The 121,982-nt window shown below is 39.4% G+C and overlaps 1 protein-coding gene across 2 annotated transcripts; it reads left to right on the top strand.

Annotated features, from left to right (window-relative positions):
• Nucleotides 1–6,655: 6,655 nt before the first annotated feature.
• col11a1a (collagen, type XI, alpha 1a) lies at nt 6,656–101,255 on the top strand. Of its 2 annotated transcripts, none has more exons than XM_084747532.1 (67): nt 6,656–7,058; nt 12,801–12,962; nt 13,295–13,508; nt 16,159–16,321; nt 26,276–26,401; nt 28,659–28,751; nt 30,662–30,760; nt 32,399–32,683; nt 34,110–34,175; nt 34,467–34,508; nt 34,634–34,696; nt 36,139–36,213; nt 36,357–36,440; nt 37,713–37,769; nt 39,010–39,063; nt 39,172–39,225; nt 40,316–40,369; nt 40,761–40,814; nt 42,098–42,151; nt 42,616–42,660; nt 42,871–42,924; nt 43,014–43,058; nt 43,861–43,914; nt 44,929–44,973; nt 45,615–45,668; nt 47,157–47,201; nt 48,062–48,115; nt 48,269–48,313; nt 49,684–49,737; nt 49,864–49,971; nt 50,107–50,160; nt 53,279–53,332; nt 54,408–54,452; nt 54,637–54,690; nt 54,943–54,987; nt 57,305–57,358; nt 57,972–58,025; nt 62,875–62,928; nt 63,575–63,682; nt 66,663–66,752; nt 67,887–67,940; nt 70,895–71,002; nt 72,340–72,447; nt 72,984–73,037; nt 73,156–73,209; nt 73,485–73,592; nt 77,532–77,585; nt 77,665–77,718; nt 78,499–78,552; nt 79,081–79,134; nt 81,395–81,502; nt 81,908–81,961; nt 82,100–82,153; nt 83,711–83,764; nt 86,969–87,022; nt 89,193–89,300; nt 89,601–89,654; nt 90,685–90,738; nt 91,527–91,634; nt 93,552–93,605; nt 93,701–93,736; nt 93,832–93,885; nt 94,606–94,846; nt 95,512–95,624; nt 96,081–96,149; nt 98,560–98,793; nt 99,766–101,255. In XM_084747532.1, the coding sequence occupies exons 1-67, from the start codon at nt 6,944–6,946 to the stop codon at nt 99,910–99,912; spliced, it is 5,427 nt and encodes a 1,808-aa protein (XP_084603658.1). In that variant the 5' UTR covers nt 6,656–6,943; the 3' UTR covers nt 99,913–101,255. The 2 variants fall into 2 exon arrangements, with proteins under 2 accessions (XP_084603658.1, XP_084603657.1); XM_084747531.1 differs by having other exon boundaries at nt 12,798–12,962.
• The last annotated feature ends 20,727 nt before the right edge of the window (nt 101,256–121,982 follow it).

The following is a 121,982-nucleotide window of genomic DNA, read 5'->3' as shown; positions in this document are numbered from 1 at the left end:
TTTGCTAAACTTTTTGTCCAACTTCACTAAATCTGAGAAACAAGAACTTTCACCTTGCCGCCTGTACTAAGCAGAAACAGAGGGTGTACAGTTTATTTGCTGCAGAATATGTCTGCTGTCTTTTTTTAATGGCTGCAGCCTCACATACCAAGGTCATGCAACTCTCCTAACTCTACATTTTCGTCCTGAGGGCTCGGTAGAGATCCGCCCCAACCAGGTGGTGCGAACACACAGCTTTACCTTCAGCTTTTTATGATTGGCTGAAAGCATAGCTGCGCAGTAGGTGATAAATTGTTCTATTAAGGGAGGGAAATTGGGGTGGCACTCAAAGTGTCCATGAAGCTATCACATAGAGTTATTGTGCTGTGCTCCACAGCAATTTTGCAACTTTCAAAAGCCCCATCAACTTCACATAAACTAAATTTTTATGTTATGGCTGAAAATTGCCATGTAAGAAATCTTTACTGAGGCTGACTGAGGTTTATGAGCACAAAGTGCAGAGTCGTTCTTTAAAAGAGGTTGAAAGGCCAAAAAAGTATTAAAACAAATGGTGCAACCAAAAATGTAGATTTGTGTCCTGTTTTTAGAGCTTCAGCTGATTATAATTTTCATTATTAATTCATCTACAGATAATTTTCACAATTAATTGATTAAATTATTTCGTCTTACATCCCACAGCCCAAAATGCTTCTTGTTTAATTTGTCCAACCAGCAGACCAAAACCTAAAGATGCTTCATTTACTATAATTAATGACCAAGAAAAGCAGCAGATACTTGCATTTAAGAAGCTGGAACCAGAAAATGTTTGAGATGTTTACTCAAAAAATGACTGAAATGATCAACTGATTATCAAACAAATTTTCTTGCAATTGACTAATTAATTAATTGACTAATCTTTACCTGTTTTTAGGACAAACTTACTCAAGATCTCAGTGCCAACTGATTATTCCACAGTGTGGCATGATGTGCCTCCTACAGCATAAATGAGTAGGTACCAGTAGGTATTAAAACATTTCACAGGAACTTCACAGCAGTCCTGAAATTATACTTTTATCATCTGAAGCCATCACTGTAGATACAGTGTGCTCAGACAGAAGGACATTCCTGATTTTCTGAGACATATAAAGGGCTTGTTGCATGTCTGGCTGTAAGATTGCTGCTTCCTTTCTCTTGTGTGCTTTCGAATCAGGCTGCTTCCCATTACGAACACCTGTAGCCCAGGCCAGGCTGACTTCAGTTCACAGAGATTCTCTCCACATGGTTGAGAGAGACCTGTGGGCTTCAATCGATGTGAGCAACAGAAACATGCTCAGAGAAGCTTTTCTGTATGCAGTCCACATTCACCTCCACGCAAGTTAGATTTTAGTGCTCTGTATCAGGTCTGCAGCCAGACGCACAGGTCTGTTCATGTCATATTTCTATATGTTTATCTAAATAAAGTAAGCAGCACGCCCTCAACTAACGCCATGTCCATATAATTGTATATCTTTGGTCTGCATGTGACTTCTCAAAATGGAGGCAGCATTTAGGTTTAATTCTGGTGTCCTACATGGTAGACCACATTGAAAATACATGGTTGGTGTATGACAACCAAGCGGCATAAACATAGAAACATGGCAGAGAAACCTTCGAACAAATGAAGCCCTGGCTTTCCACAGATTACCTCAAATTACTCAAAACTGGGTTAAGCTTCTAATAAAAGCATTTCAGTCCCATAATGGCCTAACTTACCAATTGATACAGGATTATAAAGTGTATTTATTCTTATGAAATGCTGTGGTTGCCAAAAATAATGTTGGCGAAGTGAGGGAACTTTTTCTTGCTTGTGTTAGACAACGGACTAGAGTGAGTGTGGAGAAAGAGCTCTTTATACTCTCCTCAGCGCAGTGTGTAAACAGTGACAGACAGTGGCGGGTGGTTGGCTTGAGTGTGCCTGTGAAAAGTGCTTGTGTTTCATTACCATGTCAGGTAAAACTCATAGCAAGTAAAACAAGTGCTCTCATTTTTTAACATTTATACAGTACCCATTAAATGTGTCTAATGGCATACATTTAAAAGAAATATCAGATTTAAATCTCATGCTCATTTTGCAGGACAAAGGTCCTGTATTTTCAGTAGTGATCTCCCATGTTAATGTACTGAGGCTTTGCCACATGGCAACTTCAATTGCTGTAGGATCCCAATGTGTGATGTGTAGCTTTGCTCCTACTTTGGTGACTTACCAAACAGCAACAGTGGCTTGATTAATTTTTCTTAATGAATGTTTTTACAGGTTTTGAGTATTTATTGTGAGGCATTGTCTTAATGACATTTTACCACCTGTAAACATATTATACTTTACAGAGATTACAATTATATTACAACAAGATTCCAGTTGTTAAATTAATATTATCTAACCTGACCCAATCTCATTAGCCAACCTCTTATTAGGTCCATCTTTCAACCTAAATAATACAGCTGTATGCATTTGAACAGGGGCATACTGTGTGGCTGGGGGCACTTGTTTTTTCTTTACCTGTCCCGGCATATAGACAGCATGGAACAGAGCCTCTGGTAATTGTCAGGACATTAAGACATTAAACCCCTCCTAATCTGTTTTAGGTTTTGCATTCCTCAGTAAAAGCTGCTTTCCCTCAGTTTTCATTCATAAAGAAACCTGCGTGCGCTCTGACGTCAGTGGGTTTTTTGTGATTTCTTTTTTGTTTTGTTAACCAAACCTTAGCCATAGTGACTTGAGATCAGAAAATTTTGTTTTTGAAATGGCAATCTCGTCCTGTCAGCTGTTGCATCAAATCAGATATTATATACATGTGTGTTTTGGACGGCATGGACCAACAACATATTTTTGTCATTTAATTTGGAAGTCTTGATGGTAACGTGTTTACATCTACTCTCATTTTCTCATGTTGATGTACAACAAGAGCTAGGTGTGCTTATGATGAGTTCTCTGATTGCATTTCAGTTGATGTGGTCCGTCTCTTTTGTTTTGCAGGCAGCCGAAACCCAATCGAATGTGAGAGGTCAAGATTTTGATTACAAACAGAAACTAGAATACTTTAAGTACTGAAGGACTGAAACGTGGTATCTTGAATAAAGTTTACTGGAAGTAAAAGGACTGTGTGTGGGAGTTCTCTTTTCTCTTGAATTTTTGAGGCTGAAAAAAGTGCAGCAAGAAGAATAAATGCCACTGTCCCCTAAAAATGGCAGCAGTACAATATCAAAATTCTGGTTCAGTTCAAAACTTGCTACATAGCAACTTACTGTAGGATTTAAATAACACAAGTTACTGTACAGAATCACCAGTTGTAACAGCTACAATGGTAAGTGAGTAGACTGAATAGCCAGAGAGGTTATTCATCAGTTGTCTGGTAGCAGTTAGTTGGCTTGGTTATCTGTTGGTTTTTGGGCCATCTCATTAGTGGAGACAGTAAGAGTTTTGGACAAAGGCTGATTGTCATTATAGTCACAGCTGATAACAATTACAGGCACATGCTGGCAGTAATCATGGGAGAATATTTGAGACAGACTATATATTTTAGACACAGATTTGACATTTTTTATAATTATGATTCTTTAATGAGTACAAATTATTACTGTAAACTGTTTAAATTTGGCTGATTGTCACAAAGCCAAGATGTTCTGAAACTGTTTCAAACAGCAATCTCTTGTCTCTACCATTTATCTGTATAAGCTTATTATTTTGCATGTCACTAGTGAGTCAGCAACTGTTGCTACAGACTCAAGTAATGAAGCCATTACTACTGCTGCTGCTAAAAGTACTGAAATTACTTTATTTACTCAGCTAACTCAGCAGAATTGAACAGATTACATACCTGAAAGCATCCTAACACCATAGTTTTATTAGCAAATGAACTGTGGCTGTGTGTGTTATGTGCAGGCAGCATTTCTTGAATGAAGGGGGAATGTGACTCGCTCACTGCCCAGATTTTCTCCATCCAACAGGAAATCAAGCCAGCGAACTATCAAATCATACGCATGCCTCACTATCCCTGAGGCCGCCATCTGCTGCTGTCACCCTACCGTCTTTCTTGCATCACCAATTGCTGACTGTCTCACCATTACCAATATCACCTTTCGAATTCACACCTGACTGTCTAAATTATTTTATGATGTGGGAAATAGTACTAAACAGTGAAGTTCTAAAGTAACTAGAAAAGAAATGCCAAATACACATTTCTTATAATGCCAAAATAAACAAAATGAAGATATGTTTTGGCTAATTTTACTTGGGACTACTTGGACCACTTTGGGAATGACTGCCCCTGCTCTGTGAACCACGAGAGGATGAGATGTAGCATGAAACCTACTCTGCCCAGACACCAATTCGCCCCAGAGAAATGGCTCTGCTCTCTGCCACCGGGCATCCAGGAGGAGCATCTGATACTATTTGGCTGGAAACAGGCTGAGTCTGGCTGGCTAGGAAGGACGAGCTGGCTGAAAGACAGAGCCTGGTCAGGATCCATGCCTTCACTGGAGAGAGCCAAGTGATACAAGGAGGTGACTGTCTCCTGGACTGACCCCTGCCTCTAAAAGACCATTAGATGAGTAACCCTGGAATAACTTCGTCCCCCTGCAATCACTCTGCAGGATTGTCCCAAAGTGCGTTTCAGTCAACTTGCCCTATTGTGTGCTGTTTCAGGATATTCACACGGTCATTTGCAGAAAACAGGGGAAACCACTGGAAATAAGTGGAGTTATCTCACACTGTTGGCAGAGGATTGTCAGTGCAGGTAGCTTTTAAAGGACTGTAGACCAGTCTTAACATACAGTATGTAAGTTTGGCCACTAGAGGGCTCTGTTAAATTAAAACAATAGCAAAAGTTATTGTTTGATGACATCATGAAGAAGCGTGGGATCATGGGAGTTGTTTTTTCATTGTTAAACAACCACCATGACAGATAAAAATCTGTCTGACGTGCCTCAGGCAGAAATCATGTTCATGGACAAGATAATGGTTAAGTTTTTATTCACGTTATGTTTAGTCATGTTTGCAGACTTCATTCCTTACTCTTTCACATATCAGACGTATCCCATGTTTTCATGGAAATTTTAGCAGCTGGCATCTAGCACGTTGTAACGTGAATAAACATAATATGTTACTATGTGAACATGAATCCCTTACTACTTCACACTGTTATCAAACTATGTCTTTTCTCAGCGTCTTTTCTGATTGTTTTGATGTGAGGCCAGACCCCTTGTGGCAGAACTTACATACTGTGCATTTGAAAATGAAAGATGAATACACACGTGTCAAAAGGAATAATAAGCAAATTAAATAAAATGTCTGGAATTTGTAATGCTTTGTAACTGCATGCAGGGAGGATATTCGGTGGTATTGGATGACTTGCTGATGGACATTATTCATGCCTGATATCTCTCTGATGTCATGGTGCACTGATGTCATCACGTGTCTGTGGCATCAGTGCACCATGACACTGAACCAGAGGTATAAAACTTATTTTGCCAAAAGATATTCCCTCAGTTGGTGCTGATGGTGAAAAGCATTTATTCAAGTGTTTCATTTAATTTGTCACCATATGAGACCCTGCAAGATCAGAATTCTCTCTGGTGCTTGGAATGGTGACAGATGTACAATTAAAGGGACATTTCACCCCAAAATCAAAAACCCATTCTATTACGTGCTTGTTATCTATCTAGATTGTTTTTGTGTGAGTTGGGAAATTTTTGAGATATCAGATATATAGATGTTTGTATGTATTTTGTCTCTACTTTTGTCCCTACTTTCTTTGTAGGCTAGAAAAAGTAGGTCCTATATGAAATATTTCACTACAAAGTCTGTGGATTATCTTGAGTATCCAGGTCATGATTTCTGGAAGGAGATGTTGCTTTTGAGTTTTCAAATGCATTTTTTATGCTTTGAGTTCCCTTATATTTGAAAGAAGAGAGGCATCCCTACAGCCGGTATCTTCAAAACTCTGCAACTCACACCAAAACTATCTATATGGATAAACAGGTCTAAAGGTCAGAGGAAGTGATTGATGATGATGATTGACTTTGAAGTGAACTGTCCCTTTATTACCTATTCTCAACCACCTGGAATATAGCTGATCCAGTTCCTGCACAGTGATACACTGCTGAACTGCACTGATTTCCTCACATGACTCTTATGACAAGCTAGTTAAGCACAAAAGTATATTTTTCATTTTATATGAATGTTTGTGAATTTATAATTGTGTGTTGTTGTGATATATGTATCATCAGCTACTATGATTTTGAATTTAAGGTTAAAAATCATTTGAATTGATTAATGTTACAATTAAAATATTTTATTATGAAGGAGGACTGGTGGGAGAGCATGTTATGCTAAAACAATTCTTCTAAATACTGTATTCATGATACAAATAACAGCAGTCATGAGCTCGGGTAAGATTAGTGGACTGAGGGCATTGTGAGTATTATAGTAAGACCCTGCATGCACTGTTCTGCCAGTTCATCATTCCCATGCAGGTCGTCATCAACTTTGTCCCTGTTTTATTTTCTCTCCTCTTTCCTCAGACGCACTCGGAAGAGACCTGGGGGGCGCATTACAAAGCTAATGGGTGGACCCGAAGGAGAATTTCCAGCCCCGTGATTTGCTAATCGGGGGCTGGTTCCCTTGTCAGTTCCCTGTAATCGTGGCTCCGGTTTGTGGAGCATGCCCAGCCCTCCTGTCCGCGGACGCACCAAGTGTACCGACTGCACTCTGTGCGCTTTGGTTAAAGCCCGACTACCTTCACTGTGAAGGCTGGGCACTGGGAAGGAGGATCGGGGGCCTCGGTGTGGCTGAAAGAAGAGGCTGAAACCCCTCACTTATGGCTTTTTTGTAGGACAGTTTCCATCATCACTTGGGATTGTGGAAGGGACGTCATTAAAAATCACCTGAAGTCGCCCAAAAGTTTGATTCACTTGTGGGCGCCCAACCATGGAGATGCAAAGGTGGTCCACAAGGTGGAAAACGAAAAGGTGGCTTATGGATTCCACTGTAACCGCATTCATCACTTTAACCCTGGTTCTACAGGCTACTAATGTCAGAGCAGGTAAGATTATCAGGACCAAACGTCTGTAATGAACTTTATCTGGCCGTAAAGGGGACGGAGCGGCGACCAGCTGGGAAAACTCAGTAGCAGATGATGGAGATTTGGGGATTAACAAATTTACCTGGACGCAGCGGTATCATGTTTACTCCGTAATCAAATTTACGCGCGTCTTCCCGTTCCACAACCAAAATAGTTACATTAAAGCGAGATTGCGTTTATTACACCGACAGGTTTTAGCGCTTTGTGGAAGCCACCAAACAAAAAGTTTAGGTACAGTAAACCTGCTCACTGCTGTGGTGAAGTGGACGGTTAAACCCTCTCATAGAGACCACTTAGACAGCACATACTCTGAGGGGATAATTGCTTTAAGTCTGCATGTTTTGTTGGCCAAACGCACAATATTCATTAACACAGTTTACCGCGGGCTACTTTTACGCATGAATGGGAAGCGTCCGCCCCGAAGATGAAACACCTCGCCTAATTAAATTCATCCTAAGCCGCTGGTATGTGCTTACGGAGATCAGGAAAAACAGAGCAGCCTTCCCTGCTTTTTAAGTTTGACTTAGACTGAAAGAAAGCTCTTTGTTTGGACTGTGGTCCCCCCGGTGGAAGTGGACACGGTTAGCAGGGTGGATTTCCTCAGACAGATGACACTGGGCATTTGTCAGACCCCGGACTGTGATAACAAGTCACCTGAATGTTGAACTGTACAGAAACCATCGATGTCACTCATTGATATGTAATCTTAGGGTATATTTCTCCTCAGGCTGATGAAATATTGAGTTGTGTGATAATGTGGATTACTGTAATTATGTCAGTGCACTCTTAAAGATGCGAAATCTTCATCCATCCATCCATTCCTTCAGTCTTTTTTTTGCAGATATAAGGATGCTCTGTCTGTACAGTATTAGAGTGATGATAAATGCATTTTTTTTTACAAAGGCCTCAGTGGTTCTCAGACCTGTCAGTGCAGAGTGCAAAGCCCCTCTTGGTCTGCAGGGGGCTAAGTGGTCAGGCAGGTTCACCCTATCTCCACACTGCCCTGGTCCACACTGAAGCCCAAAAGCTGGCTTGTGCAACCCCTCCCTGGTGCCCAGCGCTTCCCCTCAACTTTGCACTTAGATGTTTGGTCGGCTGCTGGACAAGGCAGCGTTGTGTGAGTGGTGGGAATGCTTCCCCTCTAAGTGCTGAGCAGTTATTTGATGATGGTCCTTGTTGCACTTCCCTATGATTTCAGAGCCTTCAAAGAGCAGGCCTGCATACGGGCCTAGCCTGCAGCCATAATGGCCGCAAGTCATAGGGTTCAGGATTACACAGGCCTCACAGCTTGGCCCAATAGACATCTTTGTGAGGATTTATTGTCACATACAGATACAGGTAGCGATTTAGGATGCATCTCACACTTCCATAATGGTGATTAGGACTAGGTGATTAGGATGTTTTTTAAAATAGGATGCATATAATTTTTAGTTTCTGATAAGAAGGTTTCATGAACACAATTGTGGTCGGATGCCTCAATCATTTAACCAAATAATTAGGGAAGTTTAAGCAAGAAATCACACAAAATTTAGTTAAAGAATTCATGTCAGTTTTTTATTAATTTAAAGACTTTATTCCTTTATAGCCATTTGTTTTCTACTAGGACAACAACTTGATTGTTCAGAAGATACTGGAGTGGAATCGCACTTCAGATCGAAAAATCGCACATTTCTAATCTCATCAACTCCTGCCTCCTCTTCTACAAGTATTCTGCTGCAGGCTCTGTGTTCCAGGGTCTCAGTCAGCTGAAGCTGTTTCTGCAGGGTGCCCTCTCCATTTAGCAGTGTACAGACACGTTTTCTCAGCCCCCGGGGCGCAGGCTCAGATGTGCATTCCAGCAGACAAAGCTAGCATTTTCAGAGTCCTCTCCCAAATGTGCTCAACCGGGAACATCAGCTAATCAGCTCCTTGCTGGACCTTTGTCCTGTGTAGCTGTCACACATTTATGGTCATTGCTGGATTCTTTGTAGACAAGCTTTTCTTCTTCCAAACAAAGCCACATGTGTGAAATTGTGTTATAACTAATTCAAATTCTCAAATTCTCACAGTGGCTTTCAAGACCACGATTTTTCTATTACATGACCTGTGCAGAGGGTTTAAATATTTTGTGATAATGTGCTCCGATATCGACATGGAGGCCTACGGTAAAAGGGTTAATGAGAGGAGAAGCAAAGGGGGAAGAGAAGAGGGAGAAAAAAATGCTTTGAAAAAGTGGGTAGGTCTCAGTGAAGTTTCCTTGGTATGACACCAGCATAAAGCTGTCTTGTTTTAGCCGGCAGCGTGGTGGAAGTTAAAGGAAGGAGCGAGGGAGTGGGAGAGAGGGGGGCATATATAGAGAGACATTCTAGCTGAAGATATTATTAGAGTCTCAGGGAGCTGCAGGTGAAAAGGTCCTCCTCCGTTTACCAGCCAATTTCACCTTTCTGTAAAGATGTAAGGGCTCAGAATGACACAGCAGGAGGGGGATTTATGATATTAGTAGGCTCCCGTCTTACATATTATGCAATAAAGGATGAGCTGAGACAGTCCTTTTTTTTTGGCCTGTGTCTGAAGAATGCTGTCATGTTATCACTTGGAACACATTGTTTACATCGATGTACACCTGTGAACATGATGAAGAAGATATCAAATTAAGCGATCTGTGTCTTATGTTAATGTGTCGTACTGCTCCTCCCTTCCCTGCATGCTTTTGCGATTTGCATAATGATGCTGGGATGATACAATAACTGAGTAATAGAGGTCGTCTTGCCTGACCTTAGGGATGGCTGTGATGTTCTCTCCGATCCACACTTAAGAAAGTCCGTCCCTCCACGCCACCTGAGTTCTGCTGGTAGCTATATGGCCTGTTTGCTCAGCCCCGAGGGCAAACTCACACCAGCTCATCAGATGCACTCTTTAAAAGCCTGTGCACACTCATTTTTTCGCCTTAATGGATTGGCCAGTATTGACGTTTTCTCAGCACCTCCGTGTGAGGGTCGTAGCCTGGCCAAATTGCCACATCTGGAACATATGAGTCCTGGAGTTTGAACTGAAAGCAGCTCTGCAGGAACTCACAATGAGGTCCTCAGTTCACTCTCCAAAGTAAGTAGCTGGTTCATCCTTACAAGCTACAAAAAAGTCCAAGTTGTCCTTAGAGATGGCATTCCTACGGAGTAACAGTTTGCTGATTTTGCTCTCAACTCACTTTTTTTCTGACATTTTATATAAGTTTGCTTATTTTTGTCTCCTCTATGTCCTCTTGAAATGGAAGTGAGTTGGGTTGTGGTGGGTTGATGCTCATTTATTCTGACTGAGCTCAACCAGTTCACACCAATATCCCTTAGAGGGTTGTAAGTTGTAGAGAATTTTGAAGTGAATTTTTTGTGAAATGGCTTGTTGGCTTTTTTCATTCAGAGTGTATTTTTGTACTGCATACAGTTCAGAGTTTTGCACTACAGATTGAAGCAGACCAGCTCTCTTAGCCTTCATCGTCATGTGCATCTGGTCAATTGCAGGTGGTGTATAAGGTGCTAGAAGAGAAGAAGAGCAGATGTAGGCCACACTCTGGAATATATCTTCAGTGTGACAGCAAAATTAAAATATTCATTCAACATGTTCTGTTTCTTGGCTTTAATGAAAAACGCAATGAGAGGATTTTTTGTCTACCAGGTCAAAAAAGTAGTGTAATCAGCACCGACTATCTGTTGATCTGTTGCGAACCATCTGTATGAGCAGTGCTTGCGGCACCTTAATATTTAGTAGAAACAGATTCATGTTGAAACAGGGACCTGTCCCCAAAACCACACCACACTTTTCTGAACAGAATGAAACAGGCTCTTAATTTGCTTTTCTCTGCCACAGCTGGAATGCTGACCAGAGAGTGTCGAGAGCAACATCACACATTTTTTAAGATCCTGTTGTATCAAAAAGTTAAAGAAACTTTGAGAGTGATTTGACCTCTACATGCCAACCAAAACAGTGGCTTTAGAGCCGCCAGAAAAGGCTTGCTGATGCTTTGAGACACCTTGGCATGCTTATTTACCCAACGAAAACAGATTAGTATTATAACATTTAACAGTCAGCCATTGTGTTGCCTGTTTTAGTCAGATATTGCTATACCCTGTGGAGTGAAGTTGTGGTGGCAAATGAGAGTTTATACAGAGATGAGACAGAGACAGGAACAATTTATTTGACAAATAGAAAGCTTGAGTAAAGATGCGCGACCCCCTTTTATAAGTTTTATCTGTGTATGAGTGTTTATGTGCATGAGCAGCAGTTTTGTGTTAATATATGGATTTTAAGCTTTGGTTTGGGGTTTTATTCATCAGCCCATTTATCAGATGTCCATTGAATGCTTAAAGCAAAATGTGGTCTATAATGATAGTATCACATTCACATTGTTAAGGATTCTGTTTTTAGAAAGTGAGACATATAGATACCGTTTCTATTTCCATTTTGCATGAAATTTTGAACTTAATTGGACCTTGCATAGTAAAATATCTCCCAGGTACAAATGGCCCATGTAACAGAGGGTCTGTGTACTGCAGCAATTGAGTCCATCCCCTGTCATGTTCACCAAGCTAATGTTTAATACTGAGAGGGTGTTTTGATGAAGAGGCATAATCATAATGCTCTCCCATGGGTCTTTATGGTCACCCTCAGGCCACACAGGGTTCTTTATGTAAGGTACATTGGATTGAAGAGAATGGAAAACCCAGAGAGCCTCTGGTGACCCTTATCAAGGTAAACCTGTCCAGGTGTTATAGTACTAGATCCCTGTTGGCACACTGGTTATTATGTTCTTTGGTTGGCCTTGACAGGGACATTTCCACAGGAAGCAAGCATTTCCTAACTGAAATATTTTGGTAAATCAGTTTTTTTTATTGTAGCAAATATTATTTAAGGTTAGTTAAGGCCTAAGTTTATCATAGATAAAGTTTATTGTGTCGTTGAAACTGTGACAAATGTGACATAGTGCCATTTTGATGACACAAAGAAACAACTGTTGGTTTGATTATGAGATGGTTATGATGCAGGATATTTCTCAACCAAAGTTGGGTAAATAATCCCTGTCTTTTTTTCTGAATCATACACAGCATCACTGCCCTGTGTATATTTACCAGAAATGGACTAAAGTGTACATGTCTATTTGCACCCGGTTACGAATAGACACGTGGCACCTATTCAGCTTCACACCAGACCTCTTTATTTTAGCTATAAAGAAGTGACTAATTCACTTTTGGTAAGAGGTTGCAGTGGATGAATGGGTTAAGCATGTGGCTTTAATGTGGGAAGTGGGGTTCCTGTCCTGCCCTGGGAGAAAGTGGTGTTGGTTACAGTTTTTTAATCATTATTTTTAGTTTTTCGTTGCTGTTTGGTTCTGTTTAGGCAACACAACTCCTTGGTTAGGTTTAAGGAAAGATCATGGTTTATCTCTGTTGTATGGGTGTAAATGTGGCTATTAAAACCCCAGGTACAAATAGCACGGCTGACTACAGACACCTGGATTATTGCCTCTGCCATGCTAGGCTATATACAACAGGGTGTAAATTACTACATTGGTTATTCCAACCTGGGTGCAAATAGCATATACCTTAATGTTATCCATCATCCATGTACTTGTCCTTGTGTAGATACGAACCAGACCTTAAGCCAAATGTTGCCTAAAAATCCAATACTATTACTACTACTAATTGATGTTTTATCTTCCCCCTTGATCAGCAGAGCCAGTGGATGTGCTAAAAGTATTAGAATTTCAAAATTACCCCGAAGGAGTGACAAAAACATCAGGATTTTGCACAAACCGAAGAGCATCAAAGCCGGACTCAGCTTTCAGAGTTGCCAAGCAGGTCCAGATCAGTGCCCCCACCACACAGTTGTTCCCTGGTAAGATACACTTTTGAACCTTTAACCTTCAAACATCATGTGTAAAATGTTGTTTTTAGTTTGTTTTAAATGTGCTTTTTGACAGTGTCTTTTGATTGGTGTTTTTCTCTCTCACCAAGAGAGACATAAAAATCCAGTTTTTACAAACTAAAAAAAAAACAAAAGGATAATTAGTTTAGATGAGAAAACTGAAGCTGAGGACTTGTTACATTAAAGTGAATAGGTAGTAACCAAAATACTGGAAATAAATTGTACAAACAAATCAGTCCTCTGTCACAATAGCTCTAACTCATTCCCCTTTCCTTTCCACCCCTCCTCTTTTGGCCGTGCAGGTGGTGTTTTTCCTGAGGACTTCTCCATCCTGACCACAGTGCGCCCCAAGTCCGGCCTCCAGTCCTTCTTGCTGTCCATTTACAACGAGCAGGGAGTCCAGCAGCTGGGCGTGGAAGTGGGTCGCTCACCTGTCTTCCTGTATGAGGATCAGACTGGCAAGCCGGCCCCAGAAGACTACCCTCTGTTCCGTACTCTCAACCTTGCTGACGGAAAGTGCGTCAACTCTCAAACATCCACTCACATCATATAACACACTCGAACACAATCATGCTCCCTCAGACTCACAGCTGAAGCTGACTGAGAAGAATTGAGTGTTGTGGCACACGGGGTGACGGAGGGTCTCGGTCTATGCTAGACGGCACAAAAAGAACTCAGATGTTCCAGAAACTACCTTATCAGTTTTCCACTACTTTGATCATTAATTTTGTGTGTGAATGTATGAATATGCATTTGTTTTAGAGGTGGAATGATTTGAATTAGCAAATCAACTAAAACACTCAAAAAATTTTTTTTCTGATTTCTACTGAGTGGTTCCTCTCGATAAAAGCAAGAAAACAACCCAGATCTTCCCAGTGTTGCACCGCAGGTGCTCATGACCGGATTATCCGTCTCATCAGGGGTCTGTGGGCACAGAGACAGGTCAGAGACAGGGAGACACTGGATTATTGGGGCACAGCAGGGACTGCTATGGGCAACCTGACCTCATCCATGAACTCACTGCCTCTGTTATTTTAGAGAGGGGGGAAAGGAAGGAGGAGAAAGGGGGCAGTCCTAAACTTCCTCTTTGCCCCCTTGGATTACCTCACCCAACCAGAAACAGTGCTCCTAACCTCTTCGCATAAACCTGATTATCTGCTCCCAGATTCAGAAATCCCAGAATTCTCACTCAGAGCTTTGGCTTAGCTGACATGAGCCCGTGTGCTGGGTCAAGAGGGGAACAAGTAAACAGATAGGCTGCTGGGAAAATTCATCATTTGTAATAGTATTTTATAGCATCGTCCAGCGTTATTAAAGTTTTCTTCACTTGCTGAGCAAGCTTTGTGAGGAGAGTTTGTTTTCTGAGCTTTTAAGGGAAGTCATAACCCGGTCACAATATTTTTGTGACCCAAATTGGCTTAGAATGAGATCTAGTGTGTACAGTTATCATGATAGAAGCAAGCTTGGTAAATCCTTCAAGAGTCTCATGTCAGCAATAACTCTGCTTTATGTGCGGGTTACAACAAAGCCAGCTTTGTCCTGGTCTTGTAGGGCTGTTTTGTCCAGTTTGTAGTTTTTGTGACCCACTGTCGAAGGAGCAGAGTTCTCTGTAGAGGATTTTTAACTCTTTTTGGCCTGGGTGCATTCCAGCTCCAGGCCTTGTCTAAATCTTTCGTGGGTACAGCTCAGGCTGTGTACAGTCTGCAATCCCTGTGGATGCATTCATTGTTACTAAGAAGCATACGCCAAGCTTGAAAAGAGAAGCACAATGATGATATTGATGAGGTGAAAAAGAGCATTATCCTTTTCTTTAAAGGGGCGGAGAGGATTTCTAGGGAACTGTTTTACTGTACACTGTCAGTTTTGTCTTATTTAAGCTCTTTAAACATGCTTTTCAAAAGATTGTGTTTACATTTGCTTTTCAAATACGGTGCTACAATTTGTCTTCTGATCCTAATGCACTTTAGAAGTTGGTGGCATTGTTTAAACCTATTGAAGTCAACATTTGCTATTCTACCATATAAGGTGACGAGTAATCCTTCCTGCTGTACTGCTAAAACCCACAGTGTTGCACGTTTATTTTCCTAATCTCCATCGCATGCCCTGGAATTTGTCTGTATGATGCAGCTGGGTTCAAAAAGGAATCTGTCATTTTTATATTATATAAATATATATTAAAATGATATCAGATATGTATCTGTACGTGCGATAAACGCTTCTAATATTGCCATCTCGAGCTACAGTGGTGCCAGGTCTCATCTTCCACCTCAGAACAATGTTTTGACTGTGTGTCTCCTGCTCTGGCAAGGCAGGCCTTCCCGGATCTTGACACACACTTTCCACAATGTTCACCATGTCTGTCATGCCGAGTAACCCAGAAGGAGGATTAAGTTTGGAGTTTAATGAGTGTAATCCCGTGTTAAACAGGGCCAGAGTGTGGGGGCAAGAATGTGGTCCACTGCTGCCTGGTATGCAATAGCCCTTAAGTGCAGTGGCAAATGGTCCAGAGGCGAGGGAGGTGTCAGACTCACGTGTGACCCCAGTTAACCCTTTGAATCTATGAGCGTCGTCCATTGAAATATATCACTCATAACTCTGAAGTTCATGAGCATTTGCTTCTGTAATGAGTCACATTGTATTACGGAGCATTCTCCGTTTTTTTTTTCCTTGAGGTGTGTTGTGATTTAAAAAAAAAAGAAGGTAGATTGTAATCTTAGTGTTGTAGAAGTGCTGATGAGGGTTTTTTAAATATAATGAAACACCTGCAATTTCAGGTTGACTCAACACTTGACCCACAAAATATTCATTGTCCTAATTTTGTTGTTTATAATACATCATGCTCTGATTTCAGTACTTATGGTACTCTCACCATGTGCAGCTACAACACTTACACAATAACTTACATGATAATTCCAGTAACTTTACACCTGAAGTAGGGCTGCAACTAATGCCCCTTTTTTAAACATATTTTGGGGTCTAAATGGCTAATAAGTACTTTGACAGGCGCATTTGCCCCCAAGGATTTCATGGCTGCTGGCTGTGGCAATCTACTGGACCAATTCCAAAAATATTTGCACCTAGTATTGTGCCTTGTCATTTTGACTCTATCTATTTTTGCTTGGCCTTGGCTTCATTTCTCACCTCTTCTTGTTGTGTTGTTGACCAGGTGGCACCGCGTGGCGATCAGCGTGGAGAAGAAGACGGTCACCATCATTGTCGACTGTAAGAAGAAGATCACCAAAAACCTCCCCAGGAGTGACCATGCTTCCATCAACACCAACGGCATCACTGTGTTCGGCACCAGGATCCTGGATGAGGAGGTTTTCCAAGTAAGTGTTCTCAGTATGGTGAACTGTATGAACCATTTTTCACACTGCTGGATAATGGACATACAGTCCTGAAGCTGCATACCGTCGCTGTTGGTAGGTTGTGTATTGGCATACTGATCAGAAACCATCTATGACTAAAAAGTTGCCCCAAAAAGTAGTAGTATTTCCTGTGTATCCAGATTCCAGACGTTTCCTGAAGGGGTTTTTAGCTTTTAAGTTTCAAGGAATCAGACCTGGACCCCTTTGATGTGGCCAAAAAAAGGAATGTGGAGATGATAGAAACCAGTGCGGATCTGGAGATCTTCAGTTTCTTTGAGTTTATGAGGAAGTGCACACAGATATCACGCAGAGATATCTGAAGCCTTTTATCCAGGCTGCAGGTGCTGCAGTGTGCAGAAGAGTCTGAGCCAGATTTTTCAGCTTTTTTGTTTTGGACCTACTGCTTGACCATGACTAACTTGATTCACTGTGCTTCTTTGCTTTTACTATATTGTTAAATTGTTAAGTATTGTTCATAAACATGGTGGTTGAAACTAACCCACATTTTGTTACTAACTGCATTTTGTGATATTTTGTGAGATTTGGACATCTGCCATGTAAAAGCAATTGGATTTGGACTTTGTAAATCATTATTGCTAGTTTGTTTGAGTTTTTTTTTCTGCAAAATGCACATGGGACTTCGGTAAACTTCTCAGACTTCTCAGGTCCTTTGTTAAAGCTTCTGTTTACCTTGTAATTAGAGACACTTTGTACCACAGGAGCTCCGCATATAATAGCTTTACCAAAAAATAACTGGCCTTGTTGAAATGTTGTCTTGGATTAACTTTTAATCTGATTGTTTGCATTGACCCACCAGTTAATGGATAAATTGATGGCAAGTGCAGTAGTGGTTATGTTGCATTTATCTAATTTGTTGAACTGAATGACATATGTTAGTTGTAAACAAAAAGTTCCTGTGACATGTGAATGCAAGTTACTCGGCTCTAGAGAAGAAAGATTGATGCTTTTACTATAGGTGAGTGTTAAGGTTTGAGATGCCAAGGATGTGCTCAGTTACATACAGAAATCAAATTTACAGCTTGTCTATTGACTGTGACTCAAGAAGAGATAGTTATCCTGATAGAAGAGACCTTGTTTGATAAACATAGTCTGAGGTGGACACTGAAGTGTATCATAATTTCTGTTGTGACATAGCAATGTCACTTATTGCATGTTTGACACTGAAAGCAATGCTTTTTGGATACACTGCTAAGCATGCACTTGTTACTGAAGCCTGTATACCTCCACAAAAAATAAAAATATAATGTTTTCTAGCCAGTCTGTCTTCGTACAAAATATGTCATTAAGCAAATAGCACTGGGCAGTCGTTGAGCTTTAGCCGTTGATGTTATGCATAGTTCATGTACTGCTGGGAAGGTCCAACATCTGTGGATTTAAATGATTGAATTCAATGTTGGTGGAAGGTTTTCACTTCTACAGTTGCTGTTTCCCCCTCCCCGTGTGCAGAAAGTGATGCATTTTGACAGGACAAGATTGTTTTATAATAAGTAGAATAATAATAATCTACAGAAAAACAAAATAATATCATTATTGGTCAGACCCTTTGCAGTGGTGGACATAATTTTGTTCAGGCTGTTTCTCAGTACCAAATAATTCAGGCAAAATGAATAAAAATATTAGAAATCAGCTTCAAACTTTCTTGGATTTTGTGAATGTTACCACGTCCTTAGTCAGTGAATTGAACATTATGCTTTGAGGCGCAGTTCATCCAGAGGTGGAAGCTGGCAATGGGTCAGGCGGATGTCAGTAACGACGGACAATGGCTGAATTGTCACGATACTTGTGGTTCTCTCTGGTGGGAAGTAAAGGTCACTGTAAGGCTGTGTGGGGGCTGTGTTTACTTGTGAGAGGGGGCTGGTTTGTTTATGAGCACCAGGAATGACCAGTCATTATTCTGATGCCATCTTTGAATGATTGATGCTGCTGCTCTTGTTTGAAAGCCATATTTTTTGGCATTCCTTGCCATCACCACGGGGACAGAGGGTCCTGCATACTTGAGGCCATTTAATGTGTGTGTGCACAATTATTTTCTCTGTGTTGCTCATTATATCGTAATTTAGATTTTGTGTTAAATGCTGTGTCTGACCTAGTGCTGCAGTGAGGTTATTTGTGTTATGGCATGCAGTTGTTCACTGATGAAGAGTTAAAAAAAAAGACATCATATGACCAATGAAAGAAACATCATAATATTTAAGAGAAAATTTCCCAGGTTCTTTTGTGCTGTTTTTTGATTTTGTGTTTTTTGAAAAGATGCTACCATCAGTTTGATAATGCATAGTATGTTAAAATATTAGTCAGGTTAATAAAGAGTATTTTAGCCACTTTAGACTTACAGGAAATGGCATCACTTAATGTTTGTTGTAGGAAAAATATCAAATTAGTTTGCAGTATGTTTGTTGCTGAAATCTGAATACAGACTGGCTGAGATTACTGTATCATATTACCCAACTCAGATGATCAACATTTTTTTAGGTGCACGGTTTTATAAGCAGATTTGCTTTCAGTTTTGATTAGATTTATGAGACGGCACTGAAGCCAGCATTTCGTATGAAACAGTGTGCCCAGTCAGCGGTCGGCCAGTGGACAGGCTGAAAATAGGAGGCATAAGTCAGTTAACAGGGTCTTCTCTGTGTGGTTTTTGGAACAGGTCTCCTGTCTGTTCTGTGTCCCTGCTCTCCTCAGAGATCCACAGGGCCCGATGCATGCTGGGATATACAGGGGAAGGAAATACCTTGGCCTTCTGCATTCAAGCCAGTGGTTAAAATGTGAAAATAAATTAATTGGTAAAAGCAGTTTTCCTGAAATGTATACCCAGGAAGGGTTGCACCACAGCAGATTCTCTGTCACACACCATCTTGTTATTTTTAGCAGTCACTATATTTGATTTGCTAAAATATACCTTATCTATAAGAAAATTGTAGAAATGTTAGAAATACATGAACTGTTTTAGCAGTGACTATTTACTTTCTTTCAAGTTCAGTTTTTACCTCTCTTTTAAACCACTGTGGTAGGTGACTTTTTGATTTCCAGGGGTAGATTTAATAATAAATTCAGTAATAATAAAACATTTGCTCCCTTATTCAAACTCTGAGATTTGTTTTCACAAGCTGACCCGCATTTTTCATAAACGTCTATTCATACCATACCTGCCCCAGGTTGGAGGCGACCACCGTCGCAAAGGGATCTGGTTTGGATGAATGGGAGTCTTTCATTGCCCCGTCAGGCCTTCCTCATTTCCTCATCTCCTCCCCACCCTCCTCCCTGCATATTCTCCCCTGCTCAAACCTTCCTCCTCCCTCTCCACGCAGCCCACATTGAGGCCTCCCTACCGTGCCAAAGCCATGAGACAGTCTATTCATTCCCGGCTGACATTACCTGTCCTAATCGAGCACCCTCATATACATACCTGCCTATTCCCTCTGTTTCTGGTTAGCAAACACTCATCAGTGCTCAGTGTCTCTCCTCTTAAGGACTACATGGGGCTGAGGTGTTCACCTTGTTGTCACACCGCCGGTATTGCCAAAAATAAATCTGATCTTAACTTTAATAAAATAGCTTGAAAAATGTCAACATTTGATAACACAGGGGTAAATTGATACAACATAGACAACATAAAATTTTAGATTTTTATCAAAAGATAGATATAACAAGGTCAAAACATGATAGAGGACATTCAACTGGAGAAAATGAGACAAGTGATAGCACTGCGACTAAGTGAAAGAAGGCAAGGCTGTGTTCACTGCAGGGGTGTGTGTGTCAATTTACTGTTGGAGAGAAGAGGAAACAAGAAATTTCAAATATTCAGAAAATATATGTAGTGATATATCAATATTTTTGACAACTCTCGTCTAAAAATAACATACTGGTTTGTGGTGGATATTTGGAGTCACTTTTGGCCAAAAACAGCCTCGAGCGGCAACCAATATATTCTGTATTTTCCTCTGAGACTTTTCTTTTTTATTAATATGTCAAATTAAAATGTTTAAAAAAATAGTTATGCATTTCCATATTTTTTGTCAAAGCCACAGGGAGTCACTGGAAAGGGGGAAAAGAGCCACATGTGGCTCCAGAGCCGCAGGCTGCTGGTCCCTGGCTTAGGGAGTCAGGTAGTCTGACCAGCTAATAACCACCTGACTGTGTAACATTTTGATATCAAGTCTTTCCTGTGACAAAATTATCCCTCCCTCTTGAGCACAGGACATGACCTGCAGATCCTTGTGAGTTGGTTGAAATGCATTTAACCTATTCTTTCATTCTTTTTCTTTTTCTTATTGTCTCAATTTCCTCTTTCTTCCTTTCTTTCTTTCTTCAGAGAAACTGTACTGTACAGACTTTGGGGGAGTGACTAATTGTTGTATTGGCCTGTCTAATTACAGTTAGCCGTGGCTGTGCTAAAGGTATGTTGCCCTAGGCAAAGGAATGTCAAAGAACCAACGGTGATGACTCCTTGTGTTTTGATTTGGCCAGTGATGCCCTGCACTCACCCTGTAATTACAACATGCAGTTGGATTTTAGTAGAGAAAAGACAAAAGCGCTATCTATCTCAGCAAAAGTAAACACTGCTGTACACTGATACTCAAACATGGAGGTCAACTTCATGTAGTTCCTCTGTGGGGGTCAAATACTTCTGTAACCTTTGACCCCTTCCATGTATATTTATATTCCATGGTGCCTTCTGGGTTGGATGAGGTCAAGATAGATAGTGCTTAGGCTATAAAGAAAGTCCTCAGTTTGCATTGCAGTCTGATACAATGACATCAAATACACTACATAGTGTCTTTTTTTTTTTTTAATTATTGTTTGATTCAATACTTTCCTATACTATCACTGTGAATCAGCCTCATACACTTGTAAGAAATGTCATGCAAGTAAGGAAAGATTTGGCGCTTTTCATGTGGATGCCCAGTCAGAGTTCATGGTAAATGTAGTCAACTAAAGCAAAACATTCCTCAGTGTGTGCAGCATTAACCAAGAAAGCTGAGTTCTTCTGCTCGTAAAGCTGTGCAACGGTGCCTGCATGCACCCATGCCATCACCACCTTAGCCTGTAGCTATTATGTTTTTGGTTAAAACAGCATTAGTTAAAGCTGAAATAGCCCACAGTTCTTTCTTACCTCCAATGATGTCATTATGACATCGCTGGATAGGACCAACAACAGATTTTGCAGCAGGAGAATTGAACTCCCTTATAGCAAGCACTGAGGAATTTATTTCTTCAGGTGATTTTAGTACCATCAACACTGACTGGGCATCCATGTGAAGAGTGCCAAATTTTTCCTATAAATGTTTTTCAAATGTTAATGATACTTCATAATCTCCACTTGAGGTGAACACTACCATAAGACAAGAGCGGATATATCAGGTAGAGTGGTTTCCACAGGGATTCACAAGTGTCAGCTGTTGATCTTGACCCTGCTTCTCTCCGTCCGCCTCTCTCTCTTTTCCTCATTGGCCTCTGACACGGCAGTCATTAACGCACAGCCTCATGGGCCTGTTTCTGTGCTGCACTGCGCTCTGCTGTAGCCAGGAGGGGCATATTTTGGAGCTCTGGCTTTGCTCCAAGTTGCCAGGGGCTTTTATCTCAGCAGTCCACAATGGAAGACAGGCCCAGAGCCTCGGCATAACTCTCCCCAGGTGTTTCCCAGCACAAAACATCTTTTACCATCCCAGCTGCTCGCTCTAAATCCCTGCCTGTCTGTCTTTGGATCCCTGTCGGTGTTCCCTTCCTGAGGTGACATCAGTTTCTCACTTGCCTTGTCTTGGATTTGTGAGGTGGATCTTGTTCGGTACTGTAGGTGACTCAGTTGCAATCTTTATTTTCTACTGGAAAGGCAGGTTAATGCAGCGCTAAAGGAACAAACTTGTCTGCAGGAGTGCCATTTATACGAGATAAGGATTATTACTGTATTGTTCTGAAAGGTACAAGTTGTGGCAAGTGTAAAGATGATTGTCTGATAAATATAGGTGTTCTTCAGTGTCAGCCCTCTAAGATGAAAAGCGTTTGTCTTTCAAGCCTTAGACTTACACTCTGTGCATCACAAACACCTACAGTGCATGATTACTTTGTTTTTTTTTCTGGTTTCCAATGTGCATTTATTATTCAATGTGTCTGTCGTGTTGCTCCTGTCCCCCCATGAAACAGTCAAACGTCTCCTAGTTGTGCTGATCTGGTCCGGGGGTTGAACACCATGTCTCCACAGCCTATTTGTGTGCAGACGGGTGGCTCTCAGACATGGTCTAATTAGAGCTGACTCTAGGCAGGGTTCAAGCATTCAGTGTTGGTCTTAGGGTGACACATGAGGTAATACATGTCAACTTGACTCAGGCCAAGGCTTGATCTCTCTTTCTCTGTCAAACCCTCCCAAACACGCATGCACACAGACGCACACGCCTCAGCAAAGGCCTTTCCAGACCTGGCACCTCACTTTACTTACCCATGCCTACTTGACAGGTCAATTTTGTCTTTTCGTGGTCAGTAAAGTGAATGTTTTCTATGGATAACACAGGAGTTAAGTGATATTATATCTCTCAGGAGTGGTGCATAGTATTTCTTATCCTGAGGATTAGAATCACCTGTCTGCTTGTATTTTCATTGCCTAAAATGCTACTTTGTTTTACTCACAGAAACTTAAGACACCACTTGGAGAAGGGTATTAATGAGAAAATCAAAACCACTCTCATATCTGTCTTAACTGTGTGTGTGTTAAATATTTGCTGTCTGTGTGTAATGAGTTTTTGAGGTGTTGATGGGTAACAGAGTCAAGCTAGTTCTTATCTCCAATTTCCAGTCTTTATGCTAAGCTAAACTAATCAGGTCCTTGCTTTAGCTTCATATTTATCATATGGAAATAAGGGTGGTGTTGATCATCTGATCTAGCCCTCAGAAAGAAAGCAAATAAGCACTTTGCTGTAGCTACTTTGTAGACTTTTTTGCCAAAGAGTGTAAATATTGTGCATGTTAGCAGAAAATGAATCTTGATGTGTCAGACAGTAGAAATGAGACAAATGCCCTGGCTACACTGCATAATCAAATATTGTAGCCATTAAAATTAGGGCAATATGTTGGCTGACATTTTTATACAGAATATAAAATACAGTATATGCCGTAGAAAATATACATAAACATGTTTTTGCAGTGATCCCAACACTTGTGACAAAGATACGTAATGGAGGCAGGATATTTTACAGTTAAACAAGAAACACCATTGACCAAAATGATATCAGGGCACTGGAACAGTAAACTTTCACTGGCATTTTTAAGACTTATGAATAACAATAAAAAAAACCCCACAAATAGAGCCTCTGACAACTTGCATGTTGATACCAATATAGATCAGTACAGCTGTGATAGGCCATTATTGAGCCCATAATAGCGGGTGACTGGTATATTAGTCAGGCCAGTACCTAAAGTATCATAACTTGATATGAGCAGAAGTAATGTCTGGCTCCTTAAACCAGAAGGCTGGAAACAGGCATAACAGTAAGACAAGACCAAGTATTTGGCATCTGATTAATAGACCAAAACCTTTGAATGTGGCTGGCTGTGTAGATGCGCTGTCTTACTCGTAACTGATTGACAATATACTCAGCCAGTGAGAGAAATCAAGTTGAAGTAGCTTTCCACCCACCCAGCGGCACCCAGGGAGGAATCTGTGGACTGTCAAACTGAAGCTGTGCAACAAGATGTTGATGGATGGTTACACAGAGAAAGTTTCAAGGAGCACTGCTTGTTTTCCCATGGGACAAGCCTTAGCACATGGATGTTTATACTAAGGTACACGTTAAGGATCCATAGATCTAGTTTTAACAGCGGGAGGACACAGACATTCTCTTGACAAGTTGCAGCCTGCTTCGTTTCTCTCATGTTTCACTGCCAGTTGTCTATTCTGCTCCTCAACGTATAGTGTCCCTGCTGACACAAGTGCATCGGGATTTTACCTCTGGGCTCAAGCATCGCTGCGTTTTTGCCTGCCAAACACCAGAACCGAAGACATGCCCCTTCATCCACCCCCCTCCCAAGAACCCCCCTCAGCTGTCTTTGCAATGTGTATAGGGGCTCAAAAACCAGCCTCCAGGAACCTCGGTTTAAGCAATTACAGACTCCAAAGAAAGCTCCAGATGCTTTCGCCAATGTGTTCGCCGTCTTGCAGCGAGCTGTGTGCTGTGGCTGTAAGACTGATAACAAGGCGAGACAGTGCTGGAATGGTGTCAAGCATTGTGGTGTCCTGTCCTGACCACAGAGAGAACATTCTGGTTTGAGTGACTTTCCCATACCATGTCTGAGATAGTCAAGATTTTACTCTTTCCTGTGTGCTATTTTAATGATTTTCATACAAACCCATTGTGTATTGTTGTGTTTTTTTTTCTTCCAACAGACATCTTAATTTTAGCACAGTCCCCTTTGACACTCATTGCACCAGGCTCAGTCAGTAACCATGTGATCTTATGGACTAAGTTTTCAAATTAAACGCTGATGACAGAATGGGTTTGATTTAGAGCTTGACTGATTTTGTGGCCAATAAAGAAGTTTTTTTTGTATAGCATTTTTTTCAAGGATTCCCCACATTTGTTTGTTAAAGAGTTAGGACAAAGTTATGTACTGTGGCAGGATATTTTACAGTTGAACTAAATATTTTAGATAAATATGTAACATTTCTGCATTACACTGTCTAAAAACTCTAGGCACGTTGTGTATTTTGTTGAGTTGTGTACTTACATTATCCCAAATGTTTCCAACAATTGCCAAACCCAGAGAAATTCATAATTATTCAAGGTAACATGCGTTTCCTGCTAACCATTGATAGCTAGTTGCTAACTGGTACAATTTCTGAGAAAACATGTGATACATTGTGAGGGATTCCTCACAGGCAGTGAGGAAGGGAGTCATAAAGAAGACTAAATGTAGTGTGAATAAAATTTAATGAACATGATTTCTGCCTGAGTCAAGTCACAGATTTTCATGAGCTATGGTGGTTGTTTAACAGTCAAGATACACACTCCCATGATCCCGTGCTACTTCACAACATCATTAAACTGTCTTTTGTTATTGTTTTAATGTGAGAGAGACACCAAGTGGTAGAACGTGCATATTGTGTGTTTAAAGATAAAAAAAAGTACTGCAACAATAGATATAACAGTAAATGCCGAAGAGTAAACCTATTAAATAATTACTATGAAATTTAAAAAAACAGAAACAAATTAAAAATGTGACAAAACTAAGAATTAAATGCACATCTAATGCAGTTCAGGTCATTCATGTGCTATAATTTCTTGTATATCTGCCAAAACTCATAGTGACATTCTGACTGTGATAGGAAATAAAAGTCAGTATGGGCCAGTGTGTTTTATAATAACACAATTACATCATATCCTGTACTGACTATTGCAGTTGTTCCTACCAGTAAGAATGAAGCCTTTTACTGTAGCCTCGCCAGGTGTTGCTTGTGTCTTGATGATACATGTTTATTTGATTTCCTGAAGTAAACCCTGGCGCTGATAATAATAATTTTCCCAGTGTCTGAACTTAGTTTCCTCCCTGCACTGTGTGAGTGTGGGCTCTGTGTCAAGCTGTTTAATCATACGAGGGGGGGAGATTTACTCTGCCAGACTCTGTAAGTGCATGGGACCTACGGCAAGAGATCACATCTGCAATTTAAGATTTACATTTATGCCACTACACCCAGTATGTGTGAGCAAGATGAGGCACGACCTTCTTGACAGTATGTCTGTGCTGCCTTGTCTTGTCTGTTGCTAGTGAGTTGGGTTTCATTCCTTAGTAAATAAATCTAGTTCAAAGACTGGTCTCTAATATCAACTGTATATTTTTATTTTCTTTAATTTCTTCCTGTACAAAGATAGTGAACTGACCCCAGTTTCTTTTTTCTTTTTTCTGCAGGGTGACATCCAGCAACTCCTGATTGTGGCCGATCCCAAAGCAGCATATGACTACTGTGAACATTACAGCCCAGACTGTGAAACCCCCCACAGGGATTCCCTGCAGGCCCAGGAGCCAGAGGAAGAGGTCAGTCAACCAGGGTGGGTGGGGGTAGAACTAGTCGAGGGTCCTGATTAATTTTTCTAAGTGTAGGAATTGAACTGCTCATAAAAATGGTAGACATGAGTGTCGTGTGAAGAAGCCACAGTTGTCAGGTTTTATTAGGACGTGAAAAATCTCTGTTCTGTGATATTTCGTCTCAATTTGGAGGCAAACATTCTGCAGCCTTGTTGACCTTATGTTTAGTGAGGCTTAGGGTTTTAACTGATTAGTATTAAAAGAGATATGGCTGTAGAATTTTGATAAATGGTTCATTAGATCTTGGGAAGTCACTTCCAGGGACAAATGAAGAGCTTTGATAGTTGCCTATGTGTCTATGTCCACTTTGGCAAAGCTTTTGCCTTCTTCTGTTTAGGCATCTCACAGATCCACTTCAGCAGGTTTAACACTTAAGGAAAGGTACATGATCCTAGTGTAACTGTACATATTTTTATAGCTCTTTAGAGACTTACATAGAAATACAAATGCAGAGTTATTTAAATATAATATATAAGAGGAGAATTAGCATACCATAGATTAAGCACTGTAAGTGTAGACTTAAATGAGTAAATCAGCAGGGTTCTGATCATTTAGGCTGCCCACAGTACAACAAATCAATAATTAAAACAATGCATCTGGCCACACCCCAATCAGTGATGTCTTTGTAGGTGTCAAAAGCTGTCAAAAGTAAAATACCTGCTGTGATGTCCCTGATTAGAGGTGTGATAAGATGTTTAATCCATGGTAAACAGTGCAGCAGCTGTTGACTGAGCTGTCATATTTAATGTGTATGTGCTATTTTACGTATCAGTATAATAACAGGTTAATTCACCGATCGTAGTGTAAATGCTGAGGAGTTGACTGAATACTGATCGACATGCGGTGTGAAGTATCCATTTTAAAGTTAGAAAGAAAGCAGCTGATTGGACAACCAGTTCTGTCTCTTTGATCTTCTTCTCTGTCCCTGTTTAAAGTAAGGATGCAATTTACACTATATCTGCCTATTAACCCTAACTGCTTACTTCTGATTCTTAAACAAGACTAAGCAGCAGCCAAGGACACCGTGGAATACATGCATCTCTTTGTTATTCCATAGTTATTTTAACTACTCACACACTTAAATCTGCATCAGAGTTAAGTGCAACAAGTTAACACTCCTCTTATATTCATGTATTAACCATTAAGATGATAATGAGGGGCACAGTGAAGAATTAGGGACACTGACTAGCTATAAAATTGCAACATGGAGCCTGAATCTAAGTCAGTGCCAGCTAAATCCCAGAGATCCGTCTACGTTTGATTAATCTGATAATTGGAAATACACAGGCTTCCAAATACCGTAACCTTAATCCGATAAATCCATTAAGCATGGTATCGTTTCAGACTTCACTTCCAAGTTGCAGCATGAGGTGATAAACTTTTATGACTAGAAGTTGGGGTTTTCCCCTGCACTTTGTCTATATTGTATATTTTCAGTTTTGCCCCTTCGAAGGAAGGAACTGCTAGAGAGCTACATAACTGAAAAGGGCGCACTTTCTTTAAATCAGCCTCCTTTAATTTAGCTGAAGTTAAGACGCCTGAGGGATATAATTTACATGCTTGCAGTGAGAAAGTTCCATTACAGTATCCCTGAAATGCAGCTGGTATGTTTTTCTTTGAGGTTTCTTTGTTGTTTCCTTCATTTTACGAGCTTTTAAACAACCCACCTGCTTACATAGTTTGTAGACTGAGACCCACATGGCTAGTTTCAGTATTTATTTACTCATTTGTTCACCATAGTAAGACCATTATCTAACACTGGGGTTTTCTTAGGTTAAGGTAAAGATGATTTTTTTAGTTATTAGTAAACTTGTAATATGTTCATACATTATAAATGAAAAATTAACGCACATTATATCATTACACTGTGTCTTGTAACATTTCATATGATGCTATATGGATAATATTAACAATGCTATATAATGCTTTATAATATTATTCAACCTTTAACCATTTTTCAGTTGCTCTGCTGAACGTAACAATGCTCTAATACATGGAGTTTTTTATCCTATCATTACTACAAGTCTAGTTTAATATATGTCATAAATAATTAAATGCAATTATTTGGCTTAAACTGTTTGAACAGGTAGCATGCTCACGATGATATGTGTTGTATCATCTTCTTGCTGAAAGAGCACTCTGCATTCTTGATGCTAATGCTAATGCTAAGACCTCTCTTCGTCCCACTCTCCTCTCTTCTCTCTAGTACACTACTGACGATTTAGATTACTCTCAGTTCTATGATTACTCTGATGGAGCGACAGACATCATTCCAACCGATGAGTATTCTGAACCACAGGTAAATGAAAAAAGGAAAAGAAAAGAAAAGACAATATGTGTTTCCTGTAATGTCTCTTTTTTGTCAGTCATCCATCCCATCCCGCAGTTTGTCTTGTGTGTTGTCTGTGTGTCTCAATGCTATGTTTACTTGCACACCAATATGCCAAAATTATCAGGCAAAAGTGTTGATTTTGCCCCACTTAATTGAAAGAACGAGCAATAATCTAGGTGTCCTGACCTGGATATGCCTGCTCTGGTTATGACCTTACAGAAGGGCTGCAGAGGTAGAATTTTGAGTGCATGTAAACATACTCACTGTGTCAGTCCTCCTTGTGTCTGTTTTTATTAGTCTGCTGCCTCCTCTGACTCAGAAAATGCCATCTGCTTTGACTGTTTTTTTTTTTTTTTTGCATTCCAGCATGTCTTTAAAACTATTATATACATAATGTGCCATAAGCATCATTTTATTTTGCATTTTAGAAACTGCAGCGAAAGCAATCTAATCACTATGGCTATTTTACTGCAATAGCTCTAAAGAGTTGCTGAAAGGCAAAGTTTTGTTTTTGCATCTGTCCCAGATACTATAGAGAGACAAAGTCCCTCCCCCTCTGGTGGACCACCATGGTACCTTACTTCAGAAACACATGAACAATAGTCCACGACAAGAGACAAATATTTTTTTTGATTCCGATTGAACTAAATAACATATATAATGTTTGTTAATTCAAAAGATAATTTTACAAGTCAATAAAGTTGCCATTTCCGGTAAAACTGTTGAAGTATAAGACTGTGAGGATATGTAACTAGAAAGACTTCTCACCAAAAAGTCTTATAAGTGACATCATGACTTTTTCCCTCCAAAAGCTAACGTTAGCCACTGAAGCTAAAATGCTTGTGTGTTGTCATACTGAGAAGTAGTCTCAAATTCATTCACCTCCTGGCTGATCAAAGGACCAGGAGTCACCAGAAAAAACACTTAACACAGTTTCACATAAAATTAAACTACACTATGACAAACTGACTTTCTTCACTTGTGAAATTATCTGTTAAATTGACAAACATCATATGTGTGGTTCATAGCACAATTCCAACAGCATCAAAGAATTATTTGTCTCTTGTCATGGACTATTGTTAATATTTTTTCTGAAGTAAGGTCCCATGGGACGCACTGCAAGGGGAGGGACTTGTCCCAAAATTCTCCTGTGTGTCACATGAAAGGCCCAGTCCTCGATTTTTGTACAGCACCCTTTCTGCTCAACTGTCACATAATCTAAAGGTAGCGCTAACATGTTCAGCATTCTGATAGCAGCCCTTGAAGTTGGTGTGCGTGGTCAACATTTTAAAGAACACCGTGCAGATCAACTGCTGTGAATGGGGCTGCTACTGGAAAGCAGAGCACATGGAGTCTGTCAGTTGGGTTGAAAAAGACTCTGTACAACAGTCGCGGATTGTGCCTTTAAATCATTTCCACTTTTGAATGTTCCATGTTTGTCTTGGTGTTCTTTGTCGCCGCCCCCTCTTCCAGAGAAAGAAACGTAGTGTCTCCATGAAAAAGAAGAGGACCAGAAAGTCCCTCAGTAAAACTAAGGCCAAGCCCTTAAACTTCTTGGCTTCCAAAAAATCACCTGCTAAAAAGTTTGCCGCTAAGAAGAAGCGACAGATGCCTGGCTACCAGGCCACAGCGCCAGCGCGACCCAGAGGCAATTTTAGGGTAAACGATCATGTAAAGAAAAGACCAAATCCCATCAAGATCTTCCTGCCTTGAAGGGGAAAATCTGTGATGGTAGACTTAGAGCTCCCTAACCTCTTTTGTGTAGAAGTAGCAGAGTCTGTAGCCAGCTTGAAAGGACCCCTACCAAATAACCTCTGTTTTGAGCCTTTGTGTTAACCCTCGCTTTATATTTCTTTCCTTTTTTCAACATGACTCAGCCAAACATTGTAGAGGGAGATTACAATACAGACATTGACTACGGAACTTTAGATGGTACTCAAACTCAGTCACCCTTTGCCACGAGTGGACCCGAGGAGGTAATTTTTTTATCTTCATTCTCATCTACTTTTAAAAACCCTTGTTAGCTGTTTTGGGAAATGTGAGCCAGGAAGATTTTACCCAAGGAAGTACCTGGTATGAAATGACAAAGACACAACCATTCAAGTGAATCGATGTGTCTTTTGACTTTTGTGTGGCAGAACTGATGGACAGGGAAAGTTTTTGGAAGTAATTGTGACTATGGGCTGTCCTTAGTATATTCCATGCTTTCTTTACAGTATATTAATATTATGATTTCAAAAGGGTATTTGCTCTAGTAACATGTGGCCCTCCTTCTAACAGAAACCAGACTTTTAGTGAAGTAACATGTGCTCCTTTACTGGAGCCAAAATGATATTCTCTGATATTAAAGACAGTGCTGTTTTCCTCAGTCACACTGGCCTGTCTGCTTTTATTACCCACACAAGGACTGGAGAGTTGACAAAACTTGCTGCCTCTTCCAGAATTTAAACAAAAGTTAATGACCGCAGAGCCACTCATGTATAATAAATGATACTGTAGATTATCAGTTTAACAATATATGCCCTGTCCATCACATCATAAGCTTAGTTTTGATCACTAGTTCTGCTAATTACTTCTAAAAGAACTATGATCTAAACTAAATGATCCTTACAGCCAGCCATGAACGTGCATTATCTGCTGCAGTGTTTGACAAAGTGGATGTGATTCTGCACGCAAAATTTAAGTGTATAATTTGGCCAGATGGAGTATTGCCAATAAAAACTGTGTAATTGCATCCATTCTGTTCCTCCCCAAAGCTAAATCCACAGTGATCACAGTTTGGAATGAAAGAAAAAAAAAAAATACGCTAAGTGATTGTGGTTGTAGTAACTGTGCGAAATACAGAGTGTGCCAGGGCAAACTCACAGGTGGCCCAAATCATGTTCTTTATTTTGACCAACAAATGTAAATTTTTAGATGAATTTATCTTGATGCACTCTGTATATTTGCACAGCTACTGTAATCTGATGATTGATTAGGTGTTGATATAATTTGCTGCTTGTATCATTTCAGACATCTATTTTAGCCTCTCTTTACTGTCTGTATCAGTATATCATGTATGATGAGAAAGAAAAGAAGGCTAGGATAGCAAGTCTGTCTTGACATGTATGATTAACAAACTTTTGATCATCAGTTAATGATTTTATTCATTCATGATGGTAACACTTTATTTATTCCTTTGTTTTATTTACTGAATTAAGGTGTGCTACAGGGATCACTGCAAATACTGCTGTATTTCATGAATGTGATTTAACAGAGCATACTGTAATTTTAACATATCCATCTTGGAGCTTAACTTTTCTTGGATTGTTGATGCAGATACTCAATCAGTACAGTACAGTAAAATAATTTAGTAACAGTGCATGTGTTAAATTTTAGTCCTTTGTGAAACTGATGTTTTCTTCATTCCTCCATAACTCAATATTGTTATACAACTGGGATAAATAAGGTGTTACCGCTGCTATTTTAAATTTTGTTTTCTGCCTATCATGCAGAATTTATGCTTTAATAACATCTAAAAGTAGACGTTTTGCCTCAATTGCTTAACTAACATCCTTATTTCTTTGGTTACTCACCATCAATTCCCCCCTCTTCGCTTGGGTAACACCTGAAAGGCTGTGGAGGAGGATGTTGTCGGTGCATATGCCACCGAGGCCACTCCCTTTGCTGCGGAGCCCACCATTGTCCCAGAAACAGTGGACAAGTCGCACACTGATGCGGAGGCATTTGACTTTAAGGAATATGACCTAAAGGAGTATGACTTGGGCGAGGTTGACAACAGGTTGTATGATTACGGGGCGTATGATGAGTATGGCACGGCCCCTTCCAAACCCACGGCAACCTACGATGATGAGGTGGGGCCCGGGGTTGCCGCTGAAACCGACGTTTCTGAGAGCACCGTAAGTACCACACCCTGACCTGGTGACTGAGGGGTGTGAGCATGAACGGCACGCGTCAAGGACTCTGTGTTTGTTATGGACTCACTCTGTCTTCCAGTGCACGCCTTCCCTAGTTGGTTGCTTGGCAATGTGTCATTGACATGTTGAGTGTGGAGTCTTGCTGCTGTCTCAATGGTGTGTGACTGGTGATTTAATGATTGACAGCTATAAGTGAGACAATGCTTGCATCTGTGTTTTATTAAAAAGGGTGTAACTGATTACTTCTTAATTTAGTAGGTCTCATTCTGCTCTACTTTGCACAAGCATATTAATTTACTTTTTTCTTTGTTACGTTTTCATCTCCACACACATCCTTTAATCAGTGTATGTCAACCTGCACCGCACCCATACATACCCAGCAAGCTGTACCACCCCTTCCCCACCCACTCATCTCTCATCAGTCTGATCTGATCCCTCCCTTTCCTTCTCTGTCGTTTTAACTAGCAGCCTGTCTGCACATACACACATACATACAACTGTAATCAAGATGTTATGGATTCTTTTTACTTCCCTTCATGCCAAAACTTTAGAACAACAGTCACGGCTTGTCATGGTTTGTCATTTGGTTAATGTAAATATTTAACATATATTCTTCTCTTCCCTTTGTCTTTATGTTTAGCCACTTTGGCCACAGTGCTGTTTAAATCTACTCTCTCTGAAAACATCATCAAACACAATTTTGTTGTTTGTGTGCCTTTGGGTATTGTTACCACGCAAGGGCAAGGACTTTATTGGTCTTTTACGCCTTTTTAGTACCGCTCTATGCACGCACCACCCCAGGCCCACTCACAGACCTCCCATCTCACCCCACCTTCTCCACCTTCATTCCCAAAAACAAACAATGCAGCTGAGCTAATTCACCACTGCTAATGAAACCACAGCTGTTTATTCAGATCTAGCACTGGTGCGCAAAGATTAGAAAAGAAGACACCTCACTTCACTTAGGGGAATGTCTCTTATTGTCTCTTTCTGTATGTGTGTCTTTTTGTGTTATTTTGTGAAGTTTGCATGACAGCGATAACTTGTCGGTGTTATGAGATATTTTATATTGTCACCGTTAGCCACACTGCACAATGGCAATGCAATTTCAAGCACATAGAGGTCCACTCTTGCTCATTACGACTAACATTTCTTGCCTGTATTGTTTCATAATATCATCTCACTTTGTGTTATTCTTGATTCACTCTCTGACATAGATACAGAAGTTGCAAATGAGTATATGATATTGATTGATTCATTACGTTGTTTTTTTGAGGACTAACACATTTCTCTTCACTGGATGAACTGCCACCTCAGTCATCATTGCTCATCCTTGCTCTTCATCTACCTGTGGACTATAGCTGCTGTGTGAAGAATGTCACCTCTGTGCGTGCTTTTGTAACTACAGGTCGCTGGTGCTGAAGGAGTCTTCGGTCAGAAGGGAGAAAAGGGCGAGCCAGCTGTCATTGAACCTGTAAGGCCCCAAAATATCATTGTTGATGTACTGGCATGATCCTTTCATTTTAAGATTATTGTGCTTAGTGTGAGCTGTCATAATTTAATCTCCAGTTATTTATTAAATCAACCAAAACTAAGTGAAATTAAGTCAACTCCTGAATTACAGCTTCACAGTTTAAAGCACTGCCACCCAAAAAATACCCAAAACTTTCCCCCGGATTTGTTGATTCACCCTGAGCGTGTTTGTTGCACTGCTGTTGCACAGGACAGCGTCCATGGTGTGTAACAATGTGTTTGTTTTTTAAAGGGCATGCTGATTGAAGGACCACCAGGACCCCCCGGCCCAGCTGTGAGTCTATTGTTCAAAAAGAAATAAATCAGTGTTTTGCATCCAAGCATAATTATACAACATTGTTGTCAGATTTTAATTGGTTTGCCTGTTGGTGGTCTGCTAACTTAGCTTTGTATTTGTAGGGTCTTCCAGGTCCCTCAGGCCTACAAGGACCCCCAGGCCCTGCTGGCGATCCTGGTGACAGGGTAAGATGTCCTTTATGTGCCAAAAAAGACAGTTATTTTTGTATGTGTATATACTGTAAATATAATGTGTGTTCATACGATGGTGCAGGGATGTATATCAAGGTAATTAAAGGCAACCCATTGGTCAGCTTACATGTTAAGTAATAAAATGTAAATGCCCAAAATCAAACCAAAGTCCAAATGGAAGATCATTGACTCGGCTCCACTATGCAAAGCCTCTTATGTCGATTGATATTTGTTTACTTTACACAAAACTCCATTACCTTATTTTCTTACTATTGACATCATGATAGAAGCTTAATCTCAAGTGTGCAGATGCGAAATTGTCATGGGATTTGTAAGCACTGTACAAGATAATCATGTTTTATAGTGTGATAGTGCTGTGGACAGGAACTGCTAAGGTTTGGGGACAAAAACACCTCATCAGGGTTGGGGAAAGATCATGACTTGGATTAAAATGATCACTCACATGAGAACTAGATACAACCAAGTGTTGGCATGCAAAAGCACAGCTAAAGATTTAATAAGCAACAACGGATTATTTGAGTGTAAGTGTATTTTTCATTTTGTACTTTTTCAAAAATTGAAAGATTGGTGTTTGGGCACTGTATGTCCCATATTTTGCTGCTGTACAGAATCGTTTTAGGACGTGTTTCACCATTCTGATTGGCAGGTTATAATAGAATAATACCTAAAAGGTAGGAGATGTGAGTTTGTTCGTCACGTCAATTATTGTGGTCAAATTTGAAGATTAGAAGAGGAGGAATCATATTTGCCCTGAGTTTCCCTCGGGGAAAAGGTTAGGGTTAGGATTATACATATTTAACACTGTTCTTTAGACTCTCTCTCTGTTCTACACACATTAAACACACTCACACACACACACAAACATGCACAGCAAAATTCATGGAAAAGGATGTTGATTTTGGACTGTGGACAGTAGCGTGGTTTACAGATGGACAAGCTGAGTCTATGTGCGCTGGGGAAGGAGGAGCACATGTGCATCAAACCAACAAACAGCACACCTCCACACACCATCTGTGCGCGCGTGTGAAAGTGTGTGGTTGCGTTTGTTTTTCCTTCCATATTACTGCCACTATTAACAGCGTATGTGAAGGCACAATATCAGAGTCAAAGCCAAAAGAACTCAGGATCAGTTAAATCTTTCCAAACAATCACAGCAGATGTTTGTACATTTTGCCTAGATGTGTACATCAAGTTCAATGTAAGAATAACTTTCAGTGATCTACACCATCATAAGTTCTTAAAATTCAAGCCAGATGTAAATGTTATTGCCTGAAAACCACAAGAATCATCATCCAGAATAATCATCCATCATCCTGTTGTCTTTTGTAAATTTTCTTTTTTTGTTTCCCATGTTACAGGTTATCTTACAAAGTTGATCATGTTATTAATGTGGTGATGTCTCTTCTGTATTGCAGGGTCCACCTGGTCGTCCTGGTCTGCCTGGTGCTGATGGTTTGGCAGGGCCTCCTGGAACCATGCTGATGCTGCCAGTAAGTGCTTAGAATAACACAACACAGAAAGTATATACCAGCTTTTATCATATAACTCTATAACTTGGCTCGTTTCTAGGGTACTGATTAGTGATGACAAATGAATAGCTTTTTTCATTCGTGTGTCCGTGTCTGTTTAATAGTTCCGTTTTGGTGGAGATGGTGAGAAGGGTCCGGTGGTATCCGCCCAAGAAGCCCAAGCCCAGGCCATCCTGTCCCAGGCCAGAGTGAGTAGATGTTAAAACGGCCAACGGGAAGCCAAAAGGCTGTGGACGAACCCCCACCCCCACCCTGCTCCCCACACACACACACACAGCTGTAGGAGGAGAGGAAGGGAAGGATGAAGGAGACAGTATTTTGGTGGGGAAGGGAGGAGGGGGGAAACAGTGCATTTCGTCGGCCTTGCAAGGCTAAAAGGAGACATGCCGAGCTGGCTGAAGAGCAACAACATAAAAAGGCCACTTTGAACAGATGGACAGACAGGAGAGCCTGTTAAAAATACTTTAGGGGCTCTTGACCTGCGTGTGGGCTAAACCAACAGGTGTAGAAAATGTCTTTGTGTATATGTGTGAGTGGGCAGTTGGAAGAAATGAGAAAATCTGGAATTTTTATTTGGGGTCCTGTTTGATTCTTACACAATATCCCCCATTAACTGTCAGTCAGAGATCACGTTAACAAAGAGACGAAGTGTAGAAATAACTCTGACTTTGCTCTACATTAAGACAACACAGTCACAAAGCAATTAGGTAATGATCCGGAATATGTACGGTATAGAAATTAACCAAAAGCTAAGCTAAGCTAGCTAATTATTGTCTTGTTTGCTTTGTTGTAACTGATTTGTTATACAGTATGCAAACAAAATGAACAAGATTTAAAAAAATTATAACTAGGAATGCCATGCAAACTCTGTAGTACATACAGATTTATTACATGTCTTTGTTGAATACTTGATTCTGGTTAGTCAATTATGACATTACGCAATTATTTCTGAATGGCAGATCATAGACTGTGGAGGACTTAGTGGAAGCAATAAGCATTTTTAAATCACTAAAATTATTTCAAAATCAGTGTTTTGTGTCAAATACATTTTATTGATTTGATTGCATACTTAAACAATAAGCACATAACACACACAAACAGAAAGCCATAGATTCAATTCAACATTGAATATAGACATGCATGGATGGATGAACTTTCTATAAAATACATGACATAGGTTGGTGTAGCATATATAGCAACACAAACAATGTATTATGTATAAAATTTAGGCATGGCACAGGACAGTGTGTGGAAAATAAATATACAGAAACACATAATGTATGTTCTATATGCAGCAGGCCATGATTATCTTTCTCAAAAAGTGGTACACAGTGTATTTTTTGAATGGATTTTTTACTGGGTGGAATTTGACCTTGTTCTTTTGTGTGTGTGTGTGTGTGTGTGTGTGTGTGTGTGTGTGTGTGTGTGTGTGTGTGTGTATGTGTGTGTCTGCCCTGCAGCTGGCTATGAGGGGACCCCCAGGGCCAATGGGTTTGACAGGAAGATCCGGGCCAGTGGTGAGTCTGCTTTTTTTTGTTTGTTTTTTGTGGTTGTTTGTAGGAATTTGGCTCTTTACTCTTTTGGCAACTGACCTTTTCCATATGCTGCTTGTACAAAGTTGCCATGTGCACACATATCCATTCAGATCAACACTTAAAGTTGCATTCACTGAAAGTTTGATGATATAAACTTTTAACCAATGTTTCAGAGAGTTCAATGCTTATAATATATAATTCTTCTTCTTTTTGTTTTTTTAACCGTTATCAAGGAAAATATCCTCTATATGTTGTTTGTTTTTTAATTTTTGGGACAAATATATTGGACAGAACAGAAACCAGATTACTTGTTGTTGTTGCATCAGTGCTTGGTGGCTCAGTGACCACACTGCCTGTCTGTTAGGTGCTGTTGCTGCCAAGAAAATTTCTTTCTGTTGCCCTTTCTCTTGGGCTTGTTGATACACGATCCACTATTTATCTGCAGGAAAAGAGCCTACAAAAGACACAAAGAATTACCATTTGTTAAGTCACCTCTTCTCAGGCTAAACGCCAAGCATAATGATCCGAAATGATATGACAATAAGTAGATACCGAGAACAGAGGATGTGTGGCTTTTATCTGCTGAGAATATACCTCTCTAAAATGTTTCCCTTCTTGATTGATTACATGTTTAAACCCCAGATTTTCAGTCATTTGAGCTATTTATGATTCCAAAATGTCTGTCTGTAATCACCAGCTTTGAATCCTTATTCGTCTGCAGACAGATTACAGTATATGTCCCAGGTCTTTGCCTAGACCAACAATTTAGCATTGCATTTATAGACTTAAGTATATGCCAAAAGACACCAAGTTGTGTTAATGTGCCTGCATGTCTTTTAATTTTAGGCCTCAGATGTTTGGTGCTATCAGGATAAATTCACACACAAACTGATATACTCAAAAAACAAACCACTCAAAGGAACAGACTGTTTGAGCCAGCGACATGTAATCCATCACTAAAGAAAAATAGTCATGGGAGAGTGATGGAGTTGAAAAGATCTTATTGTCTTCAACTGTCTTCACTTGAGTTCTCAGGTGGTTCATGCGTTTGTAGTAACAGGAAAGTGTGGATTGATTTTTCTGCAGATGAACGCACGAAAAGGAAGGTCTATATAAAGCTAAACTACGCCATCTGCTGTTTACTTTGCTCTACTTCTTAATGTCCCAAAGCAAACTGCATGTGTCACAATGTGAGTAAGAACTTTGTCCTCTCTCTCTTCAGGGTCCACCTGGTATTAGTGGACTGAAAGGTGAAAGTGGAGACCACGGTCCTCAGGTGAGTCATACGTGATGATCTTAATAATGTGTTAAAATATCCCTGTGAGTGAAGTCCACGTCCCCAGCATCCCTTGTCCTGCTAAGTGGTCCCCATGTGTCTGCGCAGGGTCCCCGTGGCATCCAAGGGCCTCCAGGACAACCTGGCAAAGCTGGCAAGAGGGTGAGTGAACTCAGTGACCTGGTGCACTCTCAATGTGCTGTGTGTGTGTGTGTGTGTGTGTGTGTGTGTGTGCTCACATGCCTCTGTATTTGTTGTTGTGTGGTTGTTTGTACTTGTGGTCACTTCTCAAACGTTGAGAGGCTTATTTCCAGTTCAACAAACAATTGCTTGATATGCGCTTAAAGGCCTGCGCTGCCTCCAATCCTCGGATCAATGGTCGGGCAGTTAATCTGTCTGAAAATGCCAAAATGGGAAAAGTGGCGCTGGATGTGGGGCACAATTAGTGTCACAGTGTAGTCACTCTGCTGGGCCAAACGCCTTGACCTAATTGGTTACTAATAAACATAAACCAGTCATAGATAAATTAGTAATACAAGCTTGATTCATGGGTCAATTGTGAGCCGATATGTGAACTACTCATCTGTATCGGACTAATTAAAAAACAAAATAAAACTGGAGGTAATAGTATAAAAAAATGACAAACATCACTGTAACATAAAAATAAGAAATATATTTATATATTGTATGTATATGTATAGATGATCCCCGGTTCTCCTTAGTTCCCCCTCTTGATTGATAGATTTTTATTGATATTATTATATTGATATTATCATATTTTTTGTAAATTGCTGTTTAATATTTTGTTAACCAGTAATTTGTGTTAGTCAGCATAGTTTCTGCTTTACCTCTAAGTCTTTGATGCCAACACTGTGTTTTACTTGAGGCGCCATACTCAATTGTTTACTGCAAAATATTTAAGATATTTCATTTTTCTTATGACTGACAAGCCTTTGCACAAGTCAACAAACCACCTGGACCTCCGGGAGAGTAGCTCTTGCTCTGGTAACAGCTAATGGGGATCCAAATAAACAAACAAACAAATAAACATGCAGGGCACAGCAGTTGCATTTAAGTGTTACTATTTGACAGCAATGCCATGGACAAAAGATAGGACACCTAATAATTATAAGCCTGATGGAATTTTTATAGATAAAGTTAGACTCTGCCCGAAAATAATCTTGGAAACTGAGTACAACAATATGTAAGTTTTTATCTATATGTGTAATTTTCTTCTGCTGCTGTCTCTCAGGGCCGTGCTGGAGCTGATGGAGCCCGTGGAATGCCCGGAGAGCCAGGCTCCAAGGTGCCGTACGCCATCACATCACACAACCTTTCATATTCAAGTCAAGTCAGCTCAGTTTTATATATATATATATAAATATATTTTATATAGCACCAAAAACAGAAGTTATCTCAGGGCACCTTTCACATAGATCAGGTCTCTTTATAATATTATTTATTACAATACATGGACAGTTTAGTCTTTATATTATTACTAACTATGAGAAGTGGTTGTAGTTCTAGGTTAGTACTTGTAATTTTAATTACCACAATACATTTGTTGTTTGTCTCATTTGTGACTGACTACAAATGAGAAATAGTGTATTGTTGTCATAAAGCATTGTGGCCATTGTGCAGCCCATGATGACTTTGATGTGTGGTCTGGTGACATGCTCTGCTGTGTGTCTGTACAGGGTGACAGAGGCTTTGATGGACTCCCCGGACTGCCTGGTGAGAAGGGACACAGGGTGAGTTGTCACAAGTTCAGTTTGTCAAAACCATGTGTCAAAATGTGTCATTTTTGATGTCAAAAACAGCTTTTTAGTCTTTTACTGTTGCAGATCCCACTGAAGTCGAATCCCTCTGAGAACTGTCTATTGAGAGAAATAATAAACCACATTTGTAAAGGTTCTTCATGAACAACAGAGTATTGTTTAGTATGAGAAAGGACTCCTGTAGATGTTCTTAAGCTTACAAGCAAAATTTAATTTCTGCTTGTGACAAGTCTGGCATGAAAACAAAATCCCTTCATTACTGAGGATTTGTCTTCTTACATTACTATGAATTACTGAAGGGCTGGACATCATTTAGATGGCAAAGGTTTTAGATGTAATGTAATATATTTCGCTGCAGTCACTGGTCAACTTTGGAATTTCAATATCTATATAAGATCATGTTGAGTAATGTTGATTTCAGTGTGATGAGTGAATAACTGCAGTGTAATGAGGGGACTAATTGAATAACTAGTTGTAATTTGTGTCATTCCATTAATGTACCTGCGTTAATAAGACATGGAAACATTTACTGACAGTTTTGCACTGAAGCCAGGTAGTGGAGTTTAATGTATTCCAAGATTGTTGAATGAACCACAGTTTGTAAAGCAGTGCAGGATGGGAAATTGCTCCATTGTGAAGGGGAAGGAAAATGTCTCTCACGCCAATGTAATGAACATGAACAGTGATACATAAGAATGAAGAAACAAAAAGGTTTTAAAATGAAAGCATAAGCAAAGGCACAGCAGGTTTTTTTTAAAAAAAAATGTTTTTAAAAAACCTGAAAGAAAGAGTATTACATATCTAACAAGCCTGTAGCTGAATTGTTAGAAATGTTTGGAACAGTTTTGGAAATTCTGTTGGACATTACACCAATATGGTACCACACTGGTACAGAACTATGCAGGACACTAGACCCCATATGTACAACAAGGGTTAGAATATTATTATACATAATGTAGAAATGCATCTCACTCAAATTGAACCATCAAAATCCTCAAACATTTAATTTGTTCAAATAAATTCTGAATGAAATATTACTCAAATAGCACACTTATACTTTTATTTCTTATATGTTTTTATTGATTTATTCCTAATTATTTTGTATTTTATTTGACCTAAGTGGCTATTACTGGTATACCATCTATTTATTACTATTATACTATCTTTTTAATATGTTTGTTAAATGCTGAAAAAATAAAGAAAGAAATAATTGAGACTTTTTTTCTCCTCTTATTTTCTTTCCCTCTCTACCTCAGGGGGAGCCAGGGCCAATGGGACCCCCAGGTGCCCCTGGAGAGGATGGACAGAGAGTAAGTGCTTCCTCTTCTTAACTAACACCCTAATAACTGTTAAGGAAATCAGCTGAGGTGAATCACGTTCAGTTACACCGGCTGTGGTCTGCCAGCTGAGCCCTCAGGCAGTGGCAGCTGGGCGGAGACTGTGAACTGGGGAGGAGGAGGGTTTGTGTTTAACCTTTCCTCCCCCTGAATCTAACTACCCTACTACCCCCCCCCCCACCCCTCACCACCACCCCTCCTCCACCCCCAGGCGGCTGCTACATTCAGCAATGTTTGGTTAGGTTGAGATTAAGCCCCAGCTAAGACAGGCTTTTCTAGAGATGACGATTATACAAGTGGGTGTTGACAGCTGATGCTTCAATAAAAGACGCCAATATTTACCTCTGATTTTATTTATTGAAACCATTAGAGCATGAAACACTGAAACTGTCCAGTGAAGATCAAAGCAATACATTTTTGTCTTTTTCTTTCCTTAGGGCGAGGATGGAGAGATCGGGCCCAGAGGATTAGCTGGAGAGAGTGTAAGGCTTGTCTGCTGTTGGTTTAATTTGATCAGGTTATCCCAAACATATATGATTCCAACATGTTGCAACAAGATCCTCTTTAGCTCGCCTTTCAAGCGGTCTCTGATGTTTGTCTGACAAAAATATCCAGCAGAGCACTGCTGATTCCATGGTGAAAATTATTTAACAGTGCTTGGAATAAAAATGGTTGCTTCTCATTTTTCATAGGGTCCTAGAGGTTTGCTGGGACCTCGTGGTCCTCCAGGACCCCCTGGATCTCCTGTACGTACCATCACCTTTACCTTCCATCTGATATGACTTCCTGCGATTGATACGAGGTGTACATGACTTTTCTGACTTGTCCTTTGCAGGGTGTTGCTGGCGTTGACGGGCCTCCAGGTCCCAAAGGAAACATGGTATGAACACAACTGTCTCACAGTAAACGGACCTAAATCTTGCTCTGTTCATTTCTATAAGTTTACTCTGTCTACGTGAGGCTGTTAAAACTTCTTTAGGATGCACAGCTGGGAGGTCAAAGGTCATACCTCTGCCTCAGAGGACCTGAGAAAGATAGTAGCATCTTAAAAGGCAACAGCACTGGTTCAAATGGTAAATTATGGTGCTGCCTTTTTTGGATGTTACAAGATAAGTAGTGTATAATGACAAACCAAGTGTGAAACTTAGAACAGCTACTAAATAAAATGCTGAATTAGGGTCAAAAGTGTACCCTCAAGCCAATAAATACATTTAACATGAACATTTAGCAAGAGTTCATTTATTAGAGCTTCTATTTTTCACTGCAGCCATCAGAAATTGGAAAGTAGTAACTACATGAAATGCTGTGTGAGTGTGACATTTTCTTTACATTTAAATACAGCGGGTTCACAGCCCTGGTTAATTAGGAGACAGTCTGAGAGGCAGTCATATTTGAGTAGATGCACAGATACACCAAAGCACCTCTTCAAAAAAACAACTATAACGTCTTAATCAAATAAGCCGATCCTCAAATAGAATAACAGTTCACTATGCACTGCATGGACCAGCTGAAGTAAAGCATGTTTTTATAGTTATTCATGCTGCTGATAGGCAGGAGGTTAGGTGGAATCCACCTGATTGTTGACAATGACACTGATGTGTGTGTAATTCAAGTAGCAGACAGAGGATTACTCTTGGACTAGCGTTTAGCATCTAGTCTTGACAGCCTCTTTTGTTTTTCAGGGACCACAAGGAGAACCAGGCCCACCCGGGCAGCAGGGAATCCCTGGAACACAGGTGAATGAATCAATCATACACCCATGACACCTGGGACAAGAGCAAAGACAAAGTACAGTGTAGATGCATGCACCGCGGCCACAGACACACTTGTTTTTAGTCTTCAAAGCTGTCTGCATCTTCCAGCACCAACTCCACACGCAGAGAAGAGCAGATTTACTTTGGATTCACCGCTGACAGCTTGTGAGCTCAGAGATGCATTGGATGAATTAAATGCACAGTTGAACAGCTTCATCCTGACAGCACGGCGTGATGTTGTTTATCTTTCCAGGTGCAAAAGACAATGTTGTACTCAGTTAAATTTGAGGCGCATAATCAGAGGCTGAACAGTCAAAAGAGATGATCATCTTCATTTTGATTTTCTGAATTTGCTCTTCCTTTCTTCTACTCACTCTTCTTCTATTCCTTCTACCACTCCCCGGAGACATTAAAAGTACATAAACACGATCACACACACACACGCACACACGCATGCATTCCCCACAAAAAATTTACTCAAATATTTTTCAGGGGTTTATCTTGGGAAGGAGAATGTTTCAGGGTTGATCCATTTGAAAGCATCTTATTCTTGTTGGTGGAATTCCTGCAAAGCTGCCACACCTGTTGGGGCTAGTTTCAGTGCCTCAAATTACCCTGCGACACACACACACACACACACACACACACACACACATACGCACACACACACACTCACACATTCACTGGCACACATCAGGAAGCCACCTAGAAACGCATATATGGGAACACGTGCACAAATATTTAAGTGTATGCAGAACACAAGCTTGCTAGATGCTAATATGCCTTCTGACCCCACTCATTACACACACACACACACACACACACACACACACACAAAGACATAAGCTTAACATTCCTTTGCTAGCCCAACTATTTACAGCTCTAACAAACTCTTCAGTTTATCCAGCTTGTGTGTCTGTGTGTGTGTGTTTGAGCATGCTTGTTGTTGCTATAGCAACAGACTATCATTTTTACCTATGTGTCTCTGTCTCACAGGGTCTTCCTGGTCCTCAAGGCCCTATTGGACCACCTGGTGAAAAAGTATGTTACCCATATTATTCTTTGTCTGTGAAAATTTATATTAAAACTTGAAGCACAACAGGGATCACATACAATATAAGATTTCAGCTAAAGATAATTAGTAACCATCAAAATTATACTACAGCTAATCAACTACTACTATAAAATGTTTAATTTAGGAAAAATGTTTGTTGATTCAATTTTCTCATTTGGTACTCAAAGGTCCCAAAACATCTAAACACTGGAGCTATAATTGTAAAGGTTTAAATTAAATTTAGATGTTTAGAAGTCTTTTCACCATGTAACATTTTTTGCTACTTGTCAAGTGATACAAAACAGGGTTATTAAGTCATGTCAGTTTTATTCATGACTCTCAAAATCATTACTGTTCATTTGAATCCTCTCTATTCTGCCCAAACATAGTAGGCACAAATTCGTTACACAAATTTAATTAAAAATGTTTAGTTAGGGATAGATTGCTCCCTTAACTACTACTTCTGGTAACAAAATAAAGGCCCTATAAAGTTTTATGTTCAGCTTTTTGGAACCTGCAGACGCTCTGAATGAACTCTGAGCTGTAGGTTGGCTTGTAGAGAACTCTGAAACTTGTTTGTGAACTCTGAACTCTGACCTTGTTTGTCTTTTCCTTTTTCCTCATACAGGGACCTCAGGGCAGGTCGGGGTTGCCTGGATTACCTGGAGCTGATGGGCCTCCAGTGCGTGCTCTCAACACCTTTATGCATACATACAGTATACATCAGCGTTACAAAAACGCACACAGCAAGACATGACATCATTTGGCCATCCTGAAACTGTACAGAATATAGTGTGAACCAGTTTTGAGTTTATAAATCAAGTTTGGATCAAGGACCTGTTCAACCTACACTTCCCCACACAGAGCTGACCTGTGTATGATTTTTTTATTGCCAGATCTGATATCCTTACAGCACAGCCCTGCGGTTTCAGTCCATTTTCAGCACGCAAGTTGCACACCCCAACTTATAGATATATATATAGATATCTGTAATGTGTTATCACTGGCATTCAGAAATGGAACAGCCATTTTTACAAACAAAAATTACCTTAATTGTAATTATTTATAATTTTTATTCTGTCCACTTGATATAACAACCAGGAACATGTTAATAAAGCTTTTTAGCCATTTTAGTAAATACATGTGTATTCTTAAAAAGGTTAGGCAAACTATATTCTGCAGCGGATTTACCCTTTTGCTCTGTGAAACAAACCGAGCTGTCATGTCAAATACTGCAGAGCTGTTCCTCTGAAATCTCTCAAGGCACTTTTCATCAACAGAAATATAATAATGTGCCTTTGAGTTTTGTTATTCTAGACCCGCGGTCCCTCGTGTCGTCCCTCCTCTGCCCTAGCTAGCAGAGGTGTGTAAGTTCAAGAAGGAGGCAGCTCTTAATTGCCCTCAGGCCCCAGAGCCTGGTGATTTACAGCCCTCTGCTGCAGCCTCACACCTCAAATTGGAAGTGCCAGGTGTTCGCAACTAAAGCTTTCCATATATGTGTGTGAGCGTGTTTATCGAGCTGTTTGTGAAGGCATGTCTACCTGCCCCATTACTCTGACACTACCAGTGCCCACCACAGTAGTGGCTGTTAATTTGCCTCAGCCTGTCCTTCTTTCATCAACATCACTTATTGTTAGCTTCCCTCCTGTTTTGTCCCAGTGTTCACACCAATATGCACAGTTTCATCAGCTGTGTGAGACCACACGTTCACTGATTAACACACTTCAATGAATTGGTGCAGCAGAAAAAAAAACCCACAGGGCAAAGACTGGGGAAAAACTGTGTCGGAAAAAAATGCTGATGCTGACTGTGTTTTACATGGATTCAACGCTGCTCAGCTTTGGTTTGAAAAGGCATATACAGGTTACCCAGTGTGACTTTTGAACAGTGGAGCTCATTACTTATTTAGCTCCTTGTCTGGTAAACAAGCTTTTCTTCTAGCCATTATGTCACCCCTTTGCTCTCATTATTAGATTTCTACATTTGTTGCTTTGCCATGCCATCTGTAGCAGCTACTTCCCCTTTCCCCTGTATAACGGTGGTACCACCAGTTCTCTTATACTGATGCTTCAACATCATAAATTGTCACACCGACAAGCTAAATACCGCACATTACATTATTACATTATAACAACAACTTTTTACCACTCGTTTGCTTTTTATTTTGTAGGGTCATCCTGGTAAGGAGGGTCCACCTGGAGAGAAAGGAGCCCAGGTAAGTGTAAGAAGGAACTGTAGTGAAAAGATCCAAATGCCTCAATGTAGTGGAAGCACTAAAGATAGTGTTTTAACATTTAACATTAACATAAAACATGCACATTTATAGTAACAGTAACTCATTTTTGATGTACTCCAAAGATAAGACTTAGATAAGCAAAAAAAGGACCCATTTGTCTGCCTTGATCAATCAGTTTACTTTTATTTATGCTACTCACATTCATTAACAAATTCAATCTTACTATTCAGAAGCATCGTCATGTTTCTTTTAGTTCTATTTACTCAACTTGGTAAATATAACTAACTACCTTAAACAACATGTATGATAATAGAATAATTGGTTGTCAAATGAAAAATAGCATGTTTAGTGACAAAATAAATGATCTTTCCATGTATAAGCAAAGTTTAAATTCTAGAGGAAAAATGTGCAGTTTGTGTCTGCTGATTGTAATTTAAACAAACCTTTCATAATAGCAGAAATTATAGTTATCTAGGACTTTTGTATTACGATCAAGAAGTGTATGAATGATAACATTTAATAGTACAATTAGTTTTATAAGCATATTCTTTACATGCATAGAAAAAATATGTTCCATTGTTCAGTTTCTTATGCAAATGCGATTGAGAGTCGTTGTAATGGAGAGCACAGCTTATTCTAGACAAACAGTTTACATTTATCCATGTAGGAATGTCAGAACAATAAAATTCTACAGTTATCTCATATATAATCTTCTAAGTTACATTAACTAGAAGAAATTGCATGCATCCATCTCCAAACACCTCCATCTTCCTTTTCCTCTTCCATCCAAACTGTAAAACATTTACTCAGGTGACCACGAATTATTTTCTTCTCTGCAGGGTCCAGCTGGTCCACAGGGTCCTATTGGTTATCCTGGCCCTCGTGGTGTAAAGGTACGCTTTCAGTTCATGTGGATGTTTGATTGACCAGCTCTATATGTGCCTCACCAGTTTAAAAAAAATCCTCCCATTCATTTCATCGTGCATAATTGTACTGTCTTGTTTTATGTTAGTAATGCCTATTAATCTCTCTTTCCTGTCCAACAGGGTGCCGATGGCGTCCGTGGTCTCAAGGGGTCGAAGGGAGAGAAGGTATAAACTTCTTAAAATGCTGGATTGTTTCCACATCGTTCCTCAATTTACCACCCAGGTTATAGACACTGATTAGACAAAGATTTGTGCAGTTTGGTCAACAACAATTGATTTATTTCTTTCAGACTGTTTGTCTGAACTTCCCTTATATTTTATGAACACGGCGAAATAAAGTTTGGGACCGGTCGAATATATTCATGTCACAGATATTTGGTCTGTAGCTGCGACTGTCCACCTGCCCTCCCAACTTCGTTTTTAAGTTTTTTGAACTGGAGCCTGAAAGCAGCACGCAAGAGGTCAGTCGATAGTCGTCTTCAGTGGAGACTTTCTTGGAGTGACCCTCAATCAGTTGCTGAATGTAAAGCTGCCATGCTCAGGGCTTTTGGTTTCAAAGAACACTGCAGTCCATCTCGAGCACGTTTGAAGTCTTCAGCTGTGTGTGTCCCCACGTGGAATTTAAACTAAGTTGCTTTTTAATATGCATGAAATTTATTTAAGATCGATGCAGTTATGCTGCTGTATAAAATCCATTATCTGACTGAGGGGTGTTGTTCTCACCACAATGACAGGTATTCAGTTTTTTTTTTATTGAATTATTTATAGCAAGAGATTCAAAAGCCAAACCTTGAGGAGAAAGGGTTTGTTATGAATAAAGGATGCGCTTTACCTTAGGTGTGTTTGTGTGTGTCTGTGGGTGTGTGGATGTGTCTGTGTGTGTGTGGGGTCTTCATGATGTGTGTTTCTGGCAACAGACATGCTCAGTGCTGCATTATGCATCAGATAGGGTTGAAAACATGGACAGGTGACAGACTAGAAAGAGAAAGTGTCAAAGAAAAGAGACGGAGGTTTGGCTGAAGTGTCCTTCAGCATTTCATTTCATTGTGTTTATCTGAGGCTTACAATTTGGCTTCACTTATAAATTCCACAAAATTGTTTTAATTTCACAAAATCTTCATTCAATGTATTTATGAAACAAAGTTTGATTTCTTATATCTGAGTATTAGATGTGTATTAATGTATTTATTTTATTGTTTTAATGTTTATTACCTCAATATCTTCCTAATTCCTGAAAACAAGCCAAACAGAGAGCTCATGTAAATACAGCACTGGTTCTTGACCAACAGCTCGAGTTCTCTGCAGATGCTGTTCCACTATCTGGCCAGCAGATAGCAGCATCAGTCCTGTGCTCCACAGAGAGACATGAGCAGCAGATGTTCAATAAATACAAAATGTCAGGAGACTTAATAAGTTCCCCGGTGAAATGGAGAAAATAGTCCATTTCAAAGAGTCTTATTGGGAAATAAACAAATGCAATGAAATAATCAAACAATTACTGGCAAATGCAACAACTTATTTTTGTCTTATTTCAGGGTGAGGATGGTTTCCCAGGTTTCAAGGGAGACATGGGAATCAAAGGAGACCGGGTGAGGAGCATCGCTGAAATAACATCATCTGTCATACAAATGACGTCCTACATGTCCAGTTCAATGTTTATTCTGTACTTGGAGGCAATCGCTGTACGATATTGTCTGTGTTTTTGTTTGTTATAGGGTGAGCTTGGCATGCTTGGGTCCCGTGGAGAGGATGGTCCCGAGGGTCCCAAAGGGCGAGCTGGCCCCAACGGAGAGCCAGGCCCCATTGGTCCCGCTGGAGAAAAGGTAATAGTGCTTAAGTACTGAGGACGTTTGAAAGTCGATACAGGAATCATATGTTGCTTTTTTTTTTTAACCTTGCTCTCTTTGTGCTAAAGTTGTGTTGCTGGACTGATGACTTGTGCTGTTAATGTCTGGCAGGGTAAACTGGGTGTTCCAGGATTGCCAGGTTATCCAGGAAGACAAGGACCCAAGGTAAGTTTTTTTTTGTAATTTCTGACCAAATCTTCACCAGTCTGCTCTGTTATCAGAACTGTACTGCATTGCACTGTCAAGGAATACACTGGCGTAACACAACAGACACCATGTCTGTGCTGGACAGCATGACAATGTCATGTAAATGGATTTACCATATACAGAATTATTAGAAACTGTTCATATTGAAAACAGCTGGTAAGATAAACCACGAGAGCAGAGCAGCGTGACAGTCAAAGCAGATAAGTGTCACCCGAATCACTGTGGAGGAGGAGGGCTTTAGTGAGGATCATTTGTGCAATACATGTTTTACACCCTGCACTGATAAAGAAATATATTCAAAGTGACAGCAACTTCAGAAATGTCTTTCTGTCTAATAAGGCAGTTTGCAAGTAGTAATTAATGGCTAATTAATATCCACATCTAGTAATGTTAAATCGATCACCTGTAGGTCACCAGGTCACCTTGTATCTTCCTCCAGTGTGGCATTTGTTTGCTGAAACTGTCACTATATCCTGACAGTAGTACACAAGACAGTAGTACACAAGACAGATAAAATGTGAAAGAATCAGGTTCCTGTGGCTCATCCTCGTGCTCCTAATGACATTTGCAATTTGCAATCCACCACGCCGCAACAAAAACATCTAGTCAGACAATCTGTATTTGACAGCCTGGGAATGAGTCTCATTCTCATTCTCACTGTCAAATACAATATTTACCTGTTTCATGGACTACTGTCAGGATATAGTGACCATTTCACACAAATACAAAATATGACAATATAACTTCTCCTTTTATAGAAGTTAACACCCGTAACTTTAATAAATCAAAGACTTAAATGGGTTGGATGGTGCCGCAAAGGATTTTGATCACAATTAAAATAAAAAATATTTAGAGGTTGGTAGAGAAGAAGTAGAGAAGTCATGGTCTCATTTGGAAATCATTCCAAATCCATTTTATGTCTCATATTTTACAGTCATTCAGGCTAAAAGATACACATCGAAACTTTTTCTTTTTGGTTTCTTTGACAGCTATGAAACTGTTAAGCCTAATTTACATTGCATATTTTTGTACTTAACATATCTACTTCTGTTATTATTCTATTATGCACTGTTTCTTTGCATTTACCCCTTGAACACTTTATATTTTATTTTATACTTCTCTTATTTGATGCTCTATTGTTAAAGTTATGTAACTGTAATTTTGGAGCAATCTGGCACAAGAATTTCCGTCGGGATTGATAAAGTTCTGTCTTATCTTACCAGAACATAGAACCAACTATATAATTCAGATTCTTGTAAAAGCTGAGGACATGTACTTGCATTTATTATTATAGCTACAGCATCAGATAAGCTTATTTTAAAACCTCATTTACCGTGCACTTGCTTATTTCTCATCATCATCATCATACCTGCTCTAGCATATCTCTGATGATCCTGTAGAAGCGGTTTCTGTGAACATCTGTCCAAGATTTTGAGTTAATGTTGAGAAGTGTTGCCAGCTAGGATTCTGATGAAGCAGTGGCACAGGCATGTCTAAGCACTACCCATGGGACTCCCAGCCAAGGAATACTGTTTTATTATTACAGGAGTTTGCGATTCATCATAATAGTGCAAAGAGAAGTGCTCACACCCTTTGTGTATTTTTAATCTGATTGCATGACTCTAATGTCAGGGGTTATTAGAGGTTGAGCAAAAGCAAAACATCTGATTCTGAATTGCAGACTTTTGAGTTTTTAAATGAGGCTGTCTAAAAATGACTCAGTCTCAAAACAATGAGCTGAAGAAATGAACTAAAGGAACTAAATTAATAAGTAAATCAAAGTTAGACCGTGCAACAGAATGGCTTATTAGAAATAAGGTGACATAAGCGAGCAGTTGTGATATGTCATTGATTATTTTTGTATCGAATGTCCCCAATGCATCATGTGGTGAGGTGCTGCAGAATGGGTAAGCTGCTTTTTAATCCCCTGCTCACAGAGTTTGACCAAAGAAAAAACATCACCTTGTCTTGTGTTTGCAGGGGTCTTGTGCTAAGCCTGTTGTTCTTCACTTTGTGTATTTGTATGTGTGCGTGTATGTGGGCATGACTTAGGCTATTTTTGGGGACAGATTAATTGGGGACCGCTGGTATGACTGGGGCCAAAAGCTATGTCCGCACTTGGAAAAAAAAAAAACACTGATTTGTGGGTCAGTGGTTAAGATTAGGGTGAGGGTTACTCAAGTAGTGGTATTCTTCATCAGAAATAACCCCCTAAGATATACCATCCATACCAATTTGTTTGAGTAATTTTTCAAGAAATAAAAATATTAAAATTCTGTGATTCCAGCTTTTTAAATGTGAATATTTTCTAGTTTCTGTAGATCTCTATGAATATCTTTGAGGATGCCATCTTTGGGAAACACTGCTTAATATTTTTCACCATTTCATGGACACTTTATGAACCAAACAACTAATCAATTACGCTAACCAAGAAAATAATTGCTGGATTAATCAACAATGAAAATAATTGTTAGTTGCAGCCCTAAAATTCAGTGAGTCAAAACATTTCAAATGAATGAAGTCCTGTATGTCCCCAAAAATGACATAAGTAAACATGTGTGTGTGTGTTTGTGTTCCCGCTCGTTTAAGTTTAGACAATTTTCCTCAGAAACTTCTTGAGTTCTGCCAGCTTGATAAACATTGTCGAGATACCAAAGTGGGGAAAGTTTGTGAATTTGATAAATTCTCTTGAGGAGGCAGGAAATGTTATTTTTATGTAAAACTTTCACTTCACAGGAATATAGAGACTGTGTTTTACATTTTAAACATGTTCATTGTGTTAAACTGCTGTGTTCAATCCAGCTCTGTTTAGAAAAACAACATCAACAAATCAGAAAGGAATAATGTGTTTACGGTCTTGGAAGTGATCAGATTTATATTTCAAACCTCTTGCTAAATTTATTGAATTTTACATAAAGGCCATGGTGTTAACTGTGAAACTACACTGTGTAACTGAGGATAATACGGTGCAGATAAATACAGGATGAGCCTTCATTATCATGCATGCCCTGACCCCCCCAGTCTCTCCCTTGTTTCTCTCATTCCCCGTCATCATATCTCCCTCTCCTATTGACAGGGCTCAAGCGGTTTCCCTGGGTTCCCTGGAGCCAATGGCGAGAAAGGAGCCAGGGTAAGAAACTCTCTCACACACACACGCAATCATTGGATACACACACTGTGCCTGTTTGTGTATGAAAATCACCACACCATCATATCCTAGCACAAAAGAAAATTGATTCCTATTATAAAGGCCTCTGTATGGTGAGTTGGCACAAAAAATAACGGCAGCAAAATCAATGTTGGGGAGAGAACAAAAGATGTGGAAACAATTGAGCCTTTATTGAGCCCCTCTCCCCATTTCTGGGCTTGAAAAAAAAAAAAACTTTGATGCAGAGAAAGAGTTTAAGGTACAGGTTTCACTTTCAGCAGTTATCTATGAAAAAGCCCAAATATTCCTTGCTTGTCTTTATTCAACTTAATAAAACTGTTGATTGATGGAGATAATGATAGAAAAAAATATTACTTTCAGATTACCTTAAATTTACAAAGTGGTAGAAAGAAATGTTCTATTTCTTTTGTTGAGTACATCAGAATCATTGAATAGACACTTTGAAGTACATTATCTCACTTTTGCCAAGGCCTCCTGCCAAAATTAAACGCTCAATACTTTTTTCATAAAATCAAATTTTGTTCAGTGTTGACTTAAAGCCAGAAAGCCATTTCCAGCTAGTGTAGAGATATTGTCACTGCATTTGTTGGCAAGCGGCTTCTGCTGCTTTAGTCAGCCAACCAACAGAAAAAATATTACTTTGCATATTCTTTGTTGTCATTCAAAAAGTGTGTATTGTACTTATAAACACTCAACTCCAGTACTTTTTGATGTCACTGAGGTATGACCTGTGTTCTTTTTCCAACAAAAATATTAGTTATCGTTGTCCCAGGCTCACATATTTACACTTGTCAGGGTTGTATTTGCAGACTCAGGCTAGAAAGATGTGTCTCAGTCCAATGCAATATACTGAAAGATCAGGAAAATATTATTTAGGAAGGAATCAAGGGATGACAGACTAATTTAGAGCAGGAAACCAATTGTTCTGTGTGATTTTTACCTACCTAGTGCTGTCAGAAGTGGAATAATGTTGAATAATGACATAAAAGAAGTGTTTGTAAATGCCTAAAAAGTTTTTCCTTTGATTATCTAACAGGGTGTTGCAGGCAAACCTGGTCCAAGAGGGCAAAGAGGTCCAACGGTATGTATATTTCATGCCACGATGTTCCATGATTAATAAAACCAATTAAATAGAGTCAAATCATCTGTATCCACCTCAATTACCACATTTAGGATGTGACATCATTTCAGTAGATTGTTATAAGTTGTGCATAGAATTACTAGACTCTGAGTTTAACTCTTTTTTTCTCTCTCTCTCTCTGTAGGGTCCTCGCGGGGGTCGAGGAGCCAGAGGTCCCACAGGGAAACCAGGTCCCAAGGTACACCAACCATAGAAACACAATATAACACAGCTCTCACACTGATTTTCTGCTTTTTACTGGGTAATACACTATCAAGTGCTCCAACATTGACTTTAAAATAAAATGAAACTTGACCAGTAAAATCACGATAGATGACTGAGCAGTGCCACTTTCTGCTGCTCCCGTTGTGTCCCGTGCCAAATATGTGTAGCGCAAAGACATTCCTACGGTAAATATTAACTGATGATTTGTTGGTGTTGTGTGTTGCAGGGCACAGCAGGCAACGATGGTCCTCCAGGCCCGCCTGGCGAGAGAGTAAGTCCATATCACTGCCGCATAACACTGGCATGACTGTAATAAATGTGAATACAAAGAAGGGTTATATGTTTGTGTCACTTGTGTTATTGTGTTTGGTTCTGAGGGTTGTAATAGACTACATTTCTCCTTGGAAGTGTTTCAAACTGATGCTCAAACAAAAACGAAGAGAAAATCGTCCAAATCTTAGATTCACAGGATTTTTTATTGAGCAACGAGTTACTCCTTGGTGGCAACCCAGTGGTAACATTAACAATCTCTACAGTTGCTTCACAATAAAAGCCTTCCAGCGGTGCCATCTTATTTAATACCTTTAATTTCATTTTGTAAGGTTTCGAGTCGTGGTTTAGTTCTGTGAAACATTGACTGCAATCTAGTGAAGAAACAAGAATGGCTTTAACTGTTACGCAGCTGCAGGTTGCATTAACATATGTCTAACACTACAGGAAAAGAAATGAACTTTATTACAGCTCTGACAAAGCACAATGAAGAAACAGAGCCTCCCCTCTGTTAGATAGAGGCAAAAACATGAGTGTAACTAAGCCAGGAACAATAACTTACTCATCATGCCTCATTAAAATCGTCACATTCAGTGCTTCTGAAGTCAAAGGCCCCTGTGAGTCATGGGTATCATTTAATAAAATTTAAGCATCCACTAACCCACTACTTTTACTAGTTGGTGGGTCGGTGCTCCTAAATCTAGACTATAAATTAAATTGTTGGCAACATCAAATTCGACTAACTTAGAGGCCTGTCCAAGAATCAAGATCAAGTTTTAGAATGGTGTATTGAGGTTTAAGTTTAAATTAACTGAAGGAAAAGAGCCTGCCCTCAGTCCTTCAGGACATCCTTTAGAGTGAACTTTCTCTGAAAACTCTATAGCATGCTGAAGCAGATGTTGATAGGCAGCTCTTGACTTTTGAAATTCATGATTCTCTGTGGGTGGAGTGCAATTCAGAGAGATTCAAAGTTGTGAAATTCCAGCTGGACAGACTGTCAGTTAATGAACTCTGTCTGTATTCCTCAACAGCTTCTGAAGTGTTTCCTTGAATAATAATAATAATAATAAAAAAAACATAATACTTGATCAACCCCAAACAGGACAAAGTGAGGGAAATTAAACTCAAAGAATATGATTTAAAGATAAACTTAAATTGTCACATCAATTGCATATGATTAAACATTAAAATAACATCCACTTGTCTGTCTTAAACTCTTACTTAATTTAGTACAGTTAGAGAAACAATATGTTCAGATGCAATATGACTATTGTCAGTCAGCTAATGACTTAAGCTAAAGGCTTCCGTCGAGTACAAACAGTAACTTAAAAAATAGGTGTGTCGCAATAGACCGGTATCATTGATAACCATGATATTTATGATATATGATAATATCGCCAGGGGGGATCGTCTTGAGGATCTTTTGTTTACCAATTAGTGTAACTGCATTTTTTATACACTTTTGTTACAGTTATGGTGACAGACTTTTTCCACCTCTTTACACTCATTTATTGAGTGCCATTCATCTACCAAACAATAGCAGCAATGCACAATAAACAAAGTAAAAGCTGATTTTGAATGATAGAATTTTCTTTTCAAAACTTCTGTAGATACCACAATAATATTGTTATCATAAATTCTTTTTCCAAGAAAATCATGTCGTAAAAATCTGATTTTGTGACCTCCCTACTTTAAAAACTCCCCTGTCTGATTCATATAAAAACATTACTATGCTTTTCCTTGCAATGTCACAGTTTAGTATTTAACAGGAATTTATCTTATTTTATGAAGCGGTTTATTCACTCAGAATCTTTTTAAATATGTCACCCCAGAAATGCCTCCTTTCAAGAAATATCACCACTCAAACTTTAGATCATATTCTAAGATTAAGCTTGGTCAAATTATTAGTAATAAAAAGGCAAAAAGCTTCATAAATCCACACTACTTTTCTCTGCAGCTGGATAATGGAGGGAGTGTGATCAAGAGCATTTTCCCAAACCACTATGCTCACTATAATGACCTGGTGAACAAGGACTGACAGCCATGATTATAGATCATTTTCTGTATTGAATAGCTCTAATTTGCTTTCTCAAGCTGCTCTGGAGATTGAAGTACGTCTACATGATTTCCTTCCAACTTTTAAACTTGGTACTGTTATGATTGTGGACAACTGATTGAATTTTATTATTGTGTGTATATTGTGCACATACATATATTGTAACTCAACGTCCTCAAAAAATAGCATACATCTCTGTACTGTTATGTTTTGGTTTTCTTTTTGCATATTGCAGTACTGACTCTTTGTTTGCCTACTGCAGGGGCCTCAAGGACCTCAGGGGCCAGTGGGCTTCCCTGGACCAAAGGGCCCACCTGTAAGTATTTCACCTTCCTGGACACTATGCACTTGACAACTCAATATACTTTAAAACTTACAATTCCTCAGTCACCTCAAGAACTACTCCAGTGTCTACACTCTTACTTCCTCTCTTCTTCCTACTGTCTCAATGGCAAATTAGCCTAGTTTGCAAACATTATAAGTCCCAATTGATTCAATTTGAGGAGTTCATGGGGTGCAGTAATACATAGCAATATCCCTAATTCTGTGCAGGGATCATTAGTCTAACTGTTATTGAAGCAGAACCCATTTTCTCACCCCTCAGTCCAGGCAGGAGACAAGTGGTAATTTCCACCTATCGATTCAGGTTAGATTCATAGCTGGCTCTTAGCCCTCAGCCACTGATGTTAGGAATAGAACCTGTTATTGTTTCATTAGTGTTCTTGTAGTCTAACTACAACTTTGCCAGTCTAAAAATGATGTTTATATTATGAATATTGTGCCTAAAAAGCATTTGCACAGTGCTGCAGTACAATCTCATTGCTTGAAAAAATAAAGTTTTATTCTAGCAATAGGGCCAATTTTGTGATGCCATTATTCACTTGAGATGTGGCTGTGATGGTGATGAATGTGCTATTTGTGCCTGACAGGGACCACCTGGAAAGGATGGGCTGCCTGGACACCCCGGCCAGCGTGGAGAGACGGTGAGTCCTAAAGATGCAATATCCTGTTGGAGCTTTCGGAAACCTTTGTTGGTTCCATTTTGAATTCAGACTCTAACTTCCTGCCGAGTGTAGAAACAGAAGAACTCACGTCGAACTGGAAACTCAATATAACTTAATTTTTCACACTTGGACAGATTTGGCACATTTCCACTGCAAGAGTGTGACACCTCATAACTTTTTTCAGAAATGTTTAATCTCCTCTCGCGGCTCAGTCTAATCTTGTTTTAATCCCACAAGAATTAGTTTTGTTGTGTTAATGGCTGAAGTCTGTGTATACTCACTGCCATTTAGGTTAAAGTTGCCAACGAGACCTTTTTAGCTCTCATTCTTCAAATTCCCTTTCGATTGCAGGACAGATCTGATCCTCCCAATCAGTGAGCTGCACTTCAATTGAATCTCTCCCCTCTTCCTCCTCCGCATCTTATCTCTATTGCTCTTGTATGCAGGGGGTTACAATCAGTGATACAACATCTCAGTGATGCCAAAGGGGCAGACATGCCTCTTAAAGCAACTCTAAAGACAAATCCCTCGTGAACATTGTCTGAGTCTATCTGCCTGCCTCCACACATGCACACATATACACAGACGATGCATTCTGTCTGAGTGAGTCCAGATGGCTCAGACTCCCATCTCATAGAGATGGACGCCAGGGAGCCAGGGAACCATTTCTGATGCATTTCTATCTTGTTACTTTGGCGAGTTTGCAAATATCCAGCAGGAGGGATGCCAAACTTATATAGTTTTTACACCAAAATTGATGCATATATGGAGTTTTTTTAAATGTTAAACCCATTATAATGTAGGTGATCAGCCCTGTCCCCATTGCCTTTCCGTGTTTTTTTTCTGATGTGCGCTAGAAAGCTGAGACTCGTGTCTTTGCAGTAGAGTAGAGTAGAGAGAAGGGTGTTTTTGAGTCTCTGCGTCTCTAGCTCTCAGTATTTTTGTAGCTTCCAACTAAATCTCTGTGGTTTGGACTAGCTTCTCTCCTGCATCACTGTTTGCGCTTTCAGGTATCTGCCTTACTTTACATTTCCTGATTTTGCTTCAAAATAAAATATTTCAGAAAATAAAATAACAGCAACTTTTATTGTGAGGAATGTGTAGGATATAAAATGTTTATCAACCATTCAGATGCTTGGCTAAAGATGAGCGCTTCGTCAGTAAATACACACCTTCAAGCAGATGCAAAGTGACGTGCCGAGTCAAAATTAGTCAAGTCAAACAGCACACATGTATGAAAAAGGTGTCATGTTTTCATCACTGCTGATCAGAGCTGGATCCAGTAAATAACAATAAATGACTATTGCAGAGTCATTTGACCCAGGAGTTGATGCTGATTGTGCCCTTTTCCACTGAATATGGTGGGAAAGTGGTTTTTCATCCAGTATAAAAGGGGCTTTTGATTGTCCAGTTGCAACAAGGTATCCGTGTGTCACATTGCCTGCTCTGTAATGATTGAGCAATAACAACTGAGGTATAACTAAACCAGCAGACATAAAATTTGTTGCAGCAGCATGGAATGGTGTTTTTTCAAAATGCAGTTATGAGCTTAATGAGAAATGTCTGTACTAAATCTGTACTGAAGATTCACTGATGCATAGATGCCATATCCCATGGGACATAAGATTTATTTGACGATAAAAAAAAAAACAAAACAAAGCGAAGTTTGACTTGATCACATCTAGTTACAATTCCCTGCTCTCAGCTTTCGATTCCTCCACACTTGGTATGCATCAGTGCACCTTGGTTTGACGAGGCTCAGAGGGCAATAAATTCTACTAAAAGCTTGACAGATCATCGCCTCTATCATTAAAGCTTCCCTTTCCGCCTGCCTCTTTCCTATAGATAACGTAATACACCACACACGAGTGCTTCCCTGCCTTTGCCGCTATTCAAGCGACAACGATAGAGTCTTCATTAAGGTGTTTATGGCTGTAGATTTATGCGCTGATGAACAAGCTCCACAAGCATCCAATATGATAATAGATCACAGCAATAAAGATGCTCATAGGCGCTCGGCCCCGGCAACACAAGTTGCATTTGAGGAAGTGCAAATAAAGAAAGATTTGAGTCTGTGTCTCTTAGTCAGGGCCGATGCTGTAACAGCATGGCCTGAGGGCTTCCATTGAATAATACATCACCATAAATCACAACACATAGTGATCAATAGGCCTGGAGTCATAAGTCAGCCAGGATCAGCTGAGCTCAGGAAGAGCTCAGGTTTGAAAACTTTGTTTGGTTGCGGGATAATAAGCTACAAATGACTTATAAATGCAGTGCCTTGGTTAACATTTGGTTATGTTTGAATGATCAAATGGAAATCAGTCAGGATGGAAAGTCAGTGTGCACTCAAAACTGCCCTTGGAGTCTGATGTTTGCTTTATGCTAATCACTACCTGGCATTCTGTCTTAAAACATTACACCAGTTAAGCAACTCAGATAAAGGTGGCAGATATTAGATTATGAGGATTTATATTTATATATTTAAATTCACACTCCTGTTGTATCTATTCACTTAATAGCTGACTTCTAAACATCACATTGGGTTAATATTTAAAGATTACTCGATAGAGAACTCAAGCCAGTGCAGATTGGATTGTTCCACTCCCGGAAGACAGTAGTTCATCTAATTTGTGCTGCAGTGTTGGAGTCAATGCTTGAAATGTTGAACTTCCATCTTTATCTGGTTTGTCTTCTTGTCCTGCCGGGGAGACTTCGATGAAATGATCAACCACACGCTTTGAATATAAACATACGCAACAGGTTTGCTGCGTATTATTGGTCTGTATTGCCCCAGAGAGCTAACATATTAGTTATATTATTATATTCAAATTGCTCTTTAGCCCTGGACACAAAATTAAATAGTCTGCCGTTGTCTGTTTTTTGTGCAGGCAACAGCAAAATTAAGCAATGTCAAATTTAAATAGCTTCATCGAGAAAGGCTGATTTTTTTCTTACATTTAAATGAAAAAAATATTTGTAATTTTAGGTTCTTCGCGCAATTGTTGGTAACTGTGGAGCAAGAAAAATCCAGAACACACTGGCAGAATGATAATAACATTGGCTGTGGCTAATGTGACAGCTCACAGATGTCTAATTACACATTCAGCAGGCTTAAAGAGACATTATCATTCCATCGTAGTCTTGCTTCATCTATATATTCACTGGTCTTTTAGCTTTGGTTCAGCTCATCAACTCTTTGAGAACATTAAAAGGGTCTTTTGCTGTTAGATGCTCTTCTCTCTTAACCAGCCACTTGTTTGCTCTTGTTTGGCTCCTTATTTGTTGGTGCTAGGCAGGTAACATACACTAGGCTGCCAGACTTTGTCTGATGAAAAAAACTGATGTGATCTGAACTGTTTGAAACTCAACCACACATTCCTTATTTGGAAGCCAGAAAATTAACCAGTGGCTCTAAATTTGAATTTAAAATCTGCTCAGCGATGCAGAATTTGTGTGAGATTTGTCATTGATTTGACCCTTCCACAAACTAATATTAATATCAAACATGCTTGCTCAATGAAAACTTGATTTCATATCAAGTAGTATCAGATATTTTAATATAACGTTTAATAATGATGACAAATTAGTTAAAAGTCAAATTTCTGAGAAAGAAAAATATCCTCAGTTATTACTTGAGAGTTTAACTAATTTGCTTCATTGGGTTGTGGTTGGATCAGCTTTGATTAACCGTGAGTCGGCATCATAAGCAAACAACTCCATAACTGCATTCACAGATGAATATAAAATATCAAATGTCCTGACATTACCAAAAGCAAGGTCAAAAACAGGAATAAACACAGAAATCTCTCGTGTTGAAATAACCTAAACTGTTCAAACTTTAGCAGAAATTTGTGTTAATGAAAACTTGGTTTCATATCAAACTTTAGCAGAAATTTGTGTTAATGAAAACTTGGTTTCATATCAAGTACTATCAGATATTTCAGTCTAAGATTAAATAATTACAAATTAGGCAACAGTGATCACTCTTAATAAGAAATTGATTAAAGGTGCTACAAGTGAATCTGGAGAAAGATAGTTGAATGTTGAGTCAGGTTGAGCCACCGACTCTCAGTCGCATGTAGTGCCTTTTACACTCTAGATGTCCCAGAGACTAATTAATTTAGTTTTAGTGATGCATATTTGCAATGCTAATTTGTTAACATCTGAATAGCCATGTGTCTCTGCTACCAGGTATACTCCTTAAATTGTTATCTGCATCTGCATCCCTCTGTTGCCTGGGTGCTTGTTAAATCTTAATCACAGCAGCCAATGTCTGAGGTAATTTGATACTTAATTTCTGCACTGCATTAATTTATATAGCATTTCTAAGCATGATATTAGTCATAAAAAATAATATGAAAGGGTCACAATGGTCTCTTAAATACTTTTAAGAAAGGTCTTGTCTGTGTTATGGTACAGCCAGATACCGTAGACACATCCCCTTTCTCTCTCTATTCGCTGTTTGTACCTACTTTTGTCTGTCAGTAAAGGCGAACAGCCTTATCAAAAATCTTATCACATAATCTCAACATCTACTTAATGTAGAGAACAATGCATACAATATGACAATATGTACATTTGCGTACAGTTATTTACTAGCCAGCTCTGTAATGTAATAGATTCTATTCTTGATTGTGCATATAACCTGAAAACCCCTTGTTCTTACATCAAGGAAAAGCCAAGCGAAAACCTAAATCCCTGCTTATCAGCTGAAACAAATTCAAGTGGAATCACAATGGTTTCATTTCTTGGGTTTTAATAGATAAGCTGTGTGCTTTGCTTGTTATTTTAAACCATATAAACAAGGCTCTGTAATCCTTTTCAGGGTTTCCAAGGAAAAACTGGTCCACCCGGCCCAGGAGGTGTTGTTGGGCCCCAGGTGAGAGAAATCTACTGTTAGAGAATAAATATATTATTAAAGAATATTTTTTTGATTGTAACTACTTGAGGGCATCGTAATTCCCCCAATAAATGCTATTGTTTTTTTGTTTTTTTTGTGACAGCTGTTCAGAGCAATGCTAAGATTACAAATATATGTACATGTAAACTCAATAGTCAGTGGTATTGTGGACCACCGTCATCAGTGATTAGTGTCTTATATGACAAATAAATACTGTCGTTCACTAAATGATGATGGTGCAGGTGGATATTTCTGAGCCTTTGAACAAAATGTGATAAATCTGCTTTAAATGTGTTTTCATAGTGGGAATAGAAACATAGATTTTGAACACCCACTGACTTACAGGCTCTGAAGTGTTGGTGTAAGTTATCAATGAAATAGGCCAGGGATCTCAAACTCTAATTGATTTGGGGCCACTGATCTGTGTATGTGACAGAAACCTGAACTGTGTTTTTATTTCAATTGTATGAAGTGATAGTTTAAAGTTTAGTTATAGTTTATATGAAACAACTAGAAAAATGATTTTGTGCCACATGATTTTTATATCGGTATTGGCCATATTGTATTATTTCTATGTTGAATGGCAAATAACATAATAATATCCAACTGTATGATGACATCTTAGGGACCAACTGGAGAGACCGGTCCCGTAGGCGAGAGAGGCCACCCTGGACCCCCAGGCCCACCTGGAGAGCAGGGTCTTCCAGGTGCTGCCGGCAAGGAGGGAGCAAAGGTATGTGTTCGTTATACTGTACTGAAGGAGATCGAAAATTCCTAACAATTATTCTTGTCAAATAAATGCTTATATTTTTTTCTGTAGTAGCACAACATGCAAGAAATGGGCGCATTGCTCCCCGTCTCTTCTCGTGGTGCGAAACAGATACACATAGTAATCAGTTCAAAGGCGTGAGCTCTGCTTTGGACTGCATTAGATTTGTGTTAGTTACACTGAAGAGAGGAAGCCAGGGAGTTGATAAAGAGATCAACAGTATAGAGGTGGGCTGCAAATTGAACTTACGCAGTTGTAATTATCGTACATGATTTGATTTTGCAGATTGAGCTGGAGCATTCAGAAGCAGTTATATTACTGGAGGGCATGCAAAGCTCAATAGACTACTGAATTGCTTAACTAAAACCGAGAAAAAGCAGAAATAAATCTATAGCAATAAATTCACCCAGAAATACACCGCAGCAAAACACAAAATCTCACTATTACTCTCTGTGCTGCAGAAGACACTGGCAAGTGACTGCTGAAGATACAGTAGGTAGATTTTAGGGAGCGGAGAGCTACATTCCCTCCCTGGCCCTTTCCTTGCCGGCAATTGAGTGCCCATTAGGAGCAGACAGTAGCCATTTTGTAGAAGTATGGGCTGCTCCGCACCAACCCCCTGACTCCCAGGACCACTCAGCATCCCCTGCCCCCCGCTCTCTCCCTCAAACCCCCCATGTCTTCTGCTTTCATTTTCTCCCTGTCTTCCCCGAGCAGACAGTTTAATCAAGTCCGTCGGCTAACTCCAAACCTCCGCTACTCACAGCCCCACTTTCTACCCACTCCTCTCAGGCCTGTGCATCAGTATGCCAGGGACACTTTGTGGAGGTCTTGGCAGCAGAGCCCAAATCCTCTTACACCTCTCAAGCCCACTCTTCTGTGCCTCCTTTTTTTGCAGATAAAGTCAGCCTGCCAATACAAAAGAAAAGAGAATCAAGCCAGAAGTAACTTTTTCTGAAGTCAGATGTCCTTGTTTTAGAGATGTGGTGTACAAAATCAACCAGGAACTGAATGAAGTTACCATGCAACTATCGTCACTATTCTTTTCTTATAGATACAACACAAAGGAACTTCTAGAAATTAGTTCATTGCTTGAGGTGATGGAAAGGGAAGGGGCGCACTGTGCCAACAGTTGCAGAAACTAAACGATTTTTTGTTTGAACATTTTTATTGTTCTCCCTTGTACAGTCAAAAAAGATCTTTGTCCACATGTTTTTGGTGTCAATTGGGAGTTTTTGAGACTTTGTAGCCATTTCAACAAAAATTCTATCTCCAAATTACTCTGAGTTTATAGGACTGAAATCTTTGTATCTGATGCCTTGGCTTGATTGCGCGAAAGCAACAGTGCGTTGGTTTTGATTAGTGTTGAGGCTCATGTATTGACTGTGTGGTGACAGTGCTAATGAACCCACAGAAAACATACATGGTTCAAAATAATTGCAGCTAATGGCCCATTAAGATGGATGTCGGATGCAAAACAAGTACACTTCTATTCCTGGTGGGATGCATAAAGCCATTAGTATACTAGATTTGCTTGTCATGTGCTTTTCAATCTGTATTCACATTTTATTTTAGGAATTTAGAGTTCCCCCTTGTTTAGATGCAAGCTGTATTATTTTAATGCATAAATGCAGAAACAAAACTGCATGTACACATTTCACCAGGAGGCTCAGAGGGGGAGGATGTTAAGTAGGATGGCCATCGCTAGAGTTCTGATTTACAGGATTCTGCCTCAGTGCAGTTTTTAAATACAAGATTTAGCTGTAATGTGCTTTGCATTCTCAAACCACTGTTGACACCACACCAACTCCAATTCAACACTTCACAAGCAATAAAGTTAAATTAAGTTAAAGCAAGTTGTGTGTGAAGATAACTCAATTTTTGTATAAAAAAAATAAATAAGAAAATAATCTAAAATAGTAAAGTTCCAAGCTCTCAGATTGTTGATGTGAAGACTGAATCTGTGACACTATGAGGTGTCACTGCTGCTGGAGCAATGACTGACAACTAAAGGCCCTTTCAGACTGACAGAGTATAAGGAGAGAGGCTAAACTGAAACTTGCACTTATTTTGTATTTTTTTTTTTCAAGTAATTCTGTGTGATATGTGCGTAACAGTAATTGCTTCTTGAATTTCTGTAATTGGAGACCAGCAATTCATCTGTGACAGCAGTCTCATGTGAAGGGGTTCTGTAAAGCACATTATACACCAGTTTCCTGTGTAATGAAGGCATGTAGCTGACTGACATGTGGATACATCAACTGTGCAGTAAGCAGCCTGAGGGACTAGGGTAGCACTTTAATTTTAATATAGAAATTTTACGTCGGTAGTCTGGCATTACCTACAATTTTTGCTCAGTGTTTATCAAAGCTCAGTTGGCATTTTGCTTGGATCGACATCATTTCAGGTAGAGAGCAGGGTAGATGAAAGTGCTCTCCTTCACCCAGACAGGTTTCTTACACCTGATTGGACGAATGCACCACTTGTTGGGCTGTTATTAATCTTTGCCTCTAATTTTCAAACCGGAATACTCAACAGCTGTTTGAGAAACACTATACCAAAATCTTAATAAATCTGAGGCCATGCAGCATCACGCTTCATTTTCTACGTTCTAACGCAGACATGAAATAGCTGCTTATGGGATTTCTCATCATCCGTACACTTCCTATAGTGTGGTAAGTTCTTGAAGAGTGCTTTCCTGACTTGAACCTTGTGAGAAATAGTCTGGCTTTATAAGGTTGGTTTTTGATCCTCTAGCAGAAAAGAAATGTTTCCTGTTGCTCATCAATAAACGTTTTTTCATGCACTTTAAATCAGTCATGGAACAAAGCATGGTCATAAATAAATTATTTGGAAAATGTTCATTAGAATATTACACTGTTGCACTGATAAAAAAAAAAATATTATGAACTACACTAATTCTAACAAATATTTGTGTATATAGGGAGACCCTGGACCACAGGGATCCCCCGGCAAAGACGGTCCCCCTGGTCTTCGAGGCTTCCCTGGAGAAAGAGGTCTACCTGGCGCCACGGTAAGAGCTCCTCTCCACCTGCACCTATTCATCATAGCTTCCCTTTACATGTGTTTGCTAGTAGAAAGTGACAGAACATTGTTACATAACAAATGGACCAGCATCTATCTAGAGCTATTCACTTCATTAGAGACACCAGCCCTGGAATTCACTCCTAGCCATCAATCCGGTGCAGAGGAAATCCAAAGCGACATCTTACAAATGAACAGGCATGCCTTTGCATCGCTCCGCCGACACTGACACCACTGTTTTAACTGCCGCAATGCATCATGGGCATCTATTATAGAAGGAGGGAATTGTTGGTTAGGGATCCATTTGTGAGATCCTCTCCTGGTTTAACTCAAGGACTTGGAAGTGTTTTTCATATTTCTGTGCCAGCATTTTTGGGGGGCAGAAAAGTTATTTGTTTGTCTTTATATGCATTATTTACTCAATAAATTATTAAGTGGGAAATGTTGGCAATTAGACTGCGGTGGCTGGGAATGGATATACTGTGGGGAGAAACAAGTGTTTTGCTGCCTGCATCCTCAAGGTCAGTCAGACTCTGCAGGCCAGCAGCACCGCTGATTGTTTTCTGCCATTGTAATTTACTCCAGCACACAGCCAGAGCCAGCAGAGACTCATTACCCACACTGCCATGTGCTCTTTGTAGCCCACTAGGGAGCTACACACACACTCACATTCTAGGCAGTGACAAACATACACGAAATCACACCTGCATACAACATATTAGACACATCCCTGCAAAAATGAAACTCACAAGCTTGCATATGCAGAATAACGCCAGTGTGCCATAAATTACCGAGATTATTTTTGTCTCACCTACTGTTTTTTTTTTTTTTCTTGCCTTGGATTCATGCTGGTGGTCTAACAGGATGAAACTGTCAATAGCAATGATATTTCTTGGAGCAGTGCTCCAAGGTTAAACACACTCAAAGCACATTTCTACAGGTGCGTGGCAGAAGTGACAAATCAGTAAACGAAGGCAGACAGTCCCGGCTGGATTGACACCTGATGATGGAGGTGTTGAAATACAGGGCTGCTGAGGAAATGCATAGGATGATTTAAAGTTACACAGAGTTTAACAGCTATGTCAAGAAAGTCATCATGTGTTTTTCTCTTATTTTCCTCTAGGGTCCGGCAGGTCTGAAGGGAGGAGAGGGGCCCCAGGGTCCACCTGGTCCTGTTGTAAGTACAATGTTACCTGAAATCATAGTAGCATTGGGTAAAAAATGGCTTTTTTCCACTCTGTGTTAGACTTTTTGAGCCATTTTCTATGTGATTTTTATTACTGATTAGCACGGCGGCTTGTACAGTGTATTTCATGTTTTAGTGAGGCCCACATATGCCGAGCACCAGAGTGCAGTTTAGATCATTTGAACAGGAAAAGCTTTAAAAAATGGCTTCAATTTACCTTGGCTAACTGCTCAGCAATGTTTATACTTGCTTTGCTTTTTAACATCCCCACCAGGGAGGCAGAAAGTTTCTCAAACTTATGAGAAATAGTTAACATTTATTTATTTGTTTTAAGTTTTATTGCCCCAGGTAAGGTTTCTGTGAGCAGCATCCTGTTTTTCAGCTTTATAGTGCCACACATTGAAGAATTTATACACGCTCACACATTCTAGTGATGTCCAGTTTACTCCCACTGCAGCAGCAAGGTGAAGTGCCTTGCTCAAGGACATCACAATTGTAGGAGAGTAGAAGTAAGAAGTAAGAGTACATGTCATGTCGTACGTCTAAACTCATTAAGACATCATAGTCACGTCATCAGTGTTTTATATATTAATTTTCCAATGAAAGCGTCTCCAAATTTCATCTCGTCCCACTGCACACGGCGATTTGTCACAGGAGCGATCATGCGCTAGAGTAGCTGGGTCTCAAGACTGTTTGCTCCATTTCCTCCTGGCACACAGAGGCAGACACAAACAAACACACAAACACCCAAACCACACAGCCAGGAGAGCATCCATATGGTGAGTCACAGTGTTTAGTCATCCCAGGCGTTGCTCCCACACATCCCTCATCTGTCCCGAAGGTTGCATCCCGGCACTTAACGCCCGCTGTGTTCCTCTAACATTCTTCTCAGGTTGTCACGGAGACTCTAGAGCATCTTTGTAAGACTCAGTGGTAAGGTTAAACATGAGGCCATGGCCTGCTGCTGTCACAATAGACTTTTTTTCCTTCTTCCTAATCATGAGTTTGACATTTTTCATTTTTCATCTTGAACCCTCGTATGTATTAAAGCAATAAAATCACAAAGTGCCAGCTGGTAAAGAATGAAACATTTCTAAGGAAAATATTTTAAATCATTTAATAGGTCCTAAGTATTGTCTCTAGACATCTGTTGAAGGTGCAAATGTTATATATTATTGACTGCAGTATAAAGTCAGGTTTACACATTATTTGAGTATGTTTACTTCTTTTTATCTTGAATGTAATGATCTGCTTAGGAGATTTTACAGTCTAGAATTCAGCACTTATATAAACATTAACATACTGATTGAACGTGATCAGAATCATGTAGTGGCTCCACCATAGAAATTACAGCCCTGGGAAATGAATATATTCCTAACTTCCTACTCAAGACCACAAATCTTGCACAGTAGAGTAACCTGCACACAGGCTTTAGTTAACGTTTTGCACGTTAACATAAAATATATTGCAGACTATATGTCCAAACTCTGTCTTAGTGTCTTTGTAGCCAGTGGTGTTTAGTGTTGTGTGCACAGTGTTACGATGAAGAGGACCAGACCAGGACATCTTTGGAGGCAATTTATTCGGTTTATTCTGAAAAAAGGGGTAAATAACAAAATCCTCTGGTGAATCGTGATGATATTACTTGAGCCCATACACAAATGTCACGACATGGAAAGTTTAAGCCAGCAAGTAAACTTATAAAAGTGATTTAAAAGGGAGGCTAAGACACAGAGAGACGGAATGGAAATTTCCACAACCACAGTGTTTCTTACCTTTCAGATCCCCTACAGAATCTCAAACACTTTGTTTACCAAAAACAACTGCTTTCATTGTTTTTGCAGAGATATCGATTGATTATAAAAAAGATCAGATGAGGCTGATGTAGCTTTAAGTGTCACTTAGAGAACATAGGGTACTGCCACAGTTGAGTTTTTGGCTCTATACTGACAATTTCACAAGTTCAATATTAAATCAAAAATGATTGATATGAGATATCAATTTCGTTAATCAAAAGGCAGAGATTCTCCCAGTATTTTTTTTCTCCCCACCTATTTGCAGCGTCCAGTGCGTGTCCAAAGAAAACATTTCAGAGACAAGCCTGTGTAATTTACCAGCCATTATATCACACTTTATACCATATTATCTCTCTATCTTTTTAAAGAAGAATTTGAAAATATAAATTACAGTTGTCAAGGCTTAAAACCAACCATCTGTTGATCTATACAAATCAAAACTTCAATTGTAAGACTGTCATTGTCAAAGAAAAGATTTAAATTGAATATTGAACTGAATTCTGACCTTAAAATTGAAAGTTAAATCGAGTGTTGGATCTGGGGAATTATGACACCTCTAGTAATGACAGTAGTCTGCTTAGGCCATGTATTACTGGAAATCTGAAGTTAATGTGCATGCAGGTACGAAGTCAGTTAATTCAGTGCAGCGGAGATAAAAAAAAAATGCTGAGTGTCATTCACCGTCATGTTTTATGGATTTCAGTGAACACTGTTCCTGTATCAGAGCTCTGATAAACGGCAGCACCCTTTTTCATTCAGAAATGCATTTTCAGCAGCAAGAATGAGATGCTCAGAGCTTAGAGAGGCTCCATGACGTCAGCTCTCTGACAGCAGACAATGTCAGCTGCTTTCAGGAAGAAGAACTGCTTTATTAGAACTTAAAAGCCACCTGCTACTCTGTGTTGCTCCATTTTTTCAATTAAAACTGGTTCGTGTATGTTTATTGATCTATTAGCAGTGCAACTCAGTTGGGTCTTGCTTTGTGGATGTCTTAATGGCAGTGGTGATTGTTCAGCATACTCAGGTTATATTTATGAAGAAGCTGAAAAAAATTACTGAGTATGTGTCCTTCTCTCCAGAATGAACAAAACATGGCTTTTATCTTTATTTTTTTCACTCATTATGTCTTTGCCTTTCTCACACTCGCAGGGTTCTCCTGGTGAAAGAGGTCCTGCTGGTGCAGCTGGTCCAATCGGTCTGTCTGGTAGACCTGGTCCTCAGGGTCCCCCAGGTCCTGCTGGAGAGAAGGGAGCACCCGTAAGTACTTTTGTCTTTTCTCATGATTCCCATTGATGCTGGAAATCCTTGAAAATTCTTTAATTTTAATGTGGTGTTTTCAAGGTTTGAAAAGTGTTTGGATTTTTAGATAGACGTGCTTTATGTTTTAATTACGTTACTTTTATTATAAATAGCTCTCGGACTCAGTAGTTCTCTTTTTAGATTATTGCTTTTGCCTGTCGCACAAAATCAAGTCAAGCATCACTTGCCACTTTGAGCCTGCGTGCACTTAGTGTCATCTGTCTTTTTTGATATATGCCCTCTGATTAAACAGTGATGACAAATAATAAGATGCAAAATACACATCATAGTTGAAACAAGGAGCAAATCCTTGAGCAACCTCATGTAAAGTCAATAGACCAATGCATAGCTAGCCAACTAGCAGCTATGTTTGGCTATGCTTAACAGATTGAACATGTCAACTACACCTCACCTTCATTTACTCTCTTTTTGTCCTGTCATCATCTCTTATCTATGAAATATCTGCACAATCACTCACTGACCGAGCTGTGGGTATTTTGGTGTCACCTCTGTGTGCATCATGGCCAGCAGACAGTGTAATATTTTAGGTGTAGCCTGCTAGACTATTTTAGTTTTTTAGGCTACAACTCACATTCTGGTGTTGGACATCACTGGGTAATACCAGAAGTAAAGCAGTAAAGATTTTATTGAAATTGAAGTAGGTTATATAGGATGCCAAGTCTACTTACAGACAGGTGAGACATTTTGAAAAATTAAGCTTTTTTTGTCTTTTCTTTTAATTTGTCACCCTTCTGTAGAATACTACCATAAAATATAGATTTGGTTGTTTATGTAAGGGATAATGTACAGTGAGCAGGTCATCATGCAGGATGTTTCAAGACCCCTCTGTTTTGTGTTGGGGTCCTGCGTCACCCTGTCTGGGTTTATTTTGCAATAATAACCTGCTCATTGTACATTATCCCACTTATTACATTGTTACTTACAGAAAAATAAAAAAAATAACATGTTGTGTTGCAACTGTCTGCAATAATAACAGACATAATTACAGACCTTAGAATGCTGTAATTGACCAATCGAGTATTTAACAAAGCCATGTAATAAAGCTCAAGAACATAGGATTTTGGAATTTGTTTATAAATTACAGAAAAGCTGGAAAAGCTTCAATTTGAAATAGCTTGAAAAGTGCTTGAACCTGTTTCCTACAGTGGTTAACATGAAATCTTTCTGTTACTGACACTGTTTTTCATTGTTTTTCTTCCTTTGACCTTCAGTTCTACCTTCCTCAGTTTTTACTTTACAAAATATAATTAAAACAAATGTCTTTGTTCTTTTAGGGCGAGAAAGGGCCTCAAGGTCCTGCTGGTCGTGATGGTGTCCAGGGTCCTGTTGGTCTGCCCGGACCTGCTGGACCTCAAGGTCCACCCGGAGAGGACGGTGACAAGGTCAGACAACCACACTCACCACCGCCCGTCGCCTCCCACCCTGTTGGCCCAGTTACAGCTCCTTCCCCATTCCCAAACTGGGATACGTTTTGAGACCGAACCAGATTGCCAATCAATCTTCATCCCCACGTTCCCAATTCGGCCATCTGCATGGAAAATATGTCTCTCTCTTCTCCTCACTGATGCCTATCCATCTTCATAACCAAATGTGCCAGTAAACGCAATTAGAGGAGAAGTAAAAGTGAAATACTGTTGCTCGTTTCATCTCCTGCAATCATTATGCCCCTTAAGGTTACTATCAGGCGTTCTGTTGAGCTGCCAAACATATGTCACTGCAGAGGTTTGATACGCAGTGAACTACACAGTAACAAACTTATATCTCCATATTTGTGCCTCCACACAGAGCTGTGTCAAGATCATAGCTGCAGATAACGGTTGTTTGTGTTGAGCTGACAGTTTACAATGATTTTTCATGAGCCGTTAACATTTAGAGAAGATGGTGTGTCACTGATTGCGTCTGTGTTTCTCTGTCCCAGGGAGAGGTCGGAGAGCCTGGTCAAAAAGGAAGCAAAGCCGACAAGGGAGAACAGGTGTGTAAATGCACATACATGATACATATTTTCTTAATGGATACATCAATGTCATGATAATACTACGCTGTGCTTTAATGGGATGTTTTGTTAACAACTTTTTCTTGTTTGTGTTCAGGGTCCTCCTGGTCCAGCCGGTCTCCAAGGCCCCATAGGTGCCCCGGGTCCTGCTGTGAGTACAACTGTCCTGAAGAGCATGCATGAAGCTTATCTAATGGTCCAAATGTGAATGTGTGATGTGATGTAGTATCTCAAACCAAACAGAGAGAGAGAGTTAGTTTTGTTTTATTTCTACTGGTGGATGCCTTATTAATGTTGTAACTTTATTGTTCATTGTTGACTAAATGCATTTTAATATGAATATGGAGCCCAGTAGTAGTGGCAGTTGCAGATCCCAATAAACAAACAAAACAAACAAGTGAAAATGTGTATTTTTTTTTTACTCAGGGAGCTGATGGAGAGCCTGGTCCCAGAGGTCAGCAGGGTATGTTTGGCCAGAAGGGAGATGAAGGTTCCAGAGGTTTCCCTGGACCCCCTGGTCCCATCGGTCTGCAGGTTAGTACCCTGGACGAATAGAAACGCGCAAAAAGCCAGTATGGCCTCCACAACCTTGTCTGTTCACATTACACACCAACGGTCCCACCCATGTGACTCAGACTTGCCTCCAATGTACAGCCGCTGTACCTTGACAGTTTCACATGGCAGATGACAGCATTTCTTCCTCTGAAGTCTTGTAGCTGTCATGCCGGATTAGGAGAAACTCATCATTGTGGTATAAAACAGTAAGTCCTGTATGAGCCAGGATCCTGGTTTAATAAAGTAAATGTTTTCATGGTGAGGTATGTATGGCTGGAGAGATTAGTTCCTCAGATGAGAAATCTTTTGAAACAGAACAGAGTAAATTCGTAAATCCAGGTTATTACATCATATTTGTTTCATATCCTTTAAACTGTGATTCAAAATCTGTCTGGTCCTGTCAGTTTTATGTCATGTATTTGGCTTGTGCTTTGCATGAGGCATGATGTGTTTTGGACTCTTAAAGGGAAAAAAAATTGTAATATATTTACTGTACTAAATCATAAAATGACCATGATGAAGTGAGTGCTAAATGTTTGCGGAATAATTAAGTGTCTGTTTATGAGTTGTGAGAAACCATTAATAATCTTTCAGAATGCGTCAATGTTTTTAATGGTTAAATTGAGCTATTTGTTAATGGAGTCTGGCAGGCAGTATTTTCTGAGCCGCTGGCTTTTGTTTTCAGGGTAACAGGCTTAGTTTTACATTGACAGCCAATTGACAGTTATAAACAGCTCATCAGTCTGCAGTGTTGGACTCGTCAGGACTTGTCATTGTCAAAATATGTTGTGCTTGTCTTGTGTTCAGTGTCTGTGCAGCTTGCAGGCAAACTGTCAGAGTGTGTGGAGGACAGTGCACGGGGACACAACCCGCTTCAACCATTGATCATTTGTTAAATAGGGATTCAACCTTTTTTTCTTCATAATATACCTTTTATGGCTCCAGCTCACAAGTTGGACTGCAGTACTTGTTTTTGAACTCTAGGGTCTTACACATTTTTCCTTTAAGTAACATTATTTAGGTTTTAGGAGGTTTTAGGGATGTTCAATAAACTGCTTTACTAGTACCTTACTCTAATTAAGAAGAGGTGGGAAGAAGAAAAATGTAATTTGTTTCACTACAAACTGAAAATAAAAAACATAGGAATTCATCTTTTTATTGTTTATTTTAGACCTACTGAGAAGGTATAACCACTCCCAGTATATTATTATTAACTATATATTATCTTACTTATTGCATCACTATGGACTAGAAGTCTGCAATAAAGTGAACTCAGTTATATTGTTTAATTAATTTATTCACTCCTTCTCCCTGTGGTAGCAGAGGTAGTGTCAAGCGATGACATACATAAGAATCAATTACCTCTTTCAACTACATTGGGCTATGACACTGTGTGACATTCATCCCATACCAGACTACAGTCCAAACAAAGGCAGGAACACAAACTCGCCTGCTTACATAGTTGCCTATGCAGGATACTCTGCTTTAATTGGATCTGTGGTGTGTATTGTGTGTTGACTGAGCGTTTGACCTGCAGTAATTACACCGCTCACCTTCACTCGCTGGCAACATCTTTCCTCCATCACCCTCACCTGGGTTTAGTAAGGCCAGTAAAGACTCTTCTCTCAGACCAATAAGGCTTATCAGTGTGGTTAATGCTTTAGAAAAGGCGTTATGATCACCATATGTTATTCACAGGTGTTTGTGGGTGTGTATAAAGTAGACTCTGCCCACAGGAAGTGCACAGAGACATCGCTATCAATATCTGCACTTTTTTCTAATTTTATATTCATTGGTTTTGCAGTTGTTGTACCTTCAAGATCAAGTTGATATAATATTGACACTGATCATGAAATAAATTTCCACATCGTCACACTACTTTTGATCTCTCTCTTTCTCTCTCTTATATTTCTTTTATTTTTAATTAACTTTAAATTAAAAGTTTTATGAGCTGAACTCCACAAACACCAATTAACTAAGGGACACTGAGCAAAAAGAACCTGACAAAAATATTTTATAAATTGAAAGATTCAGTTTTGCATGGAAATATAAACTCTTCACAGTGTAGATATAAAAATATCCATTCAGTTCAGTTGAAGTAGTACTCCTAACATTACTGAGTTACATTTTGGAAATGAATTTTGCTTGCATAGTCCGCCTATAGATAATTTATATTAGTATTTGTAACATAGCATTATTTGTGCTTTACCGAATAATGTATTTGGATTTAAGCGTATCCCTACCGGCCATCCAGTTTCAGCCAGACTGAAAATATTAGGGTAATTTAAAAGGCCGATCACCTTGATGCAAAATATACACACATAAACCAATCTGCGCTACAACTAGGCTTAATGATGTTTTGTATCACCGTGATAATAATCTAAGGAGGTAGGACCTTCACCTCAGTAGTAGCCCATTTGTTAGTAATTATCTGTTTTATTAGTTGTCAGCCTCTTAAGCTAAACATGTTAGGAGTTTGTTAGGAGTTTACTGCAGAGATTTGGGGCATTGTCTTGATGAAATTACACAGACTACTGCTCATCGTTGCAAGGTACTATCCCATCTCTGCAGGATTGTATTCAATGGACTTTTAATTGGGAGTAATTCACTTCCCATTGCGATTCCATTAATTGCGTGGACTGACCTGCTCCGATAGTCAGTTCCTCATCAAGCACATTTACCATGCTGCATAATTAGTAGTGCCGCTAACGATCTTAGACTAGAGGAGACCTTTACACAGATGAGATTTCTCAGCACGGCAGGAATCAGCATGCAGATACACACACTTTTTAGCACCCACGGAAAATACTTGCAAACAGGGGCATGAACACACAGGCTTAGATGTAGGGCAGCGCACACACACACAAACTGACAACAGTCAGCAAAGAGGCTTTTTTCCTTGGCCCCGGTTGTGAGTATTTGAGGTTGGTGTAAGCACATGTAGCAGAAGTAATTCTTTGATCTCCTCCCTTGGAAATCTCACATTGATGACAAACTGCCTCTGAATCAAGAATAGACACGCACACACGCAAAAGGCAAAGCAGGGTACAGCAATTTAATCACAGCAATTACCCGTAGAAATGTCAGGGATCAAATGCACATATGAGGTCTTGACCACGCTGCTCATTTAACATGCATGAGTGAGCTGGATCTGTGTGTGCACCTTTGAGTGAAGATGAACAAGTTACTGACTACAAAAGGGAAAGCAAACAGATAAGGAGAATTGTTTTACATGTCTGTGGTGTCAAGGAAAGATTTATAAAATCAGATCATCTCACCAAGTATTTATAAGAAGGTTTTAAGCCCCTGTTGTGCTCACACTCAGGTGAGTTTACTATTTCAGAGTACAGCTGAATTGAGTGTTTTAATACATTGCATATGCGCATGTTTTAATTCTTTTTCACCATCATGTCTCGCACCTCATTTTAAGAGCTGCTGAAAGATTTGCATAAAGAATTGAAATGACTCCTGCCATCGCTGACTTGCACTGCTTTTGATTCTGTTAGTGCTCTCTTCAGTTTGTCTGCGCAGGATTGACTGTTTTTTCAAGGACTCTGCCTCCTCTCGTAGTAGTCTTGTTCTTGACCTTGCTCAGCATATATTCATTGAATATTTCATTGCACAGATAATAGGACTAGACTGCAGTTAAAACGAGGATTCAAGTGATTCATTTATGCATGTTCTGGCCTCAGATATATTTAATATTTCAGTGCATCACTACAGAGTATTCCAGCAGTCAAATCAAATGTCAAATTAAATTTCAAGCAGGAACAGCTGTTGTGAACGCAGTTAACAGCACAAACAAAATTAAATCATTAAGAGCCCCATTGCTTATTCATGCAACAGCACCTTGCGCTTGTAACACGATTATTTTCTTTTACAATAATATATTTGTTTATTAATTTTTGTCATCTTTAGGGGCTTCCTGGTCCTCCTGGCGAGAAAGGAGAAAATGGTGATGTTGGCCCCATGGTAAGAGACACATCTGCTTCTTGTAGGCACTTATCATAAGTTTGATACACTTTAATAACACTGTATTTCTTTTCTGCAGGGTCCTCCTGGTCCACCTGGTCCCAGAGGTCCTCAGGGTCCAAGTGGAGCTGATGTACGTATGGCTAATTGATAACGATGTGCATTCACATTATACAAATTATACAACCTGCATATTTCAGGGCACCTGCAGTACATTGATCAACAAGTTAAAGGACCAGTGTGTAGGGTTTAGTTGCATCTAGCAGTGAAATAGCAGATCGCAACCTATATGCTTGGTTGGCAAGTTGTTTAATATTTAGTTCTATTTCTGCTCAATAGAACCTCCTGAATGTTACGCACTTAACCTTAAAATGTGAGACTTTAAAAAAAACATTTTAATGTAATTGTTTAATTGAGTTTAAGGCCAGTTGTGCAGTAAAACTGTTTCAAACTAGATGAAATGTGAAAATATAGATGTAGTGTTTGTGTAGACTGTGTAAATATATAACGTCAGTTCAAAATTACAAGAAGGGCAAAATGACAATAACTGGTTCAGTAAAGAACATTAGTCTGAGGATGTTTATTAGAAAAAACCTAAAAGTCTATAATGGGATAACAGGGGCATTTTAATTCAACTCTGGTGAATGGAGTGAATTTTAGACAATTTTAGATCCCCATTACAATATTCAGTAAAAAAGATCTTCCCAAACAGAACTTAACACTTTTAGGGCCTTTCATTAGTATAATGAACATGATAATGACCTGCAGCCACCCTGACATATTAAAAAGGATCTGTTTGATGTTGCACTGTGACATAAAGTTAACTGCATCTTTAGCCTGCCTGGATATCATCAGGCGTCCTCTCCCAAGGTGATGGATAACGACTCATTTCTGTCTTTATTTCTTACTACAGGGTCCACAAGGCCCTCCAGGTGGAGTCGGCCCCATGGGATCCGTGGGTGAGAAGGTAAGACTCAGAACATGTCCCAGAGTGTTCTGTCTGCTTAGCGAGATGTTGGGCACTGGGACTGAAACACTGCAGGCCCCCTCTAGACCGTCCAGCTGCCCTGCTTTGTTACCACCTGCAGACTATTCATTTCATATACCCAGGCTTTTTGTCTGAGTTAGTGCTTTGACACTATTAATGTCTATTTTACAACGCTTCCAACAAGATTCGTCCATTTTACTGCCATTTGGCAGACGGCTGCTCTATAAATACTTAATGCTGTACCACGGCTGTTAAAATGACTCTGGAATATGAAACATGAAGGGCTACCAACACTTTAAGAGGGCACTTGGAATACAGTAACTTTTTAACACCCTTGTCTCAACTACAATTATAGACTTAGTTAAGTTAAATGTCTGTCTTTTGTTTGTACTGAAAACATTATTAAGTGTTAGTATGTTGGACTGTTAGACTGTGGGAGTTTGGAAGCTCTCCATGTGTGTGGGTGAAGGTTTATCTGTCTAGACACTGACATTTATCTAACCACAGGGTGAACAAGGTGAGGCCGGAAACCCAGGACCACCTGGGGAGCCTGGAACTGGGGTAAGTGAGCTCTGTTTGTGTTTTATTTTGTCAGACTAAATATGGATTGCAGAGATGTCTTATGTTTGTAGGTCTTTGTGTGTGTTTGTACGTACACATCTTTCTTATCAACACATTTTTTACATGTTATTTCTCATTCTTAGTATGAATATTTGAAAGACTCTACTTGAAAACAAACTTTACTGTAGATAACTTTCATATACACACCACTCACTAATGTTGGTCAGATTAAGTCTTGTTACAGCACGGCAGGTAATATCAGCTACATCAGCAGCATAATATTTGTAGGTTACCCCCAGGGAATCAGCTGCTTAATGGACAGCTTTAGGCAAATATATAACAAAGTCCAAAGTTTTTTTTTCTTCAGAGTGACACTGTGTATTCATCACACTGAAAGTAATTGCCCCTCACATTTAGACCGGTAGCTCAGCATGGCTCTTCTGCTTTGCACCCCATGTCCACATGGTCTGCCAAATTGAGTCTCTTCCCAGACTCTTAAAACATAATTACCAGGAGGATATGCCTGGTGCTTCTGCCCTAAAGAACAATGATTGCAGCCCCCATGAAGCAAGTCGACATCAAAACAACAGACACCCGCTTTGCTGACTACAGTTTTTAGCTGTGATTTGCCCTGTTTTTATAGCTAAAATGGGGTAATTGTGAAGGATATTGCAAGTTTTGTAAGTCTTCTTCAATACTACCTATTTAGATTGTCCCAATTATATTGTAGTGCTTGTTATGTTGAATGTCACATTTAACTGAAAAAAAAAGATTGTATTTTTGATGTATCTATAAACTCATTTGTGTTATAGCCAGACTGAGATTTAAGACAATTTAATTAGCTTTTTCTTAACTTTTACCAAACATACATCATTGATTGCTCTATTAGCTCTGCTATCTCATTTATCATTATTGAGGTAGAGCAGCAGATTGAAAAGATGGCCTTTCTCCAGTGGGAGTGGCAGAGGGGTGTGATTACAAGCGTTCATAATGTCCCCTGCTAGTTCCCCATCATGCTGGTGTCATTGACATTTCCAAGGTCAGTGTGCAGCTTAAGTCCCCATCATACGCACAGCCTGCGGCCGTCATTTAGTTTTTTAGTCTTTTTACATTAAAGTGTTACAGTGTTTGATGTCATTGGAACAATAATGACCCATCAATACTACATAGTATGTAGATATCATCATATATTATTACTACTAACAAAAAGATGGTAGGAACATTTTTTTATTGTACTTTATTTTGTCAGGCACCATGCACAGTTTTCAACATAACTGTTTTTCATTTTTAATATATCTAAAAACTAATTTCCATTATCATCATCATCGTCCATTTGAAAAAGGGCACGCAATAATGATATATATAACACAAACAGACTTGAAACATGCACAGCATTTAACCATACACAAAATAAATGTACATTAAATGATAGAAACACCATTGATGTTGATGTTACCAAACTGTAAAAAGAGCTTAAGTGTCTGTAGTACAAACATCAAATAAAATGCATGAACTGTGATTAAAATGTTTTCAGCCAAATGATTTATTTCTTATGATGAGATGAAACTGCGGCTCTTTTTTGGTAAAAAGCTCCACTGGTTGAACAGAAAAAGCTGACTGCCCAAAAGCGGTTCAGCAAATGGGGACACACAGGACAATATCTTATTCAATCATCAGCAGATTTGTCACCAAATCACAATTCAGAGAATCTGCTGAATTCTTCACGCCACAAAGCAGAAGTGTTTTTCACACAAAACAGAAAGAGTGCACCACTCTATCAGCACAAACAGAGCTACAGGAGCTGGAGATACCAAAGTTTCTTGCAATGACAGATGGTGAAGCAGATTTAATGTGAATCATGATATGAAAATCATGTCCAACATATTTATTCTTGTTAGATGTATCTAGGAAACATGGTCTTAATTTTATCGATTCTTGAAATGTTACTCATTGCAGCTTTGAGATTCCTGTAAGTTGTCCTTTTGTGTCAACTGTCGAGGCACAATAACATCATATCTTAGAGCTTATGCTGCAGAAAACAAATGTAGACTTTCTAGTCTCATTTCACATCAGCATTGTTGACCATCTAGAGTTGTTGTCCTCTGTCCCACACTCTGAGATCAGCTTTGGATCCAATTCCTCTCTGCTGCCTCTGACTGCATGTCCAGCTTTGGACCTCATTCAATTCAGTGTAGACTCCTTTAAAAAGTGCTGCCCCCTGTGGTCTTGATGTAATGAATGTCCTCCCCGACCACTATAGGGACCTAAAGGTGAGAGAGGAGAGAAAGGAGAGGCCGGACCCCCTGGAGCTGCTGGACCTGCTGGTGCCAAAGGACCCCCTGGAGATGACGGTCCAAAGGGCAACCCTGTAAGTCCGCCAAATATTCTCAAAATCTGCGAATAGTGTTTTCTGGCACTCAGTCTGACGGGCTCAAATGCACTGCTTTAAAGGAAATGTCCCCCACGAGCCTTGAGGCAGGCAATTTTATCCTAGAACATATTCAAGAGCTAAAAAGCCTTTTTATTGCGGGAGATTATATTTTATGCCTGCATGGTAATGGAATGCACTGAGGCCTTCTCTCATGGATTTGCAACATCATCATTAAGTCCATCAAATTGCCTTCAATGGTTGTAACCAGGTACACCAGGACTAAATCACTGTCTAAATTACTAACCATGTCCTTAATACCTGCATCCAGGGAAATTATGTGTCAGCAGCAGTGCCTCAGGTTTTTTCCACCACACTAATGCATCTCATTTCTCTCTTTTAAAGGGTCCTGTTGGATTCCCTGGAGACCCTGGACCCCCTGGAGAGCCAGGTGTCGCTGTAAGTATGAAATCTTTAAGCGATATTTACCCCCTATTTACCCCTAGATAAACTGAACAATATGGTAGTTATAGTATAGGATATACAGGATATTTTCTATGGCAGACATTATCTAACCAGCACACCTCTCTTTTACAGGGCACTGATGGAGAACCGGGAGAGAAAGGAGAAGATGGTGAGGCGGGTCAGCCGGTAAGTTGTTGTCATTTCACAGTATTTAGACTGAACAAATGACCGCGTGAGGATAGATCGGTGCAGGAATGAATCCTAAAACCCTGAAATGAGTTAGCATATTAGTCCTTCCGGTTCCCTCATTTCAAAGTAAATGGGGTTTTTGAATGGGTTTTTTGTTATTTGCTTGAAATAAGGTCTGTAATTAACAAAAGCTTAAGGGATTTTCATGTTTTGTTCTATAATACATCAGTAAACACCCACTCATGAATTTTAAAGCTTTTACATGTCTTAGAAAAAGTGGTGGCAAAACAAGACTACAGCGGTTGTCGTAGACATTAAACGTCACCAAACCGAACACAAGTCACTTTGTGGGGTTGACACTGAAAATGTTGGTATGTGACGTCCTGGGAATGAGCTTGGACAAACCCTACTGATTCTACCTTTAAGTATCATAAACTTTTTTGCCACAGAGTTTATTTTCTGCACTAATCCAAAATCCAATGAAAAAATCGCACTGGCTTATTGTGGAGGGAACCAGAGCGATGTTAACTTCCAGGTTGGCCTGCAAAAAATGCATAATCTCTGCACTCTGTATCTCATGTACTGTATACAGTTGACATGAGTGACACTTTTCAAGTGTGTAATATAATCAAATTATCTTAACAATCAGCTACTTTGTCACTGTGTATGAATGAGTATTAAATATCTCTTGTTTATTTTTATTTTATATTATACAAGTCTAGCACAGGTTTGCCTGCAGTAAAAGCTGTAATTATATGTAGTCAGTGAATAATTTACACTGCAGCATTTTAATTCATGATATTTACTCAGTACTCTTGGGTGTACAGTAACTGGACTTATCTGCTTTGCAGATTCATTAAGCCTGATTAGAAATAAAAGCCAAACACTAATGTTCTGGCCCTGTGTAAAGTGCAGCAAATCACAACACTTATTAATATTTATGAATGTAAATGAACCTTTATCATTGCCAAGGAAAAACAGAAAATATTGTATTTACTCCATGAATGTTACATATTTGAATCTTTGTTTATGAACTCTGTTTGCATGCTGATTTGCTAAACTTCGCACATAAACTTGTGTAATGGCTCAGTTTTCCTTTAGAGGAAAATATGTACTCCTCTGTTATTCATATTTACATGTAACTGTGTGCTGAACATATAAAACAGCTGAATAACTCTACGTTCACTTTTCAGTACTGCAAAATGTTTACCAATGCAAATGATGAAAAAAATTGGTTTGATTGCTTGCAATTAACTCAGAGATAATTGGATGAAAGAGTCTCTGGGAGCACAGTATGTATCATTTCAGGCAGTGCAGTGCCTCATCCAACTTTGGGGTTTGGCGTCACTCTTGTCGACTACCATGGGGTTGAATATCCCCTAAATGTCAATGTGTTCTTTGTGTTATTGTCCTTTTGGCAGACATAACGAGAGATTTAGTGAGGCATGATGCGCTCATCAAAATTCATATGAACACTGACTCATTTGTTCATAGAACTTGTTTTATTGACTTTTAATAGTATGTTGCATCTCCTGTTTCCTTGCTTGTTTTCAGGGACCTCCAGGTCCATCGGGAGAAGCTGGGCCACCTGGACCACCTGGCAAGAGAGTAAGTCTGCGGCAGTTAAAATGAAAATTACTTCATTATTTTTATTTGTGTGTGCATCACTGGCGAGCTTTGGCAATGATCCAAGGTAGACCAGCCTGATGGTCCCATTGTTAGCATTTCATCATTGCAAGAGTGAGTTGTTTTGATGTGAAATGTCTTGCTGACAAAAGCGTTTGTCAGTTCTAAAGCCATGACTCAACAAGCCGATGGGAAATGTCTTGCCCTGTTCTAAAATAGATGAACGGAATGCCTATATGTTGGTATTGTGCTCTGGCTCCAGTGGACCGGTATCCAGCCTCACTTTGCAACAACGCCTCCTCAACAACTCAATCTTGGCAGTAAAACAAGAGAGATTCATTTTCATTAAAAGTAGAGTGGGGAAAACAAAGTGGGAGATTTAAGGGGTCAAGACGTTGCGCCGTCTGCAAAGAAATCCACCTCAAAGCCCATTGAGAAATGAATGGCAAGATGTGAAAATCATTCCTTTTTTTTTCTTAGCAAGAAATTGAAGAGGCTTACCAAAAAATAGTGGAAAAAGGGAGCCGTCTGTTTCAAACTCATTTACGTCCTTGTGGCAGTGGGAAGAAAGCGAGAGAGATATAGCAAGCCTGACACATTATTGATCCACGGCTGCTTGACTGACAGCCAGAGCAAAACAAAGGCATAACGTGGACGTGGTGAAGTTGTTAAGAGGTTATGAAAGGAGAAGGGATAGCAAAAAAAAAAAAAAAATGAAATCAAATAAAACCTTTTAATCATTTAATGTGTTGCTAGATGATGCTACTGATACTAGAGAAGCTGGGTCTCCACTCTGAGAAAATTAAAAAAGATTTTACTGCATAAAAAGTTAATGTTTCTATGATGTCCATCCACACTTTATCCAATAAGGAGATCCTCTTCATGCACCTCACAGTATGAGGTTGAGATATCAGAGGCTGAAGGCAGTAAGCTGTGTTTTGAATGCGCACATCCGAGATGGAACATTAACATATTTCCAATATGATGTGAAGCTCACACGAAAATGAGGAGCTATTCTCCTGAATTTGAAAGAAAAGTCACAATTTCGAGTGACTGACTGCATTTCAAAGAAAGACTCCAAGGCTCAGTCCAATGGGGGTGAAAAAACACGTCGTGCATTTTTAAACCAGGGTTGATTGCTTTGCTAATGTGCCCAATGAAATTTACATTCTGAGTATTTGGCATGATATCAGCATATGCTGCACCTAAATGCCCTAGGGATTATAGTAAGGAAAAGGGCTATTTTATCACACAGGTCTTTAATCACCTAGGAAAAAAAAAATAGGACCTGAGATGATCCCTGCTACTCCCCGGCAGGTTGCTCCTGTGAATACATAATTCCACAGCAGGAGTTGTTTGGGATCTGTTGGCCCCTCTTTGTGTCTCCTAGCATTTTGCCTGCAGAAATTTGCAACAATCCTTAAATCTCTCCAGCACAGCCACTGATTCTGAATCAGTCAATTTAGCATAACAGCAAATTTAGTTTGATCTGATTTGCTTAATGCCTTAATACTGGAAATGTATTCAACTTTGCTTCTTGGAAAAATAAATATGTAGAAGTTATTAACCCCGGCTGGCTTTTTTTTTTATCTGGGTTCAGGTCACTACTCATTTTTTTCTTTCTCGGTACCTGCTTGCAATTTTATTCAATTAAGATCAGTAATAATCTGTCTCATGCACCTAATGCTGCAGAGCCAATAAAAAGGTGCTCCGGCAACTTTGACCAGCAAAACACACCTACACATTGACTGTAGCCGCCGTATATAGTGCTACAATTGAAATGGCTCTTTGTACTGATCAAGAGCTGGCCTCTTCACTACCAGTAAGAGGTACACACCAGGAGAAGATGAAAGCTCCAAGACAGGAGGCAAGCTCACATTATAGGCTCTCAGTCGATAGCACTCAGCCCTCAGTCGGGCCAGATGAGAGCGGAATTTGGATGGAGAGCGTTTTTGAAGAGAGACGACTGGAGGTGGAGTTGAAAGAAATCATTGTGGGCCTGAGAGATCCTGACCAGAAAGAAATGACGACCTTACAACCCTCATGGCTAGAGGCCTGGCTGCGTTTTCTGTGTGTATTCGGACATGGCTGCCCGTCTGTATGTTTTCATGGACAGACAAAGTCCGAGTCCTTCAAATAGATCTTGATATAGCTGAAGTAGTGCTCATTCAAGGGCATTGGATTTTCATCCCTGTCTGAAGACAGCACTCACTCAAGTCTTTATCAGGCAAGACAATTCTTCAATAAAAAAATCTAATAAAAGTAAACTGAAATGCCAAGAGGCTGGGGAGATGACCTGACAAAATCTCTGCTGGTTATGATCATTCCTCATTCAAGCGTTTATACATCATATGTACTAGAGGTGCACAGATCATTATTTGTATCTGTATCTGTTCAATAAACAAAATTAATTGCGTTCAGAACGAAGAACAGCAGTCGTTGTGTTTTATACTGGAAGTAATGTTAAATTGAGCAAACGTTTTGTTTTCTAACCTAATATTTATTGGACATGCAATTGTTGTCCCAACAAAGCATCAAAATCATTTGATTATATGCAAATAACTAAATATCCCCCATCCTCATACTTCATCTATCTCTTATTTTTAGCTAAAATAAGTTTTATGAACCATTTGAGGAGGGATATTAATGATGAATCATTACTCTTTTAATCAGTGCTCAGAATTTAATTGATTAAAAATGAATCAATAGTGTAGAAATGGCAGTGATTGCTCCTCATTTGATATTGTTTTGTCTGGTGCAGGCAGTTGTTGAATTGTATCTTATTATTAATGATTACTAAATTCATTAATTGTTAGTATTTTTAACTACTGGTTAAGGAAAATACACACAATTTACAATCCTAGTCTGAAGCCCACCTCCACCTCCCCTTTAACTGGGGGATATTAAAATATCTGTTTCCATCACATTTTTTATGCTTTCCAGAATAATGTGTTTGGGTTCAGGGACAGTCCTTATATGCATGTTGTGTATCATTTTTAAAAAGATTGATAAACACACAAACACACACATAACTGAGTTATTTCTGCACACCGATGTTCTGGTTATCCACTGAACAGGTGTGAAGCTCGATGACTTCATTCACTTGTTTGGACAGTCTTGTTGGACAGTTTGTGTGTGTTGATCCTGTGCTGAAACGCTAAAGCAGTGTCCTGTCATCCTCCTCAGGGACCTCCAGGGGCTGCCGGTGCAGAGGGCAGGCAAGGAGAGAAGGGCGCAAAGGTAACAAAATCAATTCATCCTTCACACAGTAGAGCCATCTCAGCAAGTCCCACAGCTGCACCCCTCCCCCCCTCACCTTACCCATATTGTTCCCTGTCTTGAATTAAAAGTACAAAAAGGCAGCAGTAATTTAATTTCCACTGTAAATTAGATGGAAATTTATGGACACAGCCTATTTGAGTAAAACTAAGATTCACTTGTTTCTTGCGTTGTGCTGTGGCTTCATTTCAAGACCGACAAAAGGAGTAAACGCTATTTATGTCTAGCCCTCAGATATTCAGTCATCATGCTTTTCTCTTTTTAGGGCGCAATGAAGTTCTCTCAGATGGCACTTGTTTTACACCAATCTGCTGGCGTCATCAGTATCTAAATCTGTCCATATGATCTGTTGAATCAATTACCTTTAGCTGGTATACGCTGAATAGAAATCAAATTTAATACTAAAAGATGCCTTTCTACCCAGCTAATCCACTGGTTACTATGCTTTATGCCATTAGTATTATGAACTGTTTGTATACCAGTGCATTTAAAATATTTGCACTGAAAGATTATCATCTTTAATGAGTCACATCATGGTCTTAAAAGTGGAAATCGTCCTTGAATTTGTGCTTGATAATCTGAAAGCTAAATCTTAAAATTCCAAAAGAAAGAGCTGCAGCTGTAAGACATAGTGATTAGAATAAATTCAGTAAAGTCGCTCCGACCACTTTGCAGTAATCCTGTAATCTGTAAACACCTTGCAGCTCAGACTTGATACTAGATTTCCATGAGCTCTGTCTGGTCTCTGTGCATATTGATGTATTTCAGATTTCAGCTGGTCAGCTGTGGCACACTTAATAATACTTTTCTCATGACCTTGCAATGAAAACACAGCAGGATACAGCACCATCTATTGTCGTGCCTGTTCTGTACCTCATTTGGTAAAACAGGAACACTTGATAACTCAGGCGATTGTTTACTTGTCCCCATTTACCCGATCTACAGTCTGCATACTGTCTCAGCATAATTTAAAGCTAAAAGCAGCCTGCAGCTGAATTCTGATGAAAATACTCTGAGATACTGAGAGGCTCTAAAGAAAACCCACAACAAGATATCAAGTGTTGCTGCAGTTTGTAGAAGCTGTTGCACATATAGATTTTTTTTTATTTTATACCATTACCAAACATTACGAATTATTTTATTATTTAGATCAGGTTTCAAAGTGGGAGGCAGACCTCACCAGGGGGCCTTCTAACAGTTTCACAGGGACTATATTACATTAGTTATCAAAAGAAGATAACACAGAATAGTCTAAATGTGTGTCATTTGTTAAAAGAGATAGTTCAGATATACAGAATTGGGCTATTTTATTGTTTTTCACACTTCCCAGATTCAGAATCTGCCTTTAGACAGACCTTTGTTATATATTTGATGTAGTGCTGCTGTTATGCCAAAAAGCAGTATCAGGCTTCTTTTACTTGATTGTTAAGTGTCTATGAGATCAAATAACGTGGTCATGATCCCAAAGGCATCCAGGAATTAAGTGAAACTAAGCAAGTCAAATAAAGAGGGTTGCCTATTTCCAAGCTTTGTCTGAGGGGAGGCTCATGGCCTCCCACTTTTAAAAGCCCTGATTTGGATTTAGATTTTAAAAAAACAAACATATATCACTGTAATTGACATTTCCAAGTGAAGTGTCCTGCATGGCTACAGTTACTTAAAACAATGTACACAACAGACATATAAAGTTTGATTTTTATTTTGTTTATTTGACTGTAGCTTAGTTCTTGAAGTCAAGGTAGTAAGGGCTCACACACTTTCTTCAGTTACTGGATGTGTATTATCCTGACATCATGGAAGAAATTCTTGTTTGACATGAATTTGATCAAATTTAAATTCTTCTCAAAATATCAAAAGCGAAAAAAAAAACCTTTTCATATTTTATTGACTTCCCCATAGACTAAAGCAGTAATGTTTCTGCTGTAGTAGCCACAAAAATATATAATATAAAAAATAAAATCATGCTACATAGGTCACATTAACTCATGTAGGTCATATAGACGCATCAGTAATAAATTTAGACTGTTTCATAACCAGTTAAAAACTCATTTTAGTAGCTTTAAATTCCTAAAATGTGTCACATTCTTCTGGCTGAGTTGTGCCTTCACAATACTTGTATTTCCACATACAGGGTGAGGCGGGTGCTGAGGGTCCAGCAGGTAAAACAGGACCGGTCGGACCCCAGGGACCTCCAGGAAAGGCTGGTCCAGAGGGTCTGCGTGGAATCCCCGGCCCTGTCGTAAGTCTGAGCTCCAGCAATCTTTCCCTGTTAAACGCTGCATATACATTCAGCCAACATGCATGCACACACCCACAGTGTACACACATAAAAAAGTACGGATAAGGCATGATGATAGACTTCATGGAATAATCAATACATCCATTTGGCTTATACTTTAGTTTCGCTTGTTTATTCCAGCAGCCTTTTTTTTTCCCTGTTTGGGCTATTAATCATCGTGCTGAGCACAGAAAATCAATGGCAGGACAGAGAAAATACAGCAGGCTATAATGCTCACTACAATTGAATGGATTTTCACAGGGTGAACAAGGACTGCCCGGCTCCCCAGGACAAGATGGTCCACCTGGACCCATGGTTAGTATGCATAATATCTCCCTTTCTCTCTCACTGTTTATCTGTCTACTGTAGCCCGAGTTGTGGGGTATTTGTTCACTTCTGACAGAGCGAGGCGAGAAGTTTCCCCTTGCGTCTTCAAGTTCAGTCAGGTCAAACTAACTCCAAACATACAGTGTCAGTGGCCACATTTATGTGCACAGTGATTTTCCACTTTTATTCAGCATATGACTATATTCTGAATTTAATACAAGTCATATAAACAGCACATTCCATTTAAGTATTCTGATTTAGGTCTTATTCTGAACAGAGAATTTTCTGTTAAGACATGTGGGATACGCTGGTATTATTCAGGTTTTTGGAGCTTTTTTTTTTTTCAGTATAAAGCACATTCAGAATATGCGTCACAGCTGGGGTTTTTAATGACATTTAGAAAATGCATGCACAAAAGAAAAGCCCACATTTCTGATCTGGAAGTAGAAACACACCAACTTTTAAACATTATGAAAGACTTGGTCATCAACAGGTTTTTGAATATGCACAAATATCACAACACTGACATTTTCAGAAAGGTGGTCAAAGGAAGAGGGAGGCTGTCGTTGCACGGTTGAACAAGGCCGCCACCAGCAGAAAACTTTTGAAAAAGTTACATATAGATGAGAATATTTAGAGGAAGAGCTTAATAGGAATAGTCTTTTTCAGAATAAGGGCAAAAAGTAATATTTCATGCATGTAAATGTAGTCACTGTACTGAACGTACACAGATGAAGTTGGCATTAAACATCTCACCTGTCTCTGAATATGCGCATTTCCCAAAAAGTTGGACTGTCCTTATAAGACTCATCTGTAATATGTGGGTGGTTTTCATCTTTTCTGCAGTTTTTTTCTCTGCTTTTCTCTTCAAATAATTGATGCTTTTCCTGCCTCTTCTTTTGTTCCCCTCATGTTTCTTTGTCCTTCTTTACTCATTTTCTGCTGCAGATTTTCTGTCTTGCTAGTTTTCCTTTTTTTTCTGTGAAATTGATTTTTAACTTGTGCTATTTTTGTTCAGGGTCCTCCTGGTCTTCCTGGTCTGAAAGGTGACCCCGGGTCTAAAGGTGAAAAGGTGAGTGTAGCCCTTTTTCGTCTGCCTGTGAGGTGGCTTCACTCCCCGCGTTCCAAATAGGCTGAAAGATAAACGTGAAAGGAGTGAAAGAAACCTCTGTGATCTTGGTTCAGACTTCAATCAAGGCTCCTCACCGCTCGTACAAAGCTTCCATGACTTTGCAACTGATCAAGAGCAACACATCTTTTTAAATTACAAAGGAGCGTTAATACCATTGTAGGCTTATGTTAACATTTAGGAAACAAAATTAGTTTTTGCCATAGCTGGTACAAGAGAAAACTCTTACAGGATTGAATGTGCAGCTAAATGTGATGTATCACTCTAATCTGTCTAATCTTGCTCTTTTCTTCGCTTCCACTGTCAAATTTTCTGGTGAAATATAACTGCAAAGGATATTCAGACAGCACACATTACTCTATCTAATTTGCCTCCCACACACTGACATGATGGCTTGAGAGAGAGCAGTTTAAAGCACACAATAGAGGCGCCGTGTTGCGTGTTGTGCGTTTTAAATGCTGTTGAATCATTGGGCCTGGTTCGAGCCAGCCTTTTTTTCAAATTCATCATCTTTGTGTTGTGAAGTGTTGTTTCGGTGTGTTGCAGGAGAGACATCTCAGTTAGAGTTTCTGAGGATTTGTATTTTAATGAAACCTGTGGCAGAAAGAGGTTACAGTTTTGCCATTGCCGTCACACACGCACACAGTAGCTTTCGAGTTTGAGCGCACAAAGGGACATTTCTTTGATCTCTGATTGTTCTCTGTGTGTGCACATTTGTTTTTGTCCCACAGGGCCACCCAGGCTTGATTGGTCTGATCGGACCCCCCGGTGAGCAAGGAGAGAAGGGAGACAGAGGTTTGCCCGGGCCCCAAGGTACTCCTGGTGCCAAGGGCGACGGTGTAAGTAATTGATGACTCCATTTCCACATTAGTCCTTGGGGCCATTCGCCCTCCACCTCTTGCCATTTTTTAGCCCCTTTGCCCCTTCCGCTGTGGCCGCAGGTCATTCCACAGTCACTTGCTGTTGATTAAAACCCACTGAAAAAGAGCCCCTCTTCACTCACCATATCCACAGTGAGCCCAAGGTGGAAATACAAACATTATACGAAGTACATTTATAAATAATAATAAAGTTGCCCTACCTTATGAATTTTTAGTTGAGCTAGCACACTGTGCACTACTGTGCTTGTGTAAAACAGTGGTGGAGCAGATTAAAATACTTCTTTCTTTCTCAGCTTCTCAGCTGACATGCAACTTCCCCTTTTGCTTCCTTGACAGAGCAGGGGAGAGGCTGCAGCATGATAATAAATTACATTAAAATGTTAAAACAACCAGGAATGGCAGAAAATTGCCAGATTTTTATGTGGCTAAGCAGTTACATTGCATACAGTCAGGTTTGGTTTCAGCTTGTCTGTAACAGTTTGCTACAGTGCACATGAGGAGTCGCACGAGGAGGAGGAGTTAAAAAGACCAATGCATCTTTCATTATATGGACATGGTTCAGGTTTAAAAAGTCAGACAACAAGCAGAAGTCAGTAATTACAAGTGCTTACAAGAGATGGTAATACTTAATATAGTTGAGAAGAGGTTTTTTATTTTTTTATATTATTCCAGACCTCTATAATATGTGAAATATGTCCCAGTAATACTGTTAAGAGTACAGTAATAGTTGCTATGCTGTCACCATATCAGTGCTTTACCCCTGCAGAAGCATTTATATTGGCACTTTAGGAAAAATGAATCTACCACCCAGGCTCAAAATTATACCGTGGTATAAATTTTAGGCCATACTGCCCAACTCTACAGTAAGCACATGCTGCTGGTTCTAGCTTTTGACAGATTGGATTAGTCATTCATATTGCTAAAAAAAAAGTAATGTAAAAGAATTTGGAGAGCCTTGGTATGAGAGGATCGCACTTCCTTCCTTTCCAGTTTTCCACTATATTAGCAGCTATCCAACCATTTGTCATTTACCCCTGTTTTCCAATGAGCATCCCAAACACCTTCAACTGTACACTGCAGATTTTCTTTTTGCCACTTGTTTTGACTGTGGTCTGTTCCTGTGTATCCGATCCCTTCTGTGATAATATAATATTCTGCATTGTGAAAAACACTGATAAGAGTTTCCCTCTGAACCACAGAAAATTAAAATATTTTTTTTTCTCAACACTGAGCCTCCACTTACAACACGAAGCAGCCCTGAAAGGAGGTTAAAGCGCAGTCTCAATAAAGGACTGATGACAACCTTCATCCATTTTTAAATAAACATTGCAGAATGACTGAATATGCTATTCTGTCCTGCTGTGGCCCTCAGCCTGCCCTGGCTCAGTGATTTAAGGTGATGGGTTGGATTAAGTATCTGGAGATTAAGCCTAATGAAATCGTAATGTCCCCTTTTGTCAGAGCACAAGAGATTCACAAAAGTTTTCACTCAGTTTACTCTTTCTATTTTAGGCCCCGGAAAATAGGCCTTCTATTGTTTGGCTTCATTTCCTGACAAAATTGAGCTATAAGTTTGTGAATTGCTGGGTTCAAGGAAATGGCACCCCACAAGTGCAATGTTTGATCTTCTCCTGATGGAAAAAATAAAGACTTTGTCTCTATCTGAGTTAATAAAAATCTCCATAATTCCATGTGAAAGCTTCTTACCATTATGCATCTGTTCAGCTCATAAACTAAAGTATTCATTCCATGTCCCTGCTCCTTTGCCATTATAGTCTAACTTTCTCATTTCACTCATTCTTCAAGCCTCACAAAAATACTTTTGTCTCCAATGTTTCTTTAATATATATCTGCTCTCATCTCATCTTATCACAGGGTATCGGAGGAGCTGCCGGTCCTCTCGGCCCCCCAGGTCCCCCCGGTCTGCCTGTAAGTCTTTCACTGTTTCAGTCATTCATTTAGATTCTACACTGATGGTAGAATGACTTTGCCAAATTGTTGTGCTTATATCCCGTCTCATGCAGGGTCCTCAAGGTCCCAAGGGAGCCAAGGGTTCAAGTGTGAGTACTATCACTGTTTTTTAACGCATTTTGTCACTGTGTGTATGTTAGTTTGTATCTTGGCTAAAATATTTATATTCGTGTTTCTATTCCAGGGTCCTGCTGGTCCAAAAGGAGACACTGGTGCAATTGGTCCTCCTGGTCCTCCTGTGAGTACTTAAAGAAGAAATATGTAATATATTTACTGCAATAAAATGATTAAGGAGAGTCCTTTTGTGAAATTTCTATTCTGGCCTGTGACTTGGTTTATTGTTTACACATTTCAAGTTAATTAGAGTTAAAATGAAAACCGAATGTTCGCTGAATAAGTTTCAGCCTATATAATACATCATCTATAGCTCATTTGGACTGGGGTACTAATTTTTTGACTAATACCAGTACTATTTTTTTTCCTTTAAGACCATTACTGTTTCCTGTTTTTCTGCTAAGTGACGGGGTTTCTGTTGATCCTAAAACCCAAATAAAGTCTAAAACCAAATAATCTGAATTTTAGGCCCTAAATGTCTGGTGTTAAATGTTAATTGAATTATGAATTATTACGTTTACTTTAGTTTACATTACTTTCATAAAGTTGCATTAACTACATCTCGCTTTTAAATGTATTTTGATGGAAATATGTTTTGATCATGCTGTATCAACTACAAAATGAAACCAACATTGACCCAATTACCACTAAGGCAAACTGTACATGTATTTTTTTTATAGATAATAGATCAATTGCATTGATAATGGTCTTAAAAACTTCTCAAAAAATTGAAAAACCTGCAGAAACCTGTGTGTGAACTGCCACAGTGTGGCACAACTTTGTATAAATTCTACGGTCAGTCTTCTTGTACAAAATCTAAAACAGTTATTCCTGTACTCTGCAGGGTCCACCAGGTGAAGTCATCCAGCCTCTGCCCATCCAGTCACCCAAGAAGACCAAGCGCTCCAGTGACATGCAGTCAGACGCAGCCATGATGGACTACGGCGAGGGCATGGAGGACATCTTCGGCTCGCTCAACAACCTCAAACAAGACATTGAACGCATGAAATACCCCATGGGCACACAGAACAACCCGGCCAGAACATGCAAAGATCTGCAGCTCTGCCACCCAGAGTTCCCTGACGGTAAGCTCAATCAAATCAGGAGTGTTAAACGTAAAAGAAAAGAAATGCTTAAAGAGATTTTATATAAAAACACACCAATCTTATCAGTGTAAATCACAAAGTCAGGCTGAGGCAGAGAAGAGCTTCTCTGTAATTGAGACTCTAGAGTCACCTGTTTTTCTGACAAGCTCCAGTGAAAAAACTTTCATGTTGAAAACAGTGATTGAGAAAACTGCCTGAGGAAAATTTTCCTTTGGCATCTTTTGGTCTGTCTATTATGGTAAATATGTGCCTGCTGTTTGCAGTTTAATGAAGTCATTTTACATGACTTCTGGGTCTCCTTGTACCATTAGGGACTATCAACATGCAAAGTGGAGCAATAAGAATAAAAAGTTGTCATTTACAGCACTATGGATTGGTTTGGATTCATCATTACTCATTTTCCTTCTGTTGAGGAAAAACATTTTGTCAAAATTGCTGCACATAAATTATACCTTGCTTCAGGCTCAGTGATAACATTTTATCTCGCAGTGTATAAGCCATGAAAATGAGCAGTAAATTACTCTAAAGCAGAGTTTCACATAGGATCAAGGAATCTGGCACACTCGATTTTGAAAAGCAGCTTTGAGCCATTTTCTGTGGACATTAGCAGAACAGGATGTTTGAGTGTGCTTGGTTCTCCTTAGGCGAATACTGGATTGATCCGAACCAAGGCTGCTCCGGGGATTCCTTCAAAGTCTACTGTAACTTCACCGCCGGGGGCGAAACCTGCATCTATCCAGATAAGAAGTCTAATGGAGTAAGTGACTTTGGATTCGTACCCATACGATTCATAACTGCCTGGTTTCAGTCATGATTTCTCATCAAATATTAAGCCATCATGTTCAACCGACACATGAACAAACAGCACGGCACTAGGCTGTAAGTTGTCAGAGGAAGCCATTTGATTCGCTTCAGGGCTCAACTTGTACAGATTTTATACTCACTTTTGTGCAAACAACACAAAAGCTCCAAAAGGCAAAACACTATAGAATGATTTGACTCTAAGAAGTCTGTGAGAACGATATTTCAAAGATATTAAAATAACAAACAGGTTTATCTTCTGCTCCCAGATGATAAACGTTGATGCTACCTTTGGGGCTGTGCTTTACACAACAAGCTTTTTCTTCATGTTCACGGCATGATTTATAACAAAATATAATGCACATAATAATGTCTGCTATTAATATTCTCTGTGTGGTTTTGTTTTCAACAGGTCAGAATATCTTCATGGCCCAAAGAAGCCCCTGGGTCATGGTTCAGTGAATTTAAGCGTGGTAAAATAGTAAGTCTACAGCACTACACTAAATGGATTGCTCCATCTCTCTTTTTTTTTTTTTCTCCTATACACCTGTGCAAAGACTCCAGCTGCTAATAGCCTCAAATATCAGCACCATCCATGAAATTGTGAGGCAGTGACCCAAACTTGCTCTCCATAAAGAAATCCCAAACTACCAAATGGTTTTAGCGTTCATATTTTAGGCAAAACCACAGCAGAGAGGATTCAGAGTTCAAGGGATCTGCTTTTATCATCGGCAAGACTGACTTTTGGTTAAAATAATCTCCATCCTTTTGGACCCGTGCCTCATTTTCATTGTCGGAACATTACAAATCTCCGACTGTTCCATATAAAGAACAGAGCATCAATAAAACATTACAGAGCATTCGAGCAGAATGCTTCAGACTTTAGCATTCCAGTAGACCTCACTCTGCCCTTGAACGGTTAAAAATTGTCTCAGTAAACATCAGCTACTGTTTCTTGTTCTCAGAACTGAAAGAAACAAGTTTGTTCTGCTACATCAAAACTGGTGTCGTGCTGATGTATTTCTACAGATACAGACTTTAAAAGATCGACTGTGACAGAGCATTAAAAGGTTTTGTGGGATTAAACGTACAGTACGTCTCCTGATAAAATACAGAGGGCTCTTTTAATGCGCATATTCAGACGAGGTTCACGCAGAAGTTAATGTTCACATCAGGGTCATGGGTTCTGACGTTTCTCTAGGTTCAAGCTTTGTACGAGAGCCAAAAAAAGTCATAATGTTGATATTTATTACACTGAGAACAGATTCTTAAATTTGTTGACAATTTGTCACATGTACTGTATGGAGATACAGACTAAAACATGCAGGAAAATGATGGGGATGGTCAGTTACTGTGCAAAAATATAAGAGTTCAAAGCTCTATTCTGTTCAGGTAATTTATTACCACACAGAAAATAGTACAATAATGTGTGGAATCTCAATATATCTTGCTGTTTGTGTTTTCTGATTTTGTGAGCATGGTGATTCCAGCTTTCTTCATCTACTGTATTTACATGGAGGTAAAATGCACAGTAATATACTCATGTTGTCAAAAGACTCACTGGATTCATGTTAGATCATGTTGGCCACGTTCGAATTAAAGGTACAGTGTGTGAGATTTACTTGGATTTATTGGCTGAATATGTCAGTAATGGAGTATAATATTCATAAATATGTCTTCATTAGTGTTTAATCAAATAAAAATTACCTTAGAATGAGTTGTTTATATCTACAGAGGGTGTGGGTCCTCTTCCATTATGGCTGCCACATTAAACCACCACGATTTTACAGTAGTCCAGAATGGACACCCCAAACACTGACTCTGAATATGGACTTTTACATTTTGCACAAATTTCAAAGCCACCGTAGCTTCTCCAACATGCTTAGAAGGGGAGGGTGAGGTGTGGAGTTTGCATTATGAAACTGTCCTTTAAGTACTGAGGATTAATTGATGCTTCAGTGTTGAGATCGTCCCTGGGACCAGGGTCTCTTCTGACCGTCTGCGAGCAGTCTTCTTCTGGGCTGAGGACACTGACATGAACTTGAATCCATCTGATTAAAAGTCAGCCTGACCGTTTGAGCAAACATGACTTTGTTGAACAGAGGGCCTTTTAGTGGCCATATTTGAACTCCTCATTCAAAAGCAATAGTGATTAATGTTTCCATGCAATTATTAGCCACTAGCCTTGTGAAAGCTTCTTTGTGAATTAGATGGGTAAAGAGACGGCATATAAATTGGGAAAGCTCTGTCTAATTGGCATTTTTTCATCAGCCAGTTTGTTATGTTCTAAATGTCCCTCTCTGAAGATGACATCAGTTTCATGGGGTCAGTACATACTCTTCCTCTGGAAGAAAATTAGTTTGATCAGCTGCCTCTTCTGAATGAAATAAGATTGAGATCTTTAATGCATGAATAAGCTACAGACTTATTTACAAAATTCTATTTTAAGTTCCCTGGAACCAAAAACTTTTCTGAATATATCTTACATTTAGTAGAGATTTAGTATCTTTGTCTTGCTTTATGTTTCAGAAATGAAGCCAACTGTTAATGTAGATACAAAGCTGCCTATTAATCTTGCTATTAGAGATCTAAAGTATGCATCATTTATCATCTTTGTTTTTCAAAAAAAAAGCTCTGGTTTTTACAGAGCTTGAGACAGAAATGTTTTTCTGCCAGTTTCTTTTATTCTTTTGTTCTCAAATTGTCCTATTATTATGTCTGACTTTTCTTTCATATTTCTATTTCTTTCGTACTTTCTTCCTTGTATTTCTTGTATGTCTTATTTATTCTATTTTTCAGTAAGCAAATGCATAAATCCAACTGAAAATGTAGACTCATGTTTGCTTCTTACCTTTGACCTCTCTCTTTCTCTGTTTTTTGTCCACCAACAGCTTTCCTATGTTGACGCAGATGGAAACTCAATAAACATGGTGCAGATGACCTTCCTCAGACTACTGACGGCCTCGGCCAGGCAAAACTTCACCTACAGCTGCCACCAGTCTGTGGCGTGGCACGACGCCACCAGCGACAGCTATGACAAGGCGTTGCGCTTCTTGGGCGCCAACGATGAGGAGATGTCCTATGACAATAACCCTTACATCAAGGCCCTCTCAGACGGATGTGCGGTAAGCCCTGTCCATACACACTCTCTAAATCAGCAGTTCCCAAACGGTGTGCCTTAGGATCTTGTGACCACCATACTTTATTATTGTAGTATTCCACTATACAAAAATTTGTGAATGACTTTTTAATTTACTGTATCAGTATTTCCCAACACATGCCCTCAAAGAATCCTTTAAATCCTTTCACCTTTTGTGCAGCTGCTGGATGGTGTGAGTTATTAAGAGTGTGACACATCAAAGGTGGTAATTGACTGATGCCTCTTTTTTTCACCACCTGCAAGAATTCTTACTCTGATTGGCTAGTACTTGTTGTCTCCTTTGGTTAGGTCGGTTATAGGAGCTATTTTGCAAGGCTATGAATACGGGTGTGATTTTGGCAGAAAAAGTTTGTAAACCTCTGGTCTAAATGAGCATCGAACGGACGAGTTCAGTCTGTCACTGGAAATGTTTTAGCGTCAGCTCTCAAATTAGTATTTTCAGGTTTGATTTTTTTACTTTTTGGGATCTGAGTTATACTGACTACAGCTGTTAAAGAAAAAAACTGTGAAGAGGTTACTTTACAGCAAAAAGCAAGTGCGATTTCTGACACATTTACTCCTGCAGTGTTTGAAATAAAAGCCCAAGAGGTGTCAAGCTTTGAATGGTTGTAATCAGTTTCTCATCCATTTGGTGCTTGCTGAAGAGAACTATTACTCCTGAAATGAAATTACATTAGTGGTGAAACAAAGAAAAGTGGAAAGCTTTGATTGTAACTGATGACAACTGATGACTGTGAAAACTCTCTCAGACACACATTAGCAAAGTTTTTCCCAGAAGCTCAGGTCTAAAGGAAATGAATGGAGTGCCCTAGTAATCAAAGCACACAATAAAAAGGTTTTGTGCAATTAGATTTGTGCCAAAAATGCAGGTATTTTTCTGGGATTTGTTTCTAATCAACTCCTCTGTGTCTTTGTGTTTGTGTCTCTTTTGTTGCAGACGAGGAAGGGCTACGGAAAGACTGTGATGGAGATTAATACTCCCAAAATCGATCAGGTTCCAATCATCGACGTCATGTTGACTGACTTTGGGGACCCTAACCAGAAGTTTGGGTTTGAAGTTGGGCCCGTCTGCTTCCTTGGCTAAATAAAAACGAAAAAGAAAAAAAAAAGGACTTGATGGGGCCAGCAAAGAAAGTCAAGTTGAGACGTTTTGGGTACCACCAAACCCCATTTCTAGCTCCCCACCCTTTTCTATGCCACATGCAAGTTTTGAATAAGAGATGGTGTAGCAAACATGTCTTTCCATGTATGTACGTGTAACCCAGGAAAATACTTGTTGCCCTTGTAGGGCTCGAACCACATGACTTAACCACGTTATGGAGCAAAGGTGAAGGACATTTGAACGCGTGGCAGAGGAGGGTGAATCGGAGGTAACCAAGAGAGGGGACACAGACCTCCTCTCTGGATTCTCCAGGTGCTGTACGAAAAACGACTACAATGGTGCTTGTTCAAAAAAAAAACACAAAAAGTATAAAGAGGTGCTAAGAAAGAAGGTGTATTTTGATAATTATAAAAAACTGTAATTATTATTTTGTACAATACTGTTATTTCTGAATCCACTTTCAAAACTTGCATGTGTATCAGATTCTGCTTCCGGCTCTTTAATTTCAATGTTGGTTAGATTTACAGTGTAAGTTAAAGACATCATTCAATCAAATAAATTTATAATTCTGGTCTTTTATTTTTGTTGAACACATACTGTGTACCTGTCATGAAGCAAATAAAGTGAGCATTCAAACAATTCTCTATTGATAAATTAGACTGTATGCCCTTTGTATATATTGACAGTCCAAAGCTTGAGGTTATTTGCTGTTTTGCCCTTTTGACCGTAGGTGAAACAACTGGAAGTATCACACCAGCAACATACGGCAACATCTCCCACTAATGTTGTGATCCTGTGCTAGTAGGAAGCAATCATGGCATTCATTTTTCCTTTATTTAATTCTATTTGTTGTTTTTTTTCTGTTTTGTTCTCTGACAGGCTTTTTATTTCGGTTGTATACCTCAAACTTTCTTGATAACCTGTAAGATGCAAGGATGTTATGCCCTGTATATACCTTGGTTAAGCAATTAAGTTTATATATTTTGGGTGGGGATTTTTTTAAGAGAGAAATACGATAACTGTTAGACATCCACTGTTCAAATCCTTCTGTGAATGCAATGAGAAGCCCTCTAGGTGACCCATTTTTGTAACTAAAATGAGAAAATGTTTTAATGTGCTTTTTATAGTTCATTTAAATATTAAAAACTGGATTCTAAACAACAGTGAGCTGAATGTCTCAATGGTTTGTGTAAGATGACTTTGGAGTAGATCCACCTACTGTAAATGTCAAATGCTTTAAATCAAGGATATGTTAATTCGACTGAGACTCTGGGCTGGTGCAATTCCATCTCTCTTGAAACCAATAAAGTACCATCTTACAATAATTTCCCTTCATTCTGAGTACATGAATGGAAGCGTGAATAAAATGTCTCCTTTTGTTTGTTACAGGAAGAATGAAACAAATGATATGCTTATTTAAACACTCCGATATTTGCTGCTTATGTCCATGTGCCTCTGAGGAGGATTAGTTATGGACTTAAACTATAGTGTTTGTCTCTTCAAGAGGTTCACAAACACACACAACTCCACTGGATAAGTGCTTTTTTTATTCAGATAGAAACATCAAGGCTCATTATAAAGAAAGGATGTAAAGGCTCCAGTAGAGTGGGGAGGGATTTTAGCGCAGTAATCTTAGCATATGCTTTTACACAGCTGCACGTTATGACAGATTTTCTATACCAAATCTGAATTTCAGTGTGGGCTCTAGAGCTATGTGAGATTCCTCTTTATTGTTTTTGAACTACCTGCAAGCCTAATTGCTTCCACAAAACAAATGTGTGTGATTGTGTCACTTTGTGAGTGAGACAATCATGAAATCGTGACTTTTGTTGGCTTGGGTGGTGGGGGTTGCTCCTGTCTCCTGCTAAGCACAGGAGTGGAGGTGTGGGTTGAGGCTTGTTTTTACACATGAAATCCATGGTGATTACACACAGATGTGATTCTGCTCCCACATCTGTGCACCAAATTTGACGCTGAAGCCGGCAGGTGACCGGATTACTGAAAAAGAGAAAACCAGCGTCCAATTATCAATATATCAATTAAACATCAATTCCAGTTTCACGTTTGTAACCATGGTAACTGTTGTACTGTAATATACTGATGCAGGCTGAATGATAAAATTGAGTACTTACTAAATACCTGTAAACTGTTTCAGAAAATCATAGGTTACAGTACCATGGCCTTTTCCATCCTCTGCAATCTTCATAATAAATGCCAATAAATACCTCTAGTAGATCTGTAATCATGTCTTCACCTTCCTTCTCTATCTTCACTCTTCTTCCTTTTCAGTCAGTTAGCTTAGCTTAGCAAAATGACTGGAAACATGGGGGGAAAAAATTAGCCTGGCTCTGTTTAAAGGTAATAAAATCTGCTGACCAGCTACTGATACTGGACTATTTCTCAGTTCAGGTTTCTTGATTCCTTCCAGGTTCAGCAGTGGTCACTCCTTTGAAGTGACACAGACCATCATGACTGACGTAAGTTTCAAGATGGCTCAGGAGCATGGACTACTAAATAATCCTGTTTTTCTTTTAATTTCAACGAGAGACGAGGAGTCATGAGATTGTTTCCATCAGGCTGAAACAATTTTCACAGATGTAATAAAATCCTTGTAGCACCTTTTCACTGCAGCCATTTTGACATTAGTAGGGTAATAAACACAGGCGTCACCAATGATATTAATTAAGGTTTTATTTTATTCAGGTCAAAAAGAGTCAGGGTGCTGGTGCTGTGCATGTTGACTCATGGGGAAGACTCTGCTACACTAAATGGAACAGGACCTTGATTAGTATCATTGGTAACACATGTCTGACTATTTCACATCAATGTGACTGCTGTGAAAATGGTATGAAAAACTGTGGGCAGGATTAATGCAATGACAATTTAAGGGTAAAAGAGCAGACATGAAAACTTAAAGAAATAGTTTGACATGTTGGGAAATACATACATTCTCTTTCTTGCAGAGAGTTAGATGAGAAGATCTATACCACTGTAATGTCTGTTCAGTAATATGCTACAGACAGGCCTGGCTCTGCCCAAGGTCACAAAATCCACTTAGCTTCATCTTAGCATGAATTGGGCTACTTTTGAAGTATTGCCTCAGGTTGAATTTTTTGTCTGCTGGTCGGGTAGACCTATTCTGCATACAAATTACATGAGTATTATCTCTAAATCCATATTTAAAAACCCATATTTAATTGATATGATGTAGTTATACCCAAATCCGACCAGACTCTAGATTACACACACATAGACTACACATTCAAGTCATGCTATGCTCAGGCAGGGAGGAGGAAAATGAGTATAGACAGCAAAGAAAGAAAGCAACAACTTATGTCAGTTGTATATTTCATTTATGATAATATATTATATTGTATCTAATGACACAAAACTTAGGTAAAAGAATTGCTTTTAATGCTGGTGCACTGAACACTTTCCTGGTTCCAGTACTGAAATATGCTTTGTTCTAGACTCATCTATGTTGAAAAGAAAATTAAACTTTGAAGATGGTTAACAATATTTCTGGGGGACCTGTGAAAGCCACATAGATTGATATCTTAAATTAGCTCATTTTAACAAAATGCTAGCTAACTAGCTAGCCAGTCTACACGAATCATCAGCTAGTTAGTTAGCTAGTGTTTTCCTAATATTAGATAAGTTAAATTGTGGCTCTATATGTCGCTTTTACAGGGAAAGGAGAAAGTTGACAGAGGGACCGATTTTGTTAGACTGGAGCACAGAGCAAAAAGAGGTGGGATTTGGAAAGGATCTTGGGGTTTAAAAGAAGTGCATTGGTTTGACAGGGTCATATTTTGAGTTCTGGCACTGGGCTGGTTTTTGGACTGGGTTTAATCTGCCATTTGGGTGATTTTGCCACTCAAACCTGGCAGCCCTGTCACTAAAGATGCTAGAGGCAGATTTTGTTACAAGCGAGACTAGCTGTTTCGTCTTCTATCCAGTCTTTATGCTAAGCTAAGCTAACCAGCTGCTGCTTCATATTTAATGCGCAGACATGAAAGCACCATTATTCTTTTCATCTAATTTTCAGCAAGAAAGCAAATAAGCATTTCCAAAATGTCAAAATACAGCTTTAATTTGAAGTTTCAAGTTTTCATTTCTGCCCCATTATCTTCAGAATTTAATTGAATCCACCCTGAAAGTGTCCACAGTGTTTCTAATTATGATTCTATTACAATTGTGAAGATTGTTTCACTGCCATCCCACGACTCCTCTTCTCTCCTTGAAATTATGAGGTAAAAAAAACAGACTTAATTAGTATTCAGTCCTCCTGAACCTCCTTGAAACAAATGTTAGCGATGGCCTGTGTCACTTCAAAGGATTGACCACCGCTGAACCTTTTATTTTCTCCTCGAAGACTGCAAAAGAAATCCACATAATAACAACTGACAAGTCTGTGCCGAGCAGCAAAAGAAATGGACTTTGTATTTTCTTTTTATCTTTTTTTCTTTGGAGTGGGGGTCTTTGTAGCGGAGCGACCAAAGAGAATACTCATGTGGAACCGCACACACAAGGAAAACAATCAAAAAACGCTCCCCCGTGGCTTCAGAGGAGAATTCAACTCCATACTCATGTTACTTTCAACTTGCTTCTGAGTCCTTTAACAAATACTGTGTTTGTCTTGGGAGATTACTTGAATCCTTAATCACTCTTCTTACATATTCAAGACGCAGAGTTCATTTAAATGAAGCAATCAAACTTCTTTGAGTTGTTGTGGAAGATCATAGTAATAATCTCCTACATTATCATATAAATAAGTGTCAGTTTTGCTATTCTCAATCACTGAATGACAAAACACAATAGTGATTCAAAGTATATCCACTTTGGAAGAGCCTCTGTGTTTGCTCTTGTAAACGCTGTGTGGTAGGTCATTTCCACAAAAAGCCCTCTGGATCACAGAAACTGGTGTTTTAATACCATTCTAAACAGAAGAAGCAAACAAAAAGTTCAACGTACAGAAACCCATTCTTTATTAACAGGATATTGATGCAAAAAAAGAGAGAGAAGTGTGCAAAGTGTGCTGCAGAAACACCATAACAGCCTGTCTGCCATGAACAGAAGACATGCCACTTGAGAGATACTGCATTAAAATGTCAAGTGGTAAAAACCCACTTTGGAATTTCAAAAGAAACCCCATCTCAAGAGAGTTTCTTTGGTTACTTAAGCTGGACATACACTGTACAAATTAGAAATGTTGTTTAATCCCAGTTCCTACTGTACAAGTAAATCACCTGCGATGCAATGCTGAAGCTCACAATTTACATGTAAGGTCGATGGTCAAACCGTGACCTGAGTGCTCACACTGTAAAATAGAAAATAAAACTGCCCAGTGGACCGCTCCCATTATTGTCAATAAAGATTAGTCTGAAAGCTCTGAGGCAGTCAGTGTTTGCTAGCGAAAATGCCAGACGAGGCAGAAATATCCTGTATATCAACATGGCTGGTCTATTTTGCAGAGAGAATTGGAAATAGGCTAGCTATGTTTTCCTGTCATTATTTTGCCCTGACAATTCCAGACACTCTGCTTCAACTGTATGAGAGCCTGACAACGGCCAACCAAAATTTGTGACATGTCAGAAATTCATCTGAATGTCCAACGGCCATTCTGGAGTAGTTGACTGGTCCCCACTCCTCCCTGTACACTGCACGGCGCTGCATTGGCACTCGGCACGGCTGAAATTTAAACAGACTCTAAAATGAGTCGTTGTGCTCAAAAATACTGTCAGAAACTGTCTAAAACTGCACACTGTATGCCCAGTTTTAACTCTCTGTAGTGTCTTCAGTGTCTCTCAAAGTGCTGTCTCTTAATGGCTACCATGCAGATCACGGCACTTTGATGCACAGTTTTTCACTTTCAAAGTTTTCAAACTGGTCTTATCAATTATATTGACTTGGCTTGCATGTCGTATATCAGTATGGCGCCCTCTGGTGGATGTATTGCCTAACTTCCATGCCAACATAAAAGATGCATGGAAGTCTGTGGGCAGTGATGGTTACATCATTTGAAATGGACATATCTATGTTTATTTATAAAGGGGGCATAAATGAGCCTTTGGCGCCTTTTTAAGAGATCATTAATGTTGGTCAGGTCTAGGGACCAGAACTACATGATTAGGTTTAGGACAAGATTATTATTTGGGTTAAAATTACTATATTACGTTACGTATGTGGCATGATCTGACCCACACCCACACACACACACACACACACACACACACACACCTCCTACATAAGCAGACTTTCTCATCATACTAGGTCACTTGATCTCATACAGACACTAAAGGGGACCTTATGAATCAGTATGAGACACAGAGGGTCACAGAGTGTGACAAATACATTGGTATTTGATGCCCTGAGAATGAGAATGGGCTGAAGAATGAGTTTGTACATAATTACAAACTCATCATTCCCATGGACCATTTAGTCTTCAGCAACGCTCCCAGTTTCCCCAACACAGATGAGAGGAAATCCATTTGTCCAAATTGCGCCTCTTTTCCTCCGGATCAGAGGATGTGAGGAGATTACAGCTCCACAGGGATCACACAGGCACCTGACAATCACAGTGGGCTTTAAGTGCGGCTGAGATACTCATCTGAGACAAGAGAGCAGCTATCCATCTGGACCCAGCGAGGAACAATCAAACTCTTCTTCCATCACGCTGAGACATAGCATGAGGAGTACAGAAAAGTGTCTCAGGTCAAAGCTGATTTTACAAATACACTTATAGGTCAAAGTGTGTCCGACAGTCTGACACATGAGAAAACTAGTTTGATCATGTTTTAGGACAGGTTCACATCTAAAGGCCCTGAATTAAACCAGTGAGAGGATGATAGACACATTGTTTCAATTTTCCAACCAGTCCGGTTTGCGTTCACAAAGGCAAAACTCAAACTGTTGAGAAACACCAGTCATGTGATGAGAATGTTGTTTGATTACTGGACATACAGTCGACAGTAAAAAGACCACAAACAACAAACGGGGAAGTCCTTCTTCTGATGTGCACCATGGGGTCTTACTTCAGAAAAAACATGGCAATAAATAAATATTTATTTGTTCTCGTTTGAATTGTGATATGAAATACATATATGATGTTTGTTAGTTTAAAAGAGAATTTTACAAGTCAGGAATGATACAATTTGTGGTGGGTTTGTCATAGTTGTGAAACCGCTAAATGAACTACAACTGCATACAACTGGTCTCGCACATTGCTGTCCCTTGTAATGTTGTATTAGCTGAAGTGTTTTATCGAGCCACTTCTGGTCCGTTTATTAGCCAGGAAGGAAAAGGTGGATGATGACATTCAGGTACAAAAACAGAAAGGTGTCATAACTTCGGCAGCTAATGTTAGTTTTTGGTCTACAGTCATATGTTTTCTTAAGTAAGGTCCCATGGTGGTCCACTGGAAGGGGAGGGACTTTGGCTCTGTATTTTGACCTGGATATTGTACATGGAGCACCATTATTGTAACCTTCCAGTCAATATTTTTTTCAAATGTACTTCCAGCTCACAAGTCACCAAAAAAGGAAGAGAAAACTTTTTTAACCGATGAAAAGATGCTTACTGTATTGTATACAATGGAAAGAACTGGACCCAAAAGCGAGACCCGGATAGCAGTTTTAGGTGGTTTTATTGTCAAACAAACTGGAATGGACATCTTGGGTGGATGCAGAACTCTCAGGTGAAACAGGGTAGGCAAGCAAACGAGTTCCAGTGAATGGATCAGAGGCAGGGCAAGGCTAGAGACAGATGGCAGGCTGAGATGGCAGGCGAATGGGTTCCCAGTGAGTGTTAAGCTGAAGCAAAAACAGACAAGTCTTTAGGCAAAATCCACACAAGGAAAAAAGCAATCAGTAACAGGTAGGCCAAAGTAGTACCGCAAGGCAGACTGAACGATCTGGCAGAGACTGGACTACAGAGCCGGGGTATTTGTATTGCTGGAGTTGATTGCTGGATGGTTTTCAGGTGAGCAGGCAGATTGGTAGCAGGAGTTGGTTGCAGCAGAGCTGATGAGCCACGCCCAGACACACAGACACAGAGAGAGAGACAAACAAGGAACCACAAGAAACAAAGGGGAGGGGGAAACAGCTGACACATGAGGAATGAAGGGAAAGGCAGACTATGACATACTGTGGAGACTAGACTAGAGAGTATTTGTTTGGTCCACACGAGAGTTCAAGTCCAGTATTCACACCAACCCAAATAAACGGTACAAAGGGGGTAAATGCTCCAGGGTTCATTTCCTTAGTGACTTAGCAGCAGACTTATACAGCTTCACGTACATAGAAAAATCACTGGATCACCAAAGTCACTTGGATTCGTCAACTGGTGAGCATAAATGTGTGAACAAATATATGAGATATGAGAATTTGAGATATTATAACCAAAGTGGCCTACAGTGCCAAACCATTAGCTAGCTAGGAATATATTATTGGAAAAAACAACCTTTTTCCTTTATAAAATACATAAAATTTCAACAGAGAAATATTTGAAATATTGGTTTTAAGCCAGGCTTTGTAATGTTTGCAGGTGTGTGTGGACCCTTTAACTAGGGTCTTTTTGGGTTGAGTCAGACAGAGAGACAGCAATTTCAGAGCTCTTTGCTGAGCCTCTGTGGGTGCTTTTGGTGGTAAAAAAAAAAAAAAACAGGTGAATAATTCACATTCTGCAGCAAGAAGTTTGCTTGGCTTTTTAGGTCTTTTCTTTCAGGTCTAATATTTGCAGCGTATTATGTTGGCAGTGGTGAGATCACTATCTGACAGCTGAAAAATCACCTTTCTACCACATCCTACCAGCTACAGAATGACTCAAGCGGTATTTGTCTGTGATATTATTAGCGTTTCAGAATTCTAATGTCACCTTTTCAGGAGGCAATTTTGGCCATTTGCAATTTGTGATAAAGGGAGGATGGAAAAAAAGCTTAAATATCAGCAGCAAATACACACAGCCTGGAAGCTTAATATTGAGGTTTGATGACTTACTGAGTCACACAGGAAAGTATATTGGAAAATTAATTAAATGTTTTGTATTACTCAATTATCATAATTTTGTTTTCAAGTAGAACAAGAATAATGCTCTTCATGACGTTCCACAAATAAATGCAATTTAGTTAAAAGGGCTTTAATTGAATACATTTTTGAAGACTGGGAGTTGTCAGAGTCAGAACAGTCACAATAGTGGCTCTGATCTGCCAACTGCTGCAGTGTCAAATGAGGTAAACCAAACTGAGTGGAGGCTTTCCAGCTTTAATGCAAACTCCATTCTCTAGTGGCGGACCGGACCAATGTTAAATTGTACTGCTGCTGACCAGAGCTAGTGTACAGAGAAAGGTGTTTTTTTTTCTGATACAAAACAATGGTTTTTAACTGTAAAAAAAAATCAAAAAGGAATTAAAGTTAAAAGTAAAAGTAAAGGCAAACTTTATTGTGATCATAAAATCATAGGGAGCACAATTTTAAAGTCAAATTCATTATCTGCATTTAACCCATCCTGGGAGCAGTGGGCAGCTACTGCATGGCACCCAGGGACCAACTCTAGTTCTCAGAACCGTGGTCAAGGGTACCGACTGGAGAACTGACCTAGCATAAATGTTTTTAGAGAAATCAACTAATCTTTTCTCATTAACTCGTTTTACTTTTGTGCCAGTTAACTTACAAACATGTAATTACATGTAATTACAAACATTACAAAACTACCTCATCTTGTCTTTTTAAATTCAGTCAACTTAAAATTTTAAGGCAGTCCAGGAACTAACTTTTTAACTATAGTTAAAACATTTTTTTACAGTCTAATGGACATCAACTAAAACACCCCCAACCCATTTGTCATTCCAGAAATAATAAAAAATAAAAGTAATATAAGACTCTCACAAATGCACTGATGTATAAAATGTACCAAATTTCAAGTCATCCATATATGCTTCAAAGATTGATTCTCTTCACATTCACTCGTGAACGTATACAGTAGGGAGCATCTCTATATGACAGATGTACACTTCATTTTTACCACTATTCCTATATGACCCAGCAACCCAAAGCAGTGCATTAAACATGCAGGCAGAGTGCTCCGTCAGCACAAATAAGGATCGAGTGGCAATCATTTTGAAGCACGATCCTGGCTCTCAGCTCCACGCAGCCCTCAGAAAGGAACCTGGGAAATCTGCTCAATACACTGACTGGCTGGGAAGCCCGTGGGAATGATCTGCAACCACTGAGTCGCCATCACATCCATTCTTAGTTAACTTTGTGTATGGATGTAACATGCTCTAAGCTATTTTTGTGATTCAGTTAATTAGCAACCCCAGCAAAGAGATGAAGGGGCTGATCAGCCGAAAGCTACTGTAGGGAGCCAGAGGGCTGAAATTACTTTCATAACAATTGACAATTACATGTGTATATGTCAGTGCCACATATCTGCTGTGGGACTGTACAGAACCACTGCTGTTCAGAGACTGTCAACCAGTTCAGAGTCATGCAAGAGCAAGGCTCTAATCGCATGACTGTAAAGCTTAAAAGTTATTTATTTACCTTTCCCAGAAGAGCTGTAAAAATATTCTAAACAAGTTTTAAAACTCCTGCCGAGAGAAGATAGAAAATATGGAAGGTAGACGTCAAAAACAATATTAATGCCACCTTAACATTCTTTTAACATTCTGGAGGCATCAGCTGCAAAATGATGGATAAAAGCCTGTCATACATAAATGTACTTGGGGTTTTTCTAGGATTTAAGTAGATAGGCAATTTTGATAAAACAACTTCTCAGCAAATCAGCCAGCAAGTCAGAGAGTTTTTGTTTTTAATGTTGGTTTTCTCCCACCTCTGTAAAACATAAAACTTTGAAACATGGAAGACAAAACAAAACTGAATGTCAATATGCCAGTGATTTAATTTATGTGATTATCAATTTGCGTGCATATGTGACAAAGTCAATTACACAGCAGTAATATGTGTAACATTTATAATATATAGTAATATAATTAGACAGAATCTGTGAAATAATTGTCGATATGTGGAACAACCCCCTCATAAAAGGTGTCTCCCAGTGTTACAAGGTGTAAAATAAAGCAGTATGGTACTATGACTTTAAAATTTTTGTATTTTAACAAAAATAGTGTATATATTGAAACAACTTGGGGAGGAGCCATGAAACTATACTGAATGGCAAAACTATGCCACCTGCCCCATATTATACAGAGGCTTTGTTGTCTGACTGTGTATAGCCTGACACAAAATCAATCACAGCCAATCACACAATCTATCCTTCTGTTCTTGCTCGTCAAAATATAAGCCCCAGACTGTGTAACTACTCTCATGTTTGACCGGAGGTTTTTGTTATTTACCTTTATTCTGCATCCAAAGATATCAGTGGTCTGGGCCTCTTCATCATAATGCAATGCACACATCGCTAGACACCACCGACTACACATACAGTCGAGTCTCTAAATGTTGTGGACTATGATCTGTGTGCATTTTTTGCTTTGCACAACACAGACATCTCTATATCCATCACATTTTAGTGATTTGTTACCTTATAGAAATCTGTCTCTGTCGTCATCCCAGATCAGCTGCTTCTGAAGTGTGATGTTGCTGGATATTTTTGTGCATTTTACAAAGGTGGCACATTTCACTAATATCCACAGGGGTTCCTACAGGTGTGATATAGCCCTGGGGTTATAAAGTATAATCACAGCCCTCACAGAGTCTCATGATATGTTCACCTTTTAGGATTAAAAGCCCAAGATTTTGACAAATTATTGTTAACGTGAGTTGTGTAACACCAGTGTTGTAGTCAAGACCATCTAAACTGAGGCCAAATCAAGACCAAGGCAGGGCAAGAACAAATCACAGCTATCTCTATCTGTAGTTCTAATGTAACAATATATATTAGCTTTATATGGCCTGTCTTACTTATCTAGCTAGCCTTGCCAGCATTATTTACACTTAGCTTACCTTTCTTTATTCTTCCTTAAGTGTGATAAAAGTTTTATGTGGTTTCAGCCGTCTCAGATGCTGTTTTGCAGATGAACTCTTTGTGGTTTAGGTAGTCAGCTTTTATTACAGAAGATGTGTGCTGACATCTTTTCCCAGACAGCCACACAGCTTCTTCTCCCTCCTGTCTCCCACCGTGAGTTTCTTGGAGCGCTTGTGAAGAGGGGCAGGGAGGGGTGACAGCTGGTAAAGGTAACAAAAATGTAAAATTACAAATGAGTTATGAGTTATTGGTTGCATTTCAAGCAGGAAGTTTCACATCCAGTCAGAGTTGTGATGTTAACAAATAAATCAGACCATGCACGGGCAATTTAGTGATATCCTCAAAGGTCTTGACTGTACTTGGAAAAAAATCCTGAGTCCTCTTTCGAGAGAAGGCAGAGTAAAAATGTGTTAAATTCTGCGTGTTGCCTGTTTTAAGACCAACTGATCTCAAGTATTACAGCATTATGTAACACTAAATGTCTTTGCAGGCATTACATTAGTTTGGTATCCTCTGAGATGGATGGTCTTTGAGCTCAGTGTTTCTCAACCTTTTTGAGTCTTGACCATCCAGAATAGTAGGTTGGTGTTTGCAACTCCGACAAAAAAAAAAAAAAAAAAAATCATATTGCAGAAAGTCAGGATGATATTTCCAAAGCATGGTGGGAGGTCTGGGCTCTGTTGGAAACACCAGAACATTACATTTCTCAGTTGTTGGTACTGCTGTCAGACTTTCAGATGACCCGACTTGAAACACAGTTTCTATTTCCTGTCTGGTCTCATGTTGGCCTGAGTCTTGAGCTGGAATAGTTTTTCTGAGAAGCCATCGCTCCATAGGGGTTGTTCTACGTGATAGTTAGCAAAACTGGCTATAGCTGTTTGGTTAAGCATGATGCTGTGGCACAAAAGCATCAAAATGAAAAAGAGTTTTGTGTGTGTGTGTGTGTGTGTGTGTGTGTGTGTGTGTGTGTGTGTGTGTGTGTGTGTGTGTCCAATCAGAACTCATGTGCACGCGAAGTTTAAGTCTCTTGAGGCCAGTTGCATATTTTTGAGAGCTTGTCGAATGCCATTAAGGGGCAAACATCCTTGTTACTTGCCACAATATTTTATCTTCTTCTCCATAACCATCCAGCAATCCCCTTGCGGGTCTCAAACCCCAGGTTGAAAACCACTGTTTTAGATCATTTCTTGCCTGATCATAGCTTATTCACTATACTTCTTGTGCCTTTTAGTCTTGGCACTTTGCTTTTTAAAGTGACTGCAGAGACAGAAGTACATAATAGTTCGATATTTTGAGAAACACACTTATTTTCTTGCTCAAGGAGTGTTCAATGAAGAGATTGTGGTGGGAAACAGCAAGCCTCGTTCTGTCCAGAATTTTAAAAAAGACCTACCAGTAACTCTAAACCTCACTAATCAAGAGTTATATATAATTTGTTTTTACTGAGGGAATGGATAGACTATTTTCTGGTGAGCTGTCAGCGCCTGATTCCAGTCTTTGTGCTAAGCTAAGCTTCTTAGTTTAGCTTAGCACTTTGATTTTTGTTTGTATTAAACAAACTAGATGTGACATATGGACTAGTGAGCTTTACAAACTCTGTGTGGGTTTCTTTTTTTTTTAACCTTTGATGGAACCAAAATAGCTGTTTTAACATATTTCAGGTCTTTATGCCAAGCTATATTAACTGCCTCCTAATTGTTGCTTCATATTTAACTGACATGAGATTAGAGATATTTCCTTAAATGAACAATATATACATTTTAACACTACTATACCACTATTTAAACAATAACAAAAGATGTTTGTAGTTTGATGGCATTGTGAAGGATATTTAATGACATTTTGAAGGATATTTAATGACGCTGTGAAGGACACCGTGTAGGATCATGGGAGTTATTATCTACATCATTAAACAACCACCATAGCTGATCTAACAGAGATGACTCAGGCAGAAACGGACGAGAAACGGACGAGGTAATGTTAAAGTTTTATTCACATTACCTGTAGTCACATTACTCACTCTCTGAAATATCCAGTGTATCCCGTGTTTTCCCATAAGTCACAGCTAACAACAGTGAATAGGAATCACACTGTTACCTTGAATAAATTCTGCATTCCTCTGGGTTTGAACATTATTGGAAACATTTGGGATACTACAAGTGCATAACACAACAAAATACATAACACGTGTCTAGCGTTTTTAGACATTTTAATGGGAAATATTACATATTACAGTTTGAATTTAAAGAAACATAGTCATACTTATTTTTGTACAATAATGGTTCCCTGATTGTTAATCATTGGTACAATCTTTTCATGCAGTACATCATCAAGTAGTCATATTAATATCCCCATCCCTGCAGTGACAGATAGAGACTGTCAGGAAAAAGGGCATGTACGAGCAGTCAGAGTGGACTCCAGGCATCAGTCACTCTCAGAGCCTCCTTGGAGAGAAAGCCCAGCCATTAAACATTCAGGGGACAAAATGACACTCCTGTGGTAGCCCTGAACCGGTACCTGGTGTATACATTCTTGTTCTGTGTTTGCCTTTCAAAACCCTCAAGTGGACTTCAAGGCCATATTTAAAAGGAGAGATAAAGAAGCGGAGGGAGTGATCAGAGAGACACACCAAGTGATTGTGAACAAGCCCTAAGGCGCATGCCAAGGCTCCCCTCGTTAGAAAACCTGAGAGACCGTCAACAGCCGATCCACTGGGACCCATAACAAAGCTCACCACATGCAATGCTTCAAAGACACGCTCTCATTTGAATAAGTTCAGATGAGCCCTGTTCTGCACTCTCCCATCCTGTGCGTGAGGCATCGTAGCCATGCGTGGCAATGAATCCCGAGCAGGACAACAGGCTCCCTGACCTCCCTACCAATAAATTCTGGTACATATCCCAGGAGGTAGTGAGCCGGTGAGCTCTTAAATAGCAGGTAAGGGACAAGCGTGAAGATTGTGTTTACCAGCCAAGGACAAGGGAGGCAAATCTCACAGGGCGGGGAAGACAGTGCAGAATAGATCTTGGCAGCACCTGTTAAAACATTTAACAGCTACACTTCTCAAAGGCCATTTCTTTACTTGAAAGTGTAAGAGTAGAGCTCAAGAAAATGAAAGAAGAGGAGGATGAAGGGGCAACACGAGGAGGGGATAGGTCTCCATGTTCATATTTAATTAATAATGTTGGAATAGGGATTAAATGAGCCAAATATGACGATGGAGAATACCTGCATCCTTTTAAAACAACAGCTTGAAGTCTTTGCTTTGATAATACTTTGAAAAATCCGCTTTGGCTAAACTGGCACCTGCCTTGTGTGGGTGTATTACAAGCAAAAATATGTTGAGTGAAGGTTGTTATGGACTTTGAAGCAGACCACGCTTGTCTCTGTGTGAGTGGCTGCATAATTGATTCTGTGAATAATTAATTCTGTGAAAAAGCGGTGGTTAGTTGGTTGGGCAATTACCACTGTATGTGTGTATAATGTGTGTATGTGTCCATTTTTTTGTAGCTTTCTCAGTTATTGTTTCACAGCCAGGATTTAATTAGTAAATACTTCATGAGCAGTGCAACTCAATTCTGGTTGGTTTGGTGACAACACAGTAATTTTACTTTTTAATGGCACCTCTAGGCACACATTCAGTTCCTCATGCTCTAGATATTTATCACATTATTGTTTCCCTGTTCAAATCCGTACTACTTCTGCACGTTCTCACACTGCACCACTGACGTTATCTGTTTCAAATGTGCAAATTCCCTCACTGTTCAGCCTGAGGGATTCTTTTATTTGAAAGTCATGAAGTGCTTATAGTAAAGTTCATTTATCTACTCTCTTTGGCGTTAGAACATCTCATGTAATAATACTATTATAAACATGTGTTTTCATGCATTTTCAGTTTGCACATATCAAAGAAAATAAATGTTTCGCTGAGGTGGAGAAGTCATTGACTTAATATTTGCATAATGGATGGAATTGCATTTTCTGATACTGATTACTGAGAAATTCAGTTAAAACTTGCTCTACATTTTAATGTACACTTAAGAACAATTTGGGTACCTGCACTTCACTTGTTAAAGAGTTACTATTATTAGTGTATGCCACTTTAAAACTTCTACTCCACTGCATTTCCAGGGGAGATATCGTACTTTTTATCCCACTACATTTATTTGACAGTTGTAGTTACTAGTTACTTTTCAGTATACAGGTTATAGTAATATGATCAGCTGCATACTTCATGATAAATCGTAATCTGCTGTTAAAGATTAAACTGGTTGTTCCCATTCTTTTTGTCTTGTGGCAACTTCTGTTGTTCCATTTGGGCTTTTTGTTATATGTCAGATTTCTATGATCTTTTAGAAGTCTCACAAAAGAGACATTTCCAAAAATGAATGAATACAAATCAAGTGGCCATTTGAGGAAGTGCAGTATTTTTGGCACTTAAGTGCTGGACTAAATATACCTACATAATTAATTTTGTTTACACTACTTGTGAATTTCTCCCTGCAGCTTTTGAATGCATAGCATTTTTACTATGCGGTATTTATATACTTAAATAAAAGATCTGAACAGAATGGCTGACAAGAATATAGGGAAAGCCATAAAAATCTAAAAGGCATATATCCCATCCCATCGTCCTGAAGTGATACTCCTCTGTTGTCACAGTTATGAGAAATTTGTTCCCTCCGAGACAAGTTAGGAAGAATGTTCCATACAAGGTCACACCTATCGACCTGCTTCTGATGGATTTGATATTTAGCCCACATCTCCCCTACAGCCTTATTCACATCGCAGCCATTTAAAGTCCTGTCACATTCAGGGAGGGAAAATATTCTACCTGAAAGATTGGCATTTTCATTTGGAAATCAACTATACGCTGGCAAAGTGCTTTCGTCATTCTGGGGCTCTTACATTATGTCCAGACCCTCTTTATTTTTCACCACTGTTGAAAATGATTAGAATTTCTGTTTCCCATTACCAGTTTTTTCCCTTCATTGAAATTTTGTTGATCTGCAGAACAGGTGACCTTAGCATCAAATTCTGAAATAATAACATACTCAGTACCACATTATTACAATGCAGCTCCACTCTACAGCCTAAAACCTGGTTCACATTCATCTGACGCACATTAAGAATCTATATTAAATCCATAGATTTACACAAAACAGTCAGGACTGGCATCAGACGTACTTAGAGGCAATTGTTGTGCGCTTCTATTTGACCAGGCATGGAATACTAATTTGAGCTGAATCCCTTATTTGAGCTGAAAATTGATGATGTCACACATCAGTAGTTTAATCCTCTGAGTGGAGAGAACCCTCAAAGACAGCACAGTGTGGTCGGTATCACATGCTGCACTGTGACCTAATGTATATATGACTGATATGTGTCTTCTACAGTCCACTGTGAGTAAGTTGGTAACTTGGTGACTTTCTGATATGAATTCCCAGCAATGCATAATAAAATGACATGATGTAATCTCATCTATTATAATCCTCATACAGCCCCACTCAGATACATACAGCACAGTACTTCAGGGTATGTGACGAGAAAAAATTCAACACTCATCATTAAAAATGCAATATACAGTGATCAGCCTCACTTATGTCTCTATATAGCAAATAACTAATTACTATAAAAAGACATAATGTAATAATGGTGCCCTGAAACAGAGAATGAGGTCATTCTCCCCTCTGTCTTTTCTGTCACCCGAGCTTCCTGTTTTTTAATTTGAATCGCCCTCTGTCTAACTCTGCACTGTCTATTTTCACAGTTTGATCTGTGTTTTGGGAGGCTGCATCGCTCAGCACAAAACGGTGGCCACCTGATTCAGTTCTTTCTTGTATTACAGCTAAACAGTATACCATGGTAGGTTTCTAAAGGGTCAGAAACAGGCAATGTGGTAACATAATCTCAATCCATATTTGACCGTAACTGCCTAGTTTCACAGTTTGATCTTAGTTTTGGCAACCATCGTTGGAAACTGAACCAAAATGGCAGCCGCCTGGTTTCTGAAAACATTTTAAACAAGACCTCGGCAATGTAAAAAAATAATCCTGATCTATATTTGATCAGCACTGCCTAGTTTGACAACTGAAACTGAATTTTATTGAGCAAACAATGTGTATTTGTTTTGGTCTGACCTCTACTGGCAATAAATGTAAATTAAACAGCACCTTTAATGTTATGGAATATTGAGACATTTTGTTCCTTCCTCTGAATGCTAAAAGAAACATTTCATATCTATTTAAAGTTCAAAAGTGAAGACAATAAAGTTTTTTCATATTTAACAGCCGCATCACTTCAGCCCACGTTGGTTTCAGATAATTAAAGAAAGGCAGAGCCCTCTACATTTGACTTAACTGTATTTATTGACAATAAATTCCACTAAATGAAGACTGCAGTCATAAGCAGAGAATACTTCTACATTTAAATCTGAAAAACTAAAGATTCAATTTCCCATTGAGACAGGAAATTAAAACACTCAGGGACGGTGGTGAACTGAAAGCCTCAGCTGCTGTGAGATAAATGGACCGCTATTGAGCATTTGACCATGAGCCAGCCGGGCTGACATTTTAATGACACATTTCTGGGGTAATTTTACATCTGTGTGGCTTGGTCAAAGAAGGAGTCGCAGTCCTCGGGGCTTTAGAGAGAATGAACTGACCCTCACCTTAATCACACACACATGCATACTCATAGAACGTGTTCGCTCGAAGCCTTGAGATAATGAAGAGATGACAGGTGCTGCACGTTCTATTCTTCCAAACCAAGTTTTGCATTATGTGTCAGTCTGCCCTGGCATACATGTGAAGGAAACACAGAGAGAGACATGGGGGTGGGTGGTGGTGGGGATGTGGGGGGCTGGTGCAGGGCCATACGATGCACATTATGCACTTCTACGAGCTTGGTAAAATGTCCATTGAAACATGCAGCTAATGTGAAGAATCTACAATGATGGGTGACTACTCTTTAACAGCCTTTAGCCCTGTTTCACACTGGCGCCTTTTAGCCCGGTATTAAGTTGATTTTCAGCCCCAAACTTGGGGCTAACGATCATCCAGAGCAAGGCCACCAAGCCCTTGGCTAAAGGTTAGTCCATTTAGGAATGTGTCAGGATTGTGCCTTTGTCGAAGCTTTCTTAGCCTGGGGCTAAGAAGGTTTAAGAATACTTTTAGCCCTAGGCTACGTGCAGTGTGGAAAAACCCTACTGTTGCTTTGCCTGTCAACCTTTTCATTCTCACACAGTACACTGCAGTTGACAGTGAGAATAGTGTCAGTGGATTGATTGATTTCAGATGGAGGTAGACAAACAGGCTTCTCACTCCAGAAACCATTAATTTTCTTGGCCAGAATGATAAAAGGTCACTAGCAGATTTTTTATCAGCTGTGGCTATCTAATTAAGCTAATATTAGGTTCATAAGTTGATTGAAAACTCTTCCAGCTACCTCATAGAACAGGACACCACAGGTCTTAAATATGCACCTCAAGACTACAGAGCTAAAATTATACTGTGCTAAAGGAATGAGGCTAAAGCAAACTGGTCCCAGGCATTGATGTGAATAAAAGATGGAAGCCGCGGATCCAGACTGATAACAAAAATGTACACTTCAACAAACATCGGTGTGATAAGAACTCCCTAAAATGACAGAAACCATCTTTGGGATAAAATATATTTGATATATATTTGATGCTTTTGTTTTGGCGTATGTCTGAAATATTAACAGTGGGGTGATAGGATTTATGACCTATACTGCAGCCTGCCACCAGGGGGCGTCAATGCTTTAGTTGCACGTTTTTGAAGCTCTAATGTTGGCCATTTCAATATAGTCAATAGTCCCAGTCAAAAGCATCCTCTCCATTTATCGAAATTAAATGTTTGTTTAATGCAGTGCAGCACTAGTTAGACCTCGTATAAGTATGATAAGGTCACAGCCAAGTTCACACTCTAATGTTAGCCTTCACTCTTATATAATAGCATCAAGGAGAAATTACAGTGGATTTGCTAGTCATAATTTTGTCCTTTTTATGCAATCTGTAATCCCAGATTACAGCTGCTGTGTTTAGTTGTGCCTGCTAACATTTGTACCTTAAGCTTGGTCAGACAAACGCACTGTTTAACACATTTCTACGACTTCTGTTCTTGTATGTTTGGTTTTGGAGAAGATTAAAAAAAGAAATCATCATCCAAACTATGAGAGGGTCTATAGCAACATGCACACCAATTTTCATGTGGAGAAATCCAAAGCTCAACTGGCTTGCTGTACCTAGTAACAGCCGGTAATAGACTACTGGGGTGTTTAGCGGTGAGATATTGATATCACTAACCATCTGTGGGGTCACAGCATTAATACTACGTGAACTCATGAATATTTTTTCTCTGTTTTGTTTTTTGGATTAGTTTTTTTCTTCCATATTTTAAAGTTTCTGTGTCCTGGTCTAATTTACTCCTTGACAAGAATACGGAAACATGGGGCTCATTAAAATGGACAAACATTCCTATTCTCATCTTAAATACTTTCTGGGTGCCAACTCAAAATAACACAAAGTTAAAAAGTTCACTTGCTGTAGTTGCTGCAAATTGAAGACTCACAAATATACAGTATATGCAAGCGTGGACTCAAAAACCTTAAAATCCATTATATTTTTCCTGTCCAAGCACAATACAACAAGGTCAGAACAAAAATTCAGCAAATTTAACACAGAGTACAAGGGTAGAATATTCAGAGATGAGAGTTTTGATTAACATGAAGAGTACCTGTTAATAACAACTTAATGTTCACCTTGTTGACCCCATTCTCAAGAGTTACAACCCTAATCTCCATAGGAAGATGAAGCCAGTTTTAATAACTACACAGATATCAGTATCAGCCCTAAGAAAATTGCTTGAGTGTTAATGGAAACATCTAACCTTGAATAACCTTACAGGTTTTGAGATTTGATCAGCATGTGATAATCAATATAGATATTTTGGGATGAAATGTAATTTTCCTCTTTCTGTCTACTTCTTTTTTGGTTAATCATGTCCTCTGTTTTCCCCAGAAGGACTTTCAACAGTCCTCCCGGAATCGACCTTAACTTGTTGAATACGGTTTTTGATTAAAAGTGTAGGCGGAGAGAGTAGGGGTGCTCCTGATAGTATAAACAAGGAAATTAGAGTTTCCTTGGGTGAGATGCGGGTATACTCATTGCTTTTACTGGATTCAGACGTTTCTGAGAATGCTTAGGGTTACGCTTTGCATCGGAGGTAAGCTGGATGCCCAATATAGGCTACATTAGTGTTATACTGATAAATGGGTCCAATGCTGGACCATTAAGTGCTGCCTCTGAGTCAGAGTCATCAGTGAGTGTCGTTTAAAGCTAAAAGTATCTTCAGTATATTAATTTCGAAAACATGAACTCTTGCTGAACCTTATAATGCACAAGTATTATGAATCCGTGGTTCAGCATGGGCAAGCTGACATTTCCTCAAGTCTTCTCAGTCATGCAAGGAGGTGGTAAGATTACTTGTCCACACACCTCTGCAGCATACTGTAGGTTCTGACGTGTGGGAAAAATCAGTATCATGGGGATGACAAGTGGCCTGAGGAGAGGACTTGCTTTGAAGAAAGGCAAGTCTCTTATATTTGCTGCAGGCATTCAATCTATTATAAATCATGCAGCACCACCGTTGAGCCAATCAACAGGAAAATCAGCAGAATAATTCACCCTTGCCATCATCTGTAGTCAGTGTGTTTCCTCTGTAGGGCATGCTATTGTAGCTCAGTTGGCATGAAAGATTGGACAGCAGATTCTCAGGCCCAGGCATGGATCTACACCAATATTCTGCAAAGTGTGAGACGGATTTTAGAGTTTGTCAGCAATGTTCCTCTGCTCTTTTTTCACCTGAAACCCAGGACTCTTCACTGCTCCAAACAGACAGGCAGTGTTTAGCTCCGCGAGAGATGAACAAGGGTCACACAGGTCACATTGATTCAATTCTTTGGTCATTTGGAGGCTGTAGTTGGTGGTAAGGTTGAATCGTATGGGCATCATGCTATTAACACCTTGATCCAGTGACAAAATCCAT

Source organism: Lutjanus erythropterus, chromosome 21, assembly GCF_056507025.1.
Source record: "Lutjanus erythropterus isolate fLutEry1 chromosome 21, fLutEry1.hap2, whole genome shotgun sequence".
NCBI classification, from domain to species: domain Eukaryota; kingdom Metazoa; phylum Chordata; class Actinopteri; order Lutjaniformes; family Lutjanidae; genus Lutjanus; species Lutjanus erythropterus.
This window is presented reverse-complemented; position numbering and strand designations above follow the sequence as displayed.

Excerpts from the sequence above, each read along its gene's own strand:
- col11a1a (XM_084747531.1), top strand. The coding sequence starts at position 6,944 with ATGGAGATGCAAAGGTGGTCCACAAGGTGGAAAACGAAAAGGTGGCTT. Across the intron at positions 7,059-12,797 it reads GGCTACTAATGTCAGAGCAG|CAGAGCCAGTGGATGTGCTA; the intron begins GTAAGATTATCA and ends CCCCTTGATCAG. Across the intron at positions 28,752-30,661 it reads ATGAGTATTCTGAACCACAG|CCAAACATTGTAGAGGGAGA; the intron begins GTAAATGAAAAA and ends AACATGACTCAG.